A 124,484-nucleotide genomic window follows, 5' to 3' on the forward strand; every position below is an offset into this window, starting at 1 on the left:
TTCCTGAATATTTATGAGTTGAACTGACAAGACATTGGCATAATTGACAACTCTTACCATAGGTATCTCTCTCATCTAATGGTATTTCCTTTTACTTCAGAATTCAAAAACTGAGATTATTAGCAATGCTTTCCCTTCAGTTGTATTTATAATTTCTTGCAGCTTTTTTCCCAAGGCTATTACTTCCATACTTAATCTTAAAAATGCCAGTTTCCTGCCCTGCCTCAACATTAAGGAATCTTAGCAATAGTTTACTCTATTTACTCACAGTCTCAAAAACAGTGAAAGTAACATTTTACTAAATGTGATGAACCCTGAAAAGAGGCCCTTTGCTGAAATGTAGGAGTGTTTAATGGAGAAGAAGAGCATTGGAAGGGAAAACATAAAGTTCAATTAAAAAAAAAAAAAAAAGCAGAAAGAGAAAGAGCAGTTTCAAGTTTAAGCCAAGCAAACAATTTTATATGGAATCAGAATCTTCCCCTCTTTGATACAGACTATTTGGGCACAATCAGGCAAGTCACTCAAACCAAGCATCTACTACATGCCCTTTCCCTTAGCTCTTGAATGCCTGCCTTACTACTCCAGGTCTGCTCAGGACAACACTTGAGCATTTCCAGTTGGACCTGAATTGTGCTTTGAACACATAATAGGCTATACAACGCAGAGAGCTCTTAAAAACTATGCCACAGACACATAATGGAGTACAACTACGAGCACATGATGCTCTTCAGCTCAGTCTCTGTGAATAAGCTCTCCCTCGGTCAACTGGAAGTAGTAATCAAAACTCTTCACATTGTGATACTAAATGCATTACCATTTATAATGCATTTAGATGTTTGCAATGTTTACAAAGGGAGGGGTGAAAATCTCAACTCTTCATTGCTTGGGGTTGCTTATAAGCCCTGTGGTGCTTGCTGAATAATAGAATAAAAATCAATTATTGAGTATTTTTCCAGCAAGTGAGCATGATTCATGCTAAAATATATGGAGACCTTATGGCAAGGAAATGAGGTAACCAAGTTGCAGCAGCAATGTCTCATAAGTGGAAAATTAAGTTTTAATTATAAACTACAAAAACATCTTTAACTCTAGAGTATCTTTAATATCTTGCATTTTTAAAGTAACTTGAAAACCAAAAAATGCTGCATGAAAGTCAGCTTACATCTCTTGGGTTGGACTTGTCAGTCACCACACATACCTCAAGCATTTCAGCTTGTGAATAAAGTAGTGTCAGCATCTTCCTGTCCTCTTTGCAGGCCTGCTAATTGCTGCTGGTCAAGTGCTTCCCAGGTATTTCACAGGACTCTCTCTGCTGCTTTTATTCTGTTTTTTTTTGTTTTTTTAATACACCAAAACAACAACAAACCACCAAACACCCCTTTAGGCACGTGGCCAATGTCCTATTAGAATCAGACTTGGTCTTCCTCTCACAGCTATTTTTTAACTTCTGCCAGATGGTTTCTTACCAAACATAAACTCCTACTTTGTCCCCTCATCCTATCAGTTTGTCCATGGTAGTCCATTCAGGTTTTTCCCCTGATTTTCCTTGTCCTGTCTGTACTGATTGAATGACAAGACCTTCAATTTCCTTCCTATGCCAACAGGGACATGGCACCATTTTTTCCCAGGCAGACATTTTTCACTTGCCACTTTACTCTCAAGGCTGTTAAATGACAGCATCCCCCTTCCAACCAGGCACAGCCTCCCTCCTGTGCACACCTATTTCAGCTGTCAGCTTCTAACATCTTCACACTCCTTCCTCTAGTTTTACAAATTATTTTCTGCACAAAGAAAAAAATCCTTGCAGATTTTTTCCTAGTTTTCAGGGCTTCACTGTACTTCAGTCTAAGCGGAAGGTGACTATGTAGCTCTACATGCACACCCCAGCACTGTGACAGAGATGTCAGGGAGTAAGTCACACACATTCCTTCTGTTCAGCAATGAACATGTAGTTTGGGCATCAATAGTGAGAAGAAAGCTCAAGTCTTTACAAGCTCATGTCTTTACAAACAATTTGATGGATGAAGTGTGGGTGTTAACGTCTTTGAAATGGGTCCCAATGTCTCTCCTACCTTTGGGCAGCAGGTTTGTTGCAGAGCCTGGACAGCTTGGCTCCTGAAACAGACCAGGGTGTGCACAAACCTGAGTTTCTGAATTTTGGGATAAAATGGTAGGTTTAAGGGAGGAATATGTGGAAGGAAGTTCAGGAAGGCTGTACCTTCCTGGTACCTCAGCCAGTGGGGAAAGGAAGAGGGCAACGTGCGGCCAGTTTAGGATAAAATGAGGCTGCGCCCTCCAAAAGCCTCAGTGGAATCTCTCTCTTTACTGGAATAAAGCTGCAGGACTCCTCTGTCTCCCTCTGGACATAAACCTCTGGTGTTTGTGGATTTTCCTGACAATAGGAGCTATAAAAGGACTAAGCATGCTGAAGATCATAGCTGTAAAACTCTTAGAGGTGTATATTCTGTAATTTGACCAAGTTTGGACTCTTTTTAATATGAATTGCACAGCATATATACCCTGCTGTAAAGACTCCTCTAATTTCAAATTTATATCTTTACCTGAAACATGGACCCAAAAGAGGCTCTGAAAGAAAGGTGCTTTTGAATTATTGAACTTTGCACAACAGCTTATTTTTCCCAAAATTTCTTCTAGAAATTGACAAAGCTTTCTGATGATGAATCCAACCTCTGAGTCCAGAATGGCCTGATGAGTATTGCATCTTGTCACAGTATTTAATACTGCAATTATGGTTATCAGACAAAATTAATAAAAGTAACAGAAACTAGTTTATCACATATCTTAGGTTCTAAGCCTTAAATTCATATCCTGCATCTATACTCATTATGGCAGTATTTCTGGATACAAGAAAAGCAATTGTACATGTATTTTATGATATGACCGTGTGACAATATGACTCTCTCACAGAGGGTTAAAAATCCCAATATGCATACATTCATCCTTAATGGTAAGAAAGAGATTTTAAGTTGACATTTACATAATTTTGCTGCCAGAGTTGCAGGGATATAGTTACATATATAATTTTCATTTCATATATATCATATACCTATACCATCATAGAGACACATGATAAGCCACAGTTATCTAAATTGATGTGAAGCAAAACTGACACAATGCCAACCAAATTCCCAGAATGACTATTCAGTCTGTCATTGCATCACCCCTCAGGCAAGGCCTGAGTAAGAAAGATATTGCTGTGTCCCTTGAAGGTCAATAAGCACAGGTTCAGATAGAGCTTGGAAGGAAAAGGAAATACAAGGAGTACTTTTCAGTAACTCTTGAGCTCTGGGGCTGTGCATGTAAATTTTGACTTGAACTTGAGACTGAATCCTTGATCTAATGTGTAACTGCTCCAGCCTTAAAGCTTTGTTTGAAAGTACACTCTTTTCAGTACTTTTTCAGACATATTGATGAGTATGTTAGATAATTATTGAAATATACTTTCATAAATTTCTAAGCATCTTATCTTATAATGGGAAAAATGTGGATAAACTTAAAAAGTGTGTTTAACTCACTCCTCCTCCTCCTAACCCATCTTTGCCTCCTCTGTGTACTACATCTGACATCCCCTCTACCTGAAGAGAGATCCTTATGGAGAGCATTCTACAAGAGGATCAGTTACCTGGTATTTAAGACTTACATTCCTGGTTACCAAGAGAATAGGTTTAGATGTCCATCATATTGTCATATATGTAAGAGCTAGGACATAGCTGGAAAGAACAGCCAGAGCATCTCATTCTTACTGTAAGCTGAACATCCAGCATGCACTAAGTGCATCCTTACATGGTGTATCTCAGTTTCTGGTTGCCTCTGAAGTCACTCTGTTCCTGTGCAGGTGTATTACTTGGTATATTGTGGCATGGGGTAGCACAAGCCTGACAAATTAGTATAAGATATACACCAGTGTACAAACCTGCTGAAATACAAGCAGAAACAGAAGGAAAATATTGGCCCACTTTTAAACAGGAGAGGTGAACTAGTCACCAGCCCTGAAAAGGCAGAGTTTCCCTACACTTTCTTCACCTCTCTCTTTACCATCATTGCTGGGTCTCAAACCTTGTGAACAAAAATCCAGCTTGGTGAGAACACAGATCCATCATCAGTGAAAGGAGAGTTGGTTTGTGAAGTATGACAAGAGTTTGACCCCTACAAATCCATGGCCCCATATCCATCCATAGGTATTAGAGAGCTGGCTGAAACAATTGTGAGGCCAGGCAGATCCCAGTCTGGGCTGTGATTGCATGAGAGGCTGAGGTACAAGACAGTGACCAAAAGAGTAGGTCACACGAACTCTGAGGTGAAGGACTGCCTGAGTTCCCTGCATGCTCTACATTCTCTTTACCCCAACTGTTTACATAAATACTGGTTATTGCCTTTGTCCTCATTCTTTTATTTTTCAACTGTGAGAAAAATTATTTAGGATTTCAGTATCTTTGAGAAAATTTTGTAATTTTTAAGAGGGGGAGAGATGAAAGATGCTATTATGCTTGGAGTTGTTTATGGCTACAGTCAACCTGTACTCCAGCCTGCTGACAATTGTAGATCTGATAAATAGGGGTGCCTTTATTGAGTGGAAATCTGATGGAATTTATACCTTCTTTTCAATTTCTCTGATATTCATGAGAAAGAGTTTGCTAGAATGCTAAGATAAAGTCTGCCATGTTGTACCCTCACACACAGACTAGAAAAGCAATCACTCACATGATCATGAGATGCCATGGATACCAGTAGCTGAAATCTAAAGTACATACTGAGAATAATAATTTGGAGGAAGACACATGCTGGCTGTCAGAAAAAAATTGTTTGATCTTTGCTACTGGAAGCCTGGTTCAAATCCAGTCATGGATCACAAGAGTAATGTGCAAATAGCTGAAAAAAAATCTGGTTTGGTTTTTAAAAAAAATTAATATTTTCTTAAAGAGGATATGAAGACAGCCACAAAAGGGAACAATAAGAGACAAAATGGTCCAGGTGAGGAGTCATTAATTACTTATGGTTAGGATGGTGGCTTCCAGCACTAGGTATGACAAATGAAACGAGCTATACAGAGGAATAGAGTAGACAAGTGGGCCAGTTATGAAGTAAGGCATTTACAGTAGGAGATGAAACCACAGACCACTACAGTACTGTTTCACTTTTGTCTAAAACCTCACAGCTCTGTGACAATGGGCAGTCAGAAGAGATGAAGATTTCTTCCAAGAGAAAACTGTCTACTTAAAGAGATATTGTAATTGTAATAATATAAATCTTGTAACAGATTCACTTTGCTCTGCAAAAATGAAAGAGAAAGACAGCATGTTTTTACAAATTGGCAGTAAGACATAGAGCATAATCAATTAATAATACACTGCATTAAAGCTCTAAATAAAACAGTTACTGTAAAAGCATTCAGAGAGTTTAAAAAAATAAAACATAATTGAATTCAAATTATGGAAATCAGTGATATAAAAACATCAATAAATCCCATAAAGATATCCATTCAAGAAGCTCATTAATACCAAAGAGAAGGAAGTAAAACTCTATTTGGATATTAAAAGTTGAAATAAGGGAAAGAGTCAAAGTGAAAGGCTGTGAAAAGTGGGAAGGAATATCATGTGATACGCAGCTGAAAAACACCTGGATTAGAGAAGCATGGACCATCAGAGAAAAGGCAGGCACCAGAAGGGGACAGAGAGAGAAGAGTGCAGTGAAATCATCTACAGCAAGTCTATAAGGACCCATTCCAGATTAAATCTTGACATAAGTGATAAATTAGCCAAAATACTTAGGGAAGTGGTAGTGAGATTAAGTCTTCTGCTGTCGATTAAAAGACTATATATCCTGAAGCTAAAAATGCTAGAAACTGGCAAAATCTTGAGAGTTCACTGAATGATGTTATAGATGACAGACGGAATTTAAGAAGACGACTGTAAAGAGGAAATCTAACATGGTACATTGTTCTCTTGAGCAGGAGGCATGACAAATTCATATGTGCAAAGACAACTGAAAACCAGTATTTAAGACAACACTGGTAGTATGGGAAATGTTATAAAAATAATTTAAAATGCAAGTCAGAAAGAGAGACCTGAGACATCTAAAGCGACAAGCGAAATTCCCTTTCGGGAAGGGAAACGAAATCTCGCGATTTCAATGGGAATCAATTGGGCAACCTTTGGACCAAGTCCCAGCACTTGACAGCATCCCATGCCTTTTGGTGGGTTTGAGCTTGCCGAAGATTTTTTTCTTTTTTTTCCAGTATCCGTGCCATGGCTCTCATACCTTCCCCTGCAAGTCGTGTCTTCCTCCTCGACTTTTTGCCCTGCCTTTGCAGCATCTGTGAGCTTAGTTCTGGCATCTTTTGGTCCTTTGCACTGCACATCATAGAATCCTAGCCCATTTTCTAGTAGTCACTAAATTTGAAAAATTTTTTTTTTTTTTTCTGCAGCAACCATGCCTTGGCTCTCATATCTTCCCCTCCGAGTTGTGTCTTCTTCCTCGACTTTTTGCCGTGACTTTGCAGCATCTGGGTGCTTAGTTTTGCTAACTTTTGCTCCTTGCACTGCACCACATTTCCTCCCACACCATTTTCTTGTAGTCACTAAATATCCCGATTTTCTGGGTTTTGGGATTTTTGTCAGCCGCACTTCATTTGATCATATCTCCTTTCCAGAGCCTTTGGAAGCCTTTCTTTTCAGGGTCGCGAGATTTCGTTTCCCTTCCCGAAATTCCCTTTCGGGAAGGGAAACGAAATCTCGCGATTTCAATGGGAATCAATTGGGCAACCTTTGGACCAAGTCCCAGCACTTGACAGCATCCCATGCCTTTTGGTGGGTTTGAGCTTGCCGAAGATTTTTTTCTTTTTTTTCCAGTATCCGTGCCATGGCTCTCATACCTTCCCCTGCAAGTCGTGTCTTCCTCCTCGACTTTTTGCCCTGCCTTTGCAGCATCTGTGAGCTTAGTTCTGGCATCTTTTGGTCCTTTGCACTGCACATCATAGAATCCTAGCCCATTTTCTAGTAGTCACTAAATTTGAAAAATTTTTTTTTTTTTTTCTGCAGCAACCATGCCTTGGCTCTCATATCTTCCCCTCCGAGTTGTGTCTTCTTCCTCGACTTTTTGCCGTGACTTTGCAGCATCTGGGTGCTTAGTTTTGCTAACTTTTGCTCCTTGCACTGCACCACATTTCCTCCCACACCATTTTCTTGTAGTCACTAAATATCCCGATTTTCTGGGTTTTGGGATTTTTGTCAGCCGCACTTCATTTGATCATATCTCCTTTCCAGAGCCTTTGGAAGCCTTTCTTTTCAGGGTCGCGAGATTTCGTTTCCCTTCCCGAAATTCCCTTTCGGGAAGGGAAACGAAATCTCGCGATTTCAATGGGAATCAATTGGGCAACCTTTGGACCAAGTCCCAGCACTTGACAGCATCCCATGCCTTTTGGTGGGTTTGAGCTTGCCGAAGATTTTTTTCTTTTTTTTCCAGTATCCGTGCCATGGCTCTCATACCTTCCCCTGCAAGTCGTGTCTTCCTCCTCGACTTTTTGCCCTGCCTTTGCAGCATCTGTGAGCTTAGTTCTGGCATCTTTTGGTCCTTTGCACTGCACATCATAGAATCCTAGCCCATTTTCTAGTAGTCACTAAATTTGAAAAATTTTTTTTTTTTTTTCTGCAGCAACCATGCCTTGGCTCTCATATCTTCCCCTCCGAGTTGTGTCTTCTTCCTCGACTTTTTGCCGTGACTTTGCAGCATCTGGGTGCTTAGTTTTGCTAACTTTTGCTCCTTGCACTGCACCACATTTCCTCCCACACCATTTTCTTGTAGTCACTAAATATCCCGATTTTCTGGGTTTTGGGATTTTTGTCAGCCGCACTTCATTTGATCATATCTCCTTTCCAGAGCCTTTGGAAGCCTTTCTTTTCAGGGTCGCGAGATTTCGTTTCCCTTCCCGAAATTCCCTTTCGGGAAGGGAAACGAAATCTCGCGATTTCAATGGGAATCAATTGGGCAACCTTTGGACCAAGTCCCAGCACTTGACAGCATCCCATGCCTTTTGGTGGGTTTGAGCTTGCCGAAGATTTTTTTCTTTTTTTTCCAGTATCCGTGCCATGGCTCTCATACCTTCCCCTGCAAGTCGTGTCTTCCTCCTCGACTTTTTGCCCTGCCTTTGCAGCATCTGTGAGCTTAGTTCTGGCATCTTTTGGTCCTTTGCACTGCACATCATAGAATCCTAGCCCATTTTCTAGTAGTCACTAAATTTGAAAAATTTTTTTTTTTTTTTCTGCAGCAACCATGCCTTGGCTCTCATATCTTCCCCTCCGAGTTGTGTCTTCTTCCTCGACTTTTTGCCGTGACTTTGCAGCATCTGGGTGCTTAGTTTTGCTAACTTTTGCTCCTTGCACTGCACCACATTTCCTCCCACACCATTTTCTTGTAGTCACTAAATATCCCGATTTTCTGGGTTTTGGGATTTTTGTCAGCCGCACTTCATTTGATCATATCTCCTTTCCAGAGCCTTTGGAAGCCTTTCTTTTCAGGGTCGCGAGATTTCGTTTCCCTTCCCGAAATTCCCTTTCGGGAAGGGAAACGAAATCTCGCGATTTCAATGGGAATCAATTGGGCAACCTTTGGACCAAGTCCCAGCACTTGACAGCATCCCATGCCTTTTGGTGGGTTTGAGCTTGCCGAAGATTTTTTTCTTTTTTTTCCAGTATCCGTGCCATGGCTCTCATACCTTCCCCTGCAAGTCGTGTCTTCCTCCTCGACTTTTTGCCCTGCCTTTGCAGCATCTGTGAGCTTAGTTCTGGCATCTTTTGGTCCTTTGCACTGCACATCATAGAATCCTAGCCCATTTTCTAGTAGTCACTAAATTTGAAAAATTTTTTTTTTTTTTTCTGCAGCAACCATGCCTTGGCTCTCATATCTTCCCCTCCGAGTTGTGTCTTCTTCCTCGACTTTTTGCCGTGACTTTGCAGCATCTGGGTGCTTAGTTTTGCTAACTTTTGCTCCTTGCACTGCACCACATTTCCTCCCACACCATTTTCTTGTAGTCACTAAATATCCCGATTTTCTGGGTTTTGGGATTTTTGTCAGCCGCACTTCATTTGATCATATCTCCTTTCCAGAGCCTTTGGAAGCCTTTCTTTTCAGGGTCGCGAGATTTCGTTTCCCTTCCCGAAATTCCCTTTCGGGAAGGGAAACGAAATCTCGCGATTTCAATGGGAATCAATTGGGCAACCTTTGGACCAAGTCCCAGCACTTGACAGCATCCCATGCCTTTTGGTGGGTTTGAGCTTGCCGAAGATTTTTTTCTTTTTTTTCCAGTATCCGTGCCATGGCTCTCATACCTTCCCCTGCAAGTCGTGTCTTCCTCCTCGACTTTTTGCCCTGCCTTTGCAGCATCTGTGAGCTTAGTTCTGGCATCTTTTGGTCCTTTGCACTGCACATCATAGAATCCTAGCCCATTTTCTAGTAGTCACTAAATTTGAAAAATTTTTTTTTTTTTTTCTGCAGCAACCATGCCTTGGCTCTCATATCTTCCCCTCCGAGTTGTGTCTTCTTCCTCGACTTTTTGCCGTGACTTTGCAGCATCTGGGTGCTTAGTTTTGCTAACTTTTGCTCCTTGCACTGCACCACATTTCCTCCCACACCATTTTCTTGTAGTCACTAAATATCCCGATTTTCTGGGTTTTGGGATTTTTGTCAGCCGCACTTCATTTGATCATATCTCCTTTCCAGAGCCTTTGGAAGCCTTTCTTTTCAGGGTCGCGAGATTTCGTTTCCCTTCCCGAAATTCCCTTTCGGGAAGGGAAACGAAATCTCGCGATTTCAATGGGAATCAATTGGGCAACCTTTGGACCAAGTCCCAGCACTTGACAGCATCCCATGCCTTTTGGTGGGTTTGAGCTTGCCGAAGATTTTTTTCTTTTTTTTCCAGTATCCGTGCCATGGCTCTCATACCTTCCCCTGCAAGTCGTGTCTTCCTCCTCGACTTTTTGCCCTGCCTTTGCAGCATCTGTGAGCTTAGTTCTGGCATCTTTTGGTCCTTTGCACTGCACATCATAGAATCCTAGCCCATTTTCTAGTAGTCCCTAAATTTGAAAAATTTTTTTTTTTTTTTCTGCAGCAACCATGCCTTGGCTCTCATATCTTCCCCTCCGAGTTGTGTCTTCTTCCTCGACTTTTTGCCGTGACTTTGCAGCATCTGGGTGCTTAGTTTTGCTAACTTTTGCTCCTTGCACTGCACCACATTTCCTCCCACACCATTTTCTTGTAGTCACTAAATATCCCGATTTTCTGGGTTTTGGGATTTTTGTCAGCCGCACTTCATTTGATCATATCTCCTTTCCAGAGCCTTTGGAAGCCTTTCTTTTCAGGGTCGCGAGATTTCGTTTCCCTTCCCGAAATTCCCTTTCGGGAAGGGAAACGAAATCTCGCGATTTCAATGGGAATCAATTGGGCAACCTTTGGACCAAGTCCCAGCACTTGACAGCATCCCATGCCTTTTGGTGGGTTTGAGCTTGCCGAAGATTTTTTTCTTTTTTTTCCAGTATCCGTGCCATGGCTCTCATACCTTCCCCTGCAAGTCGTGTCTTCCTCCTCGACTTTTTGCCCTGCCTTTGCAGCATCTGTGAGCTTAGTTCTGGCATCTTTTGGTCCTTTGCACTGCACATCATAGAATCCTAGCCCATTTTCTAGTAGTCACTAAATTTGAAAAATTTTTTTTTTTTTTTCTGCAGCAACCATGCCTTGGCTCTCATATCTTCCCCTCCGAGTTGTGTCTTCTTCCTCGACTTTTTGCCGTGACTTTGCAGCATCTGGGTGCTTAGTTTTGCTAACTTTTGCTCCTTGCACTGCACCACATTTCCTCCCACACCATTTTCTTGTAGTCACTAAATATCCCGATTTTCTGGGTTTTGGGATTTTTGTCAGCCGCACTTCATTTGATCATATCTCCTTTCCAGAGCCTTTGGAAGCCTTTCTTTTCAGGGTCGCGAGATTTCGTTTCCCTTCCCGAAATTCCCTTTCGGGAAGGGAAACGAAATCTCGCGATTTCAATGGGAATCAATTGGGCAACCTTTGGACCAAGTCCCAGCACTTGACAGCATCCCATGCCTTTTGGTGGGTTTGAGCTTGCCGAAGATTTTTTTCTTTTTTTTCCAGTATCCGTGCCATGGCTCTCATACCTTCCCCTGCAAGTCGTGTCTTCCTCCTCGACTTTTTGCCCTGCCTTTGCAGCATCTGTGAGCTTAGTTCTGGCATCTTTTGGTCCTTTGCACTGCACATCATAGAATCCTAGCCCATTTTCTAGTAGTCACTAAATTTGAAAAATTTTTTTTTTTTTTTCTGCAGCAACCATGCCTTGGCTCTCATATCTTCCCCTCCGAGTTGTGTCTTCTTCCTCGACTTTTTGCCGTGACTTTGCAGCATCTGGGTGCTTAGTTTTGCTAACTTTTGCTCCTTGCACTGCACCACATTTCCTCCCACACCATTTTCTTGTAGTCACTAAATATCCCGATTTTCTGGGTTTTGGGATTTTTGTCAGCCGCACTTCATTTGATCATATCTCCTTTCCAGAGCCTTTGGAAGCCTTTCTTTTCAGGGTCGCGAGATTTCGTTTCCCTTCCCGAAATTCCCTTTCGGGAAGGGAAACGAAATCTCGCGATTTCAATGGGAATCAATTGGGCAACCTTTGGACCAAGTCCCAGCACTTGACAGCATCCCATGCCTTTTGGTGGGTTTGAGCTTGCCGAAGATTTTTTTCTTTTTTTTCCAGTATCCGTGCCATGGCTCTCATACCTTCCCCTGCAAGTCGTGTCTTCCTCCTCGACTTTTTGCCCTGCCTTTGCAGCATCTGTGAGCTTAGTTCTGGCATCTTTTGGTCCTTTGCACTGCACATCATAGAATCCTAGCCCATTTTCTAGTAGTCACTAAATTTGAAAAATTTTTTTTTTTTTTTCTGCAGCAACCATGCCTTGGCTCTCATATCTTCCCCTCCGAGTTGTGTCTTCTTCCTCGACTTTTTGCCGTGACTTTGCAGCATCTGGGTGCTTAGTTTTGCTAACTTTTGCTCCTTGCACTGCACCACATTTCCTCCCACACCATTTTCTTGTAGTCACTAAATATCCCGATTTTCTGGGTTTTGGGATTTTTGTCAGCCGCACTTCATTTGATCATATCTCCTTTCCAGAGCCTTTGGAAGCCTTTCTTTTCAGGGTCGCGAGATTTCGTTTCCCTTCCCGAAATTCCCTTTCGGGAAGGGAAACGAAATCTCGCGATTTCAATGGGAATCAATTGGGCAACCTTTGGACCAAGTCCCAGCACTTGACAGCATCCCATGCCTTTTGGTGGGTTTGAGCTTGCCGAAGATTTTTTTCTTTTTTTTCCAGTATCCGTGCCATGGCTCTCATACCTTCCCCTGCAAGTCGTGTCTTCCTCCTCGACTTTTTGCCCTGCCTTTGCAGCATCTGTGAGCTTAGTTCTGGCATCTTTTGGTCCTTTGCACTGCACATCATAGAATCCTAGCCCATTTTCTAGTAGTCCCTAAATTTGAAAAATTTTTTTTTTTTTTTCTGCAGCAACCATGCCTTGGCTCTCATATCTTCCCCTCCGAGTTGTGTCTTCTTCCTCGACTTTTTGCCGTGACTTTGCAGCATCTGGGTGCTTAGTTTTGCTAACTTTTGCTCCTTGCACTGCACCACATTTCCTCCCACACCATTTTCTTGTAGTCACTAAATATCCCGATTTTCTGGGTTTTGGGATTTTTGTCAGCCGCACTTCATTTGATCATATCTCCTTTCCAGAGCCTTTGGAAGCCTTTCTTTTCAGGGTCGCGAGATTTCGTTTCCCTTCCCGAAATTCCCTTTCGGGAAGGGAAACGAAATCTCGCGATTTCAATGGGAATCAATTGGGCAACCTTTGGACCAAGTCCCAGCACTTGACAGCATCCCATGCCTTTTGGTGGGTTTGAGCTTGCCGAAGATTTTTTTCTTTTTTTTCCAGTATCCGTGCCATGGCTCTCATACCTTCCCCTGCAAGTCGTGTCTTCCTCCTCGACTTTTTGCCCTGCCTTTGCAGCATCTGTGAGCTTAGTTCTGGCATCTTTTGGTCCTTTGCACTGCACATCATAGAATCCTAGCCCATTTTCTAGTAGTCACTAAATTTGAAAAATTTTTTTTTTTTTTTCTGCAGCAACCATGCCTTGGCTCTCATATCTTCCCCTCCGAGTTGTGTCTTCTTCCTCGACTTTTTGCCGTGACTTTGCAGCATCTGGGTGCTTAGTTTTGCTAACTTTTGCTCCTTGCACTGCACCACATTTCCTCCCACACCATTTTCTTGTAGTCACTAAATATCCCGATTTTCTGGGTTTTGGGATTTTTGTCAGCCGCACTTCATTTGATCATATCTCCTTTCCAGAGCCTTTGGAAGCCTTTCTTTTCAGGGTCGCGAGATTTCGTTTCCCTTCCCGAAATTCCCTTTCGGGAAGGGAAACGAAATCTCGCGATTTCAATGGGAATCAATTGGGCAACCTTTGGACCAAGTCCCAGCACTTGACAGCATCCCATGCCTTTTGGTGGGTTTGAGCTTGCCGAAGATTTTTTTCTTTTTTTTCCAGTATCCGTGCCATGGCTCTCATACCTTCCCCTGCAAGTCGTGTCTTCCTCCTCGACTTTTTGCCCTGCCTTTGCAGCATCTGTGAGCTTAGTTCTGGCATCTTTTGGTCCTTTGCACTGCACATCATAGAATCCTAGCCCATTTTCTAGTAGTCACTAAATTTGAAAAATTTTTTTTTTTTTTTCTGCAGCAACCATGCCTTGGCTCTCATATCTTCCCCTCCGAGTTGTGTCTTCTTCCTCGACTTTTTGCCGTGACTTTGCAGCATCTGGGTGCTTAGTTTTGCTAACTTTTGCTCCTTGCACTGCACCACATTTCCTCCCACACCATTTTCTTGTAGTCACTAAATATCCCGATTTTCTGGGTTTTGGGATTTTTGTCAGCCGCACTTCATTTGATCATATCTCCTTTCCAGAGCCTTTGGAAGCCTTTCTTTTCAGGGTCGCGAGATTTCGTTTCCCTTCCCGAAATTCCCTTTCGGGAAGGGAAACGAAATCTCGCGATTTCAATGGGAATCAATTGGGCAACCTTTGGACCAAGTCCCAGCACTTGACAGCATCCCATGCCTTTTGGTGGGTTTGAGCTTGCCGAAGATTTTTTTCTTTTTTTTCCAGTATCCGTGCCATGGCTCTCATACCTTCCCCTGCAAGTCGTGTCTTCCTCCTCGACTTTTTGCCCTGCCTTTGCAGCATCTGTGAGCTTAGTTCTGGCATCTTTTGGTCCTTTGCACTGCACATCATAGAATCCTAGCCCATTTTCTAGTAGTCACTAAATTTGAAAAATTTTTTTTTTTTTTTCTGCAGCAACCATGCCTTGGCTCTCATATCTTCCCCTCCGAGTTGTGTCTTCTTCCTCGACTTTTTGCCGTGATTTTGTAGCATCTGGGTGCTTAGTTTTGCTAACTTTTGCTCCTTGCACTGCACCACATTTCCTCCCACACCATTTTCTTGTAGTCACTAAATATCCCGATTTTCTGGGTTTTGGGATTTTTGTCAGCCGCACTTCATTTGATCATATCTCCTTTCCAGAGCCTTTGGAAGCCTTTCTTTTCAGGGTCGCGAGATTTCGTTTCCCTTCCCGAAATTCCCTTTCGGGAAGGGAAACGAAATCTCGCGATTTCAATGGGAATCAATTGGGCAACCTTTGGACCAAGTCCCAGCACTTGACAGCATCCCATGCCTTTTGGTGGGTTTGAGCTTGCCGAAGATTTTTTTCTTTTTTTTCCAGTATCCGTGCCATGGCTCTCATACCTTCCCCTGCAAGTCGTGTCTTCCTCCTCGACTTTTTGCCCTGCCTTTGCAGCATCTGTGAGCTTAGTTCTGGCATCTTTTGGTCCTTTGCACTGCACATCATAGAATCCTAGCCCATTTTCTAGTAGTCACTAAATTTGAAAAATTTTTTTTTTTTTTTCTGCAGCAACCATGCCTTGGCTCTCATATCTTCCCCTCCGAGTTGTGTCTTCTTCCTCGACTTTTTGCCGTGATTTTGTAGCATCTGGGTGCTTAGTTTTGCTAACTTTTGCTCCTTGCACTGCACCACATTTCCTCCCACACCATTTTCTTGTAGTCACTAAATATCCCGATTTTCTGGGTTTTGGGATTTTTGTCAGCCGCACTTCATTTGATCATATCTCCTTTCCAGAGCCTTTGGAAGCCTTTCTTTTCAGGGTCGCGAGATTTCGTTTCCCTTCCCGAAATTCCCTTTCGGGAAGGGAAACGAAATCTCGCGATTTCAATGGGAATCAATTGGGCAACCTTTGGACCAAGTCCCAGCACTTGACAGCATCCCATGCCTTTTGGTGGGTTTGAGCTTGCCGAAGATTTTTTTCTTTTTTTTCCAGTATCCGTGCCATGGCTCTCATACCTTCCCCTGCAAGTCGTGTCTTCCTCCTCGACTTTTTGCCCTGCCTTTGCAGCATCTGTGAGCTTAGTTCTGGCATCTTTTGGTCCTTTGCACTGCACATCATAGAATCCTAGCCCATTTTCTAGTAGTCACTAAATTTGAAAAATTTTTTTTTTTTTTTCTGCAGCAACCATGCCTTGGCTCTCATATCTTCCCCTCCGAGTTGTGTCTTCTTCCTCGACTTTTTGCCGTGATTTTGTAGCATCTGGGTGCTTAGTTTTGCTAACTTTTGCTCCTTGCACTGCACCACATTTCCTCCCACACCATTTTCTTGTAGTCACTAAATATCCCGATTTTCTGGGTTTTGGGATTTTTGTCAGCCGCACTTCATTTGATCATATCTCCTTTCCAGAGCCTTTGGAAGCCTTTCTTTTCAGGGTCGCGAGATTTCGTTTCCCTTCCCGAAATTCCCTTTCGGGAAGGGAAACGAAATCTCGCGATTTCAATGGGAATCAATTGGGCAACCTTTGGACCAAGTCCCAGCACTTGACAGCATCCCATGCCTTTTGGTGGGTTTGAGCTTGCCGAAGATTTTTTTCTTTTTTTTCCAGTATCCGTGCCATGGCTCTCATACCTTCCCCTGCAAGTCGTGTCTTCCTCCTCGACTTTTTGCCCTGCCTTTGCAGCATCTGTGAGCTTAGTTCTGGCATCTTTTGGTCCTTTGCACTGCACATCATAGAATCCTAGCCCATTTTCTAGTAGTCACTAAATTTGAAAATTTTTTTTTTTTTTTTCTGCAGCAACCATGCCTTGGCTCTCATATCTTCCCCTCCGAGTTGTGTCTTCTTCCTCGACTTTTTGCCGTGATTTTGTAGCATCTGGGTGCTTAGTTTTGCTAACTTTTGCTCCTTGCACTGCACCACATTTCCTCCCACACCATTTTCTTGTAGTCACTAAATATCCCGATTTTCTGGGTTTTGGGATTTTTGTCAGCCGCACTTCATTTGATCATATCTCCTTTCCAGAGCCTTTGGAAGCCTTTCTTTTCAGGGTCGCGAGATTTCGTTTCCCTTCCCGAAATTCCCTTTCGGGAAGGGAAACGAAATCTCGCGATTTCAATGGGAATCAATTGGGCAACCTTTGGACCAAGTCCCAGCACTTGACAGCATCCCATGCCTTTTGGTGGGTTTGAGCTTGCCGAAGATTTTTTTCTTTTTTTTCCAGTATCCGTGCCATGGCTCTCATACCTTCCCCTGCAAGTCGTGTCTTCCTCCTCGACTTTTTGCCCTGCCTTTGCAGCATCTGTGAGCTTAGTTCTGGCATCTTTTGGTCCTTTGCACTGCACATCATAGAATCCTAGCCCATTTTCTAGTAGTCACTAAATTTGAAAATTTTTTTTTTTTTTTTCTGCAGCAACCATGCCTTGGCTCTCATATCTTCCCCTCCGAGTTGTGTCTTCTTCCTCGACTTTTTGCCGTGACTTTGCAGCATCTGGGTGCTTAGTTTTGCTAACTTTTGCTCCTTGCACTGCACCACATTTCCTCCCACACCATTTTCTTGTAGTCACTAAATATCCCGATTTTCTGGGTTTTGGGATTTTTGTCAGCCGCACTTCATTTGATCATATCTCCTTTCCAGAGCCTTTGGAAGCCTTTCTTTTCAGGGTCGCGAGATTTCGTTTCCCTTCCCGAAATTCCCTTTCGGGAAGGGAAACGAAATCTCGCGATTTCAATGGGAATCAATTGGGCAACCTTTGGACCAAGTCCCAGCACTTGACAGCATCCCATGCCTTTTGGTGGGTTTGAGCTTGCCGAAGATTTTTTTCTTTTTTTTCCAGTATCCGTGCCATGGCTCTCATACCTTCCCCTGCAAGTCGTGTCTTCCTCCTCGACTTTTTGCCCTGCCTTTGCAGCATCTGTGAGCTTAGTTCTGGCATCTTTTGGTCCTTTGCACTGCACATCATAGAATCCTAGCCCATTTTCTAGTAGTCACTAAATTTGAAAAATTTTTTTTTTTTTTTCTGCAGCAACCATGCCTTGGCTCTCATATCTTCCCCTCCGAGTTGTGTCTTCTTCCTCGACTTTTTGCCGTGACTTTGCAGCATCTGGGTGCTTAGTTTTGCTAACTTTTGCTCCTTGCACTGCACCACATTTCCTCCCACACCATTTTCTTGTAGTCACTAAATATCCCGATTTTCTGGGTTTTGGGATTTTTGTCAGCCGCACTTCATTTGATCATATCTCCTTTCCAGAGCCTTTGGAAGCCTTTCTTTTCAGGGTCGCGAGATTTCGTTTCCCTTCCCGAAATTCCCTTTCGGGAAGGGAAACGAAATCTCGCGATTTCAATGGGAATCAATTGGGCAACCTTTGGACCAAGTCCCAGCACTTGACAGCATCCCATGCCTTTTGGTGGGTTTGAGCTTGCCGAAGATTTTTTTCTTTTTTTTCCAGTATCCGTGCCATGGCTCTCATACCTTCCCCTGCAAGTCGTGTCTTCCTCCTCGACTTTTTGCCCTGCCTTTGCAGCATCTGTGAGCTTAGTTCTGGCATCTTTTGGTCCTTTGCACTGCACATCATAGAATCCTAGCCCATTTTCTAGTAGTCACTAAATTTGAAAAATTTTTTTTTTTTTTTCTGCAGCAACCATGCCTTGGCTCTCATATCTTCCCCTCCGAGTTGTGTCTTCTTCCTCGACTTTTTGCCGTGACTTTGCAGCATCTGGGTGCTTAGTTTTGCTAACTTTTGCTCCTTGCACTGCACCACATTTCCTCCCACACCATTTTCTTGTAGTCACTAAATATCCCGATTTTCTGGGTTTTGGGATTTTTGTCAGCCGCACTTCATTTGATCATATCTCCTTTCCAGAGCCTTTGGAAGCCTTTCTTTTCAGGGTCGCGAGATTTCGTTTCCCTTCCCGAAATTCCCTTTCGGGAAGGGAAACGAAATCTCGCGATTTCAATGGGAATCAATTGGGCAACCTTTGGACCAAGTCCCAGCACTTGACAGCATCCCATGCCTTTTGGTGGGTTTGAGCTTGCCGAAGATTTTTTTCTTTTTTTTCCAGTATCCGTGCCATGGCTCTCATACCTTCCCCTGCAAGTCGTGTCTTCCTCCTCGACTTTTTGCCCTGCCTTTGCAGCATCTGTGAGCTTAGTTCTGGCATCTTTTGGTCCTTTGCACTGCACATCATAGAATCCTAGCCCATTTTCTAGTAGTCACTAAATTTGAAAAATTTTTTTTTTTTTTTCTGCAGCAACCATGCCTTGGCTCTCATATCTTCCCCTCCGAGTTGTGTCTTCTTCCTCGACTTTTTGCCGTGACTTTGCAGCATCTGGGTGCTTAGTTTTGCTAACTTTTGCTCCTTGCACTGCACCACATTTCCTCCCACACCATTTTCTTGTAGTCACTAAATATCCCGATTTTCTGGGTTTTGGGATTTTTGTCAGCCGCACTTCATTTGATCATATCTCCTTTCCAGAGCCTTTGGAAGCCTTTCTTTTCAGGGTCGCGAGATTTCGTTTCCCTTCCCGAAATTCCCTTTCGGGAAGGGAAACGAAATCTCGCGATTTCAATGGGAATCAATTGGGCAACCTTTGGACCAAGTCCCAGCACTTGACAGCATCCCATGCCTTTTGGTGGGTTTGAGCTTGCCGAAGATTTTTTTCTTTTTTTTCCAGTATCCGTGCCATGGCTCTCATACCTTCCCCTGCAAGTCGTGTCTTCCTCCTCGACTTTTTGCCCTGCCTTTGCAGCATCTGTGAGCTTAGTTCTGGCATCTTTTGGTCCTTTGCACTGCACATCATAGAATCCTAGCCCATTTTCTAGTAGTCACTAAATTTGAAAATTTTTTTTTTTTTTTTCTGCAGCAACCATGCCTTGGCTCTCATATCTTCCCCTCCGAGTTGTGTCTTCTTCCTCGACTTTTTGCCGTGACTTTGCAGCATCTGGGTGCTTAGTTTTGCTAACTTTTGCTCCTTGCACTGCACCACATTTCCTCCCACACCATTTTCTTGTAGTCACTAAATATCCCGATTTTCTGGGTTTTGGGATTTTTGTCAGCCGCACTTCATTTGATCATATCTCCTTTCCAGAGCCTTTGGAAGCCTTTCTTTTCAGGGTCGCGAGATTTCGTTTCCCTTCCCGAAATTCCCTTTCGGGAAGGGAAACGAAATCTCGCGATTTCAATGGGAATCAATTGGGCAACCTTTGGACCAAGTCCCAGCACTTGACAGCATCCCATGCCTTTTGGTGGGTTTGAGCTTGCCGAAGATTTTTTTCTTTTTTTTCCAGTATCCGTGCCATGGCTCTCATACCTTCCCCTGCAAGTCGTGTCTTCCTCCTCGACTTTTTGCCCTGCCTTTGCAGCATCTGTGAGCTTAGTTCTGGCATCTTTTGGTCCTTTGCACTGCACATCATAGAATCCTAGCCCATTTTCTAGTAGTCACTAAATTTGAAAAATTTTTTTTTTTTTTTCTGCAGCAACCATGCCTTGGCTCTCATATCTTCCCCTCCGAGTTGTGTCTTCTTCCTCGACTTTTTGCCGTGACTTTGCAGCATCTGGGTGCTTAGTTTTGCTAACTTTTGCTCCTTGCACTGCACCACATTTCCTCCCACACCATTTTCTTGTAGTCACTAAATATCCCGATTTTCTGGGTTTTGGGATTTTTGTCAGCCGCACTTCATTTGATCATATCTCCTTTCCAGAGCCTTTGGAAGCCTTTCTTTTCAGGGTCGCGAGATTTCGTTTCCCTTCCCGAAATTCCCTTTCGGGAAGGGAAACGAAATCTCGCGATTTCAATGGGAATCAATTGGGCAACCTTTGGACCAAGTCCCAGCACTTGACAGCATCCCATGCCTTTTGGTGGGTTTGAGCTTGCCGAAGATTTTTTTCTTTTTTTTCCAGTATCCGTGCCATGGCTCTCATACCTTCCCCTGCAAGTCGTGTCTTCCTCCTCGACTTTTTGCCCTGCCTTTGCAGCATCTGTGAGCTTAGTTCTGGCATCTTTTGGTCCTTTGCACTGCACATCATAGAATCCTAGCCCATTTTCTAGTAGTCACTAAATTTGAAAATTTTTTTTTTTTTTTTCTGCAGCAACCATGCCTTGGCTCTCATATCTTCCCCTCCGAGTTGTGTCTTCTTCCTCGACTTTTTGCCGTGATTTTGTAGCATCTGGGTGCTTAGTTTTGCTAACTTTTGCTCCTTGCACTGCACCACATTTCCTCCCACACCATTTTCTTGTAGTCACTAAATATCCCGATTTTCTGGGTTTTGGGATTTTTGTCAGCCGCACTTCATTTGATCATATCTCCTTTCCAGAGCCTTTGGAAGCCTTTCTTTTCAGGGTCGCGAGATTTCGTTTCCCTTCCCGAAATTCCCTTTCGGGAAGGGAAACGAAATCTCGCGATTTCAATGGGAATCAATTGGGCAACCTTTGGACCAAGTCCCAGCACTTGACAGCATCCCATGCCTTTTGGTGGGTTTGAGCTTGCCGAAGATTTTTTTCTTTTTTTTCCAGTATCCGTGCCATGGCTCTCATACCTTCCCCTGCAAGTCGTGTCTTCCTCCTCGACTTTTTGCCCTGCCTTTGCAGCATCTGTGAGCTTAGTTCTGGCATCTTTTGGTCCTTTGCACTGCACATCATAGAATCCTAGCCCATTTTCTAGTAGTCACTAAATTTGAAAATTTTTTTTTTTTTTTTCTGCAGCAACCATGCCTTGGCTCTCATATCTTCCCCTCCGAGTTGTGTCTTCTTCCTCGACTTTTTGCCGTGACTTTGCAGCATCTGGGTGCTTAGTTTTGCTAACTTTTGCTCCTTGCACTGCACCACATTTCCTCCCACACCATTTTCTTGTAGTCACTAAATATCCCGATTTTCTGGGTTTTGGGATTTTTGTCAGCCGCACTTCATTTGATCATATCTCCTTTCCAGAGCCTTTGGAAGCCTTTCTTTTCAGGGTCGCGAGATTTCGTTTCCCTTCCCGAAATTCCCTTTCGGGAAGGGAAACGAAATCTCGCGATTTCAATGGGAATCAATTGGGCAACCTTTGGACCAAGTCCCAGCACTTGACAGCATCCCATGCCTTTTGGTGGGTTTGAGCTTGCCGAAGATTTTTTTCTTTTTTTTCCAGTATCCGTGCCATGGCTCTCATACCTTCCCCTGCAAGTCGTGTCTTCCTCCTCGACTTTTTGCCCTGCCTTTGCAGCATCTGTGAGCTTAGTTCTGGCATCTTTTGGTCCTTTGCACTGCACATCATAGAATCCTAGCCCATTTTCTAGTAGTCACTAAATTTGAAAAATTTTTTTTTTTTTTTCTGCAGCAACCATGCCTTGGCTCTCATATCTTCCCCTCCGAGTTGTGTCTTCTTCCTCGACTTTTTGCCGTGACTTTGCAGCATCTGGGTGCTTAGTTTTGCTAACTTTTGCTCCTTGCACTGCACCACATTTCCTCCCACACCATTTTCTTGTAGTCACTAAATATCCCGATTTTCTGGGTTTTGGGATTTTTGTCAGCCGCACTTCATTTGATCATATCTCCTTTCCAGAGCCTTTGGAAGCCTTTCTTTTCAGGGTCGCGAGATTTCGTTTCCCTTCCCGAAATTCCCTTTCGGGAAGGGAAACGAAATCTCGCGATTTCAATGGGAATCAATTGGGCAACCTTTGGACCAAGTCCCAGCACTTGACAGCATCCCATGCCTTTTGGTGGGTTTGAGCTTGCCGAAGATTTTTTTCTTTTTTTTCCAGTATCCGTGCCATGGCTCTCATACCTTCCCCTGCAAGTCGTGTCTTCCTCCTCGACTTTTTGCCCTGCCTTTGCAGCATCTGTGAGCTTAGTTCTGGCATCTTTTGGTCCTTTGCACTGCACATCATAGAATCCTAGCCCATTTTCTAGTAGTCACTAAATTTGAAAAATTTTTTTTTTTTTTTCTGCAGCAACCATGCCTTGGCTCTCATATCTTCCCCTCCGAGTTGTGTCTTCTTCCTCGACTTTTTGCCGTGACTTTGCAGCATCTGGGTGCTTAGTTTTGCTAACTTTTGCTCCTTGCACTGCACCACATTTCCTCCCACACCATTTTCTTGTAGTCACTAAATATCCCGATTTTCTGGGTTTTGGGATTTTTGTCAGCCGCACTTCATTTGATCATATCTCCTTTCCAGAGCCTTTGGAAGCCTTTCTTTTCAGGGTCGCGAGATTTCGTTTCCCTTCCCGAAATTCCCTTTCGGGAAGGGAAACGAAATCTCGCGATTTCAATGGGAATCAATTGGGCAACCTTTGGACCAAGTCCCAGCACTTGACAGCATCCCATGCCTTTTGGTGGGTTTGAGCTTGCCGAAGATTTTTTTCTTTTTTTTCCAGTATCCGTGCCATGGCTCTCATACCTTCCCCTGCAAGTCGTGTCTTCCTCCTCGACTTTTTGCCCTGCCTTTGCAGCATCTGTGAGCTTAGTTCTGGCATCTTTTGGTCCTTTGCACTGCACATCATAGAATCCTAGCCCATTTTCTAGTAGTCACTAAATTTGAAAAATTTTTTTTTTTTTTTCTGCAGCAACCATGCCTTGGCTCTCATATCTTCCCCTCCGAGTTGTGTCTTCTTCCTCGACTTTTTGCCGTGACTTTGCAGCATCTGGGTGCTTAGTTTTGCTAACTTTTGCTCCTTGCACTGCACCACATTTCCTCCCACACCATTTTCTTGTAGTCACTAAATATCCCGATTTTCTGGGTTTTGGGATTTTTGTCAGCCGCACTTCATTTGATCATATCTCCTTTCCAGAGCCTTTGGAAGCCTTTCTTTTCAGGGTCGCGAGATTTCGTTTCCCTTCCCGAAATTCCCTTTCGGGAAGGGAAACGAAATCTCGCGATTTCAATGGGAATCAATTGGGCAACCTTTGGACCAAGTCCCAGCACTTGACAGCATCCCATGCCTTTTGGTGGGTTTGAGCTTGCCGAAGATTTTTTTCTTTTTTTTCCAGTATCCGTGCCATGGCTCTCATACCTTCCCCTGCAAGTCGTGTCTTCCTCCTCGACTTTTTGCCCTGCCTTTGCAGCATCTGTGAGCTTAGTTCTGGCATCTTTTGGTCCTTTGCACTGCACATCATAGAATCCTAGCCCATTTTCTAGTAGTCACTAAATTTGAAAAATTTTTTTTTTTTTTTCTGCAGCAACCATGCCTTGGCTCTCATATCTTCCCCTCCGAGTTGTGTCTTCTTCCTCGACTTTTTGCCGTGACTTTGCAGCATCTGGGTGCTTAGTTTTGCTAACTTTTGCTCCTTGCACTGCACCACATTTCCTCCCACACCATTTTCTTGTAGTCACTAAATATCCCGATTTTCTGGGTTTTGGGATTTTTGTCAGCCGCACTTCATTTGATCATATCTCCTTTCCAGAGCCTTTGGAAGCCTTTCTTTTCAGGGTCGCGAGATTTCGTTTCCCTTCCCGAAATTCCCTTTCGGGAAGGGAAACGAAATCTCGCGATTTCAATGGGAATCAATTGGGCAACCTTTGGACCAAGTCCCAGCACTTGACAGCATCCCATGCCTTTTGGTGGGTTTGAGCTTGCCGAAGATTTTTTTCTTTTTTTTCCAGTATCCGTGCCATGGCTCTCATACCTTCCCCTGCAAGTCGTGTCTTCCTCCTCGACTTTTTGCCCTGCCTTTGCAGCATCTGTGAGCTTAGTTCTGGCATCTTTTGGTCCTTTGCACTGCACATCATAGAATCCTAGCCCATTTTCTAGTAGTCACTAAATTTGAAAAATTTTTTTTTTTTTTTCTGCAGCAACCATGCCTTGGCTCTCATATCTTCCCCTCCGAGTTGTGTCTTCTTCCTCGACTTTTTGCCGTGACTTTGCAGCATCTGGGTGCTTAGTTTTGCTAACTTTTGCTCCTTGCACTGCACCACATTTCCTCCCACACCATTTTCTTGTAGTCACTAAATATCCCGATTTTCTGGGTTTTGGGATTTTTGTCAGCCGCACTTCATTTGATCATATCTCCTTTCCAGAGCCTTTGGAAGCCTTTCTTTTCAGGGTCGCGAGATTTCGTTTCCCTTCCCGAAATTCCCTTTCGGGAAGGGAAACGAAATCTCGCGATTTCAATGGGAATCAATTGGGCAACCTTTGGACCAAGTCCCAGCACTTGACAGCATCCCATGCCTTTTGGTGGGTTTGAGCTTGCCGAAGATTTTTTTCTTTTTTTTCCAGTATCCGTGCCATGGCTCTCATACCTTCCCTGCAAGTCGTGTCTTCCTCCTCGACTTTTTGCCCTGCCTTTGCAGCATCTGTGAGCTTAGTTCTGGCATCTTTTGGTCCTTTGCACTGCACATCATAGAATCCTAGCCCATTTTCTAGTAGTCACTAAATTTGAAAAATTTTTTTTTTTTTTTCTGCAGCAACCATGCCTTGGCTCTCATATCTTCCCCTCCGAGTTGTGTCTTCTTCCTCGACTTTTTGCCGTGACTTTGCAGCATCTGGGTGCTTAGTTTTGCTAACTTTTGCTCCTTGCACTGCACCACATTTCCTCCCACACCATTTTCTTGTAGTCACTAAATATCCCGATTTTCTGGGTTTTGGGATTTTTGTCAGCCGCACTTCATTTGATCATATCTCCTTTCCAGAGCCTTTGGAAGCCTTTCTTTTCAGGGTCGCGAGATTTCGTTTCCCTTCCCGAAATTCCCTTTCGGGAAGGGAAACGAAATCTCGCGATTTCAATGGGAATCAATTGGGCAACCTTTGGACCAAGTCCCAGCACTTGACAGCATCCCATGCCTTTTGGTGGGTTTGAGCTTGCCGAAGATTTTTTTCTTTTTTTTCCAGTATCCGTGCCATGGCTCTCATACCTTCCCCTGCAAGTCGTGTCTTCCTCCTCGACTTTTTGCCCTGCCTTTGCAGCATCTGTGAGCTTAGTTCTGGCATCTTTTGGTCCTTTGCACTGCACATCATAGAATCCTAGCCCATTTTCTAGTAGTCACTAAATTTGAAAAATTTTTTTTTTTTTTTCTGCAGCAACCATGCCTTGGCTCTCATATCTTCCCCTCCGAGTTGTGTCTTCTTCCTCGACTTTTTGCCGTGATTTTGTAGCATCTGGGTGCTTAGTTTTGCTAACTTTTGCTCCTTGCACTGCACCACATTTCCTCCCACACCATTTTCTTGTAGTCACTAAATATCCCGATTTTCTGGGTTTTGGGATTTTTGTCAGCCGCACTTCATTTGATCATATCTCCTTTCCAGAGCCTTTGGAAGCCTTTCTTTTCAGGGTCGCGAGATTTCGTTTCCCTTCCCGAAATTCCCTTTCGGGAAGGGAAACGAAATCTCGCGATTTCAATGGGAATCAATTGGGCAACCTTTGGACCAAGTCCCAGCACTTGACAGCATCCCATGCCTTTTGGTGGGTTTGAGCTTGCCGAAGATTTTTTTCTTTTTTTTCCAGTATCCGTGCCATGGCTCTCATACCTTCCCCTGCAAGTCGTGTCTTCCTCCTCGACTTTTTGCCCTGCCTTTGCAGCATCTGTGAGCTTAGTTCTGGCATCTTTTGGTCCTTTGCACTGCACATCATAGAATCCTAGCCCATTTTCTAGTAGTCCCTAAATTTGAAAAATTTTTTTTTTTTTTTCTGCAGCAACCATGCCTTGGCTCTCATATCTTCCCCTCCGAGTTGTGTCTTCTTCCTCGACTTTTTGCCGTGACTTTGCAGCATCTGGGTGCTTAGTTTTGCTAACTTTTGCTCCTTGCACTGCACCACATTTCCTCCCACACCATTTTCTTGTAGTCACTAAATATCCCGATTTTCTGGGTTTTGGGATTTTTGTCAGCCGCACTTCATTTGATCATATCTCCTTTCCAGAGCCTTTGGAAGCCTTTCTTTTCAGGGTCGCGAGATTTCGTTTCCCTTCCCGAAATTCCCTTTCGGGAAGGGAAACGAAATCTCGCGATTTCAATGGGAATCAATTGGGCAACCTTTGGACCAAGTCCCAGCACTTGACAGCATCCCATGCCTTTTGGTGGGTTTGAGCTTGCCGAAGATTTTTTTCTTTTTTTTCCAGTATCCGTGCCATGGCTCTCATACCTTCCCCTGCAAGTCGTGTCTTCCTCCTCGACTTTTTGCCCTGCCTTTGCAGCATCTGTGAGCTTAGTTCTGGCATCTTTTGGTCCTTTGCACTGCACATCATAGAATCCTAGCCCATTTTCTAGTAGTCCCTAAATTTGAAAAATTTTTTTTTTTTTTTCTGCAGCAACCATGCCTTGGCTCTCATATCTTCCCCTCCGAGTTGTGTCTTCTTCCTCGACTTTTTGCCGTGACTTTGCAGCATCTGGGTGCTTAGTTTTGCTAACTTTTGCTCCTTGCACTGCACCACATTTCCTCCCACACCATTTTCTTGTAGTCACTAAATATCCCGATTTTCTGGGTTTTGGGATTTTTGTCAGCCGCACTTCATTTGATCATATCTCCTTTCCAGAGCCTTTGGAAGCCTTTCTTTTCAGGGTCGCGAGATTTCGTTTCCCTTCCCGAAATTCCCTTTCGGGAAGGGAAACGAAATCTCGCGATTTCAATGGGAATCAATTGGGCAACCTTTGGACCAAGTCCCAGCACTTGACAGCATCCCATGCCTTTTGGTGGGTTTGAGCTTGCCGAAGATTTTTTTCTTTTTTTTCCAGTATCCGTGCCATGGCTCTCATACCTTCCCCTGCAAGTCGTGTCTTCCTCCTCGACTTTTTGCCCTGCCTTTGCAGCATCTGTGAGCTTAGTTCTGGCATCTTTTGGTCCTTTGCACTGCACATCATAGAATCCTAGCCCATTTTCTAGTAGTCACTAAATTTGAAAAATTTTTTTTTTTTTTTCTGCAGCAACCATGCCTTGGCTCTCATATCTTCCCCTCCGAGTTGTGTCTTCTTCCTCGACTTTTTGCCGTGACTTTGCAGCATCTGGGTGCTTAGTTTTGCTAACTTTTGCTCCTTGCACTGCACCACATTTCCTCCCACACCATTTTCTTGTAGTCACTAAATATCCCGATTTTCTGGGTTTTGGGATTTTTGTCAGCCGCACTTCATTTGATCATATCTCCTTTCCAGAGCCTTTGGAAGCCTTTCTTTTCAGGGTCGCGAGATTTCGTTTCCCTTCCCGAAATTCCCTTTCGGGAAGGGAAACGAAATCTCGCGATTTCAATGGGAATCAATTGGGCAACCTTTGGACCAAGTCCCAGCACTTGACAGCATCCCATGCCTTTTGGTGGGTTTGAGCTTGCCGAAGATTTTTTTCTTTTTTTTCCAGTATCCGTGCCATGGCTCTCATACCTTCCCCTGCAAGTCGTGTCTTCCTCCTCGACTTTTTGCCCTGCCTTTGCAGCATCTGTGAGCTTAGTTCTGGCATCTTTTGGTCCTTTGCACTGCACATCATAGAATCCTAGCCCATTTTCTAGTAGTCACTAAATTTGAAAATTTTTTTTTTTTTTTTCTGCAGCAACCATGCCTTGGCTCTCATATCTTCCCCTCCGAGTTGTGTCTTCTTCCTCGACTTTTTGCCGTGACTTTGCAGCATCTGGGTGCTTAGTTTTGCTAACTTTTGCTCCTTGCACTGCACCACATTTCCTCCCACACCATTTTCTTGTAGTCACTAAATATCCCGATTTTCTGGGTTTTGGGATTTTTGTCAGCCGCACTTCATTTGATCATATCTCCTTTCCAGAGCCTTTGGAAGCCTTTCTTTTCAGGGTCGCGAGATTTCGTTTCCCTTCCCGAAATTCCCTTTCGGGAAGGGAAACGAAATCTCGCGATTTCAATGGGAATCAATTGGGCAACCTTTGGACCAAGTCCCAGCACTTGACAGCATCCCATGCCTTTTGGTGGGTTTGAGCTTGCCGAAGATTTTTTTCTTTTTTTTCCAGTATCCGTGCCATGGCTCTCATACCTTCCCCTGCAAGTCGTGTCTTCCTCCTCGACTTTTTGCCCTGCCTTTGCAGCATCTGTGAGCTTAGTTCTGGCATCTTTTGGTCCTTTGCACTGCACATCATAGAATCCTAGCCCATTTTCTAGTAGTCCCTAAATTTGAAAAATTTTTTTTTTTTTTTCTGCAGCAACCATGCCTTGGCTCTCATATCTTCCCCTCCGAGTTGTGTCTTCTTCCTCGACTTTTTGCCGTGACTTTGCAGCATCTGGGTGCTTAGTTTTGCTAACTTTTGCTCCTTGCACTGCACCACATTTCCTCCCACACCATTTTCTTGTAGTCACTAAATATCCCGATTTTCTGGGTTTTGGGATTTTTGTCAGCCGCACTTCATTTGATCATATCTCCTTTCCAGAGCCTTTGGAAGCCTTTCTTTTCAGGGTCGCGAGATTTCGTTTCCCTTCCCGAAATTCCCTTTCGGGAAGGGAAACGAAATCTCGCGATTTCAATGGGAATCAATTGGGCAACCTTTGGACCAAGTCCCAGCACTTGACAGCATCCCATGCCTTTTGGTGGGTTTGAGCTTGCCGAAGATTTTTTTCTTTTTTTTCCAGTATCCGTGCCATGGCTCTCATACCTTCCCCTGCAAGTCGTGTCTTCCTCCTCGACTTTTTGCCCTGCCTTTGCAGCATCTGTGAGCTTAGTTCTGGCATCTTTTGGTCCTTTGCACTGCACATCATAGAATCCTAGCCCATTTTCTAGTAGTCCCTAAATTTGAAAAATTTTTTTTTTTTTTTCTGCAGCAACCATGCCTTGGCTCTCATATCTTCCCCTCCGAGTTGTGTCTTCTTCCTCGACTTTTTGCCGTGACTTTGCAGCATCTGGGTGCTTAGTTTTGCTAACTTTTGCTCCTTGCACTGCACCACATTTCCTCCCACACCATTTTCTTGTAGTCACTAAATATCCCGATTTTCTGGGTTTTGGGATTTTTGTCAGCCGCACTTCATTTGATCATATCTCCTTTCCAGAGCCTTTGGAAGCCTTTCTTTTCAGGGTCGCGAGATTTCGTTTCCCTTCCCGAAATTCCCTTTCGGGAAGGGAAACGAAATCTCGCGATTTCAATGGGAATCAATTGGGCAACCTTTGGACCAAGTCCCAGCACTTGACAGCATCCCATGCCTTTTGGTGGGTTTGAGCTTGCCGAAGATTTTTTTCTTTTTTTTCCAGTATCCGTGCCATGGCTCTCATACCTTCCCCTGCAAGTCGTGTCTTCCTCCTCGACTTTTTGCCCTGCCTTTGCAGCATCTGTGAGCTTAGTTCTGGCATCTTTTGGTCCTTTGCACTGCACATCATAGAATCCTAGCCCATTTTCTAGTAGTCACTAAATTTGAAAAATTTTTTTTTTTTTTTCTGCAGCAACCATGCCTTGGCTCTCATATCTTCCCCTCCGAGTTGTGTCTTCTTCCTCGACTTTTTGCCGTGACTTTGCAGCATCTGGGTGCTTAGTTTTGCTAACTTTTGCTCCTTGCACTGCACCACATTTCCTCCCACACCATTTTCTTGTAGTCACTAAATATCCCGATTTTCTGGGTTTTGGGATTTTTGTCAGCCGCACTTCATTTGATCATATCTCCTTTCCAGAGCCTTTGGAAGCCTTTCTTTTCAGGGTCGCGAGATTTCGTTTCCCTTCCCGAAATTCCCTTTCGGGAAGGGAAACGAAATCTCGCGATTTCAATGGGAATCAATTGGGCAACCTTTGGACCAAGTCCCAGCACTTGACAGCATCCCATGCCTTTTGGTGGGTTTGAGCTTGCCGAAGATTTTTTTCTTTTTTTTCCAGTATCCGTGCCATGGCTCTCATACCTTCCCCTGCAAGTCGTGTCTTCCTCCTCGACTTTTTGCCCTGCCTTTGCAGCATCTGTGAGCTTAGTTCTGGCATCTTTTGGTCCTTTGCACTGCACATCATAGAATCCTAGCCCATTTTCTAGTAGTCACTAAATTTGAAAATTTTTTTTTTTTTTTTCTGCAGCAACCATGCCTTGGCTCTCATATCTTCCCCTCCGAGTTGTGTCTTCTTCCTCGACTTTTTGCCGTGACTTTGCAGCATCTGGGTGCTTAGTTTTGCTAACTTTTGCTCCTTGCACTGCACCACATTTCCTCCCACACCATTTTCTTGTAGTCACTAAATATCCCGATTTTCTGGGTTTTGGGATTTTTGTCAGCCGCACTTCATTTGATCATATCTCCTTTCCAGAGCCTTTGGAAGCCTTTCTTTTCAGGGTCGCGAGATTTCGTTTCCCTTCCCGAAATTCCCTTTCGGGAAGGGAAACGAAATCTCGCGATTTCAATGGGAATCAATTGGGCAACCTTTGGACCAAGTCCCAGCACTTGACAGCATCCCATGCCTTTTGGTGGGTTTGAGCTTGCCGAAGATTTTTTTCTTTTTTTTCCAGTATCCGTGCCATGGCTCTCATACCTTCCCCTGCAAGTCGTGTCTTCCTCCTCGACTTTTTGCCCTGCCTTTGCAGCATCTGTGAGCTTAGTTCTGGCATCTTTTGGTCCTTTGCACTGCACATCATAGAATCCTAGCCCATTTTCTAGTAGTCACTAAATTTGAAAAATTTTATTTTTTTTTTCTGCAGCAACCATGCCTTGGCTCTCATATCTTCCCCTCCGAGTTGTGTCTTCTTCCTCGACTTTTTGCCGTGACTTTGCAGCATCTGGGTGCTTAGTTTTGCTAACTTTTGCTCCTTGCACTGCACCACATTTCCTCCCACACCATTTTCTTGTAGTCACTAAATATCCCGATTTTCTGGGTTTTGGGATTTTTGTCAGCCGCACTTCATTTGATCATATCTCCTTTCCAGAGCCTTTGGAAGCCTTTCTTTTCAGGGTCGCGAGATTTCGTTTCCCTTCCCGAAATTCCCTTTCGGGAAGGGAAACGAAATCTCGCGATTTCAATGGGAATCAATTGGGCAACCTTTGGACCAAGTCCCAGCACTTGACAGCATCCCATGCCTTTTGGTGGGTTTGAGCTTGCCGAAGATTTTTTTCTTTTTTTTCCAGTATCCGTGCCATGGCTCTCATACCTTCCCCTGCAAGTCGTGTCTTCCTCCTCGACTTTTTGCCCTGCCTTTGCAGCATCTGTGAGCTTAGTTCTGGCATCTTTTGGTCCTTTGCACTGCACATCATAGAATCCTAGCCCATTTTCTAGTAGTCACTAAATTTGAAAAATTTTATTTTTTTTTTCTGCAGCAACCATGCCTTGGCTCTCATATCTTCCCCTCCGAGTTGTGTCTTCTTCCTCGACTTTTTGCCGTGACTTTGCAGCATCTGGGTGCTTAGTTTTGCTAACTTTTGCTCCTTGCACTGCACCACATTTCCTCCCACACCATTTTCTTGTAGTCACTAAATATCCCGATTTTCTGGGTTTTGGGATTTTTGTCAGCCGCACTTCATTTGATCATATCTCCTTTCCAGAGCCTTTGGAAGCCTTTCTTTTCAGGGTCGCGAGATTTCGTTTCCCTTCCCGAAATTCCCTTTCGGGAAGGGAAACGAAATCTCGCGATTTCAATGGGAATCAATTGGGCAACCTTTGGACCAAGTCCCAGCACTTGACAGCATCCCATGCCTTTTGGTGGGTTTGAGCTTGCCGAAGATTTTTTTCTTTTTTTTCCAGTATCCGTGCCATGGCTCTCATACCTTCCCCTGCAAGTCGTGTCTTCCTCCTCGACTTTTTGCCCTGCCTTTGCAGCATCTGTGAGCTTAGTTCTGGCATCTTTTGGTCCTTTGCACTGCACATCATAGAATCCTAGCCCATTTTCTAGTAGTCACTAAATTTGAAAATTTTTTTTTTTTTTTTCTGCAGCAACCATGCCTTGGCTCTCATATCTTCCCCTCCGAGTTGTGTCTTCTTCCTCGACTTTTTGCCGTGACTTTGCAGCATCTGGGTGCTTAGTTTTGCTAACTTTTGCTCCTTGCACTGCACCACATTTCCTCCCACACCATTTTCTTGTAGTCACTAAATATCCCGATTTTCTGGGTTTTGGGATTTTTGTCAGCCGCACTTCATTTGATCATATCTCCTTTCCAGAGCCTTTGGAAGCCTTTCTTTTCAGGGTCGCGAGATTTCGTTTCCCTTCCCGAAATTCCCTTTCGGGAAGGGAAACGAAATCTCGCGATTTCAATGGGAATCAATTGGGCAACCTTTGGACCAAGTCCCAGCACTTGACAGCATCCCATGCCTTTTGGTGGGTTTGAGCTTGCCGAAGATTTTTTTCTTTTTTTTCCAGTATCCGTGCCATGGCTCTCATACCTTCCCCTGCAAGTCGTGTCTTCCTCCTCGACTTTTTGCCCTGCCTTTGCAGCATCTGTGAGCTTAGTTCTGGCATCTTTTGGTCCTTTGCACTGCACATCATAGAATCCTAGCCCATTTTCTAGTAGTCCCTAAATTTGAAAAATTTTTTTTTTTTTTTCTGCAGCAACCATGCCTTGGCTCTCATATCTTCCCCTCCGAGTTGTGTCTTCTTCCTCGACTTTTTGCCGTGACTTTGCAGCATCTGGGTGCTTAGTTTTGCTAACTTTTGCTCCTTGCACTGCACCACATTTCCTCCCACACCATTTTCTTGTAGTCACTAAATATCCCGATTTTCTGGGTTTTGGGATTTTTGTCAGCCGCACTTCATTTGATCATATCTCCTTTCCAGAGCCTTTGGAAGCCTTTCTTTTCAGGGTCGCGAGATTTCGTTTCCCTTCCCGAAATTCCCTTTCGGGAAGGGAAACGAAATCTCGCGATTTCAATGGGAATCAATTGGGCAACCTTTGGACCAAGTCCCAGCACTTGACAGCATCCCATGCCTTTTGGTGGGTTTGAGCTTGCCGAAGATTTTTTTCTTTTTTTTCCAGTATCCGTGCCATGGCTCTCATACCTTCCCCTGCAAGTCGTGTCTTCCTCCTCGACTTTTTGCCCTGCCTTTGCAGCATCTGTGAGCTTAGTTCTGGCATCTTTTGGTCCTTTGCACTGCACATCATAGAATCCTCGCCCATTTTCTAGTAGTCACTATAATTTTCAATTTTTTATTGCTTTTCTTGAGTAATCATGGCATGGCTCTGTTTTCTTCCCCTGTAAGTCATGTCTTCCTCCTCGCCTTTTCTGCATTTTATGCCACCTATAAAAGAGTTCTCTATCTTCAAGTGAAGGGGATTTTCTCTTCAATCCCCTTTCCCAGTAAGAAGTTAATTTATCTGGTGGAGGTTACTTCATTGAACAAGGTAGACAGTGAAATTGTATTTATACTCCACACTGGAACAGAAAATTGCCCTTTTTTTGTCTTTTTTTTTTTTCTTTCACATGGTATTGTTCACCATCTGTTCCACGATTATTGAGCAGACATTAAGGGCGGGGGGTACTTCTAATACGGGGGGAACGGTTTTTAAAATTCTTGATACACTGATATCATGCTCCAAATTTCTACTCAAAGTATATCCACCTTGAATTTTAAAGGGGTAATATGACTTGGGTATTACATATAATAAAAAATATTCTGTGTACTTAAATTCTTACAAACTCTTTGCTCTGGGGATGAACTTCAAAGACTCTATTCCTTCTCCTCATTCTTGGATGAATACATGTATTACCAGGCAAATTAATATTATTCATCCCTTTTCCTATATGCAGAAAATAAATCAAGAGAGGTAGTAGATCTGCAGTCCTTCATAGAGGATACTTGAAGGAATTGTGTTTCTCAGACTGTTAGAGCTGTAAGAAAATATAAGGAAATAAAGACTTTAAAACAAGTGACAGCTACAAAAAAATATAAGAATAGAGAAAAGTGTTTAGAAAGAAAACCATATTTCTGTAGGTTTTAAAATTAAACAGTTGTGGAGTAAGGTGAAGTAAGCAGAAAGAAAAATGGCAACAAATAAATGAGATGCTGGGGGTCACAGTTGAAAACTGAAGGGCTGGATGGGGTCAGTGCAGAGGTTTTTTCTCAGAGGCAGAAATACTGCTCTTTGTAAAGAAATTACTTCACTTCAAAATTCTCAAAATGATCAGGAGAAGACAATATCCCCTCCCAGTCTCCCTATTTCTCCAGCAAAATTCTTCCTTCTAGCAAGCATTGCCTTTTATTTCACTTACAAAATTAATATTTTTTCCGACAGAATAGCTGGGTATGTCAGTTATTACTCACCATGTTACCATTCATGTTCCTGTCTTGGCAGTAATAAAATTGCTGTTTTCCCTCATGTTTAAGAAACTTGAGCTTAAGAGTAGTTAAATGAATAAGATATTAACTCAAAATAAAAATCAGTGACTATGGAAAAATACCTGATGGCCACAGTGTAGATCCCATCAGATATGCTACATCAAGTGCAGTCATTATCTAATGTTTTTACTAAGGCAGGGTTCTTGTCCTAAGTCAGGCATTGAGCAGGTCTAACATCATATATGAAACTGCTCACTGTAAGTACACAGTTCTCTTCTAGGGCAGGGTCTCTTTGCTCCTTTTAAAGAGAGTCAGACCCCTTTAGCATGACCCACTTTCTTAAACAAGGGAAGTCTATTTAGGTTCATCTGTAATTGAGTTACCCAGAAATTGTTGAGTTACCCACAAATGTTCCTTAAAGTGCAACTGACACAGAAAACAGAACAAGAAATGTCAAAAGTTGATATGTTGTACATTATAGTGTTGGGACCACCATTATCAGCAACACCAAGTAGAAATAATAGGAAGGAAAAAGAATGCTTTAAGCCTAAAAATGTAATAATGAACATTTTTTCACATTAAAATGCTAAGTGTTCAGGTGCTGAGGGTTAAGAGAGTGAGACAACAGCCAGGTTAAGAAGGATAGATAAGAATTTGGAGAATAAGAATTCTCCAAATAACCTCCAAATAAGGATGATCACCTACACTTTTATTTAATCCCTCTTGTTAATTAATATTTATCATTGTTTCAGTGGAAGATTTTAACCTTAGTGTGAAACATAGAGGGTTTTTATAAGAACATTAGAAGACAAATTTTTCTTTTTTTTTTTCTCTAACATAAGCAAGGCAATTTCCATGTGCAGCTGTTTTTTGCCTTTAACAAAGGAACCATGATGACAAACTCTTAGAAAAACTTCCCCACTGTACTTCAGTTTTGTGGGAACAGAGTGTAAGATCTGTGTTTTATCTCTTGGTGTCAGGAAAATGAACAATTCTAAGTAAGTCACACCTACACTGCTCTGATGACTGGTTTTTAAGCGTGACCACATTGAGATTGCTCCCCAGAAGCAAGTGCTGGCAACATGCACCAAGGATGAAGAGTCCTCAGCCAGGACATTTGGCAATAATTCCTGCGTGTCTTTTTGACATGTCGACACTCCACCTGCATGTGACTCCAAGTGAAGACTCCAAGTGCTGTAAGCACTCCAGGTGATGAGGAAAGAGAGCTTTCACAGACTCTGACTGGACCAGGGCAGGACAGGGTGGAGTTAGAGCACAGCATGCTCTAACAGAACAGTGAGAGTCCTGCAGCCATTAAACACAAACAAGTTTTAAACTAGATTCTTCAAATCTCAATCTTGATTTTATAGAAAAACTGTCCCAAGTTAAGTGAAATGGTACAATGGGTTTTGAATAAATGAATAAATAACATCATTAGCACTTTCTGTATATTCTGTCCAGAAGCAGAGTTCCAGGCTGTCAAGAACAGCATTTGAAAAGGAGCTTCAGTGAGAACTGTAGACTAATAAACATCAGTAAATTATTCTAGAGGTTGTCTACTCCATCCTACCATTCAAAGTGGGGTTTACTAGAGCAGGCTCTTCAAAACTTCTGTGTAGCAGAGTTTGGAATTTCTGCAAAGATGGAAATAGAGAAGTTCATACCAGAAATAATGGAAATATTTCAAGATTATAATTAAAATGAGAAATGAGTAAACTGACTTAACTAAAAGCATTTGTCTCTAATATTCACTCAAAGCATAAAATAAAATAATGAATTCTCTGCAGTTCTTCAGAATGATGTGAAGCTTTGAAAATAAATTGCAATGGTGTACTCTTTCCAGGCAGCCTCAAAGGCCAAAAATCTCCAGAGGATATATGAACATCTGATATCCAAGTGTTAGTGCCAACTAAGTGTTCAAACTTGCCCTGTAATTCTCACACTGAATAGCTATACTGTGGTCAAAAGGCATTTAAAAATTAAAAGAAGAAATACTGGAAAAAATAGCTCTTTACATGAAATTTCTACACAGATTTATGACTGGGTTATAAATTGTTGAACACTGAAGAGCATGTCAAAATTTGAAGAGGTATTCAACCTTCCTCACCCTGATCTCTCCTTGCCCCCTACCCCCAACAGAATATGTGTTAGAAAGTGTAAGTTCTAGCAGAGAACAATTTGGAAGATCACTGTTTTATGTAAGAATGTTCAGTTTTTTCAGCTCTTTGCCTTCAGTTCTATTCAGAACCTGAAGGTATAAAAGCAGCTGCAAAAAAATAATGAAAACAGAGTTAATTAAAAAATACTCAAAGAACATTTGGGCCCTAATTTTTTCTCTTTGTTAATTTGATTTTAACTTGATTGCCTGGATTAAAATGAGGACACATTGTAGTTCTTAATTCAAATTAATTCCATAGGGTATTTCCTGTTTTTTGAACTGTTTAGAGGATTTTTTTCAGAGATGAGAGAAGAGGGAATAAGTCTAGGTCTTCTTAAATCCACACTTCTCTCTGTGGTTATCTGTTGATAAGTAGACTATAGAAATTTCATAGCCTTGATGGTAAAAAATTGCATATTATTCTGTACAAACATCCATTTAATGCACACAAAGCATTTAATGGGTAGCCAGTGACAGTGTTTGTTAGCCAGACTGTTTGGCTAACATGAAGTCTCTGTATTACTGCCAGAGGATTCCACTGTGACGTTGTAATTGCTTGCTTCTTAAAGGGACGATTAAGGCAGTGACTGAAAAGGGACATAATTATAATTTCCTAAACTTTAATCAATTTGGATTTAGGCAGGAAAAGCACAAACTTCAGGGGATTTCTTTAGTTCCTCAACCAATTAGATGAAGTAACATTTCTCCATTATACAACACTCATATACATAAACAAGATAATCCTACACAGAAATAAGCCTGCATGCAATTCTTTTAGCCTCATCAGCTCATCAAGAAACTTCTGTAGATGGACTACACATGTACAGGACATGATAGGATTGAGAATGTGAATGCTTGTTTTTACTGAGAATGTGAAAGCCAATGACAAGAGGTCACTGATCAGTGTCATTGCTTTCTTGAACAGAACTGCTGAGGTGCAGCAGACACTTGTCATGACTTCCAGGTGAATATGACAGAGAGTCAAAAACTATGCCAGCCACAAGGCTTCATAATCCAACTCCGTCTAATGAGCAAACCAAAAATTTTCACTCTCACTAAAACGTGGTTATTTTGATCAGGCTAAATTTAAATGCTTCCCACAATGACATTCCATTATTATCCTTAAGGGATTCTTTTATTATATGATGAGGAAGCTGCAAGTTCCAGATCCTTTTTCCTGGAAAAGGCAAAGTTCCTGGAGCTACAGAACTTACTGGTGATTACTGAAATAGAGAAAAGCCTGGATTAAGGATTACATGTCTTGTGACTTCTTTCCTTTCTGAGGAACAGGGTGGTGTGTGGAGGGAGAAAGCAAAGGGGAAGACAGCTGTTTTGGTCTGCACATGACGAAATGTGTTCCCATGTTTCTGTGTATTTCTAGTTCCTTATCACGTCTCTGATGAATCAGAAAATTTGTTTTCATTAAAATTTAAAAAAAAGAAGAAACATTTACAAATAGATAAATAGATTATTAAAAGCTTTACAAAACAAAGTACATATAACTATCCTCTCTATAGAAACTGAGCAGAAAAGAGTGATTTGGTTCAGTCAGATAATGACCTATGGAATAAGACCCAAGATTTTTACTCCTAATTGTGTGCCTTCTTTCATTCCTTTCCTGCTACTCTGCCTTTATTTCTGTTTGGTTTTGTTGTTTTTTTTTCTCCTCTGCACTTTGAGCATCTCTCTACTGCTAGTATTTTTCCCCAGGAACAGCTGCTCCTTATGTATAAACAAATAATACCCCACCATTATGAATTTTCTTTCTGATGATACTCAGGAAAACAAAATTAAATGATTGGTTCAGGAAAGCACTAATAAAACTGTAGGGAATCTCTGAGGCAAGACAGAATTTTAAGGATCTTCTTTTGATCAGAGCTGGAGAGCTGACATCTGCTGCCTATTTGTGGAATTTATTGTAATAGATTTGTCCGGGAGAGGCTCCATGAGGAGTCTCGGCTCACATGTAACAGCTCCCCCTTGTGTAAACGTTTCATAAAGTAATAGGTAATTAGGTTGCCTTGCTTATAAAAAGTTTTAAGAAAACTCTACTGAAATTAAGCAAGTGAATAGTAGTTGGAGAAGAGAAAAACCAGACACATTGAAATGCTTGTTGCTTTCATTTTAAAGGTTGTGGTGCTTTTCATTGGCTATGTCCCCTTGAGTCAAATCACCCTAACAAAACTAACTTCAGTTGAGCACTGTGTTCAATTTTTACTTTAGGAGGAGCAAGAGAAATGTTGCTATTTGAAGTCAAAACCACAGACGTGTAAGTCAGTCTAAGTAGCATCTGATTCTATGTCACAGCACCTTAACATGGAAGTTCCTGAAAGCTGAATTTAAACAAATACAGACAAAGACAAGCAAATCTTATTTTAAGATGCAAATGAAATGCAATCAGTAGGAATTCAGCTTTAGTGCATAGCCCTGATATCAGAGGCCCCTACAGTGCCAGGTACAACCACTCAGTCTGCTGGAGTTTTCATCAGATGGAAAGTGAACATTGTTTCTTTCCTTTCAGCTTTTTAGAATCGGTTCTTCAATGCAACATTCTTCTTGCCTTCATTTGTGAGCTACAAACGCAGTCCCCAGTTATTTCCCTTCCATTGGAATGGAGTTAAGTAATTAGCCTCATCTTCGCTTCACTTTTAAAAAGCTGTGAAACCCATCATATGCTTAAATTGTAATACTTAACTTACTGATTTCAGGTGCTTATGTTCAAAAATCCACTAGGGAAAACTTCTAGTCAGCTGTCACTTCAGTCTAGAGGCACCTAAATTCCCTGAGGCTTCTCAGATGTGTGTGGGTGGCTGCTACTTAACCTAGTTCTGGCAAAGCAAATGGGCCCATGGTAAACCTTTACTATTGGAAGTGTATAAATTAATCAGAGTTATTTTCACAGAACTAGGCTGAGAAGAAAATAGGTCATTGACAACCAAGTTGAGTAAATAATTGTCATGAGCAAGAGGAGTGGATGGTGATGAGCACAGTTAATGGCATAGTCTTTGTCTGGCTCAGCTTTAGCCTTGCTGGTATTTTGCACACAGAAATGATCAGCTTGCTGTCTAGGACAGACTATGGCCAATTAGGAAAAAGGAAACTAGGTGTTTCTCTGCCTAATTAGAGTAAATGTTCCCAGTACAGCTGTTGTACATTGATAAGATCAGACTCATGGCAACTACATTCTGTAACCATGGCTTGCTCTCTTCTAAAATCTGTCAAACGAAGGAAATGGCAGCTGCACTTCATGTAATAGTCTGGCACTCAGCAGGAGTTGGCAGGTGCAGATTTTTTTTCTTTTGAGGTTAATATCCACATGTCCTATCTCCTAATGCAATAATTGATCATCAGACTCATAGCTGGTCATGGTGGTTGTGTGTGCTGCACTCCTTTGGGAAGCTATCACAAAGTATAAGAGAATTCAAGATTGCTATATCAGGAATTCATCATGTTGGGTAGCTGGGATACAATCCAGGAAAGTGAACGCTCAGGTTCACTGCTCAAGCACTATTTACACATTTATGCACTGACTGGCTAATAATAAAACACATAAATAAGCTTGGCGGTGAGAATCCAAGAGTCCTACCCATCTAGGTGAGTGAACCTGCTACAGACTAGGCTGGGTACACACCCTCTGATTCGCTCTTCTGCTCCCCATCATCTTAACATGAATCTGTGCACCAAGTCATGACTGGAGGAGGAGAGCAGCCTGCCTTCAGCCCCATAAACAGTTTTTAATACACCAGGCAGGGCACTTTCTGAAGCCATAAGTTTTAGACTACCTGAGGCTGAGAGAGTAAAATAACCATTTTGTTGGGACCACTGCAGATAGATTCCTTCTTTGGCTCTCAGCAGGACTAACAGAAAAAAGAGGTGCTCAGGCTGTGGACAATCTAAGCATGCACGAAAGCACAGCTGCAAGTCTTAATGAGAAGGCTCCTAAAGGACTGCAGCGTTCACAGGGTTAGACAACAACTAAAGTGGAACGCCTGGATTAAAAACAAATATATTTAGGAGAAGTTCCAAAAATTATTGAAATGAGCTTCAAGTATTTACTATTCACTCTTTAAATTATTCTCTATATATTGATTTACCTATCAAATACAGTAATGCTGATGCATTTGTAGGCTGGACTATAATTAGGACCTGCCACCTGAAAGAGATTGACATACCCTGGTGAATCCTTTAAAGGTTTCATGTGCTATTTCCCCACTCTAGTACCAGATAGTGTTACTAAATTATTTTTAATTGACCTTATCAAATGGAGTAATTACTTCGATGGTGGTAATTAAAGCACTTATCTCTTATCCAGAATAAATATGAGAGAAAACGTGGTGAGATCTGCTTTAATTATTTTTTTTTTTAATCTATTTGTTCTTAAACTAATATTGCACATTTTCTCTCTTGGGAATAACTGAAGTGAAATTTAAGACACCTGAAATTCTGTTAGAACAAGCAAGTAATGCCTCACACTCCTACTTTCAATAACCTTTTTTTTGATTTTCAGTGATTGGAATATTGCCTTTATGTTTTTTTTGTACAAATCAGCAGCAGAAGATATTCCCTGTTGATTATGATTCCACAATAAGCCTATTACTAACTCAACTCTGGTTTCAGGAAAAAGATAAATTTGCTGTCTTTACAATGCAGTTATATTTCCAGGGTAGAAATATCATATTCTGCTAGAAAATAATACTGATTCTTACTAGAACCACAACAGAACATTTTATCTCTGGAGCTCCAGAGAGACCCCTTTTTGAACAATTCCACTGGGGGCCAGATTTAGTAGACTATCTTCTATAAACCACCCATGCAAAATGGACAGCAAAACAGTGCATAAATAGGCAGTCCTGGAGAGACCACAGAAAGCCACATTAATTTGAGCAACTCTTTCAGAAAACCTTTCCCTCAACTGAACTGGATCCTCCCAACAAGCCTTGCTTTTAAAAATCAATTGCAACATTCCCCACTTAAACTTATAAAACACGCATCAGTATGAGATAAAGACTAACAAAATCTTTCCCTCTGAACTACAGTGATCATTAATTCAAATTGTTATGGTGGAAAGTGTCCAACAACACTAACCCTGGTGGTACAACCTTTACATCAGATAACAAATACTGATACTTCGTCTCCGAGAAAAACCTGTATTCATCCCAACAGCAAATTGGCACCAGTGAAACACAGCATAGGAGCACAGACAAGGGAAATAGAGCTCCAGGATGACTAAATGCATGCACCCAGTAACCCATATGGAATGAAGGTTGTCCTCTTCATGTTCTCAAAACACATACTTTGTGTGAGAATTTGGTGTACCTATTTCTCCCTTTGGCCTTCGTTGTCCAATTTACTGCTGCAGATTTTTTAATCAAATAACCCAATCTCTCCTTTTTTTTTTTTTTTTTTTTTTTTTTTTTTTTTTTTTTTGGTCAGGTACTGTAATTCCTAGCTGCCTGTCCTCTGCAGGGTATAAAATTAGGAATTGTGTACTCTTCACTGTTAATATTATTTTAAGGTTTTGTGGTTTTGTAAGAAATTATAACAAAGGGCTCATTTGTCATGCCCAAACATAATTTGATTCCTGAAATCTGTGAGGCAGGCAGCCTTATTCCCTCTATACAATACTTTACTCTTGGATATGTATCAGTCACAGAACTCCAGAATCTCAGATTTGGCCAAACCTCTAATTACAGGGCTGTCTGAATAATCCACCTTCAGAAGTGCCCTACACAGTACAGCTCCTGTGAAGCCTTGCTCCACAAGACTTTCACTGACAAGGTTGCTCATTGTACCCAGCAGTTACACACACACACCTCCCGTGTCACTGTACAAACCATGAATAATGAGACAACCAGACCACCACGCCAGCAGAGCTCCAGCACCCATGCTCTCCCTGCAGCTCAGTGGCTTGCAGCTGATGCCATTTTTTCCTCAGGCTGTCTGCACATTTGGCTTCCCTTTTTCACCAGCTGGGAAAGGTTACCAGCCAGCTGCATGCTTCTGAACAGACAGCAGAAGATCTGCACAGACATACAGGCAGAAGAAAATACATGCAGGAGCCAGCGTTTGGCTAGGAATCATTGCATTTGACACACGGCTGTTCCCCCATAGTGCTCAATCCCATCCATCCTCTGCCCATCTGCTTCCCCCTCTGTGCTCTCACCCCATGACATTCGCAAGGTCGACATCTTGCTGAGTGACAAGATGGAGCACAGACTCATATAGAGGAAATTTTATGTTCAGGATGGAGTCTGGTACATGCACAAATACAAATCAAAACAGATTGAATCACCCAAGGATGACATGGAAATATTTCAGAAGGAAAACCTGGCTGAGCTCCTACCTATGATTCAATTAGTCATCTACTCCAGTCTTTCACAGCAAATGATGGCTCGTTAGACTAGGACCCAAAGTATATACTTTGGGTGTACACTAGAAAACTGGAGGACTCAGAAATAGGTTGTCTTGAAATACCTTGGAAACACACCTCTATCCACATTCTATTCTGAGATGTTTTCATGTCTGAGCATCGACAACTTTATTTCCTGGCAGTCCTGATGGACATAAAGATACTTCTCTTTTGTTTTCCATCATGATGGGTATAGTTTTCTGACCAAATGCTATTGGCACATTTGCAGTGGTAAACCAGGGACTTCTCCAGAGGATTGTGAGTGGAGAGGCCCCTCTCAATGTTTTATATTTTTACCTTTGTCCAGAGCCCTGCTAGTGAATGACTGCATCCCCTCCAGATGTGTTGGTTTGCAGTCTATTCATGAAGGGAAAAAAATCACACAATGAATTCCCTTTCCATGTGTCCTGTGCAGCCAAGGAAGTGCTCTCTGGAAACGTTTTTGAAAACTACATATCTTTGTAAGCATCTGTTCAGTGCCTGTGAGCTGTAGGAATCTGAGCCTGAGGAAAGATGATTTTACAATAGCATTAAATGCAAGCTCTTTCCTTGATCAAACTTCATATTATATTTTGTTTCCCGACTAAATGTGTGTCCAGAAGGACTACAGCAGTGATTGTCACCCAGTATTCAGCCCTCGTGTGATCAGATCTCAAATCCTGTGTTCAGTTCTCAGCCCTTCACTACTAGAAAGGACATTGAGGAACTGGAGTACATCCAGAGAAAGGCAATGGAGCTGGTGAAAAGTCCGGAGCACAAGTCCTTTGAGGAGAAGCTGAGGGAGCTGGGGGTGTTCAGCCTGGAGAAGAGGAGGCTCAGAGAAGACCTTATCAGTCTCTACAACTCCGTGAAAGGAGGGTGTAGTCATGTGGCAGTGAGTCTCTTCTCCCAGGTAAGAAGTGGCAGGACCAGAGGAAGTGTTCTCAAGTTCTGATAGAGGAGGTTTAGATTGGATATCAGGAAACATTTCTTCACCTAAAAGGTTGTCAGGCATTGGAACAAGCTGCCCAGAGAAAGCAGTTCAATAAATATCGCCATCCCTGGGGATTTTTAAAAGATGTGTACGTGTGGCACTTAGGGACAGTTTTAGAGGTGAACACAACAGTGCTAACGGTTGGGCTGGATGACCACAAAGGTCTTTTCCAAACCAAATTATTCTATGATTTTAAACTCTGTTTCACCTACAGACAGACACAAGATCCTAATCAATGGCCTGTGCCATGTCTTTCTATGATCTCTCAAAGGAAATAGCATCTGGGTGTCATGGCAAAAAGCACGGCCATGGACCCAGGCCTCAGCATTTGAAAAGCCTTCCTGCATGATGAAGGCATTCAAGCAGGCCAAAGTCTGTCAGGATGAACACTGGCAACAGATCTTTGTGGGATCCAGGCCCAGACAGAGCCGGAGGGAGCAGCACAGAAGGCTGCCCCAGCACTGTCTTCAGTAGCAGTGTTCTGATGTAGCAGAACACACGCAGTAATTGAGACAATACAGCTGGTAATGGGATAAAGCAGCACCTGCTGATTGCTTTGCAAACAAGACCGGTCCAAGAGAAAAAGAAATTTGAGCAATTTTACAGACACAATGCGAGCTGAAGTGAAATCGCTAGAAATAATGTAGGAAGGCATCATAAAAAAGTATTAAACAGGGAGTTGAAGAATTGTGTAGCAACAGAGCTAATATAAAATTGTCCCGTCTAATAGATGCTATGGAAGAAAAAAATAGAACATTAAGAATGGAGAAGAGAGGCTATAGCGGCACAGAAAAAAAAATTATGCTACCATGGGAGAATATGTAGGTGGAAATATGATCAGTGTTGTACGCATGAGCGGAGAAATGTTTAAATAAAACATGTCCAGCTGGTTTGTTCTGCTACTGTTGTTAAGTGAAGTGAACCCATTGAGACAGAAGCCCTCTTCTGTGTATTTAATAATTTTTCAGGGATATTAGAAGCTTTGGGAAAATACATCAGAAAGGGATGCAAAAAAGACTCAAGGAAACAGCATGGGACTGAAGCAGATTTGAAACATTTTTTAGGGCAATAGGAGGCTGAGTATATGGAGTGTGCAGTTGTCTTCAGAAATGGATGTCTCTTTAGTATGCTGTTACTCAGCTGCATCTTTCAAGCTTGATTAATGCTTAATGTGATTGTCTTTAAAATCTGTCAGCATTTGGCATAGATCAGATAAGTGGCTGTGACAGAAGTGCAAATATTTGTTCTGCAGTTTTGTACCCTGATGTGGTTATGATTAGTAAGTTTTGCTTATGCACCTCTAGAGATTGTTTTGTAAATTATCCTGCTTGGATAGATTAAATTTATATTAAATTTAAGTGCTCAAATATATTTTCCTATGGGTTTACTATTTTAAATAAATAGGCAGCAACACTGCTTAGAGAACCTAGCTGGCACATTTTTAAAATCATGCCAAAGTTGAACAGGTTAAATTGATCAGAAAGAGATCGAATCACAGGATATGTTCCTTGATATAGGCAGGAAATGGGACTAAAACAATACTTTAAAAAATAATTTTCAGGAAAACAGAAGAAGGGACAGCTTTTTCAATAAAGATAACAAAAGATTCCAGATGCTGTAAAATGTAAAGTTCACACATATCAAGTGGTAAAAGTAAGTTAATTATTTGTAGATAGAGCACAAAGAGAGAAAGAATTGTTGACTAAAGGAGCAATAATGCATTAGAGCAGTTTTTTGATATCCCCTCTTTATCTGAAGGACATGAAACAATGGGATCTTCCAAAATGGTATGCTGTGAAAAGAGAGAAAAAAAGCAAAATTTTTGTTTTGTCTGGTGTTCAAGCAACCTCCTGTTACCAGGATCCTGTGTAATGGATCTTGGTAACATCAATAAAGACATAGTCACCCACTACACTGTGCTGAAAGAGAAGCTGGGAGTTTCCCAAATTCATAGCTAAAACTGAGTTAAAGTGATTAAGGAGAGTAGCTGGGGAGGATGGCTGGTGAAAGATGAAAATACTCATTGATATTATCAATATTTATCCAATTATAGATCCTAATTAGACGCTAGATTATTAGGGCAGGTGAAGGGTGAGACAAAGGAAAAATGCCCATTGCTTTTGACAGTCTGATTTTTTGGGATTCAGTCTCCATAGGGAAATAATTACCACTTCTTGACCAGAAATCACATTTGATCCAATGGAAGTCTGAACTTTGGCAAAGGAGACAGGGCAGATAATGCTGCTGTCCTTAATTAAGTTTCAGTCCAGCTGTCACACTTCCAACTCTGACTGCAACCTGCTTCCTCTTTTCTTCTCCTACACAGGGTTTCACAATTTTCTCTCCTCTTCACTTTGATCCACCAAAAGATCATTTTCTTGTAAGGATTCCTGTCTATGAACTTATATCCTTATTCTTTGGAACTTAGTTTGCTACTCATGTGTTTCTTCCATAGGCTATCATAAGCAAGTTTTGTTTTTTTTTTTTCCATATGCAGTTCAGATTTAGCAAAAGGTTTAGGCACAGTGTGATAATGTTTGGTAGAATGAAAATGACAAAATGAGATGAGACACTTGGCAATGATAAGGAAGATTGAAATAAACTGTATTCTAAATCTGAAAATAAGGTCCTTATTAAAACAAAGATTATTAAATTATTCCTAAATTGCTGAGTTTTTTGCTTTGAAGAGCAACCAGCCTAGAAACTTCCCAACTCCCACATCTGGCTTGACATCAACTGTAGATAGACCAACAGTTTTACATAAATATTTTAAACAGAATTCATGTCTATATCATGTCTGATTTCTTCCTGTAAGTCTGGAAAATTTCTCCAAGTAAGACATTCAGATGTTGATATCCTCAAAATAAACATGTATGTTATTCCAAAACTCTTCAAAGGACAACCTTCCTTTATCAAACAAGTAACATAACAATTTTGATATATATATATGGTTGTGTGGCAATTCTGATTCTTTTGGACCCTGAAAAGTTATCTTGTTTCTTCAAGCTGAGGACCACAAATATTTGCATACAAATACAGCTTTGGGACATAGCCACAGTCTTAGCTACATTCTGTTGTATATGCTTATTGCAAAGACTGTGATGCTTGAAACTGTGTTTCAAAAGTTCTGAATTCATAAGCTGCAAACCGCCTGTCACTAGTGAATATTTCTCCCTAGACAACAGAATGACAGCAAAGTTCTTGCCTACATTTTAGTGATCTGAACGTTAATGGATTCATTGAGAAGCAAAATGTCTACAGAAGACAGCCCCATTCTGTCCTTCTAAGTCTTCAGGCAACAGATTATGGGCTGTGAATGATCAAATCTTTGTCTTCTTTTGGTGACTGAATCCTTAAAAGTGCAGTGCTCAGTTTCTGATTCTGCTGCTGTTTGTGTAGGTTTCAGCACATGTTCTATTAAGAAATGTTAAAGTAATGCCCCTCTGTGAGGGACCCCCTCCTCCCAAAGGGAAATTCATCAGGACATGTTCTCAATTGCAAATTTAATATAGGATCTCTGAGCCACTGCTTTTGTTGTTGCCGTTTGTATTTTTTTTAATTGAAACTACTTGAAAGAAACATTTAGTGGTTGACAACTTGGAAACCAACAAGTTGTCAACCATTTAAGCTTTTAGGTATGGTCTGTGGATTCAGGATCTTGAACTTAGATGTCTAAATCTTATCCAAATTCTATTTTGAGTTGAACACTTTCATATATCATGTTTAATTTAAGAAGTGACTTAAGGCATATCTTGTCTGCTGATCTTACTTTCAACTATTCCTGGATTTCAGCCCAAGCCATCCCAATATTCAAGTTTGAAAGTACTTCAGTCTCTAGATGGTTTGTCAGATATGCAGGAGGATTAGAAAGTGGGTCTTTGTTGTGTTTATTTTTAACTTTAGCTGTTATCTACCTGCTCTGGAATAAAAGAGCATGCAAAATACCCTTGAGATTCTGATAGACATTCAATGTCTTTCTGAGTCTTTTCCCTACTGAAAAGCCAGTTCACAACAGCTGAGCAAAAAAAAGCACTCAAAAAAATCTCAGAGAACTATGGGATATGCACTCAGGAAAAAACAGTAAGGACAGAAAGAGTAATTGGAATGCCTTGTCCTTAAATGCTAGTCAAGCATATTTTGACTGCTCTGGCAGAGGTAGTAAGCAGTCACAGTGAAGAGCTAGTCCTAAAACATAAAACTTACCTTTGTTCACAGTGCCTGAGATGTCTCAGCTTTTAAAATGGTAAAGGTCATTATCTGCAGTTCTGTAGTTTGCCTCTCACTTACAGCTTTGAAGCCTTTGACCTCAGCTGCTGTGGCAGTGTTTTCCTGGAGATGCTTTGGCTGTGCTCCCTGTCATTCTCATCCTGCTATTCTCAGGGCCTGGCACCTGCAAATCCCAATAAGGCTTTCCTGCTGAGTTTTCATTTGGAGTCCCATTGGTGCTGGATTTCTTCCCCTTCTTACCTCATGGCTGCAGTATTTGTTTTCTATTAGGGGACCTGATAATATGCATACACAAAGTTTTAACAATGAATTTTAACCTGTGCCTGATCAAAGCATGCTCCAACTGTTCTAATAATAGGAAGAGCCTACACAGGAAAATTTGAAGTTTGTCACCCTGAAATGAGCACATGAAAAGGACAAAGGAAAGAGGCAGAAATTGGTCCTTGGCAAGAAGGTACTCACTGCTTTTACTGGCAAGAGTAAAGAGGTTGCTTAGGGTGAATAGTTTTTGTTGGGTTTTTTGTTTTGCTTTTGAGGAAGACGATACCCCCTTCCACTCCCTGGCAGTTAATGTCTCCCCATCCATCCTTATATAATCAGCAGGAAGCTTGTCATTGCTAGACAGAGGCCTCCACAAAGTACACAGCTGTGCTGTGGCTACTTTTCTGCCCTTTTGACCTTTGATCTTCTACCCAGCTCTGTCCTGAGGCTTATTAGCCAGTATTTTGCACAAGTACAGTGACACTCACTGGCAGTCAATCAGTGCATGGCAGCAACTGCCTATCACTGAAACACACCTCCAGAATGTTTCCAAAAACCAATAATTTGTGAAATGGTTTCAAGCAATTATGGACCACAGATCAACAACAAGTCATTGATAAATCATCCTTGATCGCCACCACAAATTAATTACTGTTTGTTATTTGTTATTAATTACTGACACCCATTGCTCACAAACCATTACAAGTCACTAAAACGCACCAGTATATAGCACCAAAGACCATCTGCCTTACCACTGTATTTAATTGCAAAAGCTATGAGGTTTTATGCAGAAAAGTTCAACAAGTTTGCACATTGTACCTGTTGCTTATTCCCAGCACATAGGGAATACTGCTGTAATCAAAGGATACCCAAGGGCAATCTATGTTTTTCCACTCAATCCAGAATTCCAGGCGCTCAGGTTTCTTCAGAATAGCATTTGCGGCATGCACATTTCATGTCCACTTCCAAGTTTCAGAGCAAGGCTCTTTAAGCCTTTATTTATTTATAATCTTGTAAATCACTGGTGTGCAAAATAGTAACCAAAGGCTTCAGAAATAGTCAACACACATAAGACTATTCTAAACATTAATGAGAATTCTCTGTAAACACTGGAGAAATTTATCAACAACCAAATTACAAAAAACACTGGTACAGAAAAATGCATGAGAGTTATAAATATTGCACGGGATTGTTGAGCTCTAGAAGAATGCCACCTTCTAATTAACAGTACATCAGAATCTTTAGAGCACTTTAAAAATACCTGAACTCTTGGATGGATAGGCATGAGCATTTTTCACCTAAATATTCTTGCAATATCATTCACCCTCCTGAATAAGGAAAATCCAACAGAAAATTAATACACTAATCTGCTATATCTGACATTTGTATCTTCTCTGCATGGGGTCACCATTGTCCCTAATTAGATAGACAAAATTAGTCCTCATTTTGAAATGTATATTCTATTCCTGTTATGTGTTACTTGACATAATCTTTTATGATGACTGACATACATTATGTACCTGTGTATTAGAGCACAACTCCTTGATAATTACATATATTTATTATATATATAATGAAAAAATTCAAGATACTGGCAACTATCAATGTTTTTTCTTCATGGAGAGTTCACCCTGCAGCTTAACAAAATTAAAAATCAAAAAATGGCCATGAGGATGCAAGAGAGACTACCCCCTTCCTATTCTTCTCTTCAAATAATTGGTCAATATTCTCTCATCTCTATTCAGAGTCTGTCAATATGTGGAGATAGAAAGTGGTCTGCAAGTGTATTTCACAAGGAGGAGAAAAGATAGTAATGCCAAATGACCCTCAGAGGGAATGTATCACCCAAGAGAGGGAATCTGGTAACTTCAAATCAGCACAAATTTCTTGTCTGTAGAGATTCTCAAAAACTACTTTTATGTGGTAAAAAGTGAAGAACCAAAATCACAGATATAAGTCCTTCAGTACTGCAGGATTCAATTAAGATCAGCAACTGAAAAGTAAATTGCTATGCTTTTAATCCTATACTCTAATGCATCTCAGGCTTAGACAATTCAGTTTAGGTTCCTCAAAATATCAGAAATATTGGCAGCACCATAAAGATGATAAGATGAAATCAGAGCTCCTGAGTCACTGGGACCGCATAATCTCCAAAGTCCAAAGAAAAGTAAGCAAGACTTTTTGACTTCACAAACTTCTACCTAGTACATAAGTTTGTAATGTACCGTAACCAAAATTGGAGCATATGTCTGCAGAAAAGTTGAGAAGTACTGATCATAAATCTCCTTTTAAATAAAGTGTTAGAAAGTGGTAAACATCACCTTCATTTTTAGTTTTTTAAACACATCACCAAAGCTTGCTGTGCGGCATATGATATGTCACATTCTTTGGTTTGGAAAAATGCACAGTAAAATGCCACAACAGTGCTTTCAACTGACTGCAGCAGAAACACTCATACTTCATGGTACGGGGCTCTGAAGTGGCTCTGCAGACATGGCACACAATTAACTTCATCTGCTTCCAATTAAAAATATGCTTTTTTTATGCCAGATTCCCAGTTAGTATATCAGGCATTTTGAGATCTGTGCAAACAGTTATGTGAGGCACTGCTGGAATGATGTTCTTTATATCAAATGCTAAAAAACATGTGGCATTCATCTCAGCAATGACTGAAACAGAAGCTCAACAGCTGGGCAGAGTGTGATGGAGCTGCAGAGACAAAATAAAACACACCCAATAACAGCAGTGAAGCTACTAGTTTCCAATTCCTCCTTTTCCTCCCAAGAGAGCACAGCTAGACCCTTTATAAGCTTTACCTTGAATATATTTGATTAATTAAGCCATTTCAGCCATGCTGCCTCTGTAGTGCAAACAGAACTTTGGAAGGCAAATATAGTTGGCAGCACCACAAGGACTCAGTAATACATGCTAAGAAGCAAATATGATAAACCATTGATTCATTCTCAGTAAAATTCATGTACTTCCCACAATTCACTACTGAGTACTGAATTGCCCCTTCACAAGTAAAGACACAAATGGTGGATGAAACTGAAAACAAACAAGCAGTCTCCTTAAAGGTTAGTCCAATTAGCAAATGATGGAATCAAGCAGCTAGTGTAAGTTGCTTTTCTCCAGATTAGAAATGTTTGCAAAAATTACTTCATTAGGTAGAGAAAAACTGAGATTAAAGATCCAAAGAATACTTCCTGACAATGAAATCTTCTGGATGTGAGGCAATCTCCCTAGAGAAAAGACATCAGCTAACCACTGGGATTATTTAGAGAAAGCACTGGATGATACATTAAACAATATGAGTAATTTAAAGAATAATTTTCCCATTTTTATTTAATTTATATTCTAATTACTAAACAGCATAAGCAAGCAAGATTTGCTTTCATAATGCTACTAATGATTTCCTCGATTTTTTTCAAGTTCAGTGCTACAATTTGGTGGTGTATTTAGCTAAGTTCATGCAGAGAAAAATAATTTAACTCTCTTCTGTATCATAATATAAGAATTTCAAGTAAATTTTGAAGTTTTTAAACTATTTTTTAGGACTTTTTTCAGGGGAAAAAAAAGTGCTACAAGGTCTCCAGCAAAGGTTTTTTTTGATGCAAATATTTGCTAGAAATGTTAAAAGAATTTGCTTTAAATAAAAAACAACTAAACAGCAAACCGCCAAAACCTCAACTACATATATTCCCTTTAAAACAAATATTCATATACAAATATTCCCTTTGAAACATTTGTTCTCATGATGCCAACAAGTTGGATATCAGGAAACAGTTCTTCACCCAGGGGGTGGTTGGGCACTGGAACAGGGTCTCCAGGGAAGTGGTCACAGCACCAGCCTGACAGAGTTCAAGAGGTGTTTGGATACCACTCTCAGACACATGGTGCCCTGTACAGGGCCAAAAGTTGGACTGCATAATCTTGATGTGCCCCTTCCAACTCAGCATGTTCTCTGTTTCGTGATTCCATGAAACATTTGAAGGGGTGGGGTGCTTGGAAAGTAGATTGGTTGTGAATAAAACACTGACAAAGAAATTAAGCAGCTTGTACCCAGCAATATAGTATCATAGGTAGTTTAATTCACTTTTGTCATTACTTAAACAAAATGGGAGATTTCAGCCTGCTCATAGCAGCAAAATTTTTCTGGTCCAAAATTATGGCACTCTGTAAATCTCTACAATCTCAGGTGTAAACACCTGTAATGACTATTTCATAATCTGTCTATACAGGACAAAGAGGCAGAGTGAAAACTCATCAGATAACATACTCCAGAATACCTTGGAGAGGGAGTCCTTCTCATCAGAGCATACAGAGGATCAATCAACATAAATATGTTTCAAACATAACCCAGTTCCCCAAAACCAAAAAAGTATTTCACCACATTTCACAGCAACTACTGAAGTGTTTCACAGAAGGGCTGAACTTGAGGGCTGTTGCTACCTGATTACTCCTGCTCTGTGAGCATAAGAACACAGACCCTGACCCTCTATTATTGCCACTGATATTTCCAGAACCTTCCTTAGTCCCACCCTTGAATCTCTTGCCCATTACTACTGGCCACTAGAGGTGGAAAGTGAAATATAAAGAGACAGGGAATTGGAAGTCTGCAATAGTGCAAGATTTTCTAGGCTTCAGACAGAGAATGAGTAGTGTCTCCAGGATTAATTTGATATGAGCTATACTGACTGAAGAATACAATTACAGAGAAATTCAAAGTAAAGGGTTCAACTTCTAGTGTGGTTAAGGCTTTAATTGCATTTTCATCTTTCTAATTTTACTTTTAGCAGGAAAGCTGTAATAATTGGAGGACAGTCAGCCTTAGGGCTCTTTCTTTTCTGCTGCTTCTTAATAGTATATGCAGGTTAATGAGATGTGCCTCTCCTAACCTTGATTTTAAAGGAATTGTGGAGCTAACCTGCCAGATACACACCTAGAACTCCTTAGCAGAATCTAGTGATGTTTTAGGAACACCCTAATAATTTATTTTTCCCTGTGATCAACAGGGTTTTTTAACACTAAAAGGTGTCTTTGTTAAAATAAGTTTTCTTATGTGCACATGAACACACCACTCCAAATAAGTTTTTAATTCTGAAGGACTCTTCATCTTCATCTGAATACAGCAGTTTTGTTCACTACCTGCCCTATTTAGCTTTCAGGTCCTACTCCAGAGAACATTGTCTTTTAGTTTGTTGAAGTACTTAATGAATGTAAAAGATGTTTTGACCCTAAGGAAAGAAAACAACTTGCAAAATTCAGTGTATTTTATGTTGCACTACATTAAAGAAGCATGTATGAATAAACATTCTGTGCACTAGCTCTGTAATGATCCTGCTACAACTGATTGTGGCCTTCTTCCTGCCCAGCTCTGCTGTTTGAGGTTGCAGTGAAAATCAGCACATTTTGAATGTCTACCCAATCTGTCACTTCATCTTTGGTTTCTGCACACAAACAAGAACAAAAACTGACATATATTTGTAAAGACACTCTTTACCCTGAAGTGCATGTTTGCTCATTGGCTTTATCTGAGCTGCTGGAAAACTGTGCATGTTGAAGAAGGCATTCCTCTCACTTCACTGAGCTGCAGCCACAAAACAAGAAAAGCCTCAAAGCAGAGAAGGAAAGGCATCTGCCAATGCAATTGCAATCGGCCGTTCCTCTGGTGCCCTGAGGAAACTAAAACACAGTGCCTGTCTAAAGCAGCACAGAGGCTGCTATTTCTTGCAGGATTTGTATTCAGTGCTAACAGCGTCTAAGCAAGCTACAGAGAGGAGTGGGAATTACTTCTGCAGACTTCAAGGATGAGCATTTGCATAGTGCACAATGATGAAAGTGGGATCAAGCAGCTAGAATTTCAGCTGGAGATCTGCAAGTCATCTATAGTGGTGGAGTTAACAGGACAGGCATTAGTCCATGTAAACCAGTAAAACCTGTACCTGACATGAAACACTCCTGTCACAGAAGAATTCATTTGTTCCTGCATAGAGAGACTGCAGGAACCAAGGGGCTTCCTAGTCTTTCTATCATTAACAGCCTTACTATTTACTGCCATGAAGGGACATTTTTGCTATATGAAGACATTTAAGAACGTTCTTATTTAACTGGTTAAAACCATTCACATTATTATTAATTCTCTTGTCTGTAGTGACTGATATGTAATGTCATACCTGTTGGTTCTCTTTCTTGTTCTGTGACTTTGAGGGAAGCGGCCTCACTTTTTTTTTTTACTTTTTTTTTAACTTTTTTTTTCCCCTTTGTTTTTGAGAGTCTAAAATTTTTGAAGAGTTTTAGAAATAGGCTTCTCCTCTTCTGTTCTCTTTAGAAAGCTTCCCTACACCCTGGAACACGTTTCTGATATTTTCTTTTGTTGCTTGAGCTCCCAGCTGTCCAAAAAGTTGCATATTTTAATGAATTATACATTTTATTCTGTGCAGTCTTATAAGCTACAACTTCAAACATTTGTTATTTACCCATGCATTTGCTTCATATGCCTTCTCAGTGTGGCCAACTGCAATAAGTCTGCATGGAAGCAAAATATTCAATTTTTCCCACTTATCTAGCACTATGAGTTTCTTCTACTGTACGAATATTTTTTGGGATCATGGTGACTTGAATACTGATCTCCTACTTTGTCCAAAACTGCCCATTACTCCCCTGAGCTTCTTTATCTGCAACAATACTGCTGCCATTCTTTGTTCATGCTGTGAGCACAAATTGTCATTAACTGTAAGCTGTTAATGCATTTGCTTCACTTTTTTAAGCACAAGGCCTCTCTTCAGCTTGTGGCACTCGTCACAATAAGCACAATTTACTGGGCTGATTTCTGTCTTCAGCTTTTCTGTGCCTCTTAGCTTAGGATCTTGCAATTTCTTATCTGAGCTGTGCCTGTTACCTCCCTAAAATGACCAGAATGACTGACTAGCTTTAATAATTTGCATATTCATTTATGTTTTCAACTTCTTTTTAAGTTCTTTCATACACATCATTATACATCTTTGTAAAGCACGCAGTTCTCTGTGCAGTTCAGTAATACAAACTTATAAAGGTATATTTTGTCAGGATTAATGGAAAAACCAGGCACTTCCAAAACAACTCTTATCAAAATTTTTTTCAGACAGCCCAATAATTCTTTTTCAAGAAAAACATGCTCAAATAGTTTTCAGTTATTCTCTGTGGGTTTGCAGGTTTTAGGTGCAATGGTGATTATGCCTACTCTCCTCTTTTTTGCATAAACTTTTCTTCATCAGTGATCACCAGAGACCTGAGTTTAAAAACATCCCCTTCATTCATTTGCTATGTTGTATCAATGCGCTTGCATCGTATCAGCTGAACCTCTACACAAAAACCCATTCATCTGTCTTGTGCAAGAGGCTCTTTCTATTGAGTTTCAAATCCCATGGCTCCTGCATTGCTATCTACTGAAGGAAAAAAAAAAGAAAAAAAGAAAGGAAAAAGAGGATTGTGTTATAAATCTTCCTGCACGTTTGCTTTGAATAGGAGTTCAACCAGAGGAAGCCAAAATTCTTAATTCTACTTTTCATGTTCATAATTGTGTCTTCCAAGATGGGCATTTTAATGGGAATGAGTGTGATTATATTTCCTGTGCTTGCCAGGAACAGGTCTTGATGAGAATCTCTTTCAGCCCAACATCTGAAGCCTTGCTAATTTTTCATTTTGTAATAGGATATGAGAGTCATCTCCTGTCTTCAGCTTGCTCTCAATTCTCTTGCTCTCAGTTCCAGTTCAGTAAAAGAGATTTTGTGGCTTTGTGAAGAGCCCAAGTTTTGAATTCTGCCAGCTGTGATGGTTTATTGTAACAATAAAAGTTTTGCTGTGCAAAGTAGATACTTTTCTTGAAAATGCATTTGGCCAACATTCTGCCAGAATTCACAATAAAGCCATAATTCCATAGGTTTAACAATGAAATTTATTTTCTTCTATGTAATAGAATAACAAGACTATTATAGAGTACTGTGTTATCACAAAAAACCCCATCCAAACCAACCAAAGAGATCAATCATTACCTCACTTGACTATCATAAACTCTGGCATTAATTTCTGTAAATGAAAAGAACTTGGAAAAATCCATTGATGGCTGTCCCCATCACAACAGTGGCACTGTTTGGCTCACAGATTTGTTCCCGTTTTAGTTAGTAGCAAACCAGTTCAGTCAGCAAATAAGATGACCTTTCTCAGAACCTTCCTCATACACGTGTTCTATTCGCATTATGAACTCAGTTTAGACTGACCCCTCAAAATAGGCTGTATGTTTTTGTTTGTGCTCAGAATTGTAGACCAAAAATATAGACTTGATTACAATTATTTCATATGCAACTATCATCTTGAGGTTAACTCCTGGTCCCCAAGAAGTGGCCAAGGTCTGAGTGGCTTAGGCAGAGCCAAAGTTCCACATGCAGGTATGCTGCAACAACAGATTTGTTTTTTTTTTTCTGAAACCCCCTCATCTGAGGCTTTGCATGGGCAATGTTTAACACTAAGGACATTTTAATTGGTCTGAAAATATTGGTGCATCTTGTATGATCTTCTTGAAGGTCCAGGTTTGTCATAAAAATATGGAAATTAATGATGCTTGAAGTAGACATTTGGTAAAAAGTTTATGAACACAAGGTTGCATGGACAATTCTATCAAATCTAGATGAAGTCTCCTTGGGTGAACATTGAAAAATATTTTTAGGTTTGTTACAGAAATTCCTAACCTCATTTCCTTAACACTAAAATAGAAAAGCATCACAAATGTACAAAAAAAAGACTCTTATCAATACATAAACACTGCACCCTCATTAATTTTTACTTGCAAAGGTAATGAAGTAGAAAACACCAGCAATTTGGAATTTACAGCCCTAAGAAGATCGGTAAATAAAAGCAAAAGACCAGCCCAATATTCCTGACTCCTTCCCTTCCATTTAAAGTCTCTTCTGGAGGACTTAACAGGCAATATATATCAGTTTTAGAAAAATGGCATCTAAATCAGGAGGAATACACAGAATCAAGTAGGCTGGTAGAAATCTATCTTTTAACTTGATGGCAGTAATGCCTGCAGAATTTGGAGAGATTTATGCCAGGGCTCAAGGAATATAATATTCCTCTTGAATTAACTAATTTTTGCAATCACTGTACTGTGAGTGGTACACAGCTGCCAGGAAAGATTTGTGGCCTGCCTGAAGTACCAATTATCTTCCATTTTCTACAGTAAAAGTGTCTGGAAATGTGAATGATAGCAGCAAATTTTACACATCACTAATGATGGAATTAAATGTAAGCTCCATCGTGTCTAGTCACAGTTTTTGTAAATAACATAAAATAAAATACAGAAATTAAATAATTTGAATATGTGCAAGAAAAGTTAATTGCATTTTTTTTTTCCTCTTCTAATGATATTTCCCATCACAACTGACTTATCAACCTTAGATCCTGCTAAAAAAGAGTATTATTAGGAGGGGCTAATTTTGTTCAAGTAAATAGTAGCCCAAGAACGGGCAATCTAAAACCAGCCCAACATAGACTAAAAATTCTATCTAAACCACTGCTTTAAAGCTAATCAGATCTCACTCTTGGCATGTGCCATGGAAAGTCTTTTGGATTTCCTGTTATCAGTCTTGTGTTCCAGACACTTGCCAAGTCCCAGCTGATGACTGTGGGACTCTCCCATATGATTCTGACTCATTCACTCAGAGTGCAGAAAAATCATGGTTTCCAAATACAAATATTGGTGTCTTTCCTGACAGGTACCACTTACCAAACTGCTTGAATAACTCTGTCTAAAACACTGATTTTTTTTGGTAGTTTGGAAATATTTTTTTCTAACTAAACAAAAGTTATAGGTATTTGAATAAAAAGATAATAAATAAAATCACATTTTTCCCATTTGAAGAAAAACTGCTCTATGCCTAAAAAAATGAAGGTTGAAATGTTGAAGCCAAAATGTAGGTCAAACTTAAAAATGGCATGGAATTAGTCATCACTGAGGCACAGAGAATGAGCTCAGATTACTTAGAGTACTTGAGAAGCTGGGAGCATTTGAGAATTGCCTCAGGGGCATCCCAAAAGAGAAATTTAGTAAGGTCTTTAAATACTGTCTTGAGAATCAATGGACCACAAGGGAATGTATCAGAAATGCCCATCGGTCTCAAGAAGAAATTTTTAAGGGCTAAAGCACAAACACACAGCCACAGAGGGGAAGCTTATTTTAGAATGTGGGTGATTCCACAAGTCAGTTTTTTGTCTTTGCCAGCAGCGAGATGATTCTAGCTTTGCCTATGACAATTGGAGTCTTCATGCACACGGGATTATTTTTTTTTTAATTTGCAAATGTAGAATCTCTATTGGCGTTTTAGCCTGATTATTGTCATCAAATATCAAAGATGTTCATGTACATGTACTACACAGCTCACTGCACTACATGCCCCTTAGTTTATAATTTTCAGTATTTCTGTGTTTTGTTGCACATCTTTTGGCTCAGCTGCTTCTAAATTGCTACAAGGTGTCTCAGCCAGACATGAAACTGTAGGGAAACATCTGGGGTGAGAAGAGAGCAGAACCACAGCTGTGATGTCTTGTTTAGAGGCAATATCCCTATGCACATTATTGAGTGCTAACTTATAGTTACACAAATATTTTTTTCTCAGTTTCAAATAAAATGCAATGTTTACCAATTACCACAGTGCAGCAATACAACTTTTATCTTGATACTTGCCCTCTCCCCTCCTACTAGGCTAAGGCAAGCATATGCCATGCTTCAGCAGTCAGAGGAGTCCTCTGCTCAAAGGAAACCTAGGAACAGGCAGAGCTACGTAGTTGGAATCACATGAGAATTGTGATCTCACTTGCATCTCACTTCTGTGCCACTTGAGATGTCCTTGAAGGTTACTGAGACACAGAAGAAGGTTGAGCATCTTGGAGGGAGAACTTAGTATCTGAATGTTCTGAGGAGAGGAAAGTGCCTTTCTCTGGACTGTGTTACTGGAAATAGTTTCATAAACCAGTTTGACAAAAGAAACAATGATCTGAAAATCCACTCACTAGATCAGTGGTCCAATTACTGTTAAGATGAAGTGAAAATTACAGAAAGCCCGATGTTTACTGGATATCCCGTCCAACTGGCATGAACTGAGTGTTAAAGGGAGACTGCTCAGGCAGCAGCTTTTCCTTCAACACTGGTGATGGAGTGGAATTAATAACATTTTTAAAAGGAAATTATTTGAAGAGCCAGGGTTTAACTTGATAAGACCCTAGCCTGAGTTTCAGCTGAACCTTGCTTAAAGAAAAGAGGACATAAATGCCTCTCAAAATAGGTTAAATGTGTTTTCAATCCTGATGGCACTACTTACAGGCTGAAAGGGACACAACCAAATGATAAGTTAGTAAAATACATTTGTCAGCGTCTCAGTGGGTGACTGTACTTCTTGGGGTCAGTTTAAAGGACAGCATGGAGCCAGCTGACATCCTGCATCCATGCCAGATAACAGTTAGCAGTTTCTTAAGTAGCTCTTCTATTGTAGCTGTTACCTGATTCAACCCTCTCAAATTTAAAAAAAAAGCAAACCAACCACCTCTTCAGGAAGGCTTTACCAAAGTTTTATCTGTTGTGACAACCTGACACTATTGAGACTGTGGGGAGAAAAAATGTGGTAGAAAGCGTGGCCTAACAGGCCATCACATGCTTTAAGCAGTGAGGTAGGAAAACCCTGCAGCTGACAATATCAAACATTAAACAGAAAAATAATGAAGAACTAAATTTGATGGAACACACATTCCATCCAGGAAAGAAGGTCAGCAGAAACACTCATAAAAATCAGTGTCAGGAGGTGATTGAGGAAGCTCAGCAGGGGACAGTATTTTCCACTCTGTTGATAATACAATCAAGTTCTTTGCACTGACATTGGTAGAAGAAGAAAGATTAGATCTTTCTCTCCTCTGAGTGTTGTGAAGTTACTCATGGCAGAGCTGATTCTCTAGCAATTATAGCCAGGCTGAGCTACTGTGACTTACAGGCAGCAAAGAACCCAAACAGAGACTGTACACACACTGCACACCTGGAGACTGCAGTGAGCTCTCACCACCTTCAGCACCTCAACATCTCACAGGTACAGGCCACAGCCAGTCTGGGCACACCAAGCAACATCACAAAGGGGCTAGCAACACCTCTCTTTCTTGTGCGATGACTCTGAATGTGCCAGCTCACGTGTTAGTCCTTCTGGTTCTACATATCTCAAGGCAGAATGTCACAGTCCAACTTCAGCCCTTCCTTCCTCTGTGTCTGGCATGAATAGGCTTGGAGCTTGAGGAGGAACTGAGACACAGCAATACTGGGTAAAGCCAGAAATGTCCTGGACAAGGCTTCACACAAAATACGTGAGACTAATGGAATTCATTGTGCAGTAGCTCTGGTGCCTATTAAAGTGGATTGTACTTGATATCACTTGATATTCTCTAATTATTACACTCTATTGCTGGTTTCCACTCATTGCTTCTGAAGTGGCAGAAAAGTTCTTAGAATTTGAAATATGTAACCAACATTATTGCATATGCAGATCTTATCAGGATATAGTGATTCAAGTTATTTTGAATTTAAGAGACTATTTCAAGTCTCCTGCCTGTTGCACAGGCAATCTGTGACCTTTCCTCTTGCGAAGATGTTCTATTGTTGTTCCTAAATCAAGTCTACCTTTTTAAAGGCTTTTATTCACCTTGAGCTTGAGTTATTGATGTAAAAAGCACGTTGTTGCAATTACATGACTGCTACCAGAAATGCAGCAAACATACAAGAATCTTATGGCACAGTACTGAGCCCCCAAGCACACACAATTCTGGAGACAAATCAAGCCAGGGATATAGACAATCTTTCAAACAAGAGAGGAATCACAGGAAAAGAGAATAACGAAGCTGCAGCAGCTTACAAAATGCTTAGGGAGAAGACAAGAAAAGTGAGAAAACAGATCCTGTGTAGTCTACAAGTTTTTGCATGGCCTTTCCTAATTCTTGCCTTTGTTACCTCGTATTAACCTCAACAGCTTTTAAAGACTTTAATCAGAAATGACGATACTGTTTCTGTGGAACAAGGCAGAGGGGAGACAGTTATATACTGTAAAGCTGGGGTAATTTAATGACAAGCTTCCTAAGGACTTTCTCAGTCCTGTAATAATCCTCAAAGTGCATCTATGCACATTTAATTCAATCCTCATTTCATAATTTCACTTTTTTTGGTAGTCATATTAGCTAAAGTAATCTAGAGGTGCAGGTTACCCAAAATACCGTTTCTGGTACAAAAATCTAAAAATTATTTGCTGCCTTGGGAAGCATTTCCTCATCTCATACTGCATTTGTACATAAAGCATGTGAACAGAAAAATATTGATTACATGAGTTGGTTTCATGCTTTAGAGCACTGGTGTTGTTCCAAATTTCATTGCAAGACAATGGCACAGGGATTTATGGATCAGCTCAATGATGATCTAGTATAAGTGCCATGCAATTCTTTCACATCTTTAGCAACACTGGGATCAGAAGGGTCTTTTCCAAGGAACTGGTTGAGTTTTACTTCTCTTCAACTATAAGTGGCACTCAGGCAATATGAGAACTCCACATCCTGTTCCAGTGTGGAGGAATTAAAGGATTGAATGAGCTTTTAGTGCAAAACAACTAAATTATTTAAAAAGGCTGGGCTCTCTGAAGAAAGTCAGGGAAATATAAGTCCTTACTACCTCCTGTTTGTTCTGTTCATGGGGAAAGAGAACAAAGTATATCATACAACGTCTCTTACTAACCAATATGGAATGAATTTGAAATTAAGTCTTCCCAAGCAAGAAGGAAATGATCATATATCAAAAACAAGGGAAGAAACTTGCAAGTGATTTCAAATGCCTTTACTGGAACATTTTACAATGAGTTTTTAAGCATTTTCCTATTGCAAAGGGAGGGGGCTATTCAGTCAAACTGCAGGAAAGCATCCATGTGAAGTATTGAGGGTGTAATTGTTTGAGACCTGATTTGCTGGGGAAGCAGAACTGCATTCAGTGGTCAGAACACATTAGTTTGGATACTTGAGGTAGTGAACCACTGTGGGTTTTTTCAGTTGATGATAATCCATGAACACAGTCTGACAGGGAAGTGTTAGCTTTTTTCCCACCCCTTCTTATCCAGAAAACAATCTGGGTACAGTCATTTACTGATCCTGATAGTAGTTAGTAATGAACAAGTCTCAGTTAGTTTCATCGCCACACTTTGAAAAACAGAACATGCATACCTGGACTACATGGAGGAAAATACAGATCATTTAATCTGCTATGTAATCTGGGTTTCCTCTTCAATATTTTCCAGGTTCTGCATGTGAATTTTCTAGTTATCAACTTTAAATGAACTTAATTGTTTTCCCACCTACAGTGTGCTTCAAGACTCTTCAAAGACAGAGTTTTAACAAGACCACTAATAGTACATGACCAGCTGCAGGTAAACAAGTGTTTACCTGTCATCCTTTTTTCTCATAGATGCAATACGTTGCCTTCAAGTCACTTTTACCTGCTTATTGACCAACATCCTATTAATTCAAATTATAAGCCTTCAGAGAGAGCCACATAGCACAGCACCACTTCCAGTTTGATTTTCATCAATATTCTTACCAATGTTTTGGTGAAGACTCAACCACTGTTACTAAAGGAAAAAAAAAAAACCAACAAAAATGACAACAAACCCAACCCCACCCAAAACAAACAATCAAGAAAATCCCAAACCAACATAAATTTGTCTGTGAGAAAGAATTATAGAAATAACACTTAAATAATAACACTCTAGAGTTTCTTCTTTGCTTCTGTTTTGCTTTAAAGCAGGCTTCTATCAGCTCCATATTTGTATATTTCTTTAGATCTGGTCTTATTTTGTCTATTTTCTTGACAAGGGGGAAAAGAGGAGAAAAGGTGGAAGTAACACTGTTTCTGAAATGATACTTTCCCTATTTTGAAGAAAGCATCTCTTCCAACTGTTACTTTTGGCAGAGAGATCAAGTGCATGATTTAGCTCTTTCAGTTATCTTTGGTTATGAAAAGCTAATTGTTTGATTATGCTCATTTCTTTTTCAAACAGAGATTCAATAACTGTGAAGGTAAGAATTTTATTTTTTTATAAGATAATTATTTTCTGCTCTCTGCCCTGAGTTGATGTGCAGATAATAATCAAACCTTGGTTTACACAGTATCTGAACTAGATAATCATTGTGTGAAGATTTGAAAACAGAATTAAATCTGCATCAACATGAGGTTGTAGCAGTGCATAGAAAATTTTATCTCAAGTGGACTATCACTTGCCTTTCTCCAAGTTAATTTATTGCCATATATTAAATGCTACAATGCATACCAGCTTTTTGGTATGGATTTTAAAAACCAAAACTGCTTAATTCCTGGTTGTCAGTATTGACAAACGAGATCTGCTCCAGGTCTCACAGTGCACAGAGCGAGTCTGTATTTCTTCTGGGCATTTATGACCTTGGGTGGTTGAAGGCACCTTTCAGCCTCATGTCTGACTCTAATTAAAGGCTTCAGATCAAGTGGAATGCCAGAATCTTTGTAATTTCCCCTGGAAAACTACTTGGAAAGGAGCAAAAACTTCAGCTTTTCAAAGAAAGCAAAGGATGCCCACTCTTGATGTCAAACTCAGCCAACACAAAATATTAAATTTCAAATATTTCAATTATTTTCTGCTGGTTTTGGTACAAAATTAGGTCAAGAGACTTCAACAGGCTGCAAATTACTCTCATTCTGACAGAACTGTGTAATTTCATTCTATTTCTAATCTTAAACTGTGAAAGTTCATTTTATTTCTAATGTCTCAAGTCTCTCACTACAGCATTCAGGATGAAAATTAGATGGCCTTTTGAACCATTAACAGTGCTACACTTTCCCCTTCCCGTCTTCCCTTCTTCCTGACCATTGCTGCTTTTTATCCTTTTCATTTTCCTCCCTGGAGCAATTTCCTGTCTGGGTTTCAAACACAATATTTTTTCCCATTCACCTCTTCAACAATTAGCCATGAAATGTTCAAGTTAAAATTTTAATTAGCATTACTTCCAAAAGAGACAAATAGAGAACCACTGAATTCATATTTCAGAATTTCACACTAGAAGCTTACTGCAGAAACCACAATAATGTCAAAAGCTGCTGTCAGTTCTGTTCAGGAAAGCTATCTGTCGAGCTAGGTGAACTGAAACCTACTTAAAGGTGGGGAGGAGGGGAGAGCAGAAATAAAACCTTTGATACAGCAAGATTCAGACTTCTATCAGGCACCTGACACAGCCTTTTCAGACTTTACTAAGCACCTTTAAAGTGAACAGAACCACTGATACCACTCAAATGTTCTGTCCTTTCATTTTAATATTTCTTAATTTTTTTTCCACCTGAACTTCTTATATTTGTACTGACTCTGAAAAAATCACCAATATCACCATTTGGAGCTCTCTAATCACCTTTTAAAATACAAAATAAATAATAAAAAAAATCCTTTCCACTTTGTTATTATGCCAAGCCTGCTCTTCAGCTCACTTAAGCTCTCTCTTCCTCTAATGCTTTCCCACCTAAGTATTTATGAACAGTAAATGATTCTCCCTACAGGTAGGCTGTGCCAGCCAAGCTCTTTCAGGATCCAAGCCATGCAGCAGGGGCAGCCTGAAGCAGAGCAGTGCCTTCACCTAGCTCAGCTCACCCATTCTTGCTTAGTCCTGCATATTTGCATTAGCACAACAGTGTTCCTGTGCTAATTAGTGCTGCCACTCAGCACAGCTAAGTTGGCTGCAAGAAGATGCTGACACCATCCTATTGCTTTTAAATTTAGAACGATAGCACAGCTACTCATCTCTCTGTGCAGTGCAGCACAGTGCACAACATTCTCCTGCCATCCTCCTGTACAGCATGGTCACCTCCTGACCATACCACAATTCCTTCCTCACACTTTTTCCAGTTTGGATCACCCCTTTTCAACATGGGGGACCATGGCTGTGTTCTAGTGAGCAGAGCTTTGCAAAATGATATTAATTCTTTCCTACCTCTGCTGGAAATACCCAATCTAATACATAGGAAAAATCAGGTCTCCTCCCTCTCAGTTGCCTAGTAGCCATCTTTCAGTAAAATGAGCAAAATTCCTCAAACTTGAGGCTGTCAAAATGGAAGAAAGCAGAGAAAAAAAATCCATTGTTATCTCTTCCTCTTCTCTTTCCTTCCCCTCTCACTACTTATAGAAGCTGTCTCCTTTCTTGTGGTCACTAGACCATTAGGTCTAGCACAGTCTTGAGGTGGAGCCACTGGGGACAAAAGAAGAAAAGGCCAGTGGGGTTAAAAAAGGCTGTACAGCCATGGACACATAGCAATCCTGTGACAGGATAAGTGTGGGGGATTTTCCCATTCCTGTTTCTGCTCATTTTCAGGGATGACAGACAAGGGGTAAATGGATAATATGGCTGTATCACCACCACAGCAAGACTAGACTCATCTTCTTAGGTGAGAAGGAACTCTTACTGGTGATGGGAAAGCTGCAGGCAAAGGGACAGTTCCACTGAAGTTATGCTGTCAAGACACTCAGGTGCAGAATTTGCAAACAGTGAAAGAAGAGCCCCGTGAGTGCAAGGAATGCCATGGTGTAGAGATGGCACAAATCAGATTCACAGGAAGCCCTCAGCTGGAAGCAAGGATGGAGGATTTGGGGATGGGTTTCAGCCTGGTGAGGCCATTGCTGTGTTTGCTGTAGCTTAGGGCACAGGGAGTTTGGGATATGGAGACCCAGGCTGCACAAATTTTCACATGAGAGCACAAAGGAACTTCACACAAGAGCATGCAGAAAGTATGAAAGACCAGTGTTTTTCTCCTCCTTGGTCATTTAACACACTGTAGTTAACAGCAGTAAATTCTGTCCTAGTCCTTAAATTCATACCACTGTACTTCATTTAAGCACAATCATTACACTTCTGTTATTCCAGTTTCACTCAAATATCTCAGATGGAATACCTTCCCCATTTATTTCACTGGGCACACAATGCCTATTTATTCTAATCCAAGGTCAGAAACTGGCACTGCAAAACTAGAGGATAAGGGTTCAGAAGAATTTCCTCTTGATGGGAGGAATCACTACCAGCACAATGAGCTCAAAAAACATTTTACTGGAAGCTGCCAGAAGAATAATATTTCAGAAAATGTGATGGGTATGGCACCTATATGGAACATAAGTCACATCAATTACTACAAAAGATTTGAAGCTGTGGTCTTCATCTTCCATGTAATTAACCTAGCCTCTATAGTCTAGCAGCAGGCTGTTAGATTACCCTGAGTTAGAGAATATTTAACTGTGTATATAAACTGAAAGAGTTCTAACACAAATACTTGATAAAAGGAAGTTGACTTTTTAACTGCTTTTTCCAGCAGAAAAAAACCCTGATAATCTTTAGCTATCATTTGAATTCCAGAATAAGACTGAGCATTTTACAGAGCACAGTTACTCACTGCTGATCTCTTCCAAACTAAATATGATCAGTAACAATAGCTCCATTTAGCATTAACATTAACAAGAATTATTATGCATCTGTGGCATAAGAATTTCTAGTGTACCATGGCATTTGGCTGAAAGCCTGATAATATTTTTTTGTATTTATAGGGTAGAATGTGAACATTTTTTTCTTATCTTTCACACTTTAAATAATTTAAGCTTTATTTCTTGGCCCTGGAAAATAGTGCTATCCTGGGCTGTCATCCAAGGGCTTCTTAAAGGACTAACAAGTTTGGATTGACTCTGTAAGATATGAAGTCACTTGATGGTATTCCAGAAAGAGAAATAAACCAGCATTCATATCTCTTTAATTTCTCAATAAACATTTCTGCAGGGGGAAGTGCTTGGTGCTCAGCCCAGGAGAACTGAACTCTTCCAATATGCACCTGAAGAGATGCATGTCCCTGCCTTACATTAGATTCTTTCAGGAGAAATAGGACGTATAAGAGGCACAAAGAACCTTTCCTTAGTATACCACTCCATTCCTTTTGATCCATTCTAACACTTTGCTATAGGTGCTGCTACCACAAGCTCATGACTTCTGTGCTAAACTCATTACAGGTACAGGAATAGAAAGGAAAATATAAAAAGACAAGGTAAGAAGGATGGACAAGAGTTACTATGGGTAAAAATTGTTTGTTATCATTGGATAACAAACTTTTTAGAAACTTTTATGAGAAAAAATACAAAAATCAAAGACATAAAAGAATTTCTGAAAAGATTTTCAGAAAAATTTTTCATATTTCAGATTTTAGCTGGTTTAGAGTCATAAATCCAGAGCATTTGAGTTTGAAGGGGCCTGAAAGGTGATCCAGTTCTAACCCCCCTGCTACCTTTCACTAGACCAGCTTGCTCAGAGTTTCATCCAGCCTGACCTCCAACTTTGCCAGGAATGAGGTATCCACAACTTCCCTGGGCAACCTGTTCCAGTGCCTCACCACCCGCACGGTAAAGAATTTCCTCCTTATGCCTAGTTGGAATCTACCCTCTTTTTTCTTTAAAAAACAAATCTCTTGTCCCACCAAAACAGACCATGCTAAAAAGTGTTTCTTAAAATCCCTCCTTAAGTACTGGAAGGATGCAATAAAGGTCTCCCCAGAGCCTTCTCTTTTTTGGACTGGACAGCCTCAACTGTCTCAGCCTCACTTCACAGGAGAGGTGGAACACCTCTCTGATCATCTTTGTGGTCCTCTTCTGCATCTGCTCCAAGATGTCCATGTCTCTCTTGGGGGCCACAGGGCAGGACAGAGCACTCCAGGTGGGGTCTCCTAAGAGCAGAGTGTAGGGGGGCAGAATCATCTCCCTCAACCTGCTGGCCATGCTGCTTCTGATGCAGCCCAGGCTATAGCTGGCTTTCTGGGGTGCAAGTGCACACTTGAGTGCACTCAGGAAAGAATCCCTATCTAAATCCTATGGAAATGTCACCATAAACACTACTTTGCCTTAGGCATCTTCTTCATCTGCTTGTTCTAGAGCAGATCGTTTCAACAGTGAGCAAAATGATTTCTGCCTGCAGCCAGTGGGATCATGTGCTGTGGTGCTTCTGAGTATAGCTGATCTCTCCTGATGTGTACCAGCTGGGCTTCTGGGGACAGCTCCAGATTAGGACTTTGCTGCCTGAGGCAAGACTTGACACAGAAGCGAGGCTCTCTAAAGCCACAATCCAGAATACACACAGCTGCATTTCAGGCTTAGAGGCATTAAACTAACCAGCTATCTCCTTGTTTAACCTTAAAGTTTCTAAAATACTTAGAAATCTGTGTGTCTACACGTATCCTGGAGTGCCCCAGCAAGAGCAGCTGGTCAAGCATATTTTATTCCTCCATCCTTCAGTATCTTACTGTGGCAGTAGATCCAGAGCACATCAACATGTGGGAACTCTTCCTTTCACAAAACACAGTAGTAACTTCTTTTTTAGAATACAAGTAAAAGAGCTCATGCCTGCCTTCTATATAGCACCAAAGTAGTTAAAATACTTTTGCAGGTATTAGGAGATTTCAATAGACTTCCCAATGCAGGGGAGGGTTTGCCAGTTACCATGCTTGGCAAGAGCCCTCTCTGCTATTCCTCTCAGAGCTGTGATAGTACAAATGGTAATTCAGGGTTCATGCAGTCAAAAGAGAAAACTACAGGTTAAGCATTATCATTTGTCTATATGATCTGGGTGGGGTTTCGTTTTTTGGTTTTTTTTTTTTTTTTTTTTGCGCAAGTGACATATTTTTGATTATGTCTTTCCTTGGGTCAAGCCACTGTCCCACCTCTACTAACATGACAAAGGCTCCTCTAGGATGATAAGTACTATGCAAGTGTAAATATCCTAAAAATTAATTATTCTAAAACTAAAGAGCCAAGTAAGTCCCAGATTGGTAACCATTAGAAACCTCTCTCTGAACACAGGTAAGAGAATTATTCAGAAAGGCAATGTAACTGCTGAACAGGAGCAAGATCTTTGAATTGAATTATTGAAGAACACAGAGAAAACATGGTGCTCCCTTGCTGAGAAAAGCAGATATTGAAGAAAAAGCTCTGTGCAAAATAAACCAAACCAGATTAAAAGAGTGACAGACTCAGTTTTGCAGACTAGACACAACCAAACACAGTCAGCAAGCATCAAGTTAATACTTTGTCTCCCCCAGTGATGTGTTCAATTACTGAGACGAGGTTCATGCAAAATGAACAGCACAGTAAGTAATTAATTGTAGTGCAGATACTTTGAACTCCAAGAGATGTGTTATGTTCTGGCTGTCACCACTTGTTCTGCAAAAATCAGAAGATTTCACATGTCAACTTTTGTTGAAGACAGTTTCTTTATACTTTCCAAATGAAACTCAGAAGGAAGCAAGATATGCTATAAAACTCAGAAGTTATTTACCCAACATTTTACACCAGCTTTATAGGTGCTTTAGACAACTCTGTACAAACATTAGGTCATTTCATCACCTGGGTTTTGGTGGCAGCTGTACCTAGGCTGTCTGTCAGGGATGGATGGCATAAAGGCATAGTGGATGGGGAAGGAAGCACACATAGGAGGAAGTTTCCAAAACAAAGCGGAAGGGTAGTGCTTGACAAGAACTTACTGGGAATAAAACTGAGGTCAGACATGCCTTCCTGAATCTTTGTTTCAAGGCTTTGAAATTCACCTCCCAGTCAGTGCCTCCCTGAGAGAGCTTTTTGCTGTACAGATCATCATTAACTGGCCCCCTTATCACCGCCTCTTTTCCCAAACCATCCTCTCAGTTGACAATTGGCTCAGAGCTGCTGTTTGACTACACATAGTCATAAGTACGACATTGCACACCTTCCATATACTCTCTATGTAAGCAAACCAAGTATGCAGAAGACACTAAAAATCAACAAATACATACTAAAGCTCTTGCTGAGTCCCATTGCAAACTGTACTTAAAAGCCCTTTCCTTAGTCTTGTCTTTGGAACAGTAAAGTCCTGTTCATGTTTGTCTCTGTGTTTTTTCTTTTTTTACAAATATTCATTTCTTCCTTTTCCAGCAGCACCTATATAAAATTTTCTTCTTTCATGGAAGTGAAGTTTTAAGTTTTAAGCAGGTTTTCACTTGTCTTTATGTGGAGCAAAAGATGTATATATAAAATGAAGTCATAAGTCATAATCTATAATTATAGGATAATTTAGGTTGAAGGGAATTCAAGAGGTGAATACTGTTTCACTGAGACATCCTGCAGAGAATGTCTCCAAGAAAATATAAAAAAAAATTTGTAACTATATTTTGAAGTGGGTTTAATCAGTTTCTCTCAGAAACAGCCCAAACTGTAGCCCAGTACCTATATGACCCAAACTTAGACTGTAAATTTCTAATCAGTTGTCATAAGAAAAATATCTATCTTTCAACAGAATGAAAAGTTCTTTTCCAAAGTAATTCAAAACATCATTTGTTTTGACAAAGCTGCAGATACTGAGAAGTCTTCTCTTGGCATTCAGAAATAAATAAAAAGAGAAGTTCTTAGTGTAATTTGTTGAAAGCTAACAGAGCACATGGATGAGTTATTTTTGTTAAATCACTTGAGCACCAGAAAGCAGAATTATTAGCATTCCCTTTATGCATGAAGGAGAAAGTGGGATTCATCAGCCCTACATTCTTCTTTCTCCATCCCCAATGTTTGTATTGCTGTGTGCAGCATGGAAGACTTGGCCCATGTGCTCATAGAAATTGTCCATTTTGAAAACTTTCTACCACATTTCAGCTTCCCCTATTGTTACAAATAACAAGACTGCTGGTAAATAGCCATGGTTATGGGTAAGTTCTTTGTGAGATCTTAACTAAAAATCTTCATTTTTGTTTCTTTATTTATAGCTTATGGCATTTTCTGTAGTAACAGTTCTACTTCTTACTTTATTTATCAATTTCAAAAAGATCTTTGTCCAGATAGATAACTGTATTTTTCTTAGTTGTGTCAAGTGTCAGGAATGAGCAAGCTGCTCTGTGGCGCTAAGTTGCTGTCTGGGGTCAACTCACCATAACAATTCCACATGCTGAATTTTTTACTTACTCAGAGCCCTAGATTCCAAAGGTAAATCAATATTTTAGAATCCAAATTTTTATGTTGAAAGAAGAAAAATAAAATAAAAGACAACCTGCCTGCCCATGAGGTTGCAGGGGAAAAAAAAATCTTGAAAAATGTGTTCTGTTTTTAAGAACTAAGGAATGACGGTCTACTTAAATAATTTTAATGTTTGGAGTCAGCAGCATTACCCACTTCATGTGAACATCTGTGCCCACTTGCAGTCTCCATACCTGAAACACAGCTCTGAAGTCCTACACATGCTGACATATGTTTATGCAGCAATTAAAGGGAGAAGCTGCTCTGCCTGCAATGTATGACTCTACTTTTGGAGATCCCTGACATCTTTAGAGAAGCAGCACTGGAGGTGGCTGGAAGCAGTTCTAATCCTTTTCCTTGTACTGCTGCTGTTACTAATGGCTTCTGGCTGCTACTGTAAGGAACTGTGCCTCCTTCAGGAGATTCTTCAGGATGGATGAGGACTCCACTGGAGATTTGTGGGAGGGCCAGCAGATCAGAAATGGGAAATAGGCCTCTGACCTTTTACCTACAGCACACAGATGTTCCTGAGGTAGCTCATACAGCTACTCTATTCCTTGCCTCTCTGTAACATATAGTGGACACAGGGAAGTTGATCTGCTGGAACCTTGTTTAGTTTCTGTCAGACAGATGAGAAAAAAAAGAAATCTGAAACCCATTTTAGGGAAGTACAGTGCTGTCTGGTCTCTGGCAAATCAGTTCAAATCAGACCTATACAGACAAAAGGCACATCATGGGTGCAGATTTGACTAGCTGCCTTCTGCGCTGGTTTTGGTTGGGGTAGAGTTAATTTTCTTCACAGTATCTGATATGGGTCTCTATGTGCTAGAAACATTGCTGACAACACAGGGATGTGTTTTGTTACTGCTGAGCATTGCTGATACAGAGTAAAGGGCTTTGCTGCTTCTCACCTCGCTCACCAGCAGCAGCTGGGGGTGCACAAAGAGTTGGAAGGGGAAACAGCTGGGACTGCTGATCCCAACTGATGAAAGGCATCATGACCACAGACCATGTGGTAGCATGCTCAGCATATAAAGCTGGGAGAAGAAGAGGGAAAGGTGGGTTGTTTGGAGTGATGGTGTTTGTTTTCCCCAGTAACCACTGTACCTGATGGAGCCCTGCTCTCTTGGGCATGGCTGAACACCTGCCTGCCCACAGGAAACTGTGAATTAACTCATCCATTTCCTTTGTTTGCATGTGCAGTTCTTGCTTTACCTCTTAAACTGTCTTTACTTCAACCCACTAGTTTCCTCACTTTTACTTTTCTGGCTCTCTCTCTCTCCCACCCCACTGAGAGGGAGTGACTGAGTATCTGTGTGGGGCTTAGCTGCCACCAGGGGTTAAACCATGACATCAAAATCAAAATCACGTGGTCTAGACAGGCAAGGTCTGGGATTCCAAAGAACAAAGATTACTCAAGATATTACACTTGTCTTTACCAAGACATTGTCCCACCACGGTCTTCTACTTCTAAGAGAGAAATTATGTGCCTGAAGTGCTGCATATGACATGTAAAAACTGTTTCTGACTACTCAGAGGAATTAAAAATCAGGAAAGACATCATGCCAGCTTCATTAGTTTCCTATCTTTTGCAAACCAGAAATACATTTCTGTGATTTTAAGTGTTTACACTGCTATCAACATTTCTCTTTATTAAGAACTGCAATTTAAGGATACTCTCTTACCAATCTTTCCCAGTTTAATGTGAGTGCAGTTCATTTTAATTACAGATACAGAAATATCTGCAATGTCATGCAGTTCCAAAGCTCTTTAGTCCTTTTGGATGAATATTTATGGGGTGCAAGTACTGCTTCTAACAGTCTCAAATTACATAGATCCCACAGAAAAGAAAGAGAAATTTTACAGCATTTTGTAAGCTCACACTCTCCCAATTTTTCATCTAATGACCTAATTATTCTCTCATTGATATAAGCTTTGCACAAAGAGTACTGAATGGGGCTACAGAAAGGTGATACCAATTAATTACTAACAGTAATTGTCATTTCATAATCACATTAAGTTTTAATTTGCTGCTGCCAGCTTGTTAAACTGCCAATTACACATCTCCTTCTTTTATGTATTAAGAAAAATAGTAATCATGCACTTACTGCTTTTATAATTCCTAAGTTAATTTTGCAGCAGCTTGAGGTATATCTTCAGTACTCTGCAGCCATGCTGAGCTCTTTGAAGAGTCCAGTGAATGGGAAATTAACATTCTGAAGCAGCCTCATTAGAACCAAATAAAATGCTCATTTGGAATACTTTAATCTCAGCCATCGAGAAATATTCACTGAAAGGAGACACTAAATGACACCACAGCTTGAGTGCACACCAGTAATCAACATGATGTGATTTTTTTGCTGTGTATCTTCCGTTTGTGGAAGGGGAGAGGAGACAGACAGCTTTACATTCTCCCTGTGTGGTTGTGACATGAAGGCTGCTCTACAGGCACTGAGCTGGGGATGACAGTGCCAGCAGAGGGGCATGCAGAGAGCTTCCACACTGCAACTTCATCCTGCAGAACTTCAGGGATAAGCACTTGTCCTGAACATTTCACCTGATATGGACAACACCACAAGCAAGCACTACAAATTGGATGTCAGCCCAATTTCCCGTCCCATAACTCTAGGATTATTCATAGTTCTTTATGGTTGGAGTCCTCAAAAAACAAGAGTCATACAATTCCAAGAGAAAGAACTGGAAGTCTCTCATATTGACTGGAACAGACTCCTAATATTGAATATCAGGATTATTTTTATTTCCATTATTCCTTAATATGATTGCAAAGATTATGTACCAGCACACACTAACATTTTCAGATTCTGGTTTACTAACCCCATATCTCTCAGCAGTTTCCAGGTCAGATGGATCTGGCTTTTCTAAATGAAAGGTAAGGTATGGGAAGGGGAAAAGATAAATACTTCCCTTCAGTCTTCCTAGACCCCAGCAGCCTGGCAGAAACTTGATTTCAATACAATATTGCAAAAATTAAAAGCCACAGGCAAAACCCTCTTGAAAAGAATATAAGATCAGTCCAGGTTTAGTGAAGGTAGGAGAAAGGCTCAAAGGAAAATTTTGTTATGAAGAATAATGAGTAAGATTTTATTGCATAAAAAAGATATTGGGGAAAGAAACCCACTGAGATACTTAGCAATTGTGACATAGCTGCAAACCTCTCTGATCTCTTTATTTTACCTCTTTCTTTTTCTCAATGCAGTGCAGAAGAAAATGACAACCTGAAGTTCAGCAAATTGTTCCATATGTGTCCCACCTTATATTCAATTATTCTTTTATTTTCTCTCTTATTCTGCTGATGTTTTGTGAATTCTATTATTTTTGTACACAGTCCAAAATAACAAGGTCTATCAAAACTAGCCAAAAGAAACATCTCTGCATATTTCACTTTCTTTTTATTTTCCTCCGTTGTTTGATTTTTTTTTTCCTTTTCATCCTTTTCTCTTTTTCAACTGTTTGATGCAGGTAATGCCAAAATAAGACTATTTAGGTTGAATATCACTAAAGAATTTTGGCAGTGGTATTTACTGACTTGTGAAATATTGCCCCATGAAAGTGTCAGAGCCTTCACTTTAAACCATTCTTACAGCACTCTAGGGAACAAGGCAGCACCAGCCTCCAGAAGGCAACTTCACAGCATATACTCAGACTTTCCTGCTCACAGTCCAGATAAAAACACCATCAGATGTTTTCGCATTTATCTTTAGCATTTTCATAAGTTCAGCTCTTCCACATTTTGGAATTACAGAACTAGCCACACAAAAAAGCTTAGAATATTTTCACCAGAATTTCTCTGACTATGTGCAAACTTCAGGATTTTAGTTCTGGTTTGAGTAGAAAGAAATATTCAGGTCAGTTCTATTTAGTCTAAGAAAATTCACTCATTCTCAATAAAAAAATTATTTTCCCTACATGAAATTATTACAGAATTATGGTAATTTCCAAAGTATGCTTTATCTCTGTGAGTGAAGTTACTAGTGACTACTGACAGATATCACTGGTGCAGTTTACCAAAACATTGTGGACCACATCTTCTACACAAAGTAAAGCAATATGTCATTGAAACTTACAGAAAAACAGGACGGAACCTTTAAGACCTATATTCCAAAGTCTACTTTTTAAAAATAGGTCTATGTTTAAAAAAAAAAAATTACTATTGAAATTACTGCTTTCTGTATACACTTCAGTTTCAAAAATCCTCGGGATGCTTATTCAGTATAGTCTATTCTATTTCATTTGGAAAGTTTAGATATTCATGTTCAAGACTTTGAAACTGTATCATTATTATGGCTATTAGTTGTTAGTATCATAAAGATAAGAATATTTAGATCACCAAGAAGTGGGACTTCATGAAGACACAGCAATGTATTCACTAGGTGCTGCAACATTCTACCCGATTCCTCAGACACATCATGGAAAATGGTAATAACATTTTCCTGATAATTGTCCTGATAATTTCCACCACCAAAAGTTTTCTGCCTCTGTGACAAAATATATAGCTCATTATTTCTTCTACAATACTCCTCAACTATTTGCCTGGGATTTTCATTAATAATTTTCATGCTTTTCTGTGGTTGTGAAATCCAGCAATAAGCTGGGAATCGTTATTTCCATGGTGTGAGCAGTGTGTGAGGCTGATCATCTCTGGGTTAGTGTGCAGTCATAGCAGCCAAGATCAAGTGCAGCAAACCTTCAGGAACAGCAGCACTATCTTATTCTCAAGTGAAATTGCAATGGAGAACAGGCTTCTGAAGTAAAATGACTGGCATGGGGTCTTTTTTAAAGAAGAGGTCTGTCTAAGAAAAACACTGGGTGTGCTACAGTTCTGCTTAAGTAGTAGATATTCAAGCATCAAAGTAGTTTGAAAGAGCAGATTATTTATTCACCAAAGTCTACCATAAGAAGCCATCACTTATCAATACATAACAATTTACTCAAACAGAAACTGTGACAAGTTACTGGAAATCTCAGTTCAAGACTCCTACCTACTCCAATAGCAAGTGAACTTTTTAACAATATCTGTGCACTTCAATAATACACCAAGAAAATACAGTATGAAGAGAGACAAAACTACTTACTTTTTGATAGCCTTAACTTGGGAAAAATAATTTACTAACAGTTGTCATGTGTTTGTTTTACAATCTTAAATAATTTTCCTTTGTTCACGTTTCATGATCTAGTCAGTAGCTTTTTCCAATATAACAGGAAATTTCTTGGGTACTGTGAGTAGGGTCCACACCATTTTAACAGTGAATATATGATATAAAAACAAGCCTACAGAGATAAATAAAACAGTAAAATATTAGGGAGTTCTTACCTGCAGTCAACACTGCAGTGAAGTGAAGATGCTCTCTCCCTTTGATCATAAGTAAGTTGTCTGGAGCACTGGTAGCAGTCCAGTTCTGATATTACACATCTAAGACGGGACTATAAAAACAAAAAGATGCTTAGAAATGTATTCTACCATTTAGAACCATTTTGGATCCTATGTTGACACAAGCACTTTGGCATCAGAGTTACAACTAATAAAACTGCACACACATCTACTAGAGCAGATGCAGCTTTAGGAGAATGCAGATGCAAAATTAAGCACTTTCAGTGTAGCTAACAGGATCACACTTGGTCTGTTCAGATATTTTTAAGTTATGTAGCCCTCTAAAATTATTTGTAAAAATTTCACCATCACTGAGTAGCAATAAAAATATATTGGATAAAATCTTACCAGGTTTTCAAGCCAAGCAAAAATTCAATTAATATACAATGTGCTTTGTCCAGTGCCAAACTTGAATGAAATCAGCAATGAGGTGTGCTTTATTACTGTTGATATTTGTGTCTTGAGACTCTCTAGTCCAATTTTACAAAACAAAATATTTAGGCTTTGATTTTGCTGTGGCCCCTCTTTGATTAGAATATATTACAGAAGCTCTGTTTCTCCTGAGCATCAAGCACCCAGTGCTTTTGTATTTTCCCTTTTGTGGAAGGGCAATTTCTTGGCTTAATCTGTTTGAAGATCTGTTATTATTTGAATAATAGCATTTCACAGTTTCATGCCAGGCCATGCAGATGTTTGTGATTTAATACCACTGTTGTTGACATCAATAGGAGTTACAGTTTTGCAACGAAAGCAGATCATACACTATAACATGCAGAAGTAAAATTTAGGCAGCTAATCAGTATATTTGTAAGCCCACTTAAAATAAGAATAATGGTGGGCAGAGGGATTCTGTCTCCTTGTAGATGTGATAATAGACCTTCATAGCTCTAGAGTCAGCTACAAAAGCTCATCAGAACTACAGGGTTAACTGTTGCTATCCGTACCTTTCTGGTGATGTCTCATGGGCAGCTCCTTGCAGTACTGGCTCCCTCACAGCACAACCAGCAAACTCCATCTAACTTCTCCACCAGCCAACCTACTCTTTTACAATATTCATCCTAACTGGATCTAGCTGTGGCCTATTAAGGGCAGGCCTGTTCCTAATTCTTGATAATTAACACAGCTGTAACCCCTTAGGGGTGAGATTACCTTCATCACTATCTCTATTCTCCTACATTCCATCCATCCACACTTAATTACTTTTTGCTAATGATCTCTTCTGAATTTCTCTCTTTCTCAGCATAGGGATTGTCGTGGTTTGGCCAGGAAGTGTGTTTCTGGAAAAGTTGTGGTCAAACCAATCAGTGGCCAGATTTGAAATTGGCACCTGGTGTGGCCACTGAGGATTTGGATACACCTCTGAGAACACACAGGGGTTAAAAGCAGAGCATTCCCAGAGAAACTCTCTCTTTGGAGTCTGGCAGGTGAGCTGACCTGACCTCTCCCCTGCCCAGCTGCGTCTGGGTGGGGGAGGCCGTGCGGCCTGAGGGAAGGGAAGCTGGAGCCCATGCAAGAGGCAGGGGTGGAAGAGACCTGGGGTGGTTTGGGCAGCCCCCACCGGGAGAGAATGATAGAGACTGTGCTGGCTTGAAATTTGGTATCTCGTGCCGGCACCACGGCCAGGAGGAGAAGGGGGGGGGGGGGTGGGGGGCAAGGTGCCCAGCTGCTGGCAGACTGGGCTGAGCTTTTAACTCTTTTGGTATTGAAACAATGGAAGCTGGAAAAAAACTGATCCTCCCCAGCTGAGGATTGAGAGGTGATGGAGGATGGGAAAGAAGAAAAGGGTTGAGTAGGTGAAGAAAATGCCAGCAGATAAGAGTGCCCAGGATGGAGGCGATGATTGGAATGGCTTTGGCTGGACTTTTCTCTTACATAGCCACGGGCGAAACCAATTTCTTCAATAATGCAGAGACTGCACCTTGGGGGAGGCGGTTGGCCGGAAGCCAAGAATGATAAGGCTGCGAGGAGAAGCAGAGTAGAGAGAACAGAGACTGAGGGGGAGGGTGTGGTGGAGCCCTCTGCCTTCAGCGAAGGATCTCTGTTCCTGAGACCCAGGCCCCAGGGGAGTGAATATGGGGGGGTACAGGCGTCCCAAATGGTGAGAGGCAGCCACTTCTTGGAACTGGGTGATGCATTCTTAAAGGACCTAAGGAGCAGTTTGGATCCATGGATGGTGGTGAGAGTACTGGACATGGAAGGAAGATGGTCACCACGGCAGATTCTCTCTGGGCAGCTGCCACGTGTGACATGGAAGCACAGGAGGTTCCAACTGTGTTTCCTGGGGAGGCCCATGGTGCAACAGGGAGACTCCTCTCTCCTGATGAACTGGGGGGAGCTTTTGTGAAGGAGGGTATTGGACTGAGAATTGATGTGTTAGAGGACTGGGGACAGGAGGAGTGTTTTGGGAGTGTTCCATTGTGGATTGTTGTGTGTGTTTTTTTCCTTTTTCCCTTATGTTTCTGTGTTGTAGATTATTAAAGTATTGTCTTTTCCCTCCATTTCCAAGTGGGAGCCTGCTTTGTTCTGTTTCTGGGTCACATCTCACAGTAACCATTTTAGAAATACACCTTTCATGGTGGCACAGGCACTGTGCCAGGGTCCAACCATGACAGGGATTTAATCCAGAGGGTAATGATTGTTCCAACTGATGTTAATTAGGAAAGTTGTGATTTTCAGCAGCAACTTTCTGTTTGTTGATTTCACGCAGAATCAAGAAGTAAAAATTAAACTAACTGTACTAATAAAACTTTCCAGTAGTTTTTAACACATTTTTATCCAGTATTTTCCAGTAGAAAAGCAAGTTTACCTTTATCATTAGCTGCATTTTTCCATTTCTTTTCAATCTGCATATTCCTTTCTTTGTTCCTCCTTCTCCCATCAGGCCTCAGTTCCATTATTTATCTCTCTTTTTTCCTGCATTTTATTTTTCTTTTCTTTTTTTCCATCACTGAAATGATAAAAGGGCTCTGTGGAAAAAAATCAAACCCAAAAGCCTCATTATAATATCACTCCATTTTGTGTTTGGCAATGTACAGTGTGCCATCTATGTTATAATATATGCACGCATGATAAATGGAGATTTCCTATAAAGCTTGGCCTAACAAGCTTCCTAACATTTGAGGACTTGACTTTGAAATTATAGGTTAGTTTAACATTATTTTTTAAAAATTAGTACTGAAGGGTCAGAAAGATAGGTAGATTTATATAAAAATAGAGAGAGACCCAACTAATTCATCAAAATAAGAATAAGAGAGTCACAGTTTTCAATCACTCTTGAAGCCATGGTTGCAGGCTCAGGAAGAAAAGCATGTGCCACTTCACAATAAATTTACACCCAAAATGTTACCCCTTTCAATGACCAGAGCTCAAAATCTCTAATTTAGTGAGCAGACACATAGTCAATATACCCTATGAGCTACTTAAACACTCCAAAAACACAATATCCAGACTATGATTCCAAGCATCTGACACATCTTATTTGGATCTTAAGTTTTGGGACCATGCACAAATATCTAAAATGGTATTGTTCTGCTTTTAACTGAGGTTTCTTTGAGCTATTGCTCTCTAAACATTTAGAAACAAAAAGGAGTTCCTTTCTGTGCAGTTTGCCCTACATCCTTTGTTGTCTGTGCTTAGTTCTTTAGGAAAATTCTTGTAAGGACTGCTCACCTGCTTTCTGAATCTGAAAAACAGCATTTTGGATTCTGTTCCCTACATATAACTTCCTTCAAAGGCAAAGCTTTTGTCCAGAGAGCTGCTCAGGACATTCCTTTCATTGCTGACACAAAGGCATTTCAGGTTTCTCAGCCAGCACTCTGAATGGTCACTTAGAGAGAGGCCTTTGCTTTGCTACAATCCAAGTCATCCCATGCTCAGATGAAAGAAAGCTCTCAAAAGCCAGTTCCCCTTCTAGCAGACAATAGCTGAAATATGGTCAGTGACTTAGAAACATAAGGTGTTTCTTGTTACATCCAAGAACCTCAAGCATGCCTTCCCTGCCAGTCAGTGGCATCATTAAATCTCTTGACAGTTTTCATGATTAGTCCAGCAGTTTCTTACCTTCTTTGCAAGCAAAATTCCAGAGGAGACGATTTCAGCCATTAGGACAGTTACACTGCATACAGTTTTCCCCAGTGATGCAGTCACAGTCCTGAGTCTCTATACATTTCCATTGCAAAAGATTTCTCATAACCCAGCAGTAGTGATGCCATGGTAATCTCTATATGAAGTCTTTTAAGTTCCATTATAATATTCCATTATTATCTCAAACTTAGTGTTAGATCCCCAACTACAGGAATAGATACACCACCTTACAAAGGCACAGCAAGAGAGAAACTAGATCAAAGCATCTTACTAGATAAAATAAACCTTTGAAAATGTTATATTTCTATGAGTTCTTAGAAGATTTTCTGAATGGTTTCAAATGATGTAGGATGGAAGTGTAATTTTCCTAGGGAGAATCACTGAAATAGCATGATACAACATTACTTTAGCAATACAGTAATCATAATTCCAAGGAATAAAGTTGTACCAGGTAATAAAATCTATAAAATCTAGCAGCCAATAGATTATCATGTTTCCTACTCATCACAAAACTCATACAGAAGGATTGGCTGGCAGAACACGAGAGGATGCAAGCTCAGTAGTGTAAACAATATCAGTAGAAGACAAAAGGGAATAAATCCTAGCTCTTTCCATAAAGTCTAGCCAGCAGGGAATGAATCAGTTTTAAAAGGAATTTAAATTTTCTAAACTAATTATTATGCCACAGCATATCCCATTTAACACTGCTAAAGAACAGCTACCTCAAAGGCAGCCACTGTTCACACCACGATTCCAAGCAGTGAGCAAAGACAGGTCGGGCTACAAACTGCAGTTAATTCCACCCTGATTACCAAGGGACACACAGCATGCTTCAAGTGAAGATTTCAAAGAGCTGCAACATTTTAGCTAAGAAGAGTCCGTGGTTATTAAAGTCTTAACAAGAAAAATCAACACAGAACATTGTAAAATATTCTCATTTCTTTTCCAGCAGTCGATTTTCTTTGAACCACAAATAAGACTAAGCAGATGAAACAGGTCATAAGAAAGTCTGTTCATTCCACACCAAACCATCAACAAATAGTTACTGTACGTGCATCAACATGGCTTTTTTTTGTGTACACAGATGGCTTTTGAAAAATCTAGAGAAACTGATAATATATAGGCAATAAGCAACCCATCTTTTTCTCACATCTCAGAATGAAAGAGCATGCATATGGAGACCAGCTTTTTTCTTTGAGCTATTTTGTGTTTCTGTTGCAGATTGTCACCCAGACCAGAGATAACTGTATGTGAAAAACAGTCAAGGTAGAAAAAAAAATTAATCAATTTCCATTCTTCAAGTTTTGCATTAATTTCTTAACCTCCTCAACCTTGAAGTTTGGTGCAGCAAATGCATCCAATAGAAAATAAGGATTTTATAGAGATATCTCAAAACCAGTGGTCATGGCTAAGCAGTTGAAAATAAGACCTCAGGCTCGTGATTCCTAGATTTTCTGGGTTAGGAATTGTGCTGGAACATGCCACTTTCAGGTCTCCATGGCAGGACTGATGCCTGGCTCTCCCAGGGCCCTGACTTCACCAAGGGCTATAACGGCCCCGAGCCACCGCACCCCGTGGGCTTGGGAGCCGAGTTTGAGCTCTGGGCTGTGGCAGAAAGAAATGTGAGCATTTCCCCCTTTTTGTGCTTGGTCTCTTTGCTGAAAAGATGCCTGTTTCATGCTAATGTCTAATTGTAAATAGATGAATTTAATATTGTACAAAGAGTAAAAAAATTGGCATTTAAGTCTCAGTGATTCTTCAGAGCAGGGAAGGAAGGGAAGCTACAAAGGACAGAACACAATGGCACATTTAGTAGCATTTTCTATCCAAAATGAACTGGAGAAAGAAGGTGTTTTACATCTGTGCCTATGGAAGGTGGGGGTTATTAAGAGGATCTGGGACCAAGGAACATTTAATGGTGTCTGGGAACCACATATGTTCTGCTTTATCTGTCACTACACAGGAAACAAACTGAATTGCAATAATTTTACAAATATATACCTAACAATGTTAGGTGTAATCTAACACTTTTAGGTTACAAAAAGCATTTTTGTTTTAAACTATCATGAAGCCAGAAAACTGAGATGTAAAGATGTATCTTACCATTCCCCTGATAAAACTTGGTCACTGACCTAGAGCTAAAAGCCTCTAATTTTTTCTTTCTCTTATTTATTCAGTTGTTTTCATTTTCTGATGGTATCTACTTATGTGAATAACTAAGAAAAAGAATTGTCTTTTCTTAAACCTATTCAGTAGAATCTAACCTTTCAACCTTTGTTTTTGCATTGTATTTCTTATTCCTCCACTGATACTACAAGCACTTTTCATTTTTCAAACAATGGTTGGCTAACTCAAAAGTAGAAAGCACAACATATCCATTGAAATATATACAAAAAACTCAATTTCAGAAACAGTTTTGTTGTTTTACTAATACATAGCAAGAACACTGGCATAGGATTTTCAGTCCTAATGATTCATTTTTAAAACACTGAACACAATACAGCACTCAACAGACTTTTGTCTGATGCTATTGAATTCCAGTTAAACAACCTTTCTCCATTTACGTATCTCCACTACATGAAGTTAAATAGCAACAGGAAACAATACTTCTATTTGTTTCAATTTTACTTTATCAGAAGCTTACTACTGTTTTTCCACTTTTGAGAAACAAGTTGTCTTCTATTGGAATAAAAAGCACACGCTCTTTGCAAAAGAAAAAATCTGAAATCTCTGCCAAAATGGATTGAATGAAGCTATATTGCAAATTATTTTCCATAATGAGTTTTCTTTACTGGTGTAATGTGATAAATATAGATAACATATTGCTGTAAGAAAAAAAAGGTGCTCATATTCAGATAACTTTCTCCAGTGCTAAAGTATCCTGTATATATCCTGCATATACCCCCCCTGAACAATTTGTGTTGGAAGCCAGACTACAATAAAGACACATCTTTTATTGATTGAAAGTGAAAGCAAGCATTGTGTAAACACAAATTCAATCAGCATATTTGGTTTTGTTTCTGAGACAATTGTGAATAACTTGTCTGTCTTACACACTGCGTCACAGCAAATAAAATCCATATAACTGTGTCATTCAGAATTCCTCACACAAGCATGGCTTTACTGTGGCCCTGTAGATCAAATCCCCCAAGAAGCTTTTCAGGCCAGAAGACTCTTGCAATAATCTCACCAAACTTTGCCTCTCATAAACCACTAAATTTTATCAACTAAATCCTTTAAAAAAGATATGTCCTCCAGCAGAGCTATGTGAAGATCTTGTCTATATTTAAAGGCCTCAGGGAGATGAATTTAGCACATTCATAAAGAAGTTTTTCCAGCAGTTAATGAACTTTTTAAGTAGAAGTTTTAGTCTAATTGCTGTCTGCAGTATAGCTTTCTCTGTTAGATTGCTGAGCTCTCTTATTCTAAGATCATACATATATAAGGCAGACAAGCCACCCAAAAAATATTCATTTTCTTTTGTTGCTTTTTGTCGTACTAACAACACTCTATTTATGTTGGTTATTCCACTGTAGATATGTTATAAATTGGATTTTTGTCTCCATTGAGTTACACTGCATAGTTCTGAATCATGTTCTTCACTGCTTTCCAAAACAGAACTTCTCATTCCAGTAGTCTGTCCTGCATTCTTGACTCCATGATTTACTGTCTGCTATTCTGGTGTATTAAATTCTGAGCTCAAGGGACTGTGTTTATCAGGACACTCAGAAAACTGTAGAACTGCCTTGTGTTTATAATTTAGTATGCCACAATATATTTTTGTCATGGGTAACTTTCTGAAGCTTTCTGACTTTTATTTCTACTTTTATTTTAGGACCTTCAGAGCTAAGATGCACAGAATCAATAATTTTTTTAAATAAAAGTAGATAGAAATTAGTCTTGTTAAATTAATTCTCTTCTGCCGCAGTGCTGCACATCTTACAGAGGCACTGTGATTTAACATAGGGATGATTTCTTCAGGTTCTATTCCTTCTCCCTCTTTTTTAGCACTTCCTTTCCTATGTGACATCCAACTAGGATGTGAAACAAACAAATATTACACTGTTCTATGTACATTCTTGTTCAGGTTGCCACCCTCTGAGAGGTGCTGTATTCCTGCTTCCCTGACTACTTCTGTTGTGATGGCCCATGCTAGGATGAGCATGTTCAACTTGGGATGGATGTTTAACTTGGGATGGATGTCTCAGATGGAGCTCGGTGAGGGGCAAACACAGGTGGCTTTGGGGCAGATGTGGAGGGAGAGCAGGATCCTGAAGCACAGGGAAGAGACCTGCAAGCTGCAGCAGGCAGCACACACCTCAGCTGGTGACTGCCACCCTGGCTCACTGCAGGTGCTTACACCATCCATTCTGCAGCTTGTGGGCTGCCTGTATTCATTCCACAATTTATAGGGCACTAGGAGTGGGCTTTGCCCATCACTGAATATTCCAGCTTTATATTCTGTTCATATTGCTGGCTGAACTTTTTGTGACATTATGAAGGAATACAAGACATTTCTAAGTGAAGATGTATTGCATTTATCACCCATGTAAATGTGGGTAATACTGAATTTATCTATTAAACAAATTCTCTTGGTGTAAGTGGACAGTTTTGTCCTTGAATTTACTTCAGCTGTAACCAGAAAAACATGATTCTGTAGAAATTAGCAATGAATTCTGCAGTTATCCAGTCTTATGTTCTAGAATTTTTGTCTAATATTTCTGTATATTGAGAGGTATTGAAATAGAACTTACAGCAGAAAAAAATAGGTTCTCTCTCTCTGTGGAGAAATGTCTTTTGATTTTATATAGTGAAAATGGAATTCAGAAATAGAGAGAAATTTTGAAATAATTCAAAATGTGCAATGAGACCAAAAAAAAAAAAAAAAAAGAAAAGAAATTATGGCAGTAATAATCCTTTGTTAATCAGAGGCAGAACTTGGAGCTGAATAATTGGCTTGGTCTCACTTTTCTCCAATTTGATTGATAAAAATTTCACTTTCTATTGAAATTTAGATGTATCCTGGAGCAAAATATCACAACAAATATATCTGAGGAGCTTGCCTAGAGAGTGGACTTAGAGGCTTTGCATTCTTCATCTTCTGGAGTTTAGAGATTTTGCTTCTTCTCCTCTAGCTGTCCCTGGGATATCACTCAGTAAGATTTCCAGTGGTACAGAACAGACTGTTTTACAATGATTGTCTTTCTCCTTGAACATAGGATAGGGACCATCAAGATCTTTCCCTAGCTTGTTCTTTGCCTTTCATGGTATTTTGTCTCCCTCTTCCTTTCTCTCTTGTTCTCCACCTTAGCCCATAAAATTAGAAGATCTGAAAAACACTATGAGTGTTTCACTGATACAGTCTGGACTAGCTACTGAGCAAAGAACAACATAGTGGACTCCTGCAGCAGTTCCTCCAACAGCTGTTTCTGCATCGCATTTGTCTACAGAAACATAACAAACCCCAATAATTAAATGGATAATCCTCTTGTGTGGAGAGGCAAATAAAAAATGTCAGGGAAAAACCTGCATGGGGATTAATTACTTCCAGTCATACAAACCTCTCATTAAAGCAGATTGTCCAGCTATTTGGCTATGTGCTGGACATTTCTAAATAGTAGAATATTCGTAGAAGTTGCTAAAAGGTTTCTCTCCTGACAACCTTGAGTGGGATGGAAATGTGAGAGAGATGCCTGAGCAAGCAATTATCATCCTTATTGCTTCTGTCTTCCTCAATAACCTTAGCATCATTAAAGGGCAATAACGAAGCAGATAAGTGTTATCCTTTGAAGAGGCTTAAAATACAGGAAGAATAAAACAGAGCTGCAGAGTGACTACTTCAGTTTGCTTTGCACAGAAATTTGTTTACACTGAATAATTCACATTTGGTGCAGTCACAACCTTTTCATCTCTCAGAAAGCTTGCACAGCCTGCAAACAAGCCCATTACATTAGAAATTCTTGACACCTTGAAACTGAGAGGAAATCAATGCACTTGGGCAACTCATTACATTACAAGGTACAAGTCATATATTCTATAAGCTCATTATTGGCATAAGACCCATTAAAACATTTAGTAAACTTATCATGAGTACAGAATTTGCAGCTGACATTATTTCAAGTAACAGTCTATTTTTTTATGCAAGGACTAATTTCTCTTGAAAAATTGGCCTATTGCTAGTTAGCAGTGAAGGATTTAGAGAAGTAAACTTCACCATGAAGTTCCTTGTGTATAAAAAGTGGCACAGTCAGTTTCTCTTATTCCTTAGGGCTTTTAATGGCTTTCTTGCTGTATCAGAATGCAATTCAGAAATTCTTCCACAGGACAAATTCTTCTAGGAAATCCTTGAGTTCGTTTAATGGACCTCTCAAGAATGACAGCTTTCCATCCTATTCCTAAGTTTTTACTATGAATATGTTATTATGGTATTCACCCATATGAATACCAAAAAATGCACTTTTTTTTCTTATTCTTTCAAATTTACTTTAAGCAATCTTTTCAAAGCCTAACTGAAATTCAGAGGTTCAGAAACTAACTGCTTGTCCATTTTAATTTTGATCTAGGTAGACTTGTTGGACTGTGGTCTTGACAAGAATCATTCTCTGCAGTGCACGTCATCACAGCACAGTTTTAGCTGTGACAATCCTATGGGGAATGTGGAGCCATGTCCAGTATGAGGACCAGAGCAAAGCCAGGCATGAAAAGACAAAGAGAAGTTCATCTGGACTGCAACATCATCTGTGAATGGAGAAAATTATGGGATTCTCAGTGGTCACCTCCTGATTGTCAGAGCCCTTTAAAACCCCATATATCATAACTTGCTCCATTGGCAGGTGGCATAAATAGCTCAGGCAGCTTAAGGGGCTCAGTGACAAACTGTTGTCCCTTGAGTCTACGTTTGAGGAACAGAAGAGTTCAGGGAGATGAGAGGGTAAAGTGACAAGGTTTCAAGGAAATCACAGAATTTCATCTTCAGGCTAAGATGCACTCCTAAGAAGGCTGGAAATCTCTTGTCAGAAAGCAATCAGGCTAGAAAGAGGGCAAACCTGACAGAAATGCCCAGTGAAGCTGTCCTCTCACATTAACCACAGCCTCCCAAAGGCTGAGATCTCTGATGGTGCTCTGTTGGAGTCTGTGTGCCTTAGAGACCTGGCACTCAAGGAAAACAATGCATTTGTGATGCCAGAAACAAACGTGTGGCACTGCCCCTGCCAAATTCTACACAGCAGTCTGGAGGTAGATTCAACATTTAAGGAATGTGGGAATATATATGAGAGAGGGAAGGGCAAATCATGTTCTAGACTCAGAAGGAAAGCTGTTAGGAAGGGCTCTATGGACTGAGAGACATTCAGATGGTAGACGAGTACTTGGTGTTTATTTTTCTCAGAAGTGAGAATGGAAGAGACCTTCTGTGCTTGCCTAATCAAGCTGGGTAAGCTACAGCAAGTTGCCCAAGACTGCATTCACTTTGAATATTCGATTGCATTGAGTTTTGAATATTTCCAAGGATGAAGGCTTCACGGCTTCCCTGGGAAACATGTTCCAATGTTCAGCTACAGGAGAAAAGTTTCATATTTTACTGTCTCGAGATTTGTGCTCATTGCTTCTTGTCAGTAGGCACTAAGAAAATCTGGGTACATCCTTTTAACATCCTCCCTTCAGATATTTATACATTTTGATAAGAAGCTCCTTGAGTCTTCCCTTCTCCAGGCTAAACTCTCCAAGTTCCCTTCCTCACACAAGGATGCCCTTGGTCATTCTTGTGGCCCTGCATGGATAGCCCCAGGATGGCCATTTTCTGGCTGGTTGGATAATTCAGCTCATCAAACCAGTGTCTTCTTTACCTTTCCTGAAGCACTGACAGTTATAAACTGATGTTCCTGCTAGTAGTAATTTCTCTGATGTTTAGCTCATGAACTTGAGATTTAACTCCTCCTCATGCTGATGGTTAGAAAGAAATTTTATCACAGGTCAGAGTGACCAGAAGATATTTATGGGGATATCAGTTGAACCAGGTACTTATATAGAAAACATCTCACAGACAGACTGGACTCAGAGAATTGTTCTCTTTCCTTTTAATGAGAAGTCCATGTTACATGGTAACATTGAATTTTAATTCTTGTTGTTCTGTGGAAACCTGACAGCCAAATTATTATATTATCACTGAAGTAGGAGGTATTACTGTAATTCCTTTAAGCTGTTTTTCTTCTGTTGCTAATGATAATTTTAAAGTAAAATTTATATAAATTTAAATAAAATTGATGCTAACAGCAGTTAATCTCAAAGAAGAGAGCAAGACCATAAGCACTGCTGCAGGCAGTAAATCACATTTAAAGCTAAGTAATTGAAAGTGGGGCTAAGTGACACCTCATGTAAAACATCAGCAACTGTCAGAACTCTATGCTAACTTTTTTTCCTCTGATGTTTCTAGCTGAGCTCCTATATTGGCTTGTCTATACTTAAAGTTATTAAAACAGAAATTAATAACAATTGTTAATACACTGGAATCTTAATTTCTTGGAATCTTCTTGCTGAGGAAGATTTTGTTAAATAAGAAAAACAAACACTGCCAATTTACCTGTGAAAAATGTAAAATTGCATATGTATCGACCACATATTTTATATATACTGCTGTAACACAGAAGTGCAATAGGATACAAAGGTATGTCTATTTTTCAGCAAATGGCTCATTCCTGCACTACTTGAAAAGAGGAATTAACTAAAATTTAAAAAAAAAACACCAAAAAAACAAAACAAAAAACCAAAAAAAACCAAAAAAAAAAACACACACACAAAAAAAAAAAAAAACAGCTTAGCGTCTCAGAAGCTTAATTATTAAGATACCACAGAAACTGGTATTTAGTGGGAAGAAAAGTCTGAAGTGGAAACATGGCTTGGAACTTAATATTTAGAGGATGAACTGTAAGAAACTGAATGTTTAATGATCAGTTTTGTGGGTTTTATACATTTTCACATTTTTAGTTAGAACCTGCCAAGGTAAAAAAATCACAAAACCAAAAGCTCAGTTTTACAAATGTTCCTTTTCAATTGCATAACTGCTTGTCTTTTCTTGTCAGTTTTCTTGTCAGATTCAATTCCTTGGCACTAACAAGTCCCCATCTGAAAGTTGCAATGAAAAAAGCATCAAGTAACTGAAATGCGGCTAGGAAATGGAGAATAGTGTAAACCTGGTGAGCAATTCCACAAAGTCTATATAATGTTTCTTGGAAATATTTGAAAGACCAAAGAAAGATGGATTTACTTGAGAAAAAAGCCAAAAAAGACAACTAGAACAATATGAAAGGCTGGTCTAATGCATCTGGGCAGTCAAAAGGCAGTAAAATCTTTGCCATCTGGTAATGAAGAAAACAACAAAGGACAGTGGAAATCAAGAGGAACAGCTTAGTTTTGAGACAGATCATCTCAAAAACCAACCAACCAAATATAAACAACCCCCCCCCCCCCCAAAATATCAAAGGAAATAAGGAAACCATTCTATAATAAGGAAACCATTCTACAGCTCTTGCATGAATCAGTATTTGGTGCCAGTTTGTCTGACATACCCTTCAAGAAGATTAATCACGAAGGTTCAATATTAAGTTAAATCTGGTAAGTTCAGCCATTCATGGAACTTTTCTAGACTGACTAAAATTCTGAACATTTTGTCTAGGTTTGCACCACACACATTGTAAAACCTGGAATTAATTCTTCAAGAGTCTGTCTACTGCAATTGTTCTAAAGCCTTGTTTAACAAAGGGGGAGAAAAATCTGTACGTGTTCCCAAGGATAGCTAAATCTCTGAAAATTATGTAAAAGGATGGGATGTATGAGAGAGGGAGGGAAATGTGCAATTAGCTGTTCTCTGAATGATCCTAAGCAGAATGATTGGAACTAGAAGATCATTGTGCAGCTCTTCACTGTTACCTCAGTAGGCACAGGGCTGTGCTGTGCTATGTTCCACTTACACCTTGGCCTTCAGGATAGTGTCATGCTGTGCATGTCCCTGTGCCACAGAAAAATTTATGCAGCTAATGGCAACAGGGGCCTGTGGGCAGAGCCAAGCCAGCAGCAGCCACTGCACCACCTGCCTGTCCTTGCCTTTATCTGAAAACTGCAGCAACAAGTTCTCATGAGAACTTTCTGTTTAACAGTAAAAATGATGAATGGAGTTGTTTCCTTTTGAGAAAATCCTGCAAGAGCTCAAAGGCCAAAATGCTGTATGATCTTTCCTTGGATGGGATCTGCACAGTGTGCTGTGTCCTGATCAGAGGTCTGTTGATGCTGTGCAGCTCAGCGCTCCCAGCATCTAAGGGGATGTAAAATTATCTGTACCATCCTCTCTTTCTTGTGTTAGTGTAAATGAAAAGTGTTTTAAGAGATACTTGGCAGAGTCTGAGTCCTTTTCCTACTGGGATCATACTGAAAACCAGGACCTCCAGTGGAAAAACTGTAAGAATACATCAGTGAGAAGATGATAGGTCAGCAGGGAAACAGGTTTGTTTAAGGATTCAATGTAATATTTCTTATAATGCAATATTACATTCTAATTAAAATTATCTGCCTTCAGGATAACTAAAATCACTTCAGAGAGGTTACAAGATGCCAACATTTCTCAGTTCCACATGGAGGTACTCATGCTTTCACCAAACCTAAGTCTTGAGTTTTGCTTTGCTTAAGAAAAACTTTATGTGAAACTCTTCATTAAAGTATCATTCATGGGAAGATTGCGATTAGCTCCATCAGGAAAACTACAATGCACACTCTCAAGAGAGAAGGAAGGAGGCAGCTTTTTGCCTCTGCTGCTTGTGAATTAACAGCCCACTGTAGCAGACTCCACTGAGGATGGCACTTTAGGAATTAAAAAATTCCATGTTTTACAGCTGGTTGCTGACAGCACCATGTTCCATGCTTCTTTTTCAGTGGCTCTGTAACTTCCTGCCTGTGCCTTTTCTGCCCCAGGCCATATTATCCATTTTTCTTTTTTTGCAAAGTAATGATGTAAGACTCAGTCTTTTGACATCCGGAAACCTTCTGTACATGCCTGGAGCAGCAAACCTGAATGTGTCTGCCAGAATATGCAAGGCAGAAATGCATCTGCTCCCCAGTTATGAAGTGGCTTCTTTCTGAGGGATTCCCAGTACCAGCTCATTCTGTGTCACATTTCACATTGCAAAAACCTGCAGCAGTTTTCTTCCCACCAGATATATTTTAAATAATTTTCAATTTCAACTGGTGTCACTTTGGCATGATGAATACTTTTTTTCTGCTCACAGTCATTCATTTTATTTAAATGTTTTTCAGCATGTCCACTTTTTCTTATATACCAATGCCTTTTTTCATCAAAAGGTTCCATTAAATATTTAAGTGTCCTAATGATACCAATGCAAGTCTAGGAAGATGTAGGCAATGCATTTGCCGAGAGCTGTACCAGAGCAGCATTTTAACTCTGTGGTTCAGATAAATCTTGCACCCTTCCACTCGACAGTGAGCAGCTTCCAGAACAGAAGTCTGGGTCTACATCAGTTTTCTAAGTAGGAACATTACCAAACTTGGCCAGCATTTGGAAACACGTTCTTCTTTGGATCCAGGAGTTTCTATTTTAGTATTGAATTCAGCAAAACCCTGGAAACACTAACTCATGAGCTTCGAGAAGTGCACATCAGGCTAACAGTCCAGTATTCCAAATTTCTTATTCTTTAAACAGGATATATCCTGTCTGTGAAATCAGTTCCTTGACTACCTCACCAAAAAAAAAAAACTTTTTCACACACTTCCCCAAAAATAAATTCTAAATATTCTCAGACATTTTAAAATAATCACCAAATCACTAATCTAGCAACAGTGTTGTTTCCTTGCCCAGCAATAATTTCCACAATATCTGTTGCTGTGCACACTAAATTGTGCTTCTGAGCTGGTGCACCATTGGAGGTCACCATTATAACCTGGGAAGCCCTTCCCATAATTTCAAAAATCACAGATAAAAATATACACCCTGATATCATACTTTTGTTCTTCATCTCTTGATCTCAGCTCCGAGTGTGATGCCCTTTGAAGCTGTTCCCAGTTACTCCGCAAAATGCCCAGTGACAACAAAATCTCTCTCTATATTTATGTGTAGGTATACACAAAACCACATATACACACATATATATACACACTTTGTGAATATTTAAAAGCATATTTATATCTATATAAGCATACCTCTGTACACAAACACCTAGCTGCAAAATTTGACTGCAAAGGCTTTTCAAAGACTGTTTCAGATCCTTCTGTGTTTAAATACTGTTTCCCACACTGACAGGTGGTTTCAAATTAACATCTGCAGACCTTGCATTAGTACTTGCAAAGTGTTTCATTTCCTCAGGATTAGATTAAACACTTTGTCCAGAGACAGTGGAAGCAAATTCTGCTTCCTGTTGAAAGAATTCTGCTGTTGCTTTGATGCATCATGAATTTTTTGTTGCTCTGTACTTATTTACTCAACTCCCCAGTGTAAAACTAACCAGTCTATTTAGACTCCATGTCTGCTCCTTCTACCTTTTCACTTGCAATGGGTTTTTACTTCTGCTATAAACTGTGACCAGTTTTCAGTTCTGGCAGATGTTGTATGGTTTCTTGATCACAGCATGTTTTTATATGCAGGGGTCTCAAGTTCTACAGTTTATCTAATTTTGTATTAATTGACTGATTAATGGATGAGTATTCAGATTTGTCCAAAGGTTAGCTGAGGTGGTACTGATGCCTTCTTTTGGGTCACAATGCTAGTACTATGCAGATTTTCAACCACACTGAGTATGGTTCTGGCTTTTGTTTGTTTCTCCCTGCTAAATTTTGAGCAAAGTGGCTATGATATAGTGCAGTGTTATGTTCTCTCTCCTTTACTGTCTCTCACTGAACAGAAACAAACTGGAAACAATTTTTCTATGTGTTTGAATTAGAGGATTCCAGAAAAAGTAAGAAGCTGTGCTTTTAAAATTATTATTACTATAACTAGTAGTATCCTATTTAGTCAGCAGTTTTGTCATATAATACTATATTTCTTTTAGCAGCATCTCCTTTCCCCTTTATTCTGTCCTCTTACTGCTGCTCCTGCAGTAATAAAAAAACAGAAAAAAAAAGAAACTGGAAATGCCCAAGAGAGTCATGGCACCAATCCACCAGAGTGGGAGAAGAGATTTGCTGTAGGGGAAACAGACCTGTGGTGGGAATGAATCCACACGCTCCAGTGATGATAACTGAAGTTATTTTCAGCAGAGCTGTTTCTCACATTACGTCTTTGCTGTTTTGCCATGGGGGTAGGCAGCCATTCAGAGACATGGAATCTTCTTTGGGCTGTTATGAAAACAGCAGATGCCACCGCTGGTTCTCCACTGGGACGGAAAAAAGTGTTCCGTAAACAGAATGGTCCTACCTAAGGCAAGTTTTATATTATATTGAGAGGTAAGTGCCACTCCTTTCCTGTCTTTCATCAGTTCACACTGTATGAAATAGTAAAACTGCCAACAATTTACAGAACACCTTTCATCTAGCAGCATCCCAAAGCCTTTACAGAGATCAGTTTCCCTACTGTTAAAACATGACAATATTTAGCATCCAGTAACATTATACAAATTCCAGGAAAGGAAATGGAACACTAACAAAAATCCCATACTCAGACGAGGCAAAAGTTTACTGTTTTTGGAGAAATAAACCTTCAGTACAACCTAACAGTGCTGTCCATAAATGTGCTTCAAAATTGCTCTTGAGACATCTACATTTTGGAAACAAAAGCATATTCAAGCTTCATAGCCCATGCCTACTTAGCCTGCCAGAAAACTATTTCATACTTTGTCTTTTTGATGAACCAGCCAGGAAACTGTGTCAAAATAGACAGCCATTTGCTAACAATCCATCATTCAGTCAAGGATGGTATGCAGATACTTTGTACATAAAGTAAGAAGGCACTGTCATTGCCCTGAATAAAATACAATATAAGCATAGAGAAAAAGCAATTCCAGCGGAAACAGAGGAAGAACAGCCAAAATATTTAAATGAAGCAAAAACATCATGGGTACCAAATTAGAGGGACTACCACAAAATAAAGACATGATAAATAAACATTTACCTGCACTAGGTTCTATTTGATCATTACTCTTGTGGGTTGTTTCTCTTATTAAAATCAAATGGTAGAAATTGAAAGGAGATGATGAAGATGTAAATATTATTGACACAAACTACAAGATGGATTAGCATTAGTGAGAAAAGAAGGGAAAAAAAAAGGAGATAAAGACATTTGAGCAAGGAAGAAATAACCTATGCAACATGACAAGCTGAAAGAATCACCTTAGGACCACAGAGCTAGTAAAAGTAAGGGAAAGAGTATTTCATATCCAGGCAGGGACACCTTTTCATATGTTTGAATTCATCTGTTTACTCTGTTCCTGAGGCTTTCTCTTTAGAACTAGGTTTTTGTCACCTGAATGGTTTTTTTTAACAGTCACTTAAATTTTGCTATGACTAAACTGGCTATTATAGAGATATTAGTGTGCCATGCTATTCTAATTCAGCTAGGTCAAATTCTTGCTCTAAACCTAAAGGATGAAAAATATATGAATTTTCATCTGCAATATATGAAACAGAGTGGTAGGAAACGTCTGCCTTGGGGAATTGGTGTGATTCCAATGGCACAAAAGCATCCTTCTGCTATTTGATAATTATGAAAACTTTTTTTTTTTTTTTTAAAGCATCAGTAACAGCTGCTGACTACTAGCAAAACGTCTCACTGTAATAACCTACAGAAATCGGAGATTTTTTAGGGGTAGCGTCTTGGGCTGCACCTGGCGCTGAAGTTTAAAGCTCTGCTGCCATCTGCAGGGTCTGTCCTTTCTGTCACTGCGAGCTGGGAGTCTTCTCTGGAAACTTCCCCATCGGAATCACACTGCAATCAGTATGTCAGACTCCATCACGACTGCTCTTTTGTTTAAATCAGTCTCACTTGGACCCAAAAAGGCCAAATAAATTCAGGGTTAAACTGTAAAGAAGTCCAAGAAAAATTTGGTCTATACTTAGCAATTTATTACAATTACCTTTTTATAGATTATGTAATTTCTGTAGTCTTATTTCTAGTATGGCAAAATATATCATTACCAATTATCAAAATTCTGGAAACTGATTAAAAATTAATTTTTTTTGAACTTCTGCTCTATAAAGAGAGCTGTGATTGCTTCTTAACATGGAACAATCCTACTCTTGGCCAGGTGACCATTTTCAACAAGTATCAGTCCAATGTAGTCTTTAGATCCCCCTATTGCTATTAGCATACTTCAAAAAGCCCTTCATATCTGACACAACACTGAGCAGTTTCAACTCTTACTGAGCTTTGGCTTTTTATGTCTTCTTCCTGCATATACAAACCACAGCTCTGAACCACATATTCCACAACTGTATTGCTGGAAAGAAAAATAAAGAGTTGAAATATAAAGATGAGGATGGTTTTCAGATTTGATCCCTCTACATTGCAGTTCTAAGAGCAAAATAAATGAGAAGGAGCCAGCACACTTGCATTTACAGAGACTAAGAAAATTTCTTCTTTTTTTTTCACCTGGAAGTGCTGGCTCCTGAGGTACCCTTTTACCAAGCCTGAGAAACAGTACTGGAGACAAACAGATTTTATTGCTGATTCCATTGAAGTTCTGACTTACCTTTGGCATCTAACAGATTGATTTGTTTCCAATTTGGAGAGTTAATTTTCAGATCATTTTCTGATTCCTCTTGATTTTTTTTTTTGCAGGGTTCTCTGTGCTACATCCAGCATGAGATCATTTTGATAACAGAATTAAATATTTAGGATAGCCAGACAAGATTTTTCTTTATACGAAGAAAAGGTAAGATTAAGTAATCCTCATCTTCAAATTTGTTTTGTTTGGAAACTGCTTTGATTCTAAGAATGACTGATTTCATGAACAGCAGCAACAGCAGCTTGTGGCTGACAAATGTCAGTCTTGAAAGCATTTGAGATTTAAAAAGTTAGAAACTAGCACTGATACTTTATTTCCAGATTTGTTTTTTGTGATACAATCATTAGACACTGCAGCCTTGAACCTGCTGTCAAAAAAAAAGAGACTGGAATCATAGTAAACATCATAATGTTTTTTCTGTACTGGTAACATGGGCTACAGACCTCCTGAGTGACTGACTTAAGTCTAAAAGTGTCATTGTTTGGCTCTGAAGCCCTCAACCCTAAGAATGCACAAGTTTCTCTATAAACTGTACCTGGTACTCTGGTTAAAAGTGGGCACGTGCTCTGACAGGTGGTGTCCACAGCCTGCAGGTCCTTCAGGAGCATCCATCTGCCCTGCTGTGGGTCTTCCATGCACAGCAGGGACTATTCTTCTCCATAGAGCATCTGCTCTGATCTTGGTGTCCCCTGTCTTGTTCCTCACTCTGTTTGTTTCCTTCTCCTCTCTCCCTTTAACGTTTTACACTCTTTCTAAAATACATTTCCACAGAGATGCCACCAGCTTGGCTGCTGGCTCAGCTGTGTCCTGGTGGGGTCTGTGTGTGGCTTTCTCCAGCTGGCTGTGTCCAGCATGGGGCAGCCCCTGACCTCTTTCCACAGGGGCCACCCCTGCAGTTTCTCTCTGCCCTGCTACCAAGACCTTGCCACCCACATACAGCAAAAAGTGACATTATAAATTACATAAAATTAACTTTAACTCATGTAGTTGTTGTTCCTGGTCCCTTCTCTCTAGAGACAGGCTAAGATTATGCAGTGGAGGAATGACTGCAAGTGGGGCATTGTGTGACACTTGCTACAGAAAATGGCAAGCAGGTAGTGTTGGAAATAGGCTGAAGAAAAAGATAGTCTTATGATTTGCACAGTTGACATAAATGAGTGGTTTGAGTTGTTCAAAGAATCACCAGCAAAGGTATCAGCAAAAGCAGGCTTAATATTAAAGTGAAAGCACAACAAGGTTTGTTGTGGCAAGGCCCATTCTACTACTTACTACATAGTTAAAGGACACAGAGAAAAATTGGACTGAAATCTAAAAAAATCAATCAATCTAAAGCTAAAATCAACCAAAAATTGTCTATGAGAAGTCTGCACATGGAAAAGGGTAAGGATAGAAATGCTGGAGGATGAAAAGGAGCAAGGAGACCCTCCCATTGAGTCACAAGGTTCAGGATAGACCCCTTGGTAAACCTCACCCTGAACTTGACCAGTGATTTAGGCCTAAAGGTTTTAACAGCACTTCAGCTTAACAGCGCTCAATCAATAGATCAATTTAAACAATTTAGCAAAATATTAATATAAAGTTTATTATAGCACAACAGTAACTCACAGTTACTTACACATATAAAGTTGTAAAGAAGCTGAGAAAGTAACATTCATAGTACACTTGCTCCAGCATATTCACACCTCCACACAGGCAGTGACCTAAAGGAGCATGTACAAGGTATGTATATACCAGTGAAAAATCCCCTAGAATTCAGCACAATACTCACATCAGGTGCTTTTGTACCTTCTCCATGGATAAAGGGTTGAGCCTCTGGGAGTGGGGGTTTCAGCCCAGGCTCCATCACAGCCACTCAGTGGCAGCACTCTAAGCATAGCAAATTTGAGAGTTTGCTGGTTCTAAGAGCTGTCCCACTGAGGAGAGGACTTCTGGCTGTAGCCCAGTGCAGTCCAGGAGAGCACAAAGGCGCTCACTCTCAGGACCACTGCTTATTTTAAAGCCATTACAAATTGCTTTAGACACAGGATTTTCCATCCTGACCGCAATTCATGCTGGAAAAGTTCCTTGAAGGTTTGACAATAGAAATGTTATTCCGCTTAGGTTGTTATTCAGGCAGGAAAACTAAGTTTCCAAGGCTGTTTGTCAAGAAACAAGCTCTGTAGCCAGCTCCCAAGTTCCTGGGAGCAGGTGCTGTTTCTGATAAACTGAGACGAGCTGAGCACAGGTGCTGCTCATCAAGGCCTAAGGAGCATTTTTGGGATCATGGTGTGGCCTGAGGAGAAGGGTGGGGTGTGTTACACCACCACAGCAGTAAAACTGTACTCTGGAGAAAGATTTCATCCTGATCTTTGCCATAAAATTACTAAACAGTACTTAGCAGCTCTTTAAAACAACAATGACCAAGTTCTCTATGGCAGAGAGATATTTTTCCTCCAACACTGTGACTCGCAGCTAACAACCTAACTGAAGGAGCACACAATCAGATCTTTAGCCACAGAGGCAGATACCTAGAACGAGACAGGTATTCTAGGTATGATAGGAGATAATGAGGACCATGGCATAATCCTGAGAGGATTTACAGAGGGTAAAATCAGACAATTGCTAGCTGAGGTCCAGCTAGAGTTTTAACCACAGACTAGAAATGCACACAGTGCTGAGCTGGCCCCTCCAAAGCTCTGCACCACACTGCATCAAAGCTGACAGACTTCACAGACCTGAGCTGACTCTTCACAGCCTCTGAACTAATGTCTCTGCATCACTTTGTGACCCAGATAATTCATCCATACATCAGTAACAACTGCACATCCAAGGATTCTCAAATTGTTTAATATCCAGGTCCCTTTTCCCAGAATTTTCATTTTTCTGTGCTCTCTTTGCTACACAAAATACACACACACACTCCCCCTCCATGCCTAAACTTGAGACTACATTTTCTACTACCGTGTATGAACTGGCAACTAAAAGGTACTTGTCCAACATCATGAACACCTTCTCCTGGACAAGCCTGAGAATTTAAAATTCAGGATTAGGTAGCTCACTCTTGCTCTGGAGAACTTGCTCAAGGTTTCCATTGTGTTCTTTAAAAGCTGTAATGCAGCTGGAAAGCATTTTCCATTTTGCAAGTCATCAGCCAGGACATCTTAAAAATGTTAAATGATTTGTTTAAATTAAAGTACTTGTTCTATGCTTGAGTTTAATGCTTTATACCAAAATCAATATGAGCACAATGCAAATCAGGTCAGAGAATTTAAACAATTGAAGAATCTTTGTTCTGCTTTTCAAGACTTCAGACTATTTAGTAATAACTTCCTTCTAAAGAGTAAATAATATTTCTACTATCCCTATATTCTACACTAGAAATCCAAGGAAAAATAGATCACTCACCAGTCTTTGCAACTGGAACAAGCCCTGTCTATTTTAAGCAGGAGTAGCTTAACAATGTTAGGCAGTAAGGTAGAAAAATCATAAAGAAAGGCTTCATGAAGTCAAGCCTACTCTCCTTTTATCAGTGGCTGGCCTTGTCAAGCTAGTACTTTGCAAGTTCCCTTGTGAATGAAATCCTGGTGTGAGCAGTTTGTTAACATAACAATCTATTCCTGGGTGAAAAACAAGTTGCACCTGTATAAACTGTTTTACACCATTAGAAAGAAAAATTAAAACTATCTCTCACAAAGAACTTTTCCTGCACGTACACACTGGGGGTTTGAGTGACCAATCAATACAGAATAACAACTTGTTACTAACCAATAAAGTAATTGGCAAGAAAGCTACTAACGAATTGGAGTCACACATGAGGTCTGTAAAACTCTATAAAAAGGAGTTATGTGAATAAAGAATGGGCTTTTTCCACCATGAAGAAAATGGAGTCCTGTGTGATTTATTCCCATAGGCAGATTTCCCAAATTTTCAATTACTGAAATAATATCACCTATTGGCTCATGAAGTGCAGTGTTATTTACATTACTTTCAAATGCAAATGACAATGCCTCTTGCTGAAAATTGAGTCCAAATCTGAAATCACTTACCATTTTCCAGTCAACTAAAACAAGCATGCTTTTCAGGAAACTCAGATTGAGATCTAGGTCTGGATTAGTGACTTCAGGACAGTTTTCCATTCCCAGATACTAACATTCAAATACTTATTTTTCAGCAAATGTCAAGCCAATTCCACCAGCCACATTCACAGCAAAACCCAAATGAACACATGGCAGCACTTTACTAATCTCTCCCTGCTGCCTGTTTTTCCCATCGGGGTGGCCCTGCTTCACAGATTCTTGTTGCTGTGTAGTTTAACTTGCTGCACATGTAGGACGTCCATTATTTGTTCTACATGCCAAGATTACAGTAAATGTGCTGCAGTAAATTCATTAAGAAACTCAATTTGTCCTCCTTTTTGTGTTGCAGGCATGGTATCTCAGCAACAGTCATGCCTGCTTTCCCTCTGCAGATGCTGTGCTGACTCACCTACTCCTTGATACAGCAGCTTTATTTGGCTGTGCAGCCCAAGTGCACACATAAATACAGCATTTACTTCTCCTTCTGTAGAGCACTGAACCAAGCAACTTCCAGAGGATGAAATATGGTGGGTGGGTTTGCCTTTTGCTGGGCATGTGCTGCTATGGGCCCGGGAGGTAGGATTAAGGTACAGCAAGAAAATGAGTTCAAGCTGTCAAGTCAATAACCTATGAAGAAATTTTTGGTTTTGTTTCACTTCTGTCAGCTGATGTACTATACTTTTCTCCATAAACAAGCAAAATTCCCATGAATTCTTTAAAGATCATGCCATGCCAAGCACCAATAACCGTATAAGCTGTTACTTGAAAAAGAGTTACGGGCAGTAAAACATTGTAAAATAACCTACATGGATTTTAGTAAAACGTATAGATTTTAAGCTGTAAGTTGAGAATATAAGAGCTGTCTGAAGCTTTTAAAAATACTACTTTTTGGAGTAAAAGTGATATAATGTGCCTTTTTAAAGGCACATTATATCAGTCACTAAAAGAGAAATAGCTCTGCCAGATAGACCACATGAAAATGCAAAACCAGTGAATGTTATACAATACAAATGCAAAACAGTAAGTAAAATGCATATCTTATTTTAATTTTCACTTTTCTTTTAGGTTTCTTCCACTTTTCACTGCTTGTATTGCTTCTGCTACTTGCAATTCTTCATTGCTTCTGGTAATCTCAATAACTCTTATCTTGACTTAATAATCTGTTCAGTTAATAGAAAAATCAAAACAAAACAAAACAATCAATTGAATCAACTGCAGAACATTTTTCAGAATGCACTAAACTGAAAAAAGAAATAGCAGATTTAAAAGGTTAAATATAGCTAGTTAAATACTTCCTTATCTTTTAGTTTTGTTCATTTGTAAATTTGACTTATTGTGTATACTGTCTTTATTCATCAGATAAACTTTATTATCTTTATTCATCAATTACGAATTCCAATTTCATAACCATTAATATCACACATTCTAATACAGCTGTCAGCTTCTCTCTCTCTGACCTCTTGTATAGAGGGTGATGAAAATGTCTGGAATATCTTCTCATCCCCTGAAGAAATGTAAGAACTGCGCTCCCAAATGGCAAACTAAACTGCCCAGTGACATCACTATTTGGATGAGATTGCTCTGGAGCCCAAGACCCAGGAAACCAGATTTGAGCTGGAGAACACTAATCTGGGGCCAATATTGGACCAGCTATGGTATAAAGAGGTATATCCAATGCTGAATAAATGAGTAACAGATAGTGAATGCACTGGATTTATCTCTAGAACAAGGAGAATCAGTTCTTGTACAGCTCTTGTCAGTTCTTCATACACTGTTGTTTCACCTTCCTTGTAATACTCCTATAAACAGCATGAGACTTAGGGATTTCAACAAATATCTGAGGAGAAGCTGTGTGTAAATGATTGTTACAGAATGGCGTGTAATTAAAACACTAACCCTTAAAAATTGCATCAAAAAATTGTGTCAAATCATTCTGTAAATACAGCTAAATAGTTTCCTAAAAGGGCTATGGAGATCATCACAAAAAAAACCCTTCTCTCTATGAGCCTATAATTTTCTGTGGTGACATACGTGTTTACTATTCTGGGCACAGATGGCAGTCCTGTGATGAATTTTGGAATTCAATATCCAGTATTCTGCCCATTAAAGTTGGCTGTTGTGTGAGACAATTCTCAGAGTCTAGGTTTTTAGGCTAAGAGAAAAAGAAAGTGCTCCCTGGAGAAAATGGGTATTGGATAGTGTCACTTTGGTTTTGCCCAAAGGGAGTTTGAGATACTTGCTCTTCCTCCAAGAATTGATCCTTTTCAGGTATTGTAGAATCTCTGCAGTAAGATTAGCTCTGTCTCTGGAAAAAGAAGGTGGATCTCATCAACAAAAACCACTGTATTTCTACATGTTCAGGAGAAGAATACACAACTTCTGTACTTATAGAAAATGTTACGAGAAATTGCTCCCACAGTCATGGAATAAATAATAAGCCAATTAAAATAAGTGAAATTATGTATTTGTCTGGAGCTTGGCAACATGCCCAGCTCTGCTGTATAGATGTGAGATTCATAAACACCTCTTTCATCAAACTGACATTATCCCCCAAAATTATAAGAAGAGACAGTTAATATGACAATTGAGATGTCAGAAGAAGAGATTTTGATCAAGGATTAAAAAACCCTATTCATCTACTCTACAACAGTGCTGATAGTACTCTCTGATGGTTTTGCTGCCAAAATTTCTGAAGTGAAGTAATCAATAACGAAATCAAGTAATCAATCTCTCCAAATTATATTATACAGGAAGAAAACTAATTTTCAGTTACTGGACACTATAGGAGTCTAGAAAATGAAGTGAAGGGAAAAGCCTGTACTCAACTGAAGCTGCTGAAACTACAGGGGAAATCTAGGTCAGCAAAATTCAATTACAAGAGCTGTGTAAGCAATTGAAAAAAAACACACTAATATTCATTAGAGGAAAAAAGGGATTACTTTGACTTTCAAAAATAAATTTAAATTTGAAAGCTTAAACAGTCACAAAATATATGTTTGAATGTGATTATTCACACTTTAAATTCTAAATGGGAAATGTGCGGGTAAGCTGCACAAGTGACAATTATAATGCAGAAACCATACTGCTTTAGCACTGAATTAATGTTATAATTTGAATCATGAATATCCACAACAAATTGTTCATAAAATATTCACGGAAAAACGTTTACAAAATAAATTTACAAACTCGGGCAATAAAGTTATTGTGAAGATTTTTCTGAGCATTTTGCCAACAGAAAAAAGAAATAAATGTACTGAATAAATTATCCTCCAGAAATAGCCTCTTATTTTGTGATTATTGTGTAGATTGGCAAAAGTAACAGAAACTTTAATGAAACTGAGTATTAACATTTTCTTGTACAATTTATTTAAATTGGAAACTTTAAGGATTTTTAAATTGCTGTAACTTGCAAGTCTATCTCATTTTACACAGTTGATTTGGGCATATTATTACTACACTGGGATGGCCTTGTCCTAAATAATGTTCTAGGGAGAGAAGAATTGTATATCCTCTAAGGAAGGGGATGTTTTTAATGTTTTGAAAACTACTTGAATGCTCTTGTCACTATTGGAATAAATTTTCTCACGTCACTTGAGGTAAGATATTGTGTGAAATCTAAATATTGGTCACCCTGTCAGAAACCGGTAGAAACAGAACCAGATTAACAGACTTCAGACAAATGCAGACTAATGCATTTCATTTTGCAAAGATATTTACTGGCAGCTCCATTTATTATGCAGAGCGTAACTTTAAACGTTTTGGGGTAATACCAAAAGATTTGGGGCTGAGTTTAAGTAGACTGTTATTTTTCTTTCATTTACACTATTTTATAGGTATTGATTCTCAAACCAAACAATGCTAGGTATCCATTTCCTATATATCTGGTGTTACATGCACATATCCAACACATACAGATGTTAAAAATAAACATCACTAGCTGATCGACTCTGGAACACTTTAAACTGAAGTGTTGTCCATCAGCTGAGATCTTAGTATTGCTTAGCTACAAAAAACAACTCTAGACTGCTGTTAGAAATGGCATATATTTGGCTAAAAATAATGTCTTCTAGAACCAATGCAAAGAGGAGTCTGAATCCTATTGTATCAAACACTTTGAGTTATAGCTGTAAAAATATCTCACTAAATACCATGGAAAGAGGCAGGGCAGATTTAATTGGCTATTTATTCTGTTTGTAGAAAGACCAGTGACTTTACTGCCTATAAAAATTACAACTAGGTTTCATTCAGAAGTGACTATTTTAAGCTCTCTTGCACAGCTTCATTCCTGTGAGCAGCTGTTTTAATTGCAGGAGATTAAAGGGATTACACTTGGGAGTTTAAGTGTAACCGCAGCATCCATTTTTTCTCCCTTTGGGGCATTCAGCGTTGCCCTCCTGTGAATGAGTCATGTTTCAGATTCTAATAATAGACCTCAAGCCTAACCAGTAGTACCTCACTTGAATCAGGTTTTGGGGGTTTCCTACAGCTTTTCGTGTTCCTGTAAGCAGCTTCTCCTTTTACTCCTCTCACGTGATATAACCCTGAGTTTGCAGTTAAAGGTTTCCACAAGCCAGGTCCATCAGTTACCCCTAACTCAATACTTCTGCTCCACAGTCCTATGTCCTCATGCCATTTTACTTCCAGTGGTAGTTAATAAATGCGATAAATTAGATCTAAATATATTAGGAAATCTAGTTACCAATGCTCATATGTGCATTTGAGAGGTGGACCTATACAAGCTAGTGAAAGCAAAGTATAAGACAATGAAGAACCATTGATGTTTAGAAGCTGAAGCCTTTCAGCCAGTTTTGGACTGCTTACTGCTAAAAAAAAAATACTTTTGAATCTTTATATTAAGATGATCATGCATCCTTCTAAAACAGAAGATTCTTAACTCCTTTTGGCTAAATCCAATAGAAATTTTTCTCCAAGTTTGCCATGGACAAGAAGAACAATAAAATATATAGCAAATGAAAGCTTAAAAGTAAACCAAAAATAATTATAAACTTATATCTCCTTGTGTGAATATTCTTTCTGAGTTTATTTCTTTCCATTTAAATTGATTATGCACAGACAGTACAACTGAATTCAATCATTACAATCTCATAACACACTGAATAAAAGGTAATAGCAATAGATTAAAAACATCCAAAAAGATGTTCTAGAAGACAGCTGTGTAATGGAAGTACATATCTGCACCAAGACAGAGGACTGGAAAGAAAAACAAAAGATTCTGCCATCAAGTGGCTTGAGATAAGAGTCAAAACAAATAAGATTTTTTGGAACACAAACTGCCAGCAGGACAAGGCAGCAGGAAGATCGTGGAAGAAACAGACATGGTCTATTGATGTTCACATATTAGCTCTCAATACAGGTGGAGAGTTAAAAAATAAACTCCAATCATAAAAAATAACTCCTATAATATAGGATATGAATAAATATTATACCGACTAAAACCAGGGCCCACAACTCTGGTTGGTAATTCAGACTGAGGCTTGAGAATGATAGAAAGCTTTATAATGAATAAAACTTTTGCCTAAGTATTGTCCTAAGATTTAAGCACTTTCATTGTGCAGATGGTTTGACAGTTCCATGGGTCTCTGTGGTACTTGCTGTCTAGTTACCTTGGTACCTCATGCAGAACCATCTTAAGCCTGTCCTAAACCACTGGCTACCAAAAGAACAGCAACATTCCTGACACCTTTTTGTCTCCTGCTTAGAGATCCTTGAGTGCATTGAAACCTTAATTACCCTGACCAGCTTCACTCAGGAGCTCCTTCCAAGCTTTCAACACATGGGCCCAGGAGCCTCACTGCAGCTCAGACCAACACCTTCAGTCTCTGGTTAAGCTATAGGGGAAGTGTGTCCCTCTCCAGTGGTGTCACAGCTGTGCCATGCCTGCTGTGTGTCCCTTGGCCATGAGTCCTGGCCTGTGGACCAGTTTCACCATTTGACCTTGGATCTCCCTTGTCACTGTGAACTTCCCTGGTGATTAGTGGGCTGTATCTGCCTATTTCTTGTGATACTGGCTTTATAATTTTCCTGAAAGAGATATGAAACAGGCAAATTTAGACAACACCTATTTTGCCCATTAATGGCAAATAAAAATGCTTTCTTTTCATTTCCATTATTTGGTCTCTCATTCTTATATATGTAAAAGCACAAGCATTCATTGAAGATGTAGGATGATATTACTGTTTAATGAACTTCTGATTGTGCTTTGAGTTGTAACTATTTTCATGGATTCTCCTGGTCAAGGATGATACCAATTGCTTTGAAGCTTGAATGAGATTCAGAAGAGTTGTTATGAATGACTGTACACACTACAATTGAAGGGGAAAAGGGAAGGTTGCAGGTTTTGGTACTTTGTTTTAACAATTCAAAGTAGTCAAAAAGTCAGACTACAAGTTATTACTTTTCTTAAAGCAAAAAAATATATTATCCCTCATATAATTGCCTGAATCTGTGCAGTGCCCAGTGAAAAAGAATTCAGACCATGAGGGGGAGACATACTGAAATATGCATGGGAATAAGAGCCTTCTGCCTCCTCACAGGAAAACCTCTCATGTTCAAACAACCTGTATGTCATTGCTGAAAGGATACATCTTTTTTCCTGTGTGCTAATGGGAAAATGGGAAGGCACACTCAGTAGCTGCAAACTTGCTGGCACGTGAGTGCAGGATTTTCCACTGACAGGTCTTCTGCACTGTTGCAGGATGGAGTATAGACCCTGTGGTCATGCCATAAACACTGCATTCCTCCATGATCCTCCTGGCTGCTGTGTCATGGGAATTATGTCCTTTGTTATCAATACAGGCTGTTCTTGTAACCCTTGTTTGGCTGCTTCTTCCAGTGATTTCCCGCACGTGCACATTTCCATCCCTGCAGCATTCCTGGAAATCTTTGTATTTCATTCCACAAAGACTGGCCTGGCTGGATTGCTATGGATGTAGTTTGGGGGAAGTGACAGTGTCCTAAAAGAGATATTCTGCTGCATCCCTGGGAAGTTTTCCACATTCTCAAAGTGGTTTTGGTTCAGAAGTCTCAGCTTCACACCCCTTGGGTAGCACCCCAGAAGCATAAACTTGTAGGGGAGGCTCAAAATGTGCCTGGGGCGCTGTCCTGCCACTACAGCTTCCAGACTAGGACTGCCTGAGGGAGATGCTCACTTCTGTCCCAGAGGGGACTAAGCACATATCTGCATATGGGTCCAGGACAATTATCATCATGATCTGTGATGTTGCTCTCCCTGCTGAAATATTCTCTTGCTCAGCAGGTGTTTTCTTCAACAAGATGGTGTCTCTGAAGGTGATGGTGCTGCATTATCTGATATCTCTTCTGGTCAAGGATGAGGACGAGGATGCAGGTATAACTATATGTTTGTGTGTGTGTGACAATGTTTGAAGTGAACTGAGCCCAGTCAGTGGTAGCCTCATGAAACCACTGACATTCAGGTGTCCTGCAGCCCTGTCTGTGGGGTTCTGCATGTCCCTGGAGCTGGAAAGAGATCCCACTTGCATGAGGGAAGTGCTACACTTTGCTATAGGGCAGTAAGGTGAGATGTGATCCCACTGAACAGGGTGCTCCTACCCTCCGGTTGAAACTGTGACAAGGGACATTTATGGTCACAGCAAGGGGATGTTACAGTCCTCAGGACAGAAATGGCTTTCAGACACAGACAGGCTGCCTGGTGCTGCTGTCCCTGTACATTCCAGCTGATGGCTGGACACCAGGTCAGGTAGAATCAGTGACTGCCTGGCTGCTCACCACATCCTGAGCTGCTGGTATCTCATGAGAGTTGTCCTGGAGCAACTGAGTGGTCACATCCTTGGGCTGAACCTTGGCTCTGTCTCTGTAACCACCTTTAGCCTTTTGCAGTCCTGTGCAATAAGGATCAGACCAACTCCACACAGACCTGGACTTTGCATCTTGGCAGGGAAGTGGCTCCTCTTCAAGTGAAATTAAAAGGAGAAACTGCAGGCTCTTAACATCAACTGGGTCTAAATTTTCTTGGCATGGATTGCTTGGTTTCCCTAAAAAGAAAACTTCTTAACTATTGTAGCAATTTCAGCAATATACAGATGATCACAGCTTTAATTTCTCAGCCATTGCCAACAATATTTCAGAACTCTTACTGAAATCATTATTCCTCCTTCAAGAATAAGTACCTGAATCACCTGAGCCTGCCTTTTCATCATCATGTGGAACACCTTAATCACACTGAAATTCCTCTCAAAAGTAGTGCTAGGATGTTAGTCCTCACCGGAACTAACATAATACATGAAGTATTATTTCCTCCATTTTGTTTTGCAGGAACTTAGGAATCAAAACTGGCAAAAAAATTTTCCAGACCTGCATTTTCTAACAGCATTTTAGAAGGACTACTTTAATGATGTATTGATAGCAACACTTGATTGCTCAGAACTCAGGTGTTCTGTGAACATCAGAAGCTGAACCTGTCTTGCAGTGTCTGAAGAACTGAAGAAATTCCTCTTCTAAGGCAGACTGAAGATTGCTGTGTTTAGAGGCATTTGCACAGCCACTGTGGGTAAGGAAGCAATCTTCAATGGAATTAAAGCTTCTCTCAAGAGCTGGCTGTTTCTTCATCTTTTAGTATAAACACAGATAGGCCTTTGAGCAAATTCTTTCAGATTAAGTATTTTTGGTGCCTCCTTTAAGAAAATAAAATAATTTATTAAAAAATCATTTTCCATGTAAATTTTACTCTGAGATTCATATTAATTTCCCATTGTTCTTTTCTAGAAGTGTATTTCTCTGAGGAAAATGTCAAGGTTTGTAGTGTTACAAGGTAAGAACAGAAAAAAAATATTTCTTTTCAGACTTAAAAATACAAGTATTAAATACCCAGGTTAGTCATATATTTAACTATCTGTCTATGCTTCAAATTAAAATAGCAGTCAGTTTTGTTCTCAGTTCTCTTACAGTCTTGTCTTGGTCAAGAGAATATAATTTTAAAAGTATGATTGCAGGCAAGGCTATAAAACAAACACTCCAGGAGTTGAAACACTTAACACTCTTGCAGATCTCTTACAAGATCAGAAGATAAGAGCTTAGCTACTTTCTTGACAAAGAATTTCTTCTCTGAACATGTGCATGAACTCTGGCAGCATTATCTTGCCCTGTGATAGGCTTAATCATCTCTGTGGGACCAAAAATGGCTTCTAGCTAAACAAGTACACTTAGCTGTGCCCTGCCTGCCAGAACTGTACAAGGAAAACTGCAGTAGGAAGTACCAGTCGTTTCCTGGAAGTAAGTTTGTCTTGTCCACCTTTCTTGTGATTTAAGGATATAACAGAATTTGGAAGAGATAAATAATTTTTTGAAGTGGAAATATTAGGCTGGTGTAGGACTCTGTCCAAGACCTTTTCATGCTCAAGACGGTGAAGACCATGAAATGATTTTTTAACATTTGGAGCTGGTCCCTTCAGCCAACTAACTAAACCCATGATGATGTCAGTGGTATACTTAAGAGACATCCCTGTGACTGAATGAAGGGGGCTAAGAACTCAGACCACATTGATAGTGTGTTTGGCTGGAAGTGACTACTGGAAAAGAGAAGCAGAAACTTATTTTTAATGAAGCTTTTTATTCAATTGTTAAATAGAAAGAGGTAATAACTTAACTGTGCAGACAAAAGGAGGAATACACCAGATATATAGAATTTGTACATTTTTATGGCTTGGGGAATAAACTTTTTCAGGAAGATGAAAACTTTGATTCTTAATAGAATTAAATTTCATACTGATCCAAGCCAAGATAGGAACAAAGTAGGAAACACATAATTTCAATATTCACAGAATAGGTTCTTCTTCATTAAGTCACTTGTGGATGCTAGATCTTCTTTGGGTCCTCACTGTAAATGAAATGAGAGAATACTTATCTTTCAGATGTCTCTGAACAAACTGTAGCATCTCTAAAATATGTATATGCTAAATCACATTTTATCTGGTAGCTAAGATGGCTTTATATTTGTAGACACAGCAATGTGGCACAGGGAGTTTCTTAATTTTTCTTTCTTTCCATGGCAACAGTGGACAGAAATAGATACTACAAAGAGACAATGCAAAATTGCTGGTTTGGTTTGGCTACACGGTCAAGTTAGTGCATTTCCATGGATTCATGCAAACTCTTTGTGCTTGTCCTTATGCCACAGCAGATACAAGGCTGCATGACACAGCTGAGCTTCCGTGCCCACCAACACAAGCTGCACTGCTGTGCAGTTGCTGTAGGCTGCAGTCACACACCAGAATTCCTTTATTCCAGCTGGCACACACTAACTCGAAAGCCTGCGGTCACTTAATTGTTTAATTGTGGCCTTAGTTCTTAATTAAATGGGACTGAAGAAAATGTGTTCTAGCTGGAAAGGTTCCAGGAATCCTGACCATGGAAATGCTGCCTCTCTTCTTGTCAAGGGGCTGGGTGACTTCGTTCACTGTAGATCTGTCTCACCCTCTGAACTGTGCCATTGAAAACTGCACCTTTTCCAGGGGAATGATATACTAAAATGCTGCATTATGATTTATTCTCTTTCTACTGTGCTAGTAACACTAGCAGTGTCATTAAATTGATTACCCTTATTGGCACATGCTTTGAAATGGCACGTATCTGAGAGGGGAGGTGAGCAGTGAATCACCTGGCTAACACCACTTATCCTGAGTGTGGCCCCATCTGCATGAATGAATAAATGGGGTCAGTGTAGAACTGATCCCTTATGTCAAAAGCAAGGAAGGAAGCAATGACTCTCATGGGAGAGCAGTTCTTCAATGTTTTTCCTGAGTGAATAGAAAGGTTGATTTGGCATGGACTGTTTTCCTTGCCATTCTCCCTGTTCTCAGACTTACCAGCAGTAAAGGTGGCTTGGAAACCAGAAGCTGTCTGGGCACCATCTGTGATGAACTCTACGAGCATAAGATTACCAGAAGCAACTATGCCATTGGGGATCTTTGATCCACAGGTGTTGTCCATTAGAACTGGAGAAGACTTGCTGGATCCATCATAAACTTTAACATAATCACCCTGACAGCCTCTGGTTTGTTGCAGCTGAAAGGCTTGAAAGTTTAGGGAAACCTGGAAGGGAAGAGAAAAATCAGCTTTTAATATATAAGTATACTTCTTTCATGGAATGTCCTTTAAAACAGACAGAATCTAAACTGCAGCCAAGCACGGACTCACAAACTAGAACTGCTTACTCAGCTTTGCCTCTCTTCCCCTGAAGTTGCAGGGCTCAGATCTAATCACTGAATGCTCCCAAGCTCAAGGAGCTTTGTCTTGATTTTGCAAACCTGAAACCCAGCTTATGAAGGTTTTTTCAAAATCACAACTCTGAATTGTCCTTGCCTATACCTGGCTTAAACACATACCTCTCCACAAGAAGTAGTCACTAGCCTGAAATTTGTCTCATGAAGAATATCTCATCTGGCAACTGCTGTACAAAGCACAAGATGCTTAAAGTAGAAGGAAGCTCAGCCATATTTCAAGACCCCTATTAATCTGTGTTTACCTTTTTGGATCGTGTTCGGATGAGCCAGACACAGTTGGTGTTATCTGAATAATTCTTTGGGTAGTTGGCAGATCTCAGCAAGCCAGAAGGTCCATCAAGAATAGTGCTGCAGCGACCTGAAGAAAAAATACTTGCTTCAGGATTGCAGAAGATTTCAGTCATTCACAACTACAATCTCTTCAGAATGGACTGATCTCTGTTTTCTGATCTGTCAGTATTCATTTCATAGTACTGGTACTTCTTGATTAAAAGGAGGAATCATGTTGTCCTAATTTCACATAATGCATCAAATAGGAAAATAGTGCTCTGAAAAGCATTCAGTTTTTATTGATTAGCTCTGTCATTTAGCAAGAGCTCTCCTTCTGCAACTCTAAAGAGTGAAAAGTTTCAATTCACTGCAGTTGGTGTCACTGTTTCCACTGAGAAGGGGAAGTTAAGTGATGTCAGAAGAGTCAAGCACAAATATGATGCCTCTGCAATGCTTAAATTCTAAGCTTAGGAGGAGCACTTGGGGTGCAAGAGGTAATACTTTCATCAGTTGTTTTTTCCCTCTGATTGAATAAATTTCTGTGACTGTATATAAAAATTTCTTCTAGCAGAGGTTACATATAAAGAGTTTAAACATACAAACTTAGAATGACAAACTTTTGAAAACTGGACAAGGCAACATGAAACTGTTCAAGTTCAAAGGAGCATACAAGTGTTTTGTTTTGGCTCAGGTCTTAAATACCAGCTGCCATGAGGAGCAGTGATATCTGGCTTTTTTGGGATTTATAGTTGTCTGCTGATTCCATTGAAGTTTAAAATGTGGTATGCAGTTAGTCCAGTTGCACAGCAGCCACTTATGCTAATAGCAAATGTGTTTAATTTAATTTAGAAGTAGTTTCCGTTTTCTCATTAATCACAATGTGCCTCCAGCTTCACTTTTGCATTCCCTCCCAGAGTAACCCTAGTGGGTACCAGGAATTCATGACAATAGTCTCACAGTCTGATGAAAAACTGCTGTCTCTGTAATGTGCCCAAATCTGAGTTGAGGATAGGTCTGGAGATACTTACTGCAGTTGTAAAGTTTGTTGATTTTGGCCACATCCAAGTTGCTCATCCCTTGTCTCTGTCCAATATGTACTGATCCATCAGGAATTGGTACAATAGTTGCTTTCCCAGTGGTATTGGTGAATGTGTATCTGAAAAGACCCACGAGAAACAATGTTCTCTAAGCACCATAACTTCTTTTAGGATTTAGTAGGATGCTTTGGAGGGAGAACAACAATTGTACATAAGCTGTTGCTGTGACTAATCGTGCTGTTTAAACAGGTCTCATTGAGATGTCCACCAGTAAGCAGAGTCAATGTCCAGATGCCCTCCTTTGCTCCCAAGCCCAGCAGTGGAGGGCTCCCTAATGGAAAGCTACGGGACAATGTATCCCAGTCCTAGGGAGCAGCTGGTCTGAACTGACTCATGATGTTTTCCTCAGAAGGGGAATTGGGGAAAATGGCAGTTAGGAGAAAGTCATGATAGAAACTATTTCTAACGTGAGATTTGAGTTCCTAAAATAGTAATGCCATGCTGCTACTTACGGGCCATAGTGCATTACTGAGGAATAGTCATACGGAAGATCCAGGTTATTGGAGTTCTCAAATTTCTTGAAGTCTGGTCTGTCAGCTGTAATATATGATATTGTACTTAGAGTATGCTTCCTACCTACTCCCTTCAGGGGAGAAGGGGGAGCTGGGAGCAGTAGGATGTGTCTACACCACTTCCTACACTGAAGTACTCACCAGGACTGATGTACTCCCACATGATCTTTACGTGTTCATCTCTGTCACTTCGAGAGTGCTCATGCAAAAAGCCCAGAGCGTGTTCCAGTTCATGCTGAATTACTCCCTTCCACATGCAGCCTGCTTTCATCACAGAGACAGTCTGTCCACCTCCTACTCTCCCATAGTTGGACCAGCAGCTGAGAGAGGCATTGAACAACAACAAGGCTTATGGGATTTTTATTGGCAGGCAGGCAAAGAGGCAGGACAGAGAACCTCCCTTCACACACCTCTTGTGGGAGTGGGAGGATTCCTCTCTCCACTGTGATAGTTAGAGTGTACAGAGGCAAAAGTGACCATGGCATATAAAAGAACAAAGTGTGTGATCATTGCTAAATCTTTCTGGACAAGTTTTTTTAGCACAGAGGCTCCTGAATTCTGACTTTATCGTGACTTTAACTCCTTTGAAATAACTTTTTTTTTCTTTTCAAAATACTAAAGACAGTATCAGAGCTGGAGATAAGATGGAGATAAACTTTCAAGCTAAGTGTTGAACAATTTTCTCATAAGCTCTAATTCTGAGCTTGATGTTCAACAGTGTGATTCAGAGAAATGTTTATTTCATAAGTTGAAGCTGGTTTACTTTGGTAGATAGGACCTACAGTATTCAATATATGTTGTGCTGAAGTGTGCATTATACCACACAGAAAACATGAGCTTAGACATTCTTTCCCCCCTAATGGTGCTTTTACATTATTTGTATTATTTCAGGGTCTGCAGTGAGTTCCTGATGTACCTGATGAGCCCATGCACTAGTAAGGCTGCCAAGGAAAATACCTTGGTACTGTCACAAAGCAAAAGTTTTCTGAGGTCACGCAGAATCAGTGTAGGAAAGGATTGAAAAATAGAGTAGAAATAACCTGTTAATTTGTCATTCAACTCACCCATCAGCAGACCTAATACTGAGGTAGTCACGTTCTGCCTTGCGCTTCACAAAATTAATACAAGTCAGTGCTTCAAATTCTGCCATGGCATCATGAATCCCTTTTACATGGTTCTCCTCTGGGGAAGAAAAGGTTAATTTTAGGGGTCACAAGCAGACATTAGCAGATGCGATTAAAATCTCACATATTCTCAAAATCAGGGTAAATGAGGGACAGAAACATTAGCCTAGATTCTTTTTTTTTTTTTTTTCCTCAGTACCGAATTTTGATTAAGATTTTAACAACCTGACACAAGATCCTTTATCCAGATATTTGTCCAAACATATCCAGGTGCCTCTTTTTTTAATGACTTGTTCTTAATTATAGTGGCCATTTTTAATGTATCTTATTAGACAGTTGGAGACAATTAAGGGAAGCTGTTTTGCTGATGAAAAGCAGATCACTGAAGCTCCACTGTAATAGTCATGAACCTTATAGACAAAGGTATTCTGGAAGACACCATTAGAGGGAATGGTTATTGTTGTCTCCAAGAGATCAGTCCCAAAACATGATGCAGGCAAAATGTCTCAATGAATATTTCTGGTTCAGGTCCTTGTAAATTAAAATTTGTCTGTGCTTGCACAGCACAAGTAAATCCTTAGAATTAATTTATTCAACTGTTTGTGTTCAGTTTCTCTCTGAAACATATGGGACAAAACCCATTTAAAAAATAATTTCTATTCAAACCCACCATAAGTAGGATCCAATTCATAGGGAATACGAACAATCCCATCACTGGACTGGGGCCAGCTGCAATGGCGACAGTTGATGGCACTGCGACTCCTTCGTGGAACTATGTCACCTTCCTGCAAGAACTGGGAGCTGTCTGGTGAGAGAGAAAGGGAGGAAACATTTGAGCCATAAATTGCTGGACACCTGCTAAGCACACTTGGAAAAACTAGCAGTCTCAAAAGTAAGAATGATGTTTTACTCTGGTACTGTTTATTCACCCATCATGTGACACTGAATGAATGGCATCAAATATCTCCCCAGGAAGGTACAGGGCAAAAGCAGGAGGTGCCAATAAGGAAACCCAAGAAGGTGGGCAAACCAAAAAAAGGAGTGTCATCAGGAGAAAACTGTAGGAATATTCGGTGTCTCATTCTACAGACTACTTTACTTCAAGTAAAGTCACTTGAATGACTCTTGGAGGAGAAAATGTGAGAAAAACAAGCTGATAGATCAGGGAATGTTTGGAAGGATCAGAGAAGAGGAAGTCTGGAGCAGTGAGCATGGAACTGATGGTAGCTTATCTAGGAGTCTGCACTGGAAAACCATATGATGGCTGAGTGCAAGTGATGCTTCATTCAAAAAAAGACTGTTAAAGCATACAAATACCCACATTTTCTCTTTATGTCCAAAGATGTTGAAAGCTAAAGCTGAAGAAACTGTCTGAAAAGTTTTCAGTTGCCTCCACACCTGGGATCATCAGTACTGACACAATAGTTTAAGATGCTATAGGGCTTCAGCAGACCACACCTTAATCCCAGTGGTATCTCTTCCATGGTGGTGTGTAAGATGGGAAACACATCTGCCCAGATTGTGGTAAGACATGGTACCTCCCACATCACCCCAAAAAGCAACAAAGACAGCCCCCTTATAGACAGGAATTTGATGGCATTACCTTTGTTAACTTTCAGAATTTTGTTAAAAATATCTTCATCCTCCTCATCAGTTTCTGTAGGCAAAGGAGATTCTGTGCAGAAACACAAGAGTATCACTTTCTCGTTCCCAGAGGAAATATGAATCCTGATTTTTTACTCTGATGATGCATGATTTCTCCAGTGACTCATGTAAAACTTAGAGAACCTATTTAGGGATTGGGAGGGATTTGTTCACTGACACAGCCTTGAGAACCTCCTAGCTGTGTTTTTTTTGGCATTAATCTAGTCCCAAGAGCCATTCTCCTTCAATTATTTTATTCTCTCCTTTTTTCTTTTCCTAGCCATCATATTTTTAGGCCTGAGATGGCACAGTTTTACTTCTTTATGAACAACTCACACTCAAATCACAACATACGATACAGAAACAAAACCAGATGGAGAGCAGTCCTGCTACTTCTTGCTGGACATGATCACCTCCTGAAAAACCCTCAAAATCAATGAAACTGGAACTGCATTCCTGTTCCACGGGTCAGACTGATGTCCCCACCTAAGCCCAGCATCAGGGACTCAAAGGCCTTGCCAGAAAAATCAGCCAACTCTGCGCATTATGCAGCAAGTCTTGACATCAGTAAAAAGCAGAAACACCTGACCTCTGTGCTTCTAACCTTTAGAAGTGACCTAATTCAGAACATGAATTAAACAGAGCTATTTTTAGCAAAAGTAACAGCTGAGGTTTTTAGCAAGGCCAAGCAATTGGACAAAACCAAGATACTCTGCTTTGCATGAAGCATTGTGGTGAGTGCATTCATATAAAATTCCTCATAAAGGTTAATTTGTATTAAGTCTGTGTTATTTTCTGAAGTAACTGAGTAGATAACAAACAGTATATTCCCTCAAACATGTACTTGTAGATGGAGTAGTACATACCATATATATTTTCCTCTGTAGTAACCTGCAAGAATGATACATTAATATTAGCTCACAATTTATAATGTAACATTAAATTAAATAATAAAACATATAAATTATCAACAGCGTCCATGCTAACATTGGCAGTATCATTCACCAATGCAGCTTTTATGTACTGTGCCATGTATAGAGAAGTACCACGGGGTGGTAGATACTCTGCTTTTGTTCCTTGGCAAATAGGGATATCATATAGGCAATATGAAGTCTGGAATAAGGTTCAGATAGACTCTGATGCACAGCTGAGCAAAGACTTTTCTTCACAGGTGTGGATATTAGTTGAGTCCAAGAGTCCTGACCGTATTTTCCACAATGTTGAACCCCAAACTGATCAGAAGAGCTGAACTAGCTTTCCTTACCTCAGTAGGTTCTGTTGCTAAAAAAAAAAAAAAAGAAAAAAGACAAGCATCAGACTCTGAATGCAACTTCACAGTGTTCAACAGCATGGATGGACCTCCTCAGCCATGGGAATGCCTTTGGCAGATCCCTTGCTTGGAGGCATGGAGGGCAATGGAGTGCACAGCTGATGCACAGGCACAGAAATTAAAAATATATTTAATCAAACAACTATGAAAATTCCTAGTAGACTGTGCTGAGGAACAGACTCATGATCATTTGCCATCTAAGAATCAGCAAAGCATTTTATCAGTTTCAGTGTGGAAAATTGCAAAAGAAATCAGTGACAAAAAAAAAGCTTTGTCCCCCTGCAACAGGTGCAGATTTCTCTGCAACAGGTGCAGGCTAACCAGCTCAACAGTAACCCTGGTTTCACAGTGTCAAACAATAAGGTTCTAACATGTGATGGAGGCTATAATTTAGCATGGGGAAAATGATCTCAGCTTCAGTATGCACCTGATAGCAGCTTGGTACCATTCTGAGTCCTAAGGTGCCTTTCTACTGTGATGTCTTCTGATTTTTACCAAACATGAGAATCTAGATACAAACCAGAAGTGAAACTCTGACCTGATGTATGAAGATGAAGATTTCTATCTTCATTTTGTAATATCAAAAAAGTTTAAAAATTGGAAGGACCTTCAGAGGACATCAGTTTGTCTGCTTTCCCTGAAGCAGAAACAGTTTTATCTGTATTATTCCTGACCACAGTTTGTTTGACCTGTTCTTAAGTATGATGGATATGTTGCAAGCCTATCTGGCAATCTCTTCCAGTTTCCTAATAATTGCAGTCTTCCTTGTCAAAGTGTGAAACAATTTTGTTTTTTCCAGTTAACATTGAAACAGAGAACACTCATGTGAGCAGTCATTATTACCAAGCCCATCTGTGCCCTAAATTTTACTATAATTTTCCTCAGTAAAATATATACCAAGCTCTATCACACCTTGCAGCACCATTTCCTTTTCATAATTATTGCTCTAATGAGGAAATCTCTTCAGACTCCATCTAGGACCCACAACAGAATTGCTTTTACTGTGCCAAAAAGACTTCAGTCTGTGTTTTCAGTTACATGGCAATGGATGTCCACTACTGTGATGGTGTTTTATTATAGAAAGATTTAGTCAGTTCCCACCAGCTGCGTCAGATCCATGGCATATAAAAACATTCTGCAGGGAAGAACATTTTTGAGATGGGTTGACCAGATCCAGAATTTATGTACCCAAGAGGCACTAGATTGAGTAGTCAAAGCCAGTGGAAATTAGGCTCCAGATTCCTAGGCACATAAAGCCTGCAACTTCTTTTTAAAACCCAAATGAGACACCACAGAAGGCGTCTGCCATCTCCTTGATGAAATGAACATCTGGTGTGATAGGGCTTTCAAAATTTTAGAGCTCACATTTTCCCTACACTCTAAATACTGAAAGATGTCTCAAAAGGCACAAAAAGCAGTAACAACGATAAATTAAAACTCATTGTATGCATTTGTCCCAATAAACCTGCAACTTTGAGTCTGAGCAACTGACTACCTTGAACTTGAGCAAGAGTGTCCCTTGGTCCCTTCTAAATCTACTGAGCAGTAATTTTACAACATCCCCTTTTCCCATGCCATAAATGACAGTTCAAAAGCAGAATTTGTCAATTTTCTTCTGTCACTGACTTGCTCTATGTCAAGCAAATTTTTTCAAGGTGTCTTCTTTTTGCACACATTACACCCAGCCTGTTAGTTTCTTGCTGTAGTTAAAGTCTGCCTACAGTTTTCTTTCCATTGGCCCCTGAAGGTCTGCAATTATCTCCTTGTATTTTACAAGTTAACAAAAGCTGTTCAGCTAAGGCTGTTCCAAACCAGAACAAAGCAAAGCTTTCTTTGATGTCTGACATCTTTTTCATACAGATGAACGGAGGCAAATGATTAGCAGTCTTATTATAGCATTCAACTTAATGAAAAGGTATCAAGATGTCTAATTAAAATTTTATTTTCAAGCCTGTGAAAGCACATCTAAATTAACCTAATAAACCATGCCCCAAAAGTCTGTGTAAAGCACAGCTTTGTAAAAACACATCTGCACTCAGCTCAACAACAAGTTATGAAACACAGCCTTATTCAAAAGGCCTGTCAGTGCTTTCACATGCTCTAAAGGCAAGTCAAAACCAAGAATGTAATAAACAGTCAAGAAATAACAGGTGCTTTTAAAATACAGTATAAATCCTACTTACTTGTTGTGCTGTTTTCATAATTCTCCTGCAAAACCAACAGGTAAAAGACATTATTCTTCCATAGCTGACAAATGCAGCAACAATAGTATCAAAATCAGGACGAACAGAGGAACTAAATCATTATATTACCTTTATTTATTATGACATTACTAATATTTTCTTGCAGAAAATTTATCAAAGCGGGCCTAACAGCTTCACTCCAGGAAGAACAGACCAGCCCCAGTGGGGCACCGCTGCACGGAGCTGCTCTCACCTGAATGGGGAAGCCCAGGGCGGCGGGGAGCAGGAGCGCAGCGAGGACCAGGACCAGCTCCATGGCGCGGCGGGGACACAGCACCGGGACCAGCCCTTATCCCTGCCGGACCGGCAGCTCTGCCGCTAGATATAGCGCACAGCCCGCTCTGCCCGGCCTGGGAAAGCCTGCCCCAGCCAATGGGAATCTCAGCAGGAAGCAGACTTCTGCTGCTGCCTCAACAGCCGGTTTAGCCCCCGGGCATCTCCGGGTGCTGCGCTATCGCCGCCGCCCCGAGCATCCCTGGGCCTCCCACAGTCATTCATTCCTGCTGCTCTCTAGAGCTGGCTCAGCCACATGCTTGTGCTGCCATGCACTTCCTCTGCTTCTTAGAGGATCTTTCCTGAAATGTTCGGTTTGACTGTTACCACCCTTGCTCCTGGATAACTCTCCAGAGAGCTGGATTGTTAGGGTTTTGGAGATTAGGTGGCTTTTTCTTTATGTCACTGAGATTGCAGAAGGCCGTGACAGTATTGTGTTGCTTTGAAACATAGAACACATGGCTACCCAGTGATCTTATGGATGTACTTTCCCTGAGACAGCTTATGGTTCTAGAAGTACAGATTTTTGGTTTTTCCTGTGTGTTTCTCGACGTTTCACCATGCCAGGAGTGTCTCCTTGCTCCATTGTTTCTGGAGTTCAGTCTGACAGCTATAGGTGTCCTTATGAATTTCGTGACCAGCAATCAGAGCGGAGGAAAAGAGAGCAGCAGCATAAGCAGCACTTACTCATTCTGAGAATGATTAACAGATTTGCTTTGCTGGAGTGCACTTGTCCAGAAGTAGAGTGCAGTTGTCTAGAGGAAGCAGTGAGCAGATCTAGCAAGAAATGCTTGTAGGAGCCACACCAGCCACCTGTGCTCTTTTCACAGCAACCTCTTCCCACAGCACAGCTCTGCTTACTGAACCACTTGCTGAAGCTGCTGTAGCTGGGAAAGCATCTGGTCTCTGATACACTTCTGGGTTGTGTCAGAGTACATTCTCCATGCATGGAAACTGAATTATAAAATGCCCTAATTCTGTCTCTAGACCATGCTGGTGCTCAGATACCCGCAGAGTAAGTTTTAAACCCACTTATTCCTTATTTCTGTATTGAATAAGATGTTCTAGAAATTCTCTATGTTGGTGAATGAATCAAGAATCAGCAGAAGGCTTTTGTCTATTTATCTCCAAATCATATCCAGTCAAGAGTAGGAATTAGATGGAAATGAAATATGAACTGTGTTTGAGAGGATTACTCTGTATTTTAGTGACGGAAAGTTCACAGTGCACACTGCCAACTATTTTAGGAAAATCTGGATTGACAAACTCCAGGGATGAACTTTGATCACCCCCACAGGAAGGCAGCACAGGGGGATATTACTTTTCTGTCCCTGCACACTGGCTGAAGGAAGGTCTGCCCCAGGCACCGGTTAGTAAACAGCAGGGTGGCACATGGTCCTTGTGACCATGAAAGAGCATCAAGCAGCCATTGTCAGCATGTTAATCCTGTTGTGTGTCCTTTGTGCACATAAATGTTCTCAATAAGCAATGCTAAGTGTCTTTTTTTTTAATATTTGTCTTTCAGAAGGATGAAAATCTTCCTTGTGCTGAAGCAAAGCTGGGCAGCTCTGGTTTGCAGAGGGAGAAGGGTTCTCTGTGTTTCTCACTCAATGCAAGGACAAAACAAAAGACCACGATGCCAGATACTCTGGCATGCCAAAACCATACCAAAACCACACTGCAACACGGAGCTTAAATATAATCTGCTTTCATTAGAATTTCGGAGAAAAAAGGAAAAATCAGACCACTTTCAGGTGGGAAAGCCAGTCTGGGAGCAAACTGAAAGGTCAGAGGTAGTGAGGGCATTAAACAAACTTAAGTTTGAAAAGCAAGATAGGAAGGTTGGTAATCTCAGCATCTTTGTGGCATGTTGTTGAGAAAATACTACTCGTGAATGACTGATCAGCTGCCTGTGCTCAGGAAAGAGTGAGGCAAAAAAGATGCAGCATGTTTTATCCTGAATGTGTTACTATGCTGACAAACTAAACAGTTCATGAAATATGTTGCTGCATGCCATGTTTTCCATAAGCTAACAAATAGTGCTCAGGGGAGAGGTGGCTTTTTGGGCTTAAGGACATGGCTGCAAATGTTGCAGCTGGTGAAAAAAAAAAACAGAAAAACACAAGAGAGTGAAGGGGGGTGCTGGTACTCATGGTTCCTAACAGTTCTGAAGATCTTATCACCTTGTGCCCTATTTAGATTCAATATTTGCTTATTTTCCAAAGCCCAATACTCACAGGGGAGGAATTGTCAACAGACCTGTTTTCACTAATCAAAATACGCTCTAATTTATTGAGATATTGTACTAACGTGACATAGTTTTACTAGATACAATGAAGCTGGTACCTCTAGTAGAGAAAATGCCCCAGAAATTGTCTTGAACCCTTAGGAACCAAACAAGGACTTCCTTCACAAAGAGAGCTGTCTTTGCATGTATACAAGAAAAGCGTGTGGGAAGTTTTGTCAGACCCGAGTTCTCCTCTTAGTATATCCCAGTTTCTGGTGGACAACAGGGATTCCACAGATTTTGAACATGTGAACAATTATTAGCAGATGTCCAAAACCAACATCAGAATCTCACAAAGTACTTGAGCAGTGTCATGGTCTGCAAGAAGTCTCTCAGCAAAAAATAGCACTCCTCCTAAATGAACACCCACAAAACTTGGAGTTATGCCTGTTACACTTGTTCGCAGAAATCTGTAGGCATAACCAAGAAAATAATATACAGACATACCAATTTATTTTTTTAAATTGTTTTCTCTTCTGTTGATATGGGAATTCACTGCAAGTATATATAGTCAAAATCAAAACAGCAGATGCATGAAAGATACAACTCTGCAAACATCTTTCAGATTTTGCTCAGTCATATGTCATTTAGTCATATGTGTTATTCTCTTTGGAGTCTTTCACTGTAAACAGCTTCCAAAGTATAACATAAACCATCAAGATTTAATTATGGAAAGAAATTGCACTAATTGCTACTAATTGCTGTGCCATGAAATGAAGGTAAAAAATAATTCCAGGAACTAATAGAAGCCTTTATGCTGAACAGCTTGTGGAAGTTACGTGATAGCTACCATAACTGATTCATGGTAAGATGCTAACTAATCTTGAAAGTTTAAAATCATCTGACTTTACTAAAACCAACCATTGAAACAATGGTATAGACCACAACACATAACTGAAATTGCTGTGGATTGGCATCACATGAATAAACACCACACAATTACATATGCAATCTGGGGTTAATGACAAATCTGAACCAGGAATATATTATTTTAGGTAGAATTGCTCAGTATGATTTCCCAGGAATGTCTGCTTTGTGCAGCATTTCAGTATTTTGGCTCACTTTCATTTGGCAAAGGAATTCTTGTTTCCATTGAGCTCTTGGTTCATGAATTCTGAACCCCCCATCCTCTGGGCAGTTAGTCTGCTCCTGTGCAGTGCTTTCAGCTCAGGGCTTTTTGTCTCCCTCTCGCTAATTCCAAGTGCCCTAATCACACAGAAATAACTTTCTTTTCTGTGGTGTCTTTATGATCAGACACTTTTCAGATATAAATCAGTCCTCACACAAACTTTCTCTGTGCTAGCTTAAAGGACTTGCAGCCCCTTAGTCTAATAATTCCACTCTTCTTGATTCTACAATTATATTTTCATTCCTTCCAAGTTGCCAGTGCCTTTTTGGAGTGCAATGATTAGGAGTGGACAATTTCAGCAGAATGCATGCCAGCCAGTACTGCACTTTGCTGGTTGAGAGTGTTATTGAAGCACTGGCAGCTCCTGAGGGCTTCACAAG

At 40.1% G+C, this 124,484-nt stretch overlaps 1 protein-coding gene and 2 long non-coding RNA genes across 4 annotated transcripts; all 3 read right to left on the reverse strand.

Annotated features, from left to right (window-relative positions):
• Positions 1-35,864: 35,864 nt before the first annotated feature.
• Positions 35,865-78,129, reverse strand: LOC135302137 (uncharacterized). The gene is made up of 3 exons (XR_010363836.1): positions 78,007-78,129; positions 77,006-77,115; positions 35,865-36,162 (listed from the first exon to the last, which is right to left on the reverse strand). It is a non-coding gene; the product is annotated as an uncharacterized LOC135302137 (long non-coding RNA).
• A 13,157-nt stretch (positions 78,130-91,286) lies between these two features.
• LOC135303276 (uncharacterized) lies at positions 91,287-100,368 on the reverse strand. 2 transcript variants are annotated; one of them, XR_010364726.1, is made up of 3 exons: positions 100,246-100,368; positions 94,342-94,515; positions 91,287-92,881 (listed from the first exon to the last, which is right to left on the reverse strand). It is a non-coding gene; the product is annotated as an uncharacterized LOC135303276 (long non-coding RNA). The 2 variants fall into 2 exon arrangements; XR_010364727.1 differs by lacking the exon at positions 91,287-92,881 and adding an exon at positions 92,892-94,234.
• A 10,135-nt stretch (positions 100,369-110,503) lies between these two features.
• On the reverse strand, positions 110,504-120,713 carry LOC135302138 (astacin-like metalloendopeptidase). The gene is made up of 13 exons (XM_064422614.1): positions 120,609-120,713; positions 120,356-120,380; positions 118,107-118,123; positions 117,709-117,733; positions 116,802-116,873; positions 115,869-116,003; positions 115,139-115,256; positions 114,216-114,394; positions 114,015-114,099; positions 113,494-113,621; positions 112,438-112,553; positions 111,779-112,004; positions 110,504-110,790 (listed from the first exon to the last, which is right to left on the reverse strand). The coding sequence occupies exons 1-13, from the start codon at positions 120,669-120,671 to the stop codon at positions 110,756-110,758; spliced, it is 1,224 nt and encodes a 407-aa protein (XP_064278684.1). The 5' UTR covers positions 120,672-120,713; the 3' UTR covers positions 110,504-110,755.
• Between the last annotated feature and the right edge of the window lie 3,771 nt (positions 120,714-124,484).

Source organism: Passer domesticus, chromosome 6, assembly GCF_036417665.1.
Source record: "Passer domesticus isolate bPasDom1 chromosome 6, bPasDom1.hap1, whole genome shotgun sequence".
NCBI lineage: Eukaryota > Metazoa > Chordata > Aves > Passeriformes > Passeridae > Passer > Passer domesticus.

What these genes read in the sequence shown, in the direction of transcription:
- LOC135302138 (XM_064422614.1), bottom strand. Translation starts at nt 120,671, where the DNA reads ATGGAGCTGGTCCTGGTCCTCGCTGCGCTCCTGCTCCCCGCCGCCCTG. An exon ending in AATTCTGAAAGTTAACAAAG is followed by an intron (nt 116,004 to 116,801) that starts GTAATGCCATCA and finishes CTCTCTCACCAG; the next exon opens with ACAGCTCCCAGTTCTTGCAG. An exon ending in TCAGTAATGCACTATGGCCC is followed by an intron (nt 113,622 to 114,014) that starts GTAAGTAGCAGC and finishes GGGTCTTTTCAG; the next exon opens with ATACACATTCACCAATACCA.